Genomic DNA, 144,179 nt, shown 5'->3' with positions numbered 1-144,179 from the left:
GGTGATTATGCTATTTGACCCCTTAACTGACCTCCATTGTAAGTTTATTGTACAAATTTTAAGTGTTTGCTAATTGAAGGCCCTTTCAGGCACTATGATGTACACAAGAGAATAATACATTGTCACATCCTTAATTTATTATTTCTTGTGCAGATAGGTTTTTCCCTCTTCTTAGCACAGAAGACCACATCTTTGCTAATGTGTATCCATTTTCTGTTGAATGAGAAATTTAACAGATGTCCCCATTGATTTAACTATGAAAACATTAATTTAATGGTTTCCTAAGTTTTACCCAATCTACATGATATTAAACACTAGTGGCCCAGTGCACGAAATTCGTGCACGGTGGGGGGGGGTTCCCTTAGCCCAGCCTGCAACGACACCAGCGTCCCTCGCCCTGGCCTCCGGCCTGAGGCCTCTCCCCTCCCCTCCCTCTGCGTGGCCGGGGTGCGGACACTGGGCTCGCATTGTCAGGGTGTCGCCGCCAGCGTCCCGCCCCGGCCACTATGGGTGTTGCCATCTTTGTCACGGAGTGACAGTTAATTTACATATTGCTCTTTTATTAGGATACTTAATACTATTTGATGCTTTTAAAATAATTACTCTCTGTCCTTCAAACTACTCTTAGTAGTTTGTCCTTATATTTAGTTTGACACCTTGAACATATTTCTGAACAGTGAGTTTTTGGAGATAATCTCTGTACTCCTTATCTCTGTGTCAGCCCAACATCTAATAAGATACATGTTTGCTGAGTGAATGAGTTATATCATGGACATGAGCCTTCTGCATAAGATTATTCAGAGACCATGTGCAGTATGTCAGTCATGTCTTCTTTAATTCCCCATCATCCTGATTCAGTGCTGCATGCTGGATATATTCCTGTTAACTTTAAATAGAAGTAGCAGTGGTTTAGTTCCATCTTTAATGTTTACTTGTTTAAAATGGAGAGTGATTTAATTTGGTAATTTTAGAAGTCCTTAAATATACCAAAATGCCTTTTGTCTTACAAAATTAACATAATTTCCCATTGTCGTTACTATCTTCCTAATTGATCTATTTCTCCAAATTCCCTTTTCTGTTAAAAAGAGAAAAGGATACAAAGGAATATATATATCTGCTTGCCATATTCTTTTGGGGAAATCTAACAGGAACAATGAAAAGTGATGGCCCTTAAAAAATTTAAGAGAAGTATTTTAGGGTAAAGGAACGTGTATACTGTACACTAAGGGGCAGCCCTTGAGTGCTGAAAGTTGGTTATTGAGATAATGTCCAAGTCTCTTCATTTTTCTTCCCACTTCTAGCTTTTATGGGAAAGGGAAATAGAATAGGATAAAGAATCAAGCGGGCCACTTTTTCTTTGTTGCCACATGTTTTCTTGAACCAATAGGTAGAATTGAAAGGTGACTGCGTAAAGGCTCCAGAAGTGTAATTTCAGCAACTTCTCACTCATTGTCACAAGGGTATTTCCTAAGTCAGCTGGGGTGTGTTGATGTGAGAGGGGAAATGATGTGGGACAGAGAGGCACTGTCCTAGGGAAAATCATCTGCTGCACCATTTGCTGAGGGTGTTTCCAAAGTTCTCTGCACTTTCTGACTAGGCAGGAACTCTGGGAAACACAGTATCCAGATTGTTGAATTCTATGTTCGCTCAGACATCTCATCCCATCCATAGGTGCAGAAGAACAGGCAGAGGACAAGGGGATAGGTCCAGGATGGTGGGTAGAGGCCGTCATAGGAAGCTCTCTTGTTGCTTCTACTTATAGAAAAGGAAGTGGTTATTGGCTGGAAGTGAGGGTGTGGGCACCAGAGCTCACTTGTCTGGTTGACTCCACACAGTGGAGTGGTCATTTGTTGTTGAGAGAATAAATGAATAAGTGAATTGTCTATCAAGATGGGCCTTTAGTTTCAGTTGCATGTTAATGAGGGACAAGTACAGTGGGGCCTTGACTTACGAGTTTAATTCGTTCTGTGACGGACTCGTAACTCAAATTACTCGTATGTCAAATCAGTTGTGAACGAGTGAGACACGTGATGCTGGGCTGATGTTGTGGCGTTCGCTGTGACATTCGCTGCGCCAACTAGCGGTGGGGTATCTGAAGCTGGCTCGTAACCCGAATTTGAGCTCTCAGCTCAAAGCAAAAAATTGGCCGAGAGACGGCTCGTATCTCGAAAAATTCGTTAGTCGGGACACTCGTTAGTCAAGGCCCCACTGTAGCTAAAATTCCCATGGCATCTGGAATGTCTCTTTTTCATCAGGTGTGGTTAGCAGTCATTAATTGGTTTGAATCTTAAGCACCTTAATATTTTCTTTACTTTGAGTGATTGATTTTCCTTTTGTCAAGGAAATCTACCTTGACTTTAATTCCAAATTTAAAGGAATTAAAATATTTATAAAAGTTATTTTTTCTTTAAATCTTGGAAAGAGAAGAAACTAATGTTTCTCAAATTGCTCATCATAGTCTAGTCAGGAAAAGAGAAGCCTCAGGTAAGTACAGAGGACTTCGAGAACGCCGCAGTAGATGGCATGGCAGGTGACTTCTCTGTTGGATAGGGGAGAATGGCTTCTCAGAATCCATTCTTGACCATTTTAGATGATTCTAGAAAATTGAGCCTTCTTTACCCCAGGCCTGCTTTGTGGATATGGTGGTCAGAGGACAGTGACTCCAACTCCTGTTACCCACTGACTTCTCCCCCTAGTCATACGGTAAGACCCTCCCGATTCCAGGACTTCTGTTCTCTGGGGCTGCACCTTTCTCAAGAACCAGGGAATTTGAAGAGCAGGTTTTAATCACGGAGAACCCATGGGGCAGTGAGCTCGTGACCAGGGCTCATGCCTTCTGTTGTGTTTCCATTTCCGCTGCTACTGCCTTGACTTCCTGCTTCCCAAGGTTCATACATAAGAAATGGGGTATTAGCTTAGCTTACCTTCTCTGAAAATCGAGTCAGAGACAGATGCAGAATCATTGCTGGCTCAACCACTTAATTTTGCTTAGTCAAGAGTTAACAAACACTTAGAAGTTAACTTTTTCCCTCCTGATTGAGTCTTACTGAACAATCCCTTTGCTGTGATTATTGCGTATTATCTGAACGTAAAAAATAGGGTAGGGCTCTTTTTACAGAAGTTAATCATAACAATATTCTTTAGAATGTCTCACATGTACACAGCCTGGTTGTTGCTGACTTTTTCCCTTATTCCTAAAGCACATCACATTTTTTAAAAAATATATTTTGATTTTTTTATAGAGAGGAAGGGAGAGGGACAGAGAGGAGAGTTAGAAACATTGATCAGCTGCCTCCTGCACCCACCCCCCCCCACCCCCCCCCACACACACACACACTGGGGATGTGCCCAAAACCAAGGTACATGCCCCTGACCGGAATCGAACCTGGGACCCTTCAGTCCTCAGGCCAATGCTCTATCCACTGAGCCAAACCGGTTCGGGCGAGCACATCACATTTGGATTCTGTTCTTTCCAAGCCTGGTCTTATTCAGCCCCCTGCTAATCCCTGGTCCGCAGGAGCCTTTGCAGTTAACCTCTTGGTACAGAGGACTCCCATCCAGCCTTCACGTCCCGGTCACATCAGGCCTCTCAGGGTGAGCTCCTTACCAGGACGCTCCTTGCTCAGAAGACTGCGTGGCTGCCTATTGTTCACAGAGTGAAGTCCAGCTTTGCAGGACATCAGTGTTCCCAGGAGGCAGTTTATCCCCTTTATGCATTTGTTTTGTGGGGAAATGCCAGTCTTCCCTACCAATGGCCACAGTCCCACCTTTCACTCAAATTGTTTTCTCAGAGAAATGGCAGTAGTGACTCCCTGAGAACACTTCCCCAGTCCTCGGACTCTTCAAGGCTTTCTGCTCGTAGGACTGCAACTCTTTGATGCTCTGACATTTTTATCATTTCTTTTTTTTACCACTAGCAGTTCAGAGTATTGATGCATGTAACCCTGTGGCTGGCCCTGTTAAGTGTCAAACATCAGAAAATGGATTGCTTAAGATACTTTGCTGGGCACACCAGTGTTCTACATCTGAATTGATGTGCTTGGTGCTTCAAGACAGGTGGTGCGTTGCTTCTGTGCCCGAGAGCCTTTGGCAGTGCTGAAATCGAGCCTTCTGTGCCGTCCGGAATAAGTCAGTGATGCGTGGGCAACTGTGTGTGGTTCTGTCTTTTTGGCTGGATTTGAATATTTGGAAGTGTTGTAGTTACATATTAAGTGTTGTAGCCTCCATAAAATGATATGACAGGCAAGTACATAATCAGTTGGTAAACTGTTATCATTTTGGCATATGGTACCACTTGTTTTTATTTTCTTTATAGTAGTATGTTTCTAGTAAGATTAACAAATACTTGACCATATTTAAACATGGGCATAAAACTTTGCAGTTGTTAGTTAGAAGGTGAGTTAAGATAGAATGGGAGGCTTTTCACGTTTCTGAAGTGAGTTTAAAAAGGCAGAGGTTTTAAGTCTTATGTCAGTCATCTCCTCTCAGTTTCTTTTTACTCCTCTGGTTAACACCTCTTCTCAGGTACCTTCCTAAGACAGCATTTCCTTATTTAAGGCCTGGCTGGAAGATTGCAGTGGAGAACATCTTTAAAGCCCTGTGTTTTGTCACATAAATTTAGAAATTATTTTGTATTCCTTTTGCCTTGCAGCTTTTTAGAGCCTTCTTAGTGGATACCAAGAAATGCACATTTTTTTTCTCTTCATGTATTTTCAAAGTAGGATTTACATAACTGTGATGATCATTTGGGGAACACTGGGTGTTAAATATAGAATGCCAATCCCACAAGTAGAACACTCCAGGGGGACCTCTGAAGAGAAACAGCAAAAGCACCCCCTGTTCTGTACTGGTTGTGGGTTGTATTGATGGAGGATGATTGTTGATTTGGGGGAGGATGCTATAATGTGGAGAAAACGCACAGCCCATTTAAGCATTAGGAAAAGGTTTACACCTTTGAGCTTGGGTTAAAAATATTGTGTTTCCTGTTCTCATAATGCTGGATGGATAAAGAGATTAATAAAAAGTTTCCTTGGATTCTCTAAGTCAGACTTGTCTCTCTTTTCTCTACATTTCCAAGAGCCATGATCACAGAGGCTGGTGGCTTCTGGTGTCGGGGCTATTAGTATTGACTATAATGTTACCGGACGTTCTGTTTCTGACGTGTAAGATATTGTGCACAGGTACTTGGGCCACATCTAGATTCATTTCATGTAACATCCCCACGGACTGATCTCTTAATAGTTGCCCCTTCTTATTTATTTGTTTGTTTGTTTGTTTATTTATTTATTTATTTTTATTGCTTAGAATATTACAACGAGTAGTACATTCGTCTCCTTTTGTTTTTCCCCTTGACCTTCCCCCAGCCTCCCCTACCCCCCAGTGTCTTGTGTCCATTGGTTATGTTTATCTGCATGCATACAAGTCCTTCGGTTGATCTCTTACCTCCCCCTCACCCTCCCCAACCTTCCTGCTGTAGTTTGACAGTCTGTTTAATGCTGCTCTGCCTCTGTATCTATTTTTGTTCATCAGTTTATAATGCTCTTTATTATCCATAAATGAGTGAAAGTTGCCCCTTCTTTAGCATCTACAAGTTGGAGCATGTCTGGAAGACTCCGTTCCTGTTGACTACGTAGTGGCATACCCTGGAAGAACGGCATTGGAAGGGTGATGATTTAGGAAGACACACACACTAAAGAGAAGGCTTCTCTGAAAATCTCTGCAGTCTGTTAATTTTAACACAGTAGAGATAGTAACCTTAGCCTCAAATTCAGGGTCCTGTCTAGGAGTCTTTACAAGTACCACTTAAAAAAATCAAATAAAATATATATTACACATATATGAAAATTAATTGCTAGGGGTTATATCCTAACATTTTGACATTTTATCTAAATGAAAGAAATGAATATGGAGAGCACAACATTTAGATTTTAGTTGTATTGTCTACTTAGAGGTCATTGATTAGTCACAATAGTTTGTGAGTAAAACACTAATAATTACTTCATTTCTGACTTCTGAGGCCAACACAATTAACCACCAGCCTGTAATAAAGTAAGGTTTCAAAGTTCTCATTTACAGTCTTGCTTCATAAGTAGGAATACACACACACACACACACACACACACACACACACACACACTAGAGGCCTGGTACACGGATTCATGCACCGGTGGGGTCCCTCGGCCTGGCCTGCAGGGATAGGGCCGAAATTGGCTCTCCAACATCCCCCGAGGGGTCCTAGATTGTGAGAGGGCGGTTCTCGAGCAACGCACCCCAGAATTGGGCTCCCTCCTCCCTGGTTCTGGTGCCTCACCACTGCCAAGTGACTGAAGCTCAGCAGCTCCTGTGTTGAACGTCTGCCCCCTGGTGGTCAGTGCACATCATAGCTGCTGGCCGGTCAGCCGGGCCAGTCACTTAGGCTTTTATATATAGAGATTTTTTTCCCTCTGTGCTTAATTTTCTCAATTATGTAAGGGAACAAAAAACAATGAACAACACTGCAGAAATGTTGTGACAGGAAAAAATCTTAGTGGTAAAACACTGGGCAGTATAAAATATCTGGAAAGACTCTAGAGCAGCAAAACAATACACTTGCAAATTGTATGGATAATTCTATGTTTGCGGGTCGCATGAAGCTTCACTATTAGAATTTTGTTTTGCCTTGTGCATTAATAGGCTGTGTCGCATCTTCTTTTGTTGTCGTTTTTGTTTGTTTTTGTCGCGGCTCTGAAGATTGAAGTTTACTATTAACTGCCAAGAAGGACGTAAGTGAGTATATTTCTTTTTTAAAATTACATTACCAATAGTGAATAATTATTTAAGGGTTTTTCATCACAATCAAGCAATGTACCTGCCATGGATTCTAGGATTTTATACTTGAGAGCTGTTCTGGCCTGGCCTAATAATTTCTAGATAATTTTTCTGATTCCCAGAAGTAAATGAAATGGTAAAGGAGTTGAAAAATTTAGAAGTATTCTGGGTGTGGTGGGAACCAACTTATGCACATTCTTCTCAAGAGAAAAACATATTTCCTAATCCTTGAGGTTTCCTTTAGTCTTTCTTGTGTCCTGTAGTAAGATGTTTTTCACTTTTCTTTCTTTCTCTTCTTTTTCTTTTTTCCAGAAAAGGTATGGTGTTAAAGGTCTGCCAGAAACTGAGGCTAAACAAATAGCAGTACCAAAAAATTCTTTATTCCAGCTTCCCAAATTCCTCCTCTTCAACCTTCACTGTTCATTGGAATAATGAGGCCTTAAACGGTGGTGTAAAGAGGCCCCATCCCGCGGCTGAACCTCGGTAGACAACAGGGAGGAGGCTGGTTAAACCAAGTAAAGCATTTACACTCAGCCCTTTTCACTTCACTGAAGGGGCGGTGGGGGGGGGGGGGCATTTAATTTAATTTGTGCTGTAGCAGATAAAATGTGATTGTGACAATCTTCCAATGAATAGTTGCTAATTTAAATAATCACATGTTAAAGTATACGGGTGTCAACCTGACTTCCTTCCAAGGCTGCTCAACATTTATTTCCTGTAGCTTTTGGGAAGGTCAGAGAAGAGACAGAGAGAGCCACACTTTACTGATGATGCTAGGCATTGTGAAAGCTCCAGGTCATAGAGGCCTTTTATTTTGTATTTCTACTCCATAGTAAATGCAGTGTATTCAATGAGCAAGGTTAGAGAAATGCTTAGTGATGTGCCAAAAAGCTGATGTATACATTTGCTTAAAGGAAATTCCCTCTGGATTTAATAAAATTCTTCAGTCTGCAGGCCGACACTCTATCCACTGAGCCAAACCAGTCAGGGTAAGGATTTAATAAAATTCTTAACCACAAGGAGGTACAGAACTTAATTCAAGGGTATGTAATGAAAAACCTAGAAAACTTCCTCCACATTTCCCTTCCCTTATCTCCCCTCCCCTCACTTTCCTCCACCCTTGCTGACATTCACTGTAGAAAGAAAAGAGCAGCTGAACACACCTTTACATACTTGTTCCTTTAAACCCTGAGTCAGAGGGAGTTTTTATGGGACCTCCCACTACTACACTAAACAGCTCTTCACCACCACGTGCATCGTGCATCATCTCCTAATTTCTGATTTAATGTCTTGAGAATTGGCCAGTGTTTTTAATTGAACAAGCAAAAATATATACAAGAAACATACAGTTTTAAAAACATTGTTTATATGTTTTCTTGATGTTTTGCATAAAGACCAAAAGGTGCTTTGGCTTCTCTCTGCTCCACCAAAAGGAGTTGTTTGGGGTGTGGTGTCCCATAGCGCACCATAAATCTCCACTAGATGTCAGTGTGTCACTAAGTGAAGCCAGTTCCCCATGCTCTCCAGACCTGTTCTTGAAACATACTGTATTGGAAAGGCGAACTCATAATTTTAACCGGAATGATGCAGAGAATTTTAGTACATATAGAGGTTAGTAATAAGTTATATTTGTCCTAATGAATATTAATAAAAGTTAAATATGTTTTTTTAAACTCATACCTTTCATCTGAGAATTTCAAAATGCTTTACTTGTATTCTGGTTCTTATCATAATATTCCCAAAGAGATAGAATGCACTCACTCATTTTAAATTTTACAGTAGGGTAACCTGAAGTGCAAGGGGACAAAGTGATTGGCCCAAGATCACACAGTCGACATCTAAAAGACCCAGGCTGGTATTTTGCAATCACAGAGCCTTCTCTGCCTAAATATGGGGTGTCTCCAAAAAATGTATACACACTTTAATAGTGATAGCTCAGTTGATGTTTCTTTTTAGATGTAACCCATTGGAATTAATAATTATTCAAAGCGTGTATACATTTTGGGGGACACCTACAGTTCTGTATCTCCTGTGTGTGGGTAGTACATTTAGATGCAGATTCCCTTCCTCTGCCATTTGCATCGACTACCTTGGGTAAAAAAACAAACTCCAAAAGAGAGGACTAATAAAAACGAATGGTTGAGATGATCCGCTTAGGGAGTGTGGTGATGTTTAAGATGGAATTTTAAGATTTTACAAAGGTTGCACAAAGACAATGTGCTAAACAACCAAGACAGAACAACTATATTTTACATGAGGTGGTGAGCTCAGACCAATGTGAACCTCACCTTAGTTCATGTACTCAAGTGGAGAAGGAAAGAAAGGCCGTTGTAATTTTGTCTGGATGGTGGAAGCTCTTGGGTATTTGGGGATTATGGGACATATTGTATATTGTAGGTTTTTACACTGTATAATTTTATTAAAGAGGAGACTACATATAATCCTTTATATTAGGATTTAAATAGCAATTTCCCCCCAAATTGAGTAAATACACAGGTTACAACTGTAAAATTATGATGGTGGATAAAGATGAAAAGTATACCCAGAAAAGGTGTTAGGGTGGTGGGATTATGGGTAAATATTATTTCTATAATAAATAAAAAGAAAAAATGGTTTCTCCTTTATGGTCCATCTTGTAAAAATTTGCCACAATCTCAGCTTTAGAAAGGCTTGTTTCATACCAATGAGGTACATTGATTTGGTTTTCTTTGTTTACTTTAAGGTTTAAATCAAGGTTAAAGTGGCAGACGTAGAAAGTCATATTTTCAAATTTTACTGTGACTTTTTAGTAAAAACAAATGATTGCCCAAATCCCAACAGTGATTGTTGATGTTAAATATTGATGAAGTGTTTGGTAAATGTGGCTCTCTTTAATTTTGTGTTTTCATTTTCAATGGTGCAAGATTAAGAGAATTACCAGTTAAGTTCTAGAGATTCTTAAAATTAAACATTTGCATAGCTATTTATTTTGCATGCTTGAACCTATGTTTTGATTCAAAACTGTACATATCAAATCATGCATGGATTGAACTGAGGTATAAAGTATCATTTAGTATGAGATAAAACTTGTACTTTTATGATATGTGCCATTTCAAGAAATAACAGTGTAGCCACCAATGAATTATACATAAAACTTAATGGACAGTAATAAAACTTACACAACTGGTCAGCAATTATCAGTTGGAGAAGTTGGGCATGTGTATCAGAATTGCCTAGAAAACTTTGAAAACCATACGTGTTTCCTTGCCACCATTCCCATCCTATACTTGTGATATTTGGAAACCTGAATTTCCAGATTTGGCAATGGGATTAGGTGGATGGAGGAGGCAAGAGTGTGCAATTTCAGGACTTTGCAGGGTGCGGTAAAGTCCTGGTGCAGATTAAGCCTTCAAAGTCACCCCCATCCCCAGGTGTATACGCAGTGTAAGTTAATTCTTGGATTCCTGGAGCCACAAAATGCTACCAGCCTAAACCACCTTGAGTATTGGGCTTATAGAGGCCTAGGATCATTAGACTTAAAACAAATCTAAGCGATAGGTTAGTGGAGGTGATTAGACTCCTATTTGGAGGTGAACTCCTTGTTCAATTAATTCTTGTTCAATATAAAGGAAAAGAATCCAGGTGGAAGACCACGGTCAGCTCAGCCTGCCTCGTGTCTGATTTGTAGCATATCAAAAACTACAGCTCCCACAAGCCCTTTATGTTCGCTACCAGTTTTCTCAGTGTGGATAGAACCCCACCAGTAGGGATTCATTCGTTGTCTTAAAATGTGTGAATCTCCAGAAGTCTTTTCTTTTTAATGGTAATATTACAGGGATCCATAACACACTGAGTTTATTCAGCGATCATGCACTGAAGCTCCTTAGCTCTGAAAAACCACTCCCCACTCCCACCCCCACTCCCACCCCCACTCCTGGCTGAAGCAAGTTGTAGGCTAAGTGGGGATATTCATAGAGCAGTGATGGCGAACCTTTGGAGCTCGGCGTGTCAGCATTTTGAAAAACCCTAACTTAACTCTGGTGCCGTGTCACATATAGAAATTTTTTGATATTTGCAACCATAGTAGAACAGAGATTTATATTTTTGATATTTATTTTATATATTTAAATGCCATTTAACAAAGAAAAATCAACCAAAAAAATGAGTTCGCGTGTCACCTCTGACACGCGTGTCATAGGTTCGCCATCACTGCCCTAGAGATGGGTGAAAAGAAGCCCAGAGGGCTCTAGCCACTGCTTGAGAGGAAGGGCAGGACAGATGGGGGTTGACTGCCCAGGGCAGTACCTCCAGGAGAAGAGAGAAGATAATTTCCAACTGAAACTCAGATTCTGACTCCGTGGGGCTGGGGGAGGGGATTCTGCATTTCTAACAAGCCCCCAGGTGGTGGCCTTGTCTCTGGTGTGGAGGAGCTTAATCTCCTTCACCTGTATGTCCACACAAGTCCTGTAGCACACCGGCGTCCACGGGACCAAAGATCCTTGCCCTTGAGTGAGACGAAGGATCACCTGGAGAGCTTGTTAAAACAGATTTCTGGAACCTGTCTCAGAGACTCTGATTCAGTAGGTGGGGGTCACTAGTGTAGACAGCGTCTCCCGGCCGTGTCTGCACCCCCGGGCCGGATGTCCGACATGGGCTGAAGTTCCAAGTGTGGGCACTTCCTGACATGCTGCCAAGGTGAGCCCCTCATTCTCACATTTTGCCAAAAGAAGATCTCGCCATTGGGGCTCTCTTGATCTTGTGTTTCTTGTCTTTTTAAACTTTGGAAAGTTGAAGCCACACACGGGAAAATGAAGATTTTGTATTGACGGTCTGCATGCTCAGGAGGATAAAGAGTAGAAATTCTGTAGGCCCGGGACCTAAAAATTATTTAGATCATAGTTTTCTAGTCATGGTGAGTTCAGTTACTTGAAATCCACAACCTAGGGATATTCTATAGATGTTATTGTTTTTAAATGTTGCAGGCTTTTCTTGGCAAGTCTCTTTAAAACTTTGAAAGCACTATTTTAAGAACTTGGAAATACTTTGTTTTAAATTTAAGAATTCAACACGTTGAAAATATTCCATAGGCAACTGGAAGGAACTTCTAAAGTTCTTATCTCCTTAGAATAATGCTTATTCTTTTGGAAAGTTAAAGGGTAAAGATGGGGCTAAATAGAAAAGTATTTTAACTTAACTTGAAAGAAATTTCAGTTTTAATTATTATTGCCACAGCTTAAAATATACAACTGTTACTCAAGTGTTCGTTTTCAATTAGCTGCTCCCTTTTCATTTTAATCAGTTCTTTTCTTTCGTATCTGCACATGTTATCATTATTGTTATGAGAAAATAGGGTTATAGCTCCTGGACCCTCACATAGCAGTGTTTGATAATTGCTTCAGTTTAAGGGTTATCAAAATATAACTTGTCTCAAAGATTAAATATGCTAAATATTATGTTTAAAATATATTTTAAACATGTTGGGTATGGAGATTATATTCTTTTCTTCTTTTAATTAGTTTTACTCCTCTCAGTATACATGGTGTGGCAAAAGTAGCTTTACAGTTGTAAACAGCCTATTCTTATGTTATTTTCCATGTGAACCTACTTTTATCCCACCCTGTATAGCCATTCTGTTGGAGCTCTAGTGTGCTGTGATTTGTAAAATTTCTCAGCAGGCATGCATTTAAGAACGATGGTGTCCCTCGGAGATTTGTGAGAGAACTGATAAATAATAAAGTCCCCCATGCCACAGCTGGGTAGCACGGCAGGAAATAGCTAAGAAACCTTGTTTTATAAGGACAGAGCAACATGTACAACAGGAAACTACAATAATAAGCATTGCTTGTTAGAGGCTGGCCTACTTAGCCGGACTAATCTGAGCAACTCTACCCAAAGCACCCAGCTTTTTTTCCCCCATACGGACAGAAACCTGTCATCTACTGTGGTGGGTAGATTACTTAGGTAACTTTCAAGATTAAGAATTCATGTACATTATTCTATCACTATAAATGATTTACAAGAGGGAAACCTTCTCCACCCCACCAGCCCACGTCATAGGTGCTTACATATGACCTGGCTCCGTGCTTAGAAACCACTGCAGCCTGTAATCAGGGTATTTGCTCAGGTGTGGCTATTTGACTATCTACCGTCCCCACCTGGGCTTGGGGAGCACGTCAACACAAGGACCGTGCCATCGTCTTACTCCTCATCACCTGCCCAGAGCCCAGCATAGTGCCGGTAGCGCAAACAATCCTCATGATTAGTTATTGCTGTTAAAGATTACTCTGTACTCAAAGGTAACAGGTATCATTGCCCTCAGTCATCAGTCTCGGGAGCCACTTGGAGTCTGTATTCTTAGTTATTTTGTGCTTTCATCCCTCAAACATCTCTCTAGTTCAAATGACAGAGAAGGGATTGCTTGGAAGTCTCTCAGCTGCCATCTTCCTTCCGCTAACCTGTGGTACTGTGACTTCCTCTGGCTGACTTCCCAGCACAGGCCTGAGACCCACTGGCCGTGGCCAGTGCCCCCCTGCCCACACCTCGGGCGGTCCCTTCGTTTCATGAAGCAATACCTTTTGCCCCCACTCCCAGGGCACTCAGCAGCCCCTCTGTAGCCAGGGACCGTTGTCAATCTTGGTTGTCCCATCCTAGACTATAAGTAGGCTCCTTGGAAATAGAATTGTCATTTTCTATTTGGTACCTAACCTGCTGGCGGACATGCTTTTGTGCCCTTAATACATTCTTGTGGAGACGAGCATTTGAGGGGATATTTTCTACTTCTGTGCTACCTGAGGCTTTGGTCTCCTTTCGTTTGGTGAAATTGAGCTCCCTGGAGCACATTATCAAAGGGGCTAGCTGACTAGGCACACTGTTTCTAATGCTTCTGAAGTTGTTATATGAGTCGTTTCGTGCCATTCTCAACCCAACCCAGCCTGAGCATTCTCTCCTTCCTCTTCCTGGGAGGTGAGAGCTCATCCACCAGGCTGTGTCCTTCTAGCTGTTCCAGGTCCTCTGCCCGGCCAGCCACCTGCCTCCACTCCCTGGCATCATTTCTTGTGGGTGAGGGGAAGGGGGTTTTTGATTATGAAAACGTGACATTTGGGAAATATATAGAAGCAAATGTTTGCATCAAATTTAGTTCTACATTTAGGAGTACTTAAAAGTTGGAGATATAAAAGGTTTTAAGATTTTTGTAAGTTTAAAATAAAAAGATATTATCTAGGTGTTGCATTCATACTATCTTGGACCACCTGACAATTTTAATTTCTTTTCATCTAAATAGACAACTTTGATTTAGACCTTAACTAAGAACATTATTGGCTTTTCCATACCCCAAGTTTCATCGAGATAGCACCTCCCCTTCCTCTAATTTCTCTGTTATGGTATATTTTTTACAGTGTAATCTACTTATCTGGATTACTTAAATCTTTAATTTTGTGCTCACTAGGAAGAATGATTTGATAGCTCCCTGAAGGTTTTAACAAAGTTTTGTTTTTTTCAGCTTATGACAGGAAGAAAAAAAATTGATTAGTTAAAATTATCAACATTACATAGTAAAACTGGGCATATAGCATGGCAGTTAACATGAGCTTCCTACTCCATGCAGCTGTTCAACCTTGGGCAAATTACTTAACCTCTCTGTGGTTTAAATTTTTCATCTGTAAATGTATATAGCAGTAGTGCTTCATAGGGTTGCTGTAAGGATCGAATAAGCTAGGGCTGTAAAGAGAGTAGCATAACTGGGAAGGAGCCTGGCACACATGTTTTTGGGTGTACACAATATCAAACGGCTCCGTGTGGTCTTTACTTTCTGAAAGGGGACCCTATTTTCTAAACAATCTGACTAGTCTGGTTCTTTTTCTAGCTCTAATCTCTTGATTAACTGGACCGGCTCCATTCCTCATAGGGGGTTTATTTATTTTTTTGGCATAAGAAAGACCGATGTGAGAGAGACACATTGATTGGTTGCCTCCTGCATATGCCCTGACCGGGCTGGGGATTGAACCTGCAGTCCTTCGGTGCTGGGGCCAATGCTCTAACCACTGAGAAACAGTGGTCAAGGTTAAAAACTGTATAGTTTTGCTAATCAGCTCACCCCCAATGAATTCAATAAAAAGGAGAAGGAAAAGAAAGGAAATATTATGAAGGAAGGGAATACAAGCGTTAGAGAGGCTGAGAACTCACTACTTCTGTGCCTTGTCATTTCTATATGGGATTTCTTTTATTCTTAAGAAAACCTCAAAAGAGGAGAATTTATTGAGACTAAATAATTTGCCCAGGGTTGCAAAGCTAAACTGGCAGAATCAGGATTCAAACTCAGGACCCTGCGACAGAAAAGCCAGTGGCCTTCTGTTAGACCACAGTGATAGGAACATAAGCCATGCTATCTTAGTGAGGGTGCTTCTTATGCTTAGTACTGTGCCACAGTTCTAAAAATGACCCTAAGTTCTGAAATGCCAAAATAATGAATGATTATTGTCAGCACCCAGTGTCTGCAACAGCCTGCCCACTCAGACTTTCTCAGTTCACATCAAATGCTGACTATTTAATTAAAGAGAAACTTATCCACACAATTGAGTCACCAAAAAATATAGCACCAAAGTGTTTTGCTGTTTGATAATTATAAATTTGCACAGGCTTTGAAACTGAGTATCAAATGTTCTTGTACTGAACCGATTGTCAGTCATGTGACCTTGTTATATGGAACCTTCTATAGCGGAAATTTTCATACTAGAAACCCTTTCTTACCTCGTGCAACATGCTGTTTCAGACATGATTCACTGCCTCAAAGCCCAGGTGGGCTCAGGTCCTAAACAGTACTGGGGGGAGACTCATCAACAGTATTTCCATTTCTCATTATAGAGAGCATAGGGCCTGTACTATCCAAGTTCCAAAGCAGTGTTTCTTAAAATGTGGTCCCATATCTCATTATCAGGGTTGATGGTTAATATATGGGTGTCTGGGCCCCACTCCAATGTACTCTAACAGATTATTGCAAAGTGATCGAAGAATCTACATTTCAATAAATGTCCAATATGATTTTCATGTACACACGTTTGAAACAACTGATCAAGATATATGTGCATAGGTCACTGTTGCAATTCAGTATCCTTGACAGTAGAGGCATTCGTTCCAGGGTGACAGGCAAGAACAGGCCCTTGGAAATATTTTTTCTACAGCCATTGATTGTTCATTTTTCTTCCATATATTGTGAGCTATATAGGGGCACAAAAAGAAAAAAACACTTTTATTTGCTGTGATCATTGTTGCAGTCAAGATACATCAATAGCCTGCTTAAAAGATGCCTTTTGCTGGCTAAAAGCTTATGTGCTTTGGTGAGAGGGGTATTTCGTATTCTAGAAAACACTGGGGTCAGTTTTCATGGCTTTTAAAAATAATTCTGTAGTAGTAATCTACAGTGATTTTTGTTGGATTTAGCCCAGAATGTTTTTCTCCCAAGTAAGGCACTGTTATACTAGTTGTGCTGTGCAGTGCTACCCTAACGCAATGCTGTGTCAATAAATGGGAAGCAAATATATGTCCCAAAGGGAGCACGGCATGTCGTCACCACTCTACTGTCTCGGACAGGATCAGATGAAGCCAAAAGTGACCAAGAAAAAGCAAAGTAGAGTGGGTCTCTGGACAGTTTTGTGGCTCCAAAATTCCATTATTTTTACATTTATAGAGCAATCAATAAAATAATTTGAGGCACCTATTCATGTTAAAGGTGTGAAATGTTGATTGAAGACCCTTAGCCAGAAAGATGTTGTGCCCAGAAAACTATACTTAGTACAATCAGGGAGTCCTTTTGAAGAGATATTTCACTGAGCATTTGATAAACACGTGCAGTAGGTGTGGGCTCTTCCCTGGCGGAGCCCGAGTCCTATCCTCCCAAAAGAACATGTTTGGTAGCTTATGATTAAAATGAAGGTTAATTTAGGAGTGTCAGTCAAAGCATTGTAACAAGGAATTAGTGTAAAGTCTCAACTGAGAACCAGATTTTATGTTGCTATGAATGATTCTGCTGTAAAAATTCAGCTGAGAAGTTGAGAAACTTGGACAACTTCCTTGTCGTTTGCCTCTATGACATTAAACAATGACACGCACTGATATTATATGTTACTTTTACTGGATTTATTACCCCCCTTCCATGTGGTGTACAGGCTACAGTATATGCGCATGAAAAGATAAAGATGAATCATCAAATTAATAACAAGTAATCGGGAAGGCTTGGTGGAAGAAGAGGCTCTTAAGTGAACCTTGTGTGGAAGTTAATAGGGAGCAGACGATGGGCCGAGGCAGTGGTAAACCCCTGAAGAGGATGAAAAGGTGCATTTGGTAGATGCTGTGTTGAGAAGTAGTTGTAGGAGAACACTGGCATCGAGGAGGAGTGAGCAATAAGGTTGTAAAAGGGAATTCATTGAAAACCATTAGGTTCCTTGAGACTATGGGGCACACCACATCTTCTGCCCTGGAATCTTCAAATTATATGCTCCTGATGTTCCCAGACTAAAGGGGTCCATTGGCCTGAACACATTAAAGCCCAATCGATCAGGAACAGGAACTTGCAGTCAAAAAAGGAAGGGTTTATTAGGAAGTGGCCCACACGGGGAGCTAATGCTCAGAGACCCGGCTTCCCAATGACTTCCCAATGACTTCCAGGGATGAGTTCTATAGGTGGGAAAATCAGTCATCTTGGTGACTAAGAGTGTTGTGATCAGGGTCATGGACTCTACTGAATGGTGGTCAGCACTAAGGTAGGGGGTTCATTGGTCATTGCATCTGGTTCTGATGTCGGCCATGACATTGCTTCATTTGGTTTCACTGCTTTTCTGGGCCTGGAGCCGAAACAACTGAGGCCTAGATGTTATTTTTAGTTTGATTGAAACTCTGTCTTTGTGGTCAGTAGACCCAAGGCTTTGTTCCTAATATTATTTGATGCTGACCAGAACCTTGTCATGAGGGCCTAATGAGTAAAGTTCAGAGAGAGGGTGGGAAGAGAAGCCAGCAAGGTAGACACACACCTGGAAGGAGGAGGCAGGGTGAGTCAGGGTGCTGGATGCAGACAGTTTGAATCAAAAGGAGAGAAAGGAGAAAAAGGCATATTAAAGAAATGTGAGTTTCCGTTACAGCAGAGCAGATACCTCCTAACAGCCTCGGGCATTTCTTCTTTGGCCATTCCACCAATCCAGGGTTTACTGATTCCTCTCACCTCCTCCCACGTGTGTTTCTACCGTGCTGGTTTCTCCTCCTACCCTCTCTCTGACATTTACTCATTTTTGTCCCCTTTTATCCAGTTGGGAAAAAACATACAGAGAAATCCCTCCCTTTATCTCCCGCAGAGCAGCTTCCCATGCCTCCAACTTGTTGATTCCTGTCAACTCCCTGCTGGGCACCGAGGTGGGAAGGAGCATAAGCAGGACATTTTCCCAAACAGAGACAGTTCTCTCCCTAAGAGAAATTCTGGGGCCAGCTCTTAAAGTCCTTATGAAAAACTAACCTATTACAGACAGCTGTCAGAGAGGCGGGGAGTTGGGAGACTGGAAGAAAGAAGGTGAAGGGATTAGCCAAAGAACATATATGCATAGTCCACCCACACAGACCACAGTGAGGTGAAGGCCACTGGTGAAGGGGATGGGGAGGTGGGCGCTGGGTGGGGGTGGGTGGCAAAGGGGAGGAAAACGGGACATCTATAATAGTGTCAACAGTAAAACTAAAGTTAAAAAAGTTAACTTTATTACACATACAATGACAAACAAGGAATATAACAAACAAATATTTTCTCTCTAGAGGTTCCTCCGCCTCGCTTGTTCCTGTAGCTCAATTCTCTGCCTCACTAACTTGGACACTCCACTTACATTCTTTTTCTAAATGGCAGTCATTTTATTTCTGGGTGATTAGGGTTCTCTCCCTCCCTCTGCTCCCCCTCCCCTCTCTCCCACTTTCCCTCTCTCTCCTTCCTTTCCCCTTTCTTTTCTCCCTGCTCTCCCCTGTGATGAGGAGGGAGATGAAACCCCACTGCCAGCAAGGGTTACTTAAGACCTCATGTCCTTTAAACTGCTCCCTGGAAGCAACTAGTATTCATGACTTCTTATCCCACAGGATTTGGCTTTTACATTTACACATGTCTTCTTATTTAATTATCTCCATAACCATGTGAGAGAGGTATAATCATCCTCATTTTTATAGATATGGAAGCACAAGAGGAGAGAAATGAAATAACCTGTCCAAGACAACACAGCAGAATCAAGACAGAATTAGAATTGGAAAACAACTGTCTTCAGGGATTTGAAAGTTAGTTTGATGCCTTATTATTTTCTACTATTGCAGCTTCTCTCCCAAATGTTTCTTTAATCTTTGGCTTGAGTGAAAGAAGAATTGCAGCTGTGTTAATGTGAACATCACCACCAGCATGGCATCTCTTAAATTACTATTGAAATTTAAATCCTTGAACAAACATGCCTCATATTAATGAGCTTTCTTATGCATTTCTCTGTACTGCAATCACTCAAAACCCCAGCCAGTTTATCTTTGCTTTCCTATTTTTTGTCTAAAGATTCTTTAAAGCAGCGGTTCTCAACCTGTGGGTCGCAACCCCTTTGGGGGTCGAACAACCCTTTCACAGGGGTCACCTAAGACCATCGGAAAATGCATATATAATTACATATTGTTTTTGTGATTAATCACTATGCTTTAATTATGTTCAATTTGTAACAATGAAATTGGGAGTCACCACAACATGAGGAACTGTATTAAAGGGTCATGGCATTAGGAAGGTTGAGAACCACTGCTTTAGAGCATATCCCATGTGCTTTGTTCAGACTCATTCCTCTCAGCCTTCAAGTCCATTAGAGAAATTTAACTTTCAGTCAGTGCTCCATGACCTGCTCCTGCCATCTGAGGTCCCACATGCTTTCAGTTCCAGGCCCATTCCATTGGCCAAAAAATCTTTATCTAATAAAGAGGGAATATGCAAATTGACCGTCATGCCATAATGGTCAAGATGGCTGCACCCACAGTGGAGGCCGAGTTCCCATAACGAGCAATCAGCAGGGACCTGAGGCTGCATGGCTGTGCTCCCCGCCTGGTAGGGCTTGACAGGGGACCTCAGGCCATGCCCCCCACCCCACCAGGCCAGGGGGCCTGAGGCCGCGCCCCCTGCCATGCGGGGCTTGACGGGGAACCTCAAGGCGTGCCCCCCGCCCCGGCCCAGGCTGAGGACCTCAAGCCATTCCCCCCATCCCAAGCCCCCCACCCAGCAGGGCTTGATGGGGGTGGGGCCAGTCAGGTCTGGATCTAGCCCAATGGGGGTGGGTCCAGCTGGGTCTGGGTCTCACACGATTTCGAGGTGCATGTGGGTGGGCGAGGACTTGACTCTGGTTCCCATGGTGTGCCCCAGACTCTGACAGGAGGAAGATTTTCATATACATTTTACTAATTTTCTTTCATCTCTGACACTTCTATTATAGAGAAAGGGCGAATAGCAATATTAAAATATTTCCTCTAATTAATTCTCTTTTAATGTGCATGAATTTCATGCACTGGGTCACTAGTAGGTAAATAAAACAGAATTTACTTCCCCTCTTAAGCTACTAGATTATGTTTGATGGCTGATGCAAAAATAACAACCCTGTCTGAGGTCCTAAATGTATGTAGAGGAAATATTTAAGACAATTATAAATGAAGGAAGACAAAGGGATGTGAAGGGAGGTAAGATTTCCATACTTCACTTAAACTGGTAAAAGGTCGGGCTGGTAGTAGATGGTGATAAAGTTACACATATATAATGTAATGCCTAAAGCAGCCACTAAAATGAGATAGAGATACACTCAAGAACATGTTCAATGAATCAAAATAAAATTCTAAAAATTGTTGAAGTAACTCATAGGAAGGTGGGTAAAGGAAAACAGAAATGAAAAACAAACAACAAAAAAGCAGACTTATACCTTAACATATCAATAATTAAACTAAATATAAGTTACAAATACACCAATTAAAAGACAAAAGTTGGCAAAGTAGGTTAAAAAGCATGACCCACTGTCTATAAGAAATTAGCTTAAAATGTAATGATGTAGCCCTAACTGGTTTGGCTCAGTGGATAGAGCGTTGGCCGGCAGACTGAGGGGTCCCAGGTTTGATTCCAGTCAAGGGCATGTACCTTGGTTGCAGGCACATCCCCAGTAGGGAGTGTGCAGGAGGCAGCTGAATTGATGTTTCTCTCTCATCATTGTTTCTAACTATCCCTCTCCCTTCCTCTCTGTAAAAAAATCAATAAAATATATTTTTTAAAAAATGTAATGATGTAGGCAGGTTGAAAGTAAAATGATGAAAACATATATTGTGCTAACATTATTAAAGGAAAGCAGGAGTGGCTATTGGATAAATAGACTTTAGATCAAAGACAGACAGGGGCATTACATAATGATAAAAATGTTAATCCACCCCAAAGATATAACAATTCTACATAGGAAGCCCCAAACAATAGAGATACAAAACATGTGAAGCAAAAGCCAATAGAACTGAAAGGATTGAGCCCACAACCCAGGCATGTGCCCTGACCAGGAATGGAACTGTGACCTCCTGTTCATAGGTCAATGCTCAACCACTGAGCCACATCGGCCGAGCAAAAAGTCAAGCTTTTTAATGCATTCTCTTTTATTAGGGTTGTAGGTGGTAGAAGCACTTCCTTATCTGTGCCTCATTCGTGCTGAACTTTTTTCCTTTGGTGTTCTCAAATGCCCTTTTTCAGTCCCAGGACCTCAGCTTCCACAGGTCTCATGATTCAAAACCTGTTGAGTTTTTCCCCCCTTTCTGACCCTATTTTGCAGCTTCCCTGAACTTCTTAGGGTTGTCTCTAGAACTTTTCAGAGATCTTCATTTTGTGAGGTTCCCAGAAAAATAAAAAATGAAGAACAGCTAAGTCAGGGGTGCAGACATGATGGTGTACATTAAATGTTTGTATTTGACAAATAAACACTTTAACACAAAAATTTACAATGAATTCTATTCTGCCACTTGATTTTACCTCTTTCTGTGGTCTTGGGTGTAGCCTCAGTTGGAAGATAACGGCTAACATCTGAAAGCGCAGTCCTTTGAAAAGGTTGAGCTGAGTCCAGATCATCCTGATCTTACTCCTCCTCTATTAAATAATTTATATACATTTCCTGCTTCTTTTCACCTCCTCATAGTTCTTGAATTTTCTACCTTTAGACACCTGGTGAGCAACTAACACCGCTTCTGATGTACTTGTCTCACTGTCCAAGGAGTTCTGCCCAGAGCACTGAGGGCCTTATATAACCCTGACTCTTCTAACTAGACTGTCCCTCAGCCCACGCCTGGGAAGCTTGTCAAACCATGAGGGTGAAAGGGTTTTAGTATTTCAGTACTTTAATTTTATGCTTTTTACAAATAATTTTTTCAGAGGTAGTTTTATTGATTAAAAAAATCTTACATTCTAATCAATTACATTGATGAAAAATAATCATGTAATACTTCGTTTCTTTTAATCATGTACTAATTTTTAGGTTTAAAAATTGTTTATTTAGTTTTGAATAGAGAATATATCTACCTGGTTTAAACTACAAAAATGTCCTTCCTACCTTGGCCTCCAACTCTCCTAGTTCCCCTCTGGAGGTAATTTTTCTAACTTCTTGTCTGTCTTTAGAGAAACTCTATACATATAAAAGAAAACATATACTTTTTTTTATACAAGTAGCAGTAGTACGCAAAACACATTGTTCTACATCTTGCTTTTCCCTCCACTTAATAAGAGAGTGTATTTCACTCTTTAAGGATATGCCATAATTTATGTAAATAGCTTTACTATTTACATAATAGTAGAGTGAAGCTATTACAAATAATTGTATAATTTTGTACTTATGTCAGTTCATATGCATAGGTAAATATAGCTGTAGGTTCTATAGTGTAGGATAAATCCCTAGAAACCTACCTTTTTTTTTTTTAAACAGGCACTATGTCAACTATAGAATTATGTAATTGGTAAATGCACAGAGCAAAATGGTTTTAAATGACATTTTAATTTCAAGCGATAACATTCTATGAATTTTATGAGGAAGAAGATCTTATGACCTAGAAATTATGTTACTTGTTTTTATTTGTTTTACTTTCTTCTTCTTTTTCTGTTTTTCTTTTTATATCCTCTCATCTCTGTTTTTCTTTTCCTTCTCTCTTACTTCCGTTCTTCCTCCTTCCCTTTTCCTCCCCCTTTTTTTCTTCCTGTCTTTCTCCTTTTCATTTTAAAACATCACAACAGCTATTTGTTTTCCACCAATGGGCCTATTGAGAGCTCTGTAACCACTAGGTGGTGGTACAAGAACATAGGGAGACATATTTTCGTAAACAGACTAGGAATTAGTTTTGATTTCCTGCTCAGTTTTTAAATTGCTATACGCTTGGGCCCCTAAATGCCTCCTAAGGGACGTCACTGTGATCGCTCTTTAGCAGTTGAGCCGACATAAAATTGATGTTGAGCTTTACAGCAGCTGTTATAGACCACTTTATGTTGATGTTGAGACTTTTAACAATGCTTGAAAAGGTTAACTCTTCGATAGGAGTCTGTTTCCTGAGTGATTTGAAGGTCTTGCTTATATTTCTGACTGATTTACAGATCTTACAATGTTACAGTTGAGACTACTTAGAATTTATAATATTGCTTTATTTAGCTGACTGAATTTTTAGCAAAGAAACGACAGTTTCCTAGCTACTTTCTATGGCAACGACAAAAGGTGTCTGCTGACTACAGTTTTACCCTGTTGACTGCAATTTGGTGTTTTACACCACCTTATATCATGGGTCTTCATCTAAATGAGTAAAGTATATATTTTAAATGATTTTGGAATGTGATATAAAAGCATTTTCTGTTTGTGGATTAGCTTAATTAAATTTTGGAAGTCTACCTTGTCCCTTTTAATATTCTGAATCTGTGCTTAGAAGTTTGGATTGGTTCATTCTTCTTAAATCACACATACAAAAAGGAATGCAACATAACTATTGAAGGATCTTTGCTTATGTTAGAATTGCGTAATCATTTGCATTTACTCTCTGTTGAAATTCTGTATAATATGTTCACTACAGGAGTGTGGTCACAGTTACCCTGCAAAACATTCTGCTCGAAGCCAGCACACGCAGGCTCTCCCCTGTGGTGTCCCTGTTGGAGCCCACAAAGTGGCTAGATGGTAGTTCTCCCGCTTTGTCACAGCGTGTCCATGCCAAGTGGCAAACCCACATCTTCCTGAGGAGTAACCTTACAGCAAAGCATGCCACCAGCTTGCTTTGATGGTTACGTTATTTTTGGACAATTGTTGAGGCATATCACCTCATTTCCATAACTATTGATAGTTCTGCACATCATTTTTTACTAGTGTTCACCAGGTTAGAAAATGAAGATGCAGACATTTTAGTATCAGGTTTTTAAAATTAGTTTTTATTGATTTTTTTTTTTTTAGAGAGGAAGGGAGAAGAGAGAAACATTAATTGGCTGCTTCCTGCATGCTCCCTGATGGGGAGGCAGAGGGGAGTGTGGGAAGTGTCCAGCCCGCAGCCTGGACTTGTGCCCTGACCACGAATTGAACTGGCAACTTTGGGGCATGGGACAAGGCCCAACCAAGTGAGCCACACTGGCCAGGTCTTGCTAACAGGTTTTGATGATAATAGTGCTTTCTTTTTAAAAAATCCTCACCTGAGTATTTTCCCATCGATTTTAATGAGAGTGGAAGGGAGGGAAGTGAAGAGAGAGAGAGAGGAGAGAGATACATCGATTGGTTGCTGGGAATCAAACCTGTAACCCAGGTATGTGCCCTTGACTGGGAATCAAACCCGTGACCCTTTGGTGCATGGGCCAATGCTTTAACCACAGAGCTGCACCAGCCAGAGCTTTCTTCTTATTCAACATGCATAGCCTTGCTAATGAAATTCTCTGATCTGATACCCAATAGTTGTCTGTTGTAACATCGCACCTGAAGCCTTCATTTAAGTCACCGGGTGTTTAAAAGGAAAAATGGCTGCTTCGTATCTGTTTACACACTAGGAAAAAAACCACAGAGTTCAGTTCAATGGAAGGGCTCTCACTTAAAAGAAGCCTCCCTTTAGTGATGACACTATTACAACACTGTTCCAGGAAATAAAGTCAACTGCCGCCGATTCCTTGGTTTTATTAGGAAAGATAGCCCATTTTGTGATCCGCAATGTTTAAATCAATTGAACGATAGTGAAATCTCTCCCCTGAAATGGCTATTACACAGCTTGCAACCTTTTGTTTGAGAGATTAAGTTTGCATCTCCTCACATTATCTCCTTGTAATTGGAAAACTTTCATTTTGACAGAGAGAATGTGCCAGTATCCCTGTGAGCTTTGCCACAAGCCAATGTAGAATGCCATCTGGAGGATGCGCGCCCAGGCCGTGTAACAGCCTCCTGTCGGCTGTATCTGGGACTTTGCAGCAGAGCAACTAAGAGCATCTTAAGCTGCATTTGTCTCGCTCGCTAGCGCTCTTGGCAGAGGTCATAACCAGCAGTGGTTTTGTTGATTTGCTGCATCAAATGTAATTAGCTTAAAGCACTCACTGACATGAGGCTCCGATAATGGCATGAAAGCCTCGGGCTTGAATTTACCCATTGTGTCAAATGTAAGTTTAGATCAACAAAGACATACTCACTCATTTCATCACCGGAACAATAGAACTTAATGATTTCTAAAGATGCTTATTTGGGATGGCAAGATTTTCTTTCCGTTGGACCTCATTTCTAATTGTTCTATTTTATTTTATTACTTTATTTTATTTCTTACTCCCTGGCTTCCAAAGCAGTGGTTGATACCTCCTGCCAAGAAAGAGAGTGTCCTGGGTACACAAGCCATAGGTCTGGTCTGAACCTCACCTTTGAGTATATTTGTGGAAAATGATGAGGCTTTTGATCAGGTTACAACAAATAACTTTGAACTCTGCCAGTTTTGTGCTCACAAGAGTAGAGGGAACATTATTACTGACCCTTTAACCCTTGCTTAGTGGAAAACACCAGGGCGCCAGAAGCCTGGTTGGAAATGAGTCAGTTTCAGGGTCTGAGTAAGAAGGAGAAACCATTACTTGGGGTTAAATGTAGGGCAAAGCTGAGCCCAGGACGCAAGATAGACTTTACCTGTTCTACATAGCCATGAGGAAACTGCAAAAAAGAATTTCTGCTTACCGCAGGGAAGGAAAAATTCAGCAGAAATCAGGTTGAACAGTTTCCTGCATGAACGCTGTAAAATACATCAGCAGGTGTCTGTACAGAGAGGGAGAGCATGGCCTTGAGCTCAGCAGGGTGGTAGCACTGCCCTGGGTGGCTGTGCGGATGACCTGGAAGAGGCTTTTCTTCCCCATTGATTTGTATAGAGAGTGGAGGGAGGGAAGAAGGCGGAGAGAAAGAGAGATACAGAGGGAGAGGGAGAGAGAAACATCACTGTGAGACACATACTGATTGGCTGCTTCCTGCACTCCCGCCCAGGGGATCAAACCTGAAACCCAAGTACATGCCCTTCACCAGGAATTGAACCTGAGACCCTTTGGTGCATGGGTGGATGCTCTAACCACTGACCAACACCACCAGAACCTGGATGAGGCTCTGTTGAAGAACTAGTAGAGAAATTAGGTATATGTCACATACAAAGTAATAATGGTATGTGAAGTGCATTCTTTATTGACTTGTATATTCCACTGGTTGTACATTGCATCTCTGATACTCGACCTTGCAAAGAAATCACCCTGAAATTCCCAGGGGCTGGCAATGAACTCTGTGGGCTTTGTCTCTCACTGCGGAAGCTGCCTTGGTGTGAATGGTCCAGGTACACCGCTTTCGATAAAGGCAGTACGCAGATGTGAGAATGAGGTTAAGTAAGTGTTTATTTGAGGATTTAATATCGTACCCACTCTAGGAGTAAAGCAATTATCATGCTGTTAATTTCACATTCATGTACCTCGTAGTTATTTGTTGTTTACCTGTCTGCATAATGAAAGTGCCATGGAAATCGGCTTCTTCTGGTGCTCTCAGTTTAAATGAAGCTAAATGTGATGTATAATTTCAAGTTACAGATTGCTAACTCGATTCCATTTTAAATACTCTTTATATGAGAAGCTTCTATGTACTTGCAGAATCCTTTTAAGCTGAATCAAAGCATAATTAGCTAAGGTAGTTAATAGAAAAAAACACGAATCCTTAAGCATTATAGGTATATTTGGAACCATATAGTTATCTGCACCTTTATATATATGTACATACACACATAGATATACCCTATATTTTTAATAATCAACATATTAACTACTTTTCTGGCAAATATAATATAATCAGAATATAATAGCACATTGCCCCTCCTGATAAATTATTTGTAACTGGCTTGCTTGTAATGTGCTGACAGAGTCAATGCTTGGTGATGAGATTCTGAGAGCTTTTGGGCACTGCAGTTCTCACCTATTTACACGACATGATGTTCTTTAAGAACTAGTCATTGGCAGAATTCTAATGGCAGGATTCTAGTTCATCTTCTGGGCATGTAATGAAAGAACAAGGAAAAGACAGAAAAAAACCCATACCCAGGGTATGTGAAGTGCCTCTCTTGGCTGGGAAGCCATTCAAGTTACATGCCTCAAATTCCGCTCCCCGACCCTCCCTGCTCCACAGATCCACATCTGGAACCAGAAGAGTGTGCCACCCAAGGTCTCCTGAATATTCTATTTATTCAACAAGTGTGACTGTGTGTCCACTGTCTGCATAGATAAGGTCCCTACCCCGAGTGGCTGCAGCCTGATTAAGAAGATGACCCAGGGATATGAAATATTGAGTAATGCTGCAAGTCAGTATACATTTAAGTACTCCAAAGGCAAAAGTTGTTGAGGAAATTCACTTCTGAAAACCTTTACTCTAGTCTGCAAAGCCTGGTATGTGCCAGTTGTTCAATTTCCATTGTTATTTACAAAAGTGAAGCTTTGAATTAAGAAAAAAAAAAAGCACCATCTGCGTACCGCTGTAATAACGCTTGGTTTAATTCCCAAGCATGTCAACCACTGGCTTGGCATTTTAACTAACTGAGCACTTTTCTCATTAGAGTGTGCCTGTGCCTACAAAGGGCTTTTTCTGGTGGCTCATTTTAATATTTCTGCCCCCCTTCCTCCGCCTTTTCTATCTCCTGGTGGGGCCAGCTTGTCAAATGACCCTGCACTCTAGGTAGCCCTGGATGCCCCTCCTTTGCCAGGTACTTATTCAGTCATTTTATCAATTGACTGCTTAATCACTATTTATATTAAGTGCCTATTTTCTCTGGACACAAAGGGCATATACAGGCCTTTAAAGATACAAAGAAGTATAATACAATATCTGCCCTCAACTTACTTCATTTTAAAGAAAAAGTGCATCTAAAACTTCTCCATTTTAAGCAGAATGTTCTAAGTGCCAGAGTATTACACATTTATTCATTCAGTCAATCGTTACTCAACAAATACTTACTGAGTTTGTTGATGTGTCAGGTACTCTGAGTCACTGGAGATACAAGATGAATAAATCATGCATGGTGCCTGCCCTGCCCTCTATGAATTTAGAGGCTAACCTTGTTACTCAAAGTGTACCTGAGAGCCAGCAACCTCCGTGGCGCCTAGGAGGTTGTTAGACATGCAGTATCGCGAACTCCATCCAGATCTCTTGAATAAGAATCTCCATTTTAACAAGATGCCCAAGTGACATCAAGTAAAGTTGGGAAAACCCTGAACTTGAAGGATTATGCAAAGCTTCAGAGAGGAGCTGAAATAAATAGAAGTCACCAAGTTTTATTAAAAGATGGAGGAAGGCAAATTTAGGCAGGGTAGAGTGCTTGTCTTGGTTTGGGCTGCCAGAACAAAATATCATAGTCTGGGTGGCTTATAAACAACAATTGATTTCACACAGTTCTGGAGGCTAGAAAGTCCAAGATCAAGGTGCCAGCAAATTTGGTATCTATAGTGGACCTGCTTCCTGCTTCATAGATCCCTGTCTTGCTGTAGCAGGGGCAGTGGAACTCGCCCGGGTCTCTTTTCTAAGGGAACTAATCTTATTCTTGAGGGCTCAGGTTGGCTGCCTCTTGCACAGCCCCCACAGGGGATCGAGACCACAACCTAGCATGTGCCCTGACTAGGAATGGAGCCAGCAACCACTTGGTTCCTGGGTCAACGCTCAACTGCTGAGCCACACCAGCTGGGCTCATAGGGTTTAATATATGATTGGGGCGGGGCCACAAATATTCACTCTATAGCAGAGAGGAGTAGATATAATCTGAAATATGATTCAAGATATGAAGTTTTGGAAGCTGGTTGGGAATAATTCTTCAAGAAATGGTGGGAAATGGCCCAGGAATTGGTTGATGATCCATAGGGAGGAGGACTGGTGATTGACAAAGTATGACCTGAGATTCAAAGCTAGGAGGAAAGAGAATGGCTTATCATTGGTCGGCAAACTGCGGCTCGTGAGCCACATGTGGCTCTTTGGCCCCTTGAGTGTGGCCTTCCACAAAATACCGACTTCTGTGCATGGGCCACGAAGTTTCAATTGCACTGTACATGTGCGCCCGCACATGGTATTTTGTGGAAGACCCACACTCAAGGGGCCAAAGAGCCGCATGTGGCTCGCGAGCCATAGTTTGCCGACCACTGGTTAGGTTCTAGACTGCAGAAGTAGGGATGGGCTGCCAACGGTGATGCAGCAGCTGGGGATTGGTCTTTCTTATCCAGAATAGGTGGAGGAGACAATTAACATTCTCAAAGATGATTTTTAAATGAATTTTTAGGGCTGATATTTTTGAATCCTAAAATTGTAGCAGAAGTCAACAAGTAGATACAAATCAAGGTATATCATTTTACCGATTTTTCTAAAAACACATTTAATATATTAGACCTCAGATATGAGAGAAAAGGAGTTACCGGGTAATCTGGATCAGTAATCTTGCTTCAAAGTTAATGAAGAATGTTATTTAGGAGGAAAAGGATGTTTACACTTTATCTACATAGAATTATGCCTTCACAATCAAGTGAGGTCCTACACAAGATGCTGAGAAATTGAATTTTATCTGTGGTCCATTGCCCTTTCTGTGACCCTCCTCTGAGTCTTTGAAGTCTTTAACACACCAGGAAATGAAGGCCATTATGGCAAAAGCCACCAACAGCAATATTGAAGGACTGGTGACCTTTTCAAATACATCTCTTTGAATCACACTATGTCAAGTGGCTTCTGTCTGCTTGTGAGGTTCATCTCCTACATGCATGGGGATCCTTCCATTCCCAGGTTTGAAAGAATCTGGAAGCCAATTGTGTAACCCAATCAACCTATGACAGTCATAAATATTTACATTTGTTATTAGTTCCTTAAGAGTGCCTTGGAAAATGATTCTGTTTCTGAGATGCTTTAAAAATGACATCTCTGTCTCATGTTTTGTGGACATCTGTTAGTGTGGCATTCAGTGCGCTTTACACACATGACTTCCCTGCACACAAACCTGAGCTGACAGGAGAAGCCGGCAGCTCTCCATCATGACAGACCTCATCAGTGAGACACAGAGCCTAGAGCAGTGTCCTGGACACAGCGCAGGGACGCCCTCTGAGAATTTCCAGTGCTGATGTTTCAAATGCATCAGCGCAGTGGGGGTGCGAAGGTATTCTTTTCTCTGAATAGAGTGTCTCAAAGCAACTTGATTGATAAGTCCAGGATTTTATTTTCTGAGCCAATAAGTGTAGGAAGCTGAAGAAGTAAGTGTGATTATGTAAGGTTTTGGAAGAAGAGTTTTCTAGCTGGAGGTAGGGTCCACAGGTGAAATTTTTGTAGTAGACTGAGAAGATTAATTATCCTAATAATTTGGAATGGTATTTTTAAAGCCAAATTATATTACTCTAATTTAGATAGACCCTGTTTTAGGGTGAATCTATTCTACATAGCCATAGAAATGTTCCCTCATCAAATGAATAAGTAGCTGTATTGAGCATTAGTAAATTGACAGTGTTTGAAGGATAATATTTCCCATGACTTTGCGTTCCATAGGTAAAGATGTCGCCCTACAAATATGAGTTATGTGGTGGGTGAATATTTCACTGGTGGCAAACCTGCAACATTTATGTCTAGATTTGACATTTCACTTATGAAGGTCATCAGGAGCCATATGTGATTAAATTAGGTGGTCGATTTCTAGTAAACTCTTAGGTCAAAGAAAGATGGGAGAAAGGATGGATGGAAGACAGGGAAGAAAGGCCAGGAAACTATGAAGTAAGAACAATTTGCACACATATCCTGAAAATTCTCTCTTTAGTTCCAAAAGGCAGCAGCATTGGCTGTACAATTCCTTGCAGAGAGACTGTGATGGCAACAAACATTTGACCATACATGTTCTAGTGTTTGTCTCAAATGGGTTTCATTGTACTGCAGATTTCATGATTATGAATTACTTAATTTTACTCAATAATTATTTCTATAATGAATTACTCAATAATTATTTCTATAATGAAAGCCACACTAACTACACAAGTGCACCATTTCTGTCATTACTGGTAATAGAAGTCCTAAGTTTGATTTTTATGTACGAAAATTAGAATTTATAAAATAACACGTCATCTTGTTGGAAAGTACAGAGTAGGTAAAAATAGTTCCTTTCATTCCTCCAAGGATAGCTGCATTATATGAGAGAATTCCTTCGGATCAACAAATACCATTTCTGAAAATTTGAGGGTAGAGTCAAAGACTAGCTTTGTAACAGACACTCTCAGGTCATATATATATATATTTTTTTTTCTATCTACATTGGATATCCTTGGGCTCAACCAATGTTGGCTCTGTATTTGTACGTCTTTACGCTAACGTTTCATCTCAAACTTCTTTCCCACCATGTCAGAGTCCTGCCAGTGAGAATGACTCAAAATAGCTTTCCCAGTTAAGGAAAATCAAAGCAAAGCGAAGCTGATGGAAGGCCTGCGTAGTGACTGGCTATTGGAGTTCAGCCCATGAAAGAGGAAACTGTAGCAGAAGTGGCACCACATAAACGATGATCAGTGGGAAAGATGTCACCCATCATGTGGTCTCTGTCTGCTAGTTTAATGTGATGCACTTGAGTGTAAAAATAATGGGTTCTGTCAGCCTTATTCATTGTCTACGCTTGTTCTAGAAGTCAGGATCATGAAATGCCTCTCAACCACCTGATGTAATGGGCCATTTTAGAGCCTTACATGCAAGTCTCTGGGCGAGCAATTGGCAATCCCAGCGGCCAGCTCATCTGCAGTTAGGGATGTTGTGCTGAGCTGGACTCACATAATAGCAATATTGGCCACAAGATGATGGAATAATCCCTTTTCTGTAGTGAATTTCTTTAGCCTGGTGGGACAAATTTCCTAGTTAATGAAACCATTTGATGCCTGGGGCATTCCCGAGCTCATGCTGTCTCTGTTTGTCCATTATAGTTTAAATATACTGCATTTAGGTTAATGGTGGAAGCAAATTAGTCTGTTATAATTACTCACATGTGCTTCTTTGCTGTATTCTTTAATATGGCCCTGAGAAAGCAAGAAGACAAGCTAGTCAGGCAGTGCTCCAACACTGGGAACTGTTAATACCTCCAGGGCTGAGAATTTAGTAATAATAGGACATTTTAAGAGAAAAATGTTTGCAAGTAAGACACTCCCTAGAAAGATTTGGCTGCTGAGGGTCATCCTTTCATTCATCAAACAAGCTAATCCGTGTGTGTGTGTGTGTGTGTGTGTGTGTGTGTGTGTGTGTGTGTGTAAATTTACACTGTGAGCTTCAAAAGGGCAAAGCCCATGTCTCTTTTTTGGCCGTAGATCTTGGTACTGTGTTAAGTACCCAATACCTCAGTAATACATGTTTATGAGGGGGTAGGTGTTCTGGTGAAAACACTTGAAGTTTGGGATGAGAAGGCTAGGTTTCAGTTATCTTTGATAATTGCTAGCTGTGTGACCTTGGGGAAGTCACTTATTCTTTCTGAATCTAAGCTTATCACTTCTAAAAGAATTAAAATAATATCCATTCTACTTATGCCATTCTTATTTGTTTGGGGATCAAATAAAATAATGATAAAATGCTTTATAGTTGTTTGATGGTGTCATCTCTCTATTCTTATTTTTTAAGCTTTAGATCTCACCTAGTCCAATAGATTTTTAATATTATGATGATCTTTCTTACAAAGTTCAGGAGAGCATTTTGCTGCTAATGTTTTCTGTGTCTCTGTTTATGTATCTAGTATCCAAGGAATCCAGCCTTCTTAGATAATTCTGGAAAGAAAAATCATTATTACGAAGGAATGAAAATGGAAACTTGATGTCAAATATTAGGTCCACAGGCTATATAAGAGATATGAAATAATTTAATTAAATGAAGATATTGTTTATATAGTTTCTTTCCATTGTGACTAAATTTAGGTTATGCCATTTAGATGTATGACTCACCAACATGCAATAATTAGTAACAAGATATATGCCAACAGAGCTTTTTCTTTACCTATTAACACTGAAAGCTAATTGTTCAGCTAATGCTATGAGACACTGAATAAGCCACTGAACTTACCGGAACTTTGGTTTTATTGTAGGAAATGAGGAAGTAATATTGAATCTCTAAGGCCCCTTTTAGCTTGGAAAAGATTTGGCTCTCTGATTTCGTCTGTCTTTGAGTATGTCATAAGTAAATTATATTATAGGTTTCACACCAGGAAAAGAATCATCTTCAGCTATCTGAAATGGCTCTTCTCAGCCAGTTATTCTCGATTATATTACCTATTTATTTTCTTTATAGCTCTTAGCACAGCCTCTAATTATCTTGTTTACTTTCCTGTTTAGGGCTTGCCTCTCCATGAGTCTAGAGACTATCTTGATCACAGATGGATATGCATTGCCTAGAAAACATAGTCCCTGGCACATAGTGGGAGAGTCCAGGAAATATTTGTGGAATGAATGAATGAGAGTGAATTCAGATCTGTCTCCAGAGTATAGTTTCTTAATTCTTTAAAATAACTTCACTCAGAGTTTGAGGCATCATTAGAGGATATGACTAAAGGTTTTGCTTCCTATATATGAGAGCCATCTGTATTTTATTTATTTTTGTCTTTATTAATTTAATCAAGAGTGAGCTTTTCATCAATAAGTTATGTGGTTGGTGTTTTAACAACTAAACTTGATTAGCCATTTAGTTCCTGAACTTTATGATTAGCTGTCCTACCTGGGTACACAGATGTCTAAGCACATGTTTGCATTGTGTAAATAACTTTGCCTCTCAGGAGTATGCATTTTCACGTGAAGAATTTTTAATCACCATTAAATGTGAATTGTAAATTTCAGAATTTATTGTAAAAAGTATTATATCTTGAAATTCCCTAGCAAGATATTAGATCATCATCTTTTCCCACACCTCACTAGCTTCCCATAACATGAAAACATTTGAAAATCTTGTCATTTATCCTCCATTGAACTGGCTGAATTAGTCCTTGCTTCAACATACAGTCAAGCTGAGGTTAACATGGGTGCTATTTTCTCAGATTTAAACTTGTTGGAAAGGTAGACCTTTCTTTGTAAGATATTACACCATGAAGTCAACCCTTTTAAATTAGGGGGGAAAACACACACATTTAATTTGGAATGCAGGATCATGAATAACAGTGACAACAAAGTCTATTATTTCTGTCATAGGACTCTGCAATCACTCTCTTTTGAACAGTTGAAGAGGGCATATCTTTCATTGTCCTCGTTGTTTATATACAATATGAAATAGTTTTCCTAACAACATTAATTTTATCTATGAACTTAACATGTTTCTTCACTGAATAGCTGTCAAATTTTGCTAGAGTATATCTATGGCAATTTGTTGGAGATAAACCTTGCAGCCTTCCAGTATGATTTGCTCCTCTTTCCCTCCCACCGTCCCCCCTCCCCAGTGGATCTGGGAACCATTCCTGACAGTGGAGCTAAGCCCGTGTGTGTTTCATAATCACACTTTAGATTACAAATTAGCCAGGAGGTAGCAGCAAACCCAGTGACACACAAAGGTTTTGGTGACATGGTAGAGAAAACAGGAAGGAAAATAATTTGCATTTGCTTGCTTGCTTGCAAGACTTTTGTTGTGACATGGCCACTGTGGACAAAGCTCTCTTCAGTGCATCTTTGCTGTGTAGCAAGAGTTGAATAAGAGACTCTCATCACAAACTTCTCCTAGTATCACACATGTAGGTACACATATTTCCATGACACTTTTATTTTGACAGTCCTCGAACTGTAACACATTGCATATTAATTGGTACAATTGGTCTTGAATTGTCTTTAAAAAGGTGCAAATCATGGCTTCGAAGTGATCTGATAGAGGTGCAAATGAACGTTCGCACAACATTTCTAAAACGGAATCATTTTGAAATATACATGTAAATATGAGTTCTGAGTCACTTTACTTCATTTTTCAGTTGGGCATCTACCGCCTTAAAATGGGAAATAAATGTGTGAATGCTATCAAGGGTGTGAAATTCTCCATTTGTACAGACTGGAAACTTGGTAATAATTATGACTATAGACATAGCAGCAGTTACACAAAAGTTTAACAACATTTAAATTTTAAATGCAAGCATTTCAGGGGAAGAGTTTAGAGAGAATCTGCTTGGAAAGATTTTCTTGCAATTGTTGAAATTAAAAAATTAGGGATTTCCAAATAGCCTAAAAATGCTAATTCTCTTGTAATTTTGAAACAGAAAATTGCATTGACTAATCTCTTTTCTTTCTAAAGCTGCTTATTCGAAGTGTGTCTGAATCTGACAAACCCATGGGCCCCAACTTAACCCAACCTAAATGAAACTTAACCTTTTCTCTGTTCTCACATCCGTGGACAATGGGCCTCAGCTGCAGGGAGCATTATACAAGCTTGCCCAGTCTCCAGGCCAGCTGGAAGGCCAGGCTCCCTGCTTCTCTAGCCAAATAGACCCTGGCGCTGAGTTACCCTAGGGCAGAGGTTTAACGTGGTTTGAATGAGGCTTGGATTTTGAAGTATCCATCCCTTTAGGTTGATGTCGCCGGGAGTCCAAGACTCCTCTTTCATTAACTGGCCTCTCACATAGATGGCAGTGGTGACAGAAAACAGCCAGCCTCTAAACCAGTGGGTTCTTTTTTATTATTTGCAATTTTGTCTATTTGCCTGAGAGCCTGGCAGCATATGGCCTGATGAATTTAAAAAAACACACAAAACCCCATAAATGCTCATCTCCTGGCCAGAGCCTCCAGCTCATGGCATTAGCAGGGGCTAGTAGGGCTCCACCTGCCACTTGTCTGGAGGGTGGGGGCATAAACTGATGACCTACTAGGCTTCCACAGCCAAATAGTGCTCAGCTAATGCCATGATTTAATTTCTAACAGTATTGTCAGAAATGGCCAGAAGTGGCAACACCCACTGTTTCAACAGTAAATCTGATTGGCAAGCTACCCACCACTCTCTGCCCTACCTAATATTCTACACTAATTGTGCCCGACCAGGCCAACAGGAATAGAGAGAGGAGCAGAACTGCTTTCTAGTTCAATGCACACAGGTCAGTTTTGCATAGAAACACTCAGGTGTGTGCTCACATTATCGTTCCCAGCTGAAAGGGACTAGCAGCAAACCAGGGAAGGGAGCAAACACCTCTGCAGTACATCTATTTACTTTCCAACATACTCGGACTTTGAAAAGTCAAAGGTGTATACGGTCAGTATGGCTAGTCCACCCGGCAACCTTGCTTACGGCCGTATGTAGCAAGGAACCCCTCACTCCTAGTTTGAGAGTGGGGCCTCCCTTAGCCTTGGCCAGGTGGGGGACGCCTCACTGGCCAGGACGTCTCTCTAAGCTTTCTAAGCACAACAGATACAGATGGGCCCCTGCGTGAGCTTGGGTCATCACCGCGGTGGTCAGTGCGGTTAGTCTACCCGGCAACCTGTCTGCGACTGCATGTCAACAGGGTGGGTCCTTGTGCACGCCTTTTTTTCTAAGCTTTTTTTCAAAGGACCTGGAATGTTCACTCAGGCCCTTTTAAACATCCTTGTGCACGTCTTTTTTTTTTTTTTTTTTCAGATGGGAAGCATGTTTTCCACACTACAAAAAGACAGTCCTTTAGGCTGTATCCTCAAAATTGGGATAAATTTGACCCACAGACCTTAAGAAGAAAGTGCCTGATTTTTTCTGCCCTCAGGTTTGGCTTCAAATGCCAACTAGAAAATAGTAAAAACCAGCCCTAGAAGGAAGTTTTAATCTTTTCCATGGGAAAAATGGGAAGTAGTTGGAAGCCCCACAGAACCAGGCTTTCTTTAATCTAGAGGACAAGCCAAAGGCAGGTGGGAAACTAAATTTAATCCTTTGCTCTTGGCAATAACAACCCAAGTCCACTGAGGGAGGAGGGAGAAGGCGGGGGTCGTGCCCACGCCCAGGGCTGAGCCAACCTTAGCTTGCCCCAAGACAGATAAAGGAGCTGGCCATACTTTAGCCCAGGTCCCCTTTTTAACCCGGGACATGAGAAAACTTAAAAGTGACCTAGGAAAGTTCTCAGAAGACCCTGACAAATATATTGAGGTTTTCCAAAACTTCATTCAAGTATTTTGATCTCAAATGTGGTAAAATAAAGCCTGTTAACTACTCTAAATCACGTTAATCAAGGGGATCACAAAAAACCCTCGGCCTTTTTGGAAGGCTCAAGGAGGCTTTTGGTTAAGCGTACTAACATTACCCCAGATTCAGAATTGGGACACCTAATTTTAAAGGACAAGTTTATCACTCAGGCTATCCCAGATATCAGGAGGTTGCAAGAATTGGCTATTGGTCCCAAGAGTACTTTAAAAATCTCTTGAAAGTTAACCACCTCTGTGTTCTATAATAAAGACCAGAATGGGGAAAAAGGAGAAACAGGGAAAGCCAGGCTAAAGCAAGGCTCTCAGTGCTATGCTTCTGCAAGACAAGAACCCCCAGTCAGAGCCCGGAGGCGAAGGGTCAGTCCCGGTCACCGGCTACAACTGTAGACAGGTTGGACTTATGCGCCAGAGTTGTCCAAGGGACGTGGTGGACTCCTGAAGCCCTGTCCTGCCTGTCAACGAAACAACTGGAAGTCTACTGCCCCAGGAGACTGAGGGCCCTTGGGACTTGGGACAGGACTGACGACCAGTTGGCCCAACAGGACTGAGGAGGCTCGGGGGCTCTCAATCTGGCTCATCAGAGGACTGCCACCTCCACCCAGGAGCCCCGGGTAAGCCTGAAAGTTGGGCGGCAAGGAAATTAATTTCCTCCCCGATGCTGGAGCCAACCTCTCTGTACTCCTCCCAAACTGGTAAACCATCCTCAGAGGCTGTAGTCGTTACATGCAGGTCTGGGAAGCCAAGAAAGAGATCTTTTTCTCAGCCTTTAGGGTGTAGCTGGGGTAAATTGTTCCTTTCCTATGCCTTCCTGATCCTACAGAAATACCTCACATTCACATCAAAAACACTATCCTCTCAACCCTGAGGTTCTAGAAGGACTCAATATTCTAATAGGCCATCTGTTCTAGAAGCCCAAGGTTTATTGAAACCTTGACAGAGTCTTTCCAATACCCCATCTTAGGTTACAAGAGCCTAATAGAGAGGAGGACTAGTTCAGAATCAAAGCCATCAGCTAGCATAGACAATACTGCCCCAGAGCTTTCGGGAATAGCCCTTGTATTTGGGCAGGCCTTTAAACAGCCCCAGTCTGTAAGTCTCCGCACAGGTCAGCAGCGTCACCTCCTAAATTCATCCATCTCCAGTGAGCCTTGAATGCCAGCACAAGAGGAGGACGAAGCTGCATTGCCATAAGCTAAACCACCAGATTTCTACTCATGTGAGCCTCTAAAGCACCTGAAACTCCTCTTTCAAGGGATCCTGGGAAGACAGTGAATGCCAGATAAGTAACATACTCTGGTATTTCTAAATAATCAGTATTTTCATCTTTTAAACAATTCTTATTCTGTCTTTTTATAAGTGTCATCTAAACCCTAGGTTGGTACCTGGAGGAGACCTTCTCTGTCCTTACTGGGACCCAGAAACACCACAAGATACTCCTACTTATAGCCCCTCTCTGTAACCCTGGTACAGTAAATTTCTCAAGCCATACTGGCTCCCCAAACTACTAAGTATATTATAAGCAGCCCGATTCAGAGTAAAATGTATTAAATCTTGGTCTATAGGACAACCTATGCTACCACTATCACCAACCAAAACCACTTCCTCAGGCCTTGGTTTATTATTACTCATCTTTAACCATTGCCTGTTTAACCTTTGGTATGTTTCATATTCTCCCATTTAGAAGCCCTAAAGCTGCAACAGGTCCTCCTCACGGAACAGCAAATGGAGGCCGCTACATCCATCTTCCGTAGACCCTTAGACGACCCACTCCCATGGGACCCTGACTGCTGCCCCAAACTACGACCCTTTGCCAGCAGGAAGCAGCCAGAAAGACAGCAGCATCCCCTGTCCCCAACGGCAGTTGGGCTTTCCTAATCGGAGGGGGGACTGAAGCAGGAATTTTGGGAGAACATAGGCAGGCTTAGGGATTTTTTTAGAATTGGGGTCCATGGAAAAGGGAGGGATTGCAGACTGGGAGAAGGTACATTTCCATAACACCAGGAAGCCAGGTGCAGTTACATCTCCATAAGACAAGGGAACAGCAACAGTTGCATTTACATGGGATAAGAGAACTGGAAGTAGCCAGGAAAGGTCTATATTTACAAAATAAAGAGAAGGAAGCCCTTCATTCAGATGGAAAAGAAGAAAGCCCAGAGGAATGGAAGGACCATGAGGAAGGAGGGCCTTAGGAATCACTATAGTAACCAATTCAAAGGGGAATATTGACCAATCAGAGGGAATATCAGGACAGAGGATCTGCAGCCTTTATAAACCACTGGGAAAAGGAACCCAGTGGGACTCTTTCCCCTCCCTACATGGTAGTCAGTTCTGTGGGACTCTTTCCCTCTCCCCATGTGGGAGTCTGTACTTGTTCTTCAAGAAGTTTCCACCTTTGCTATGCCACTTTCTGTCCATGGATTCATTCTTTGATTCCAGCGGATAAAGAATCCAGGTTCCAGTCCAAAAATTTGGTATCACATAGAATGGTTCTTGTATGATAATATATTAAAGAAGTGTTTTCTTTCTCAAAAAATAGTCTGTTATAAAAGTCAAAAAGTTTCTCTCCTCCAAGTGTGGAAATTTTTAGTTTCCTGATCACGCACTGTCGTTGCACTGTGTTTTACTATTCTGAGTCTGCCCTGAACTTTGGCATCCTCTGCCTTAGCTTGCTCAGCCTGTGTTCATAGAGCTCACCTCCTTAACCACTGCTTTCTGCTTTCGCTTTTTTTTGCGTTACACCCAAAGCCACTGTCAAGTCAGGCGGATGAGACTTCACAAGGTAAGTGAAAAGAAAACAGGAACAAATGTTTTTTTAAAAACGGAATTTGGTGAAGCACCACCTTGCAGGGTTCCCTCTTTGCCATGTGGATGGGACCTGCAGCCCTGGTTTGTGTGGAATCATCGCTGGTGTGAACGAAACGAGACAGAGCCCGGGTTCCCAAGTGCCCTATCTGAGAGGGAAGGCAGGTTATGTTGTCTAGACAAGAGGAAATGCTTTATTTTTTTGAGGGGAGAATTTTAAAAGCCAAGTGAAAGCTAGAGAATATAACTGAGGTTTTATTGATTTCTTGCTTTTTTGAGGGCTTTTTTTCCCCTCTTACTTTTTTTTCCTTCTAAAAGTCTGTCTTTAAGCCCCAAATGCAGACTAAAACTTAATGAAATTAGTGAGATCAAAAAGATATAGGCCTGTTACACAACAAGCCTATATTTATTCTCCCCCTCCATCAGCAGTTTTAAAGTTGGAGTGCAGTCAATATCACCTCTAAGATTTTTCTTTTAAAAAAATATATTTGTATTGCTTTTTAGAGAGAGAGTAAGGGAGAGGTATAGATAGAAACATCAATGAGAGAGAAAGAGCATTGCTTGACTGTCTACTACACAACCCCACTGGGGATCAAGCCTGCAAGCCGGGCATATGCCCTGACTAGGAATTGAACCGGCAACCTCTTGATTTCTGGGTTGACGCTCAATCACTGAGCCACAGCAGGCAGGTTCTAGGATTTTTCTTTAGTCTCCTTTTGGCAAATACAGAGTACATGGCTATTTTAGATGACTATTACATAATCCTTTAAAAGGGCTACAAGTTTAAATGTTTGAAATAGTTTTTTTCTATATTGTAAAGATGAGATTAAGGGTTCCTCAGACCTTTTCCATGGAAAGGCGACACAGACTTGGTAACTATTGCGGTTCTTGGTCTTCCAGGCTATGCCTCCCATCGACCTGCAGGCCTTTTGTGCTTTTCTGCTGCCTTCCTCACAGAATGGAAGGTCTATCAGTCTAAGGCAGTGGTTCTCCACCTTCCTAATGCCGCGACCCTTTAATACAGTTCCTCATGCTGTGGTGACCCCCAACCATAAAATTATTTTCGTTGCTACTTCCTAACTGTAATTTTGCTACGGTTATGAATCGTAATGTAAATATCTGATATGCAGGATGTATTTTCATTGTTACAAATTGAACATAAGTAAAGCATAGTGATTAATCACAAAAACAATATGTAATTATATGTGTTTTTCGATGGTCTTAGGCGACCCCTGTGAAAGGGTCGTTCGACCCCCAAAGGGGTCGCGACCCACAGGTTGAGAACCGCTGATCTAAGGACATGAAAGACACCAGAGGTTTTCAGAAAAGATTGGACAATGATGATGACAACAGTTTTTTCTAATTTTTTTAATATTTCACACACTTTTATTGACATAAATTATTTTATTAAAATTATAGTTAAAATCAGCCTTTTGACATATTTACAAGATCATTTCCTTCCAAACTAGAGAATTGTATCTCATGCTGCTGCAACCCTGGTACTTGCCCTGGACCAGGGCCTTTTAGCAATTTGTCTTGATGCTGCCAATTCAAGTTTCCGGGTCTAGCTCCAGCAGCTATTTCCCTGGAGGCCTTCAGACCTGAGATTATGCTAGCACTTTGGTTTTTTCCTCAACCTGAGTTGTTGTTTTCACAGTGAAGCTATCCTGTTTCTCACTGGTGGATCTAATATCCAGATTGGTCTTTAAGTTCACAGACATAACCTGAAAAGATATTTTGCATTTGTATAGCTTTTATATACAGATATTTTATTCTCCTGATAACTTTGCAGGTTATGAGTAGATTTTATAGTCTAGCAAACTCAAATGGCTGAGAAACAGCTGTGTAGTATCTGGAGACCAATTGTCTACATTTACATTCTTAAACCACTGCTAACTAGTTATGTGACCTAAGGCACGTTACCTCACAGCTGTCTGCCTTAGTTTCTCAACTTGTAAAATAATGGTTTATGCCACATTAGGTTGTTAAATAACTCCTGTAAAGTGTTTAGAATAGTGCATGTCAAATAGCAAGTACTATTTATGGTTTCGTTAAATATGTAGAAATAGGTAAGAAAATGCTCAACCTCCATAATAGGGAAATAAATATTAAAATAACAATGAGGTATCATTTTGCATCATCAAATTCTTGAAAAATTTGAAATCATAGCACCTGATATTGGGGAAAAGTATACTCATAGACTACTTGTAGAAATGTGAATTATAATAGCTCTTTTGGAGACCAATCTAGCAATATCTTTGGACGTTTATGGTGGCATTTTCTAAAGTGCCTACCACAGCCTGCCCAGCCCTACATCATCCGGGCCCTGGGCAGGATATGTGTTAACTGCTTTGCCTGACTCTTGCTTCCTGCTTCTTGTGCATCAGCCACAGTGGTGTCCCGTTCATGCTGAACCCCTCTGCCCACACCCTCCCTTCGAAACCCTGGTACTTGCTATTCCTTCTGACTAGATTGCTGTCCTCTTAACACTCCTCATGACTTCTCCCTCACGTCATTCAGGTGTTTGATCAACTATCTCCTCCGTGAGGACTGACCACCTCATTTAAAGTAGTAAATAATTTCATCTACCTCTGTATCTCCTTATTTAGCTTCATAAAAATATAACATGATGTTACATAATAAATTATTGCTTGTCCCTTCCACTAGAATGGATATTCTAGGAGGGTGGGGGTCTGGTTTTGTTCATAACTCTATCCCTACAGTTGAATAGGCACTAGCGGGCATTTAATGAAGACCTCTTGCTGTAATGAATGGTTTGTAGTAACACATGATCAAACAAAAAAAAGGAATATCCTTGGTTGGATGGATTGGGCTATATCAATGACATGAAGTATTATGCAGCTACTGAGAAGAATGAATTAGGTCTATATCATTCAAAGGTTTCTCAAATGCATTATTAAGGTAGAAGTACAGGTGCGGAAGAGTGTATAGAACCCCAAGCAGTGATCAAACCAACTATCTACCGACCGACTGACCTACCAACTACCTATCTCCGTAAGTTTTCATGAGAATGGGTACATAAAAGCAGTCACAGGTTATAAGCATTAATTATCTAGGGAAGAGTGTCCAGGGGGCTAAAAGTTGGCTGAAAGGGAAATAAAATGATTGCCAGTGTGAGCTCCAGCTTCCCTCGCTTCTGCTAGATACACTTCACAGCAACTTCAGTCAAATCTCTCCTCCCACCCATCCCAGACTGGACTTAGTGTCAGGCTCTGACTCCTGGTGGCTGATTCCTTCCAGTTAATTACTCTTCTTGGCAATTCAATGTTGATGCACTGGTAGAGGGTCCAGGCAGTCCACTTGGATTCTCTTGGATTCAATGAAAACGATGTTTGTCTTTTACTATGTACTTAGTCCTTGAAGTTCTTATGGCAGTAACCTATCATGCGTACAGGTATTTTGAGGAAATACCATAAAATTGATTCTTGACTGCTTAGGCTTTTGTGGTTCACTAGGGCCCATAAAAACCCTGAGTCTGGGAGGTGTACTTGGGAGGATGATTGCACTGATTTGATAGTAATGTGAGTCACCTATCTAGAGAGAGTGCTACACCGCCCTCTGATAGAAATGTTGGGAAAAACATCAAGTTACAAATAGTAAACATTCTGAAAATAAAGCAGCATCGTCTTAATGCAAGAAGGCAGAGGCAAAATATGTGGTTTGAATTATTAACAATACAAACAATGACCAACCCTCCCCCATATTTTAGGGTAAGAATATGTCCCCTTCACCATGGCTTTCGGTCATCTGAATTTTTATATAATCTGGTTGTATTTTCTACCCACTGGCTGTAAGGATGGGATTGTGTACTGTTTTCATTGGATGGTGATTTTCAGGTACCCATCTGTCTTCACTTTACATAGAATAACTTGGAAATACCAATTCTTAACTTCCTCTCCCCAAAGGCAAGATAAAGATTTCATAATGATTGATTTTAGAAGACACAAATGTTTTTCGAAGATACAATGTGTCTTACTACTATCTTTATAGTGTTTCTAGCTTATTACTGTTTTAAAGATGAACATCAATGGTATAACTTGGGAAGAACATAAAAAAGTATTATAATACAATAAGAAACTGGGCTAACAGATGTCATAAACCATTCAGTCATTTTAAAAGTACTTCAAAAAGTATTTTTATGAGAGGAGTAAAAGATGCTTCAACTCTGAAACTGGGAAAAAGAAATCCTAAGAGTATTTTTTCTAACTTTAGATTTTTCTTTGAGCAATTTTTCTCCATCAATATATTTATAAAACCAAACTCTTTTTTTTCTCAAAACAAAAGTATATAATGTAAAGAGAAGTGTGTGCGTGTGCGTGTGCGTGTGCGTGTGGGGTCGCGGGGGGGGGGGGAGTGGGGGGGGCGCGCAGGCATTGATAGACTAACTGTAAGAACTCTGAATTTCTAACATGCATGTCTAATAATCACCAAACAGCAGCACATTGCAGAGTTTAGTAATTTCTTTCACTATAAATGCTGAGTGTGGACAATCGCATTTTAGGACAGGAGTTCTTTTGATTATGTGAAGTGGAAGAGCCCAAAAAATACACAGACACAAAGAAAGAAATGTATCTACCCTTTTACTATTGCTTTCAAGAAAGCAATAGTGCAGGAAACTAGCAGTACAGAGAGAGCAGTAGGTCAGAGACTACTCTTTTTCCCGTGATCTCATGGTTGACCTTTCACCTTGCCTTAACTCCTCTGGGGAGTGAAATATTTTTGGGGTTAGGGAGCTTTGCAGCTTCCTTTTCAAAATTAACAAGCTAGACTTCTTGAACGATAAAACCATGTTAAAAGCCCAGGCTCTTAGGAACTTGGGGGATGTTTTCATCTGTGGGTTAGCTGAGCAGGTCACTTTCAGTATTAACATGCAATAGTCATTCTGGTTGTGTGCTGGTAAAAGTCAGTACAGATATTAGACATCAACAGTGCCTCTTGACAAGTTTCTACGGACAAGACTCTCCAGTGCCCTAGGGTGCTGCTTAATTGTAAGGTCTAATAACATCGTTACCCTTTTAAAAATCTTGAAATCTAAAACAATTAAATAATGGACTTCAATCTTATTAACAGAGAAAATAGTAGAGAAATTTAGTAGTAGAAAATAGATCAACTTCTCCTGGATCCCCACAGTCACCCTGGAGGGTTTTCATAGTCATTGAAATAAAAGCCTTTTACAGGCTCTTCCCTTTGTTATAAATGCACCTGCCAAGCAATATGCTTTTCATGAATGGCTGTTTAAGTAATGTTTTCTTTTAATGTTGTTGACCTACCTACTCCATACTTGTAATCTGTCTCTAAGATTTATAATTTTCTGTTTTCTTGTTAAAAATAGATGACTATAATTCATTTAAAGTAAAGCATCATCAAAGAATAATAAACAGAATGTTTTCCTTTTTAATTGGACATATGTACTGATATTATCTGCTACTTTGTAAATAAGAGAAAGTACTAAGAAATAAGTTTAAAAGTGATTTTATTTGTAGAGCTCATTAAATTTTTTCATGTGATTTAGATATAAAAATTATTACAAAACAAAACATAAAAACACATTTTACTGGAAACAATGAGCAATATGCAGATGTTTCTACATGTGAATATGAGATCTTTTAAATTTTTAAATTCATAACTAAAATCCATTGTGTGTAGTAAAACTTTAATATTTTATGAACCACACATTTTATGTAGAAAATTAATTTGAATAAATGTTTAAAATCTTTATCATCTCTTAATCCCATTCTCTCTTATAGTCTCTCTCTCTCCATACACACAGAGGCGTGCGCGCGCACATACACACACACACACACACACACACATCTTTTTTTCTTTACCAAATGTAACTTGGATTATTTTGATAGAAATTAAGATTGAGGTCATATAAAACTTCAGATAATGACTGCAATAACCACTAAAATTTTGTTTAGAAAATGCAAAGAAAGTATTCCTAAGAAATGAAAAAATAATTGACTATTTTGTATAGGCTAATTTCACATGATTATAGTACATATGGATACAAATTACATATACTTTGTTATTCATAAACTCTCATTTTGATGAGGAATTTTGTAGTGACTAATTTAATTTAGAAATGAAGAGAAATTTGCTTCTGTGACAATGACATATTTTTCCATTAGTGGCATATGCGTGAATAAATCCTTCCCAAATCCTCTGGGCTCCCTAGCCACGAAAACGGACCTTACTTGGGCCTAGTCCAAGATGGTTATAACTTGAAGTGTCAGCATATTGAGTTGACCTCATTTAGAAAAGGGAGGAGTCACAAATAGTAGGAACAGAGTTCTCTGGGCTTCAGCATAATGCTATATCCTCTGGTTGCAAATTTTACCTTGATTTACTTTTGTTAATTTCAACTAGACAGGATGTTTACAAGAATCATATAGACTGAGCCCTGGCTCTAGGCTAAGTGGAAAGTTCATACCCTTTCTTATATTTACTCTCTAGCGCCTTTCCCCACAATTTTTATAAACTGCTCAGTAACTGACAACCACAAGTTTAAACTTGTTTTCGTTTGTTTTCCTGAAAACTATCCCTCAAGTAATTTTGTTAACAATTGGAACAGATTGTCTTCACTTTAAATGTTATTACAACATAGTTATTGGGGAAGGTTTATTCTTTGCTAACAAACCTGCTATTTTTGCGTAGACATGGCCTCAAAGCCATCAAGAATTACATATTTTCTTGACCTGAGTCTTCCACATCCAGTTCGTCAAGAAACTGAAGTGGGCTAGGATGTTTTGACTCCAAAAGTGAGAATAGGCTTTCTTTTACGGAAGTACAAATAATTTAGGAAGCTGGTGGCAAAACCATAAGATTGTCCAGGAAGAGGGAAGAGAAAGAAAACGGTAGAAAATAGACACATGCAGATTCAACATTTAAGTGAGAAGAAAAAAATTCAAAAACTGAAAAGGAATATTCAGCAGTGAGAGGAGGTGGAATCCCAGAAGATAAAAAAAGGAAGTTGTGAGAAGAATGGAGCCATCTGTAGTGTCAAATGTTGCAGCAGCTCAAGTGACAGGATAATAAAAATGTGTGCAAGGAAGCTGGCGACTGCACTGCCTGGTGGGCTTTGAGAAAGCAGTTTTCGACCGGCTGGCTAAGAGGAATGGGAAGTGGAGCCAGGGAGCATAAACAACTCTTACAGAAGTATTTGGTAATGGGCAGAACAGGGCAGAGTGAATGGACTGAGCCAGCGAGAAGATTGAGGGAAGAGCTGCATTTGATTTTTTTGTTGTTTTTAGAAATAAATCTCCATTTCTGACATAAATATGAGGATTTAAGCTAAAAGTTCCTGTAGTATTTAGAAGGTTTCAGGGCAATAGTTCTGATTTAACAAAATAGAATTAATCAATCAGACTGAGTTAATTTAAATAGTCATCTGACATGATTCACAATAGGCTTACTGACATGATTCACAATAGGCTTAAACACAGAATTGACTTATTTTGAATTCTAGTAAGCTTAATTTAGGACACACTGACACATATCTCATAAATATCAAGGAAAATGACAATGTTCGCATTTTCACTTCTGTAAATACTTTATATTCTGCACTCTATTGATGACACGTGCCAAGTATAATGCTGTTAGTTTAACATTGTTAGAATCCATTAGATCTTCAGAATATGCTAGCTATTTTACAGAAACAAAAAAATATTTTTTTATAATAGAGAGTTTTGAAAGGAACTTTAAAAAATAACATTGGGAAAATATGATGACTTCTATAAATTAAGATTAATAATCATATCAAATGCTATAGACTAATGATTAGGAACAAGTATAACAAGATACAATACTTGTTACATTACAAATTATCTTAAAGGATCTATCTTCCTACTGGTTCAGCCTATAGTGAATAAAATGACGATTAGATTCTTTAAACTTGATATCTTTGGTAAGTTTTGATGTATGTATTCACTCATTAAACCAACACCACAATGAAATAGTGAACATCACTCAAAAAGTTTTCTCATGCCCTTTCTAATTTCTCTCATTTCCCTCACCCCCTCACTCAGTCCCAGGCTACCAAAAATCTGTTTTCTGTCATTATGCATTGGTTACATATTCTAGAATTTTATATAAATTAAGTAATTTGATATAATGAATAAAATGTTCCTGTTATCTTTAAAGGGTTTCAGGGCTGGAGCTTTAAGATGATAAAATACAAATAAACAATGTTGATTTAAACAGTCATTTGAAATGATTTTTCAATCATTTTGGCATTTTTTTCCCATTCATGATAATTATTCTGTGATTCATCCATGTTGTATTTATCAATTGTTCATTCCTTTTTATTGCTGGGTTGTAGTATTCTGTCATAGTGGTATTCCATTATATGAATATACCACAATTCCTTTATCCATTCACCTGTTGGTGAGCATTTGAGTTGTTTCCAATATTTGACTATTATAAATACAGCCTCTATGGACATTTGCATAAACCTTTGTATGGACATATGTTTTAGTTTATCTTTGGTAAAAACTGGGAATGAATGGCCGCTAGATCCTTTGGGAAACAAATGTTTAAACTTTTAGGAAGCTGCCAAACTGTTTTTCTAATGCAGTTGTTCCATTGCTATTCCCACCACCAGGGTTAGTTAGTCCTTATCCTTGTCAGCACTCAGTATGGTCAGTATTTTAATTTAATTCTAATAGGTATGTACTGTTATCTCAATGTAGTTTTAATTTTCATATTCCTGATAACACATAGTTTGGAGTGCCTTTTTTGTGCTTATTTGCTATATGCATACTATTTTAAAAAATTATATATATATATGTATTGATTGATTGATTTCAGAGAGGAAGGGAGAGGGAGGGAGAGATAGAAACATCAATGATGAGAGAGAATCACTGATAAGCTACCTCCTACATGCCTCCTACTTGGGATCGAGCCCCAAACTGGCCATATGCCCTGACTGGGAATTGAACCAGTGACCTCCTGGTTCATAGGTTGACACTCAACAGCTGAGCCACACCTGACTGGGCTATGCATACTATTTTTGATAAAGTTCAAGTATTTTAATTGGGTTCTTTGTTTTGAGAAAAAATATGTACACATGCACACATATGCATATTTTGAGAAAAAATATATGCATACATATGTATATTTTTCTAAATATAAGTCCTTTAATAGACATATTGCAAATAGCTTTTTTTTCATTTTCTCAATGGTGTCTAAGAAGGGGCATCTTTAATCTTGATTAAGTTCAACGGACTGATCTGTTTTCTATGTTATGCATTTGGTGGTCATATCTAAAAAATATTTGCCTAGACCAGGGTCACATCATTTAGAATCAAAGCACACATAAAGAGCTTCCCAGACAAGGAAAAGCTAAAGGAGTTCATCACCATCATTCCAGTACTACATGAAATGTTAAAGGTCTTAAGAAGAAGAAAAATCCTTTAAAATATTTTTTATTGCACAAAAAATAAAAATTCAAACTCCTTACAAAGTTCTACAAGATACAAAAAAATTGACCAAACTTATCTGTTCAAGAACTATTCACATTCCCCTATGCTTCAGTCACACAGCCTCTTGACTTTTAGAAAACTCCAAACTCTTCCCTACCTTAAAACCTTGCCACCACATGTAATGTTCTTCTCTAGTTTGCTTGTTTGTTTGTTTGTTTGTTTGTTTAATCTTCACTCAAGGACCCCCCCCCCCCCCCCGCCATTTATTCCAGAGAGAGAAACATCAATGTGAGAGAAAAACACTGATCCAGTTGCCTCACACATGTGCCCCAACCGAGGATTGAACCTGTGAGCTTTCAGTGTGTGGGGCGACACTCTAGCCACTTAGCAACACCGGCCAGGGCTTCAAGGCTTGCGTGAATACATCTGCAAGTGATCTGTCACTGAACTTTCTCACTTATGTACTCTGCTGTTTGCAATTATAGTACCCTGCCTGATATCTTCATGGGACTTGATAATTTTATAATTCTATTTTGTAATTACATAAAACTATTTTCATATTTTAAGTCTAACTCTTTATACAAGATTGTAAATGTTGGAGAGGCTGACCCATATCTTTTTGTTGACAGCTATAAAGCCAGCACTGAACACTGCCTCCCACATATTTTTATTTGCTGGCTGAATGAAGGAAATGACTGAGTTGAAATCACATTTGTTGTGATTTCCTGATGCTAGAAAATTACCATAGGTTCTTTCTTATTGAGTTCTAAAATCCCATAACTCTTTTTGGTTTAAGAGCTATTATTACTTTGGAAAAAAATTAGACTTTATGAGATTAGATATATGAATACTGGTCATAGGAGAAGATTATTCAGGGAATAAAGAATCAGAGAGTGCCGAAACCGGTTTGGCTCAGCGGATAGAGCGTCGGCTTGCGGACTGAAAGGTCGCAGGTTCGATTCCGGTCAAGGGCATGTACTTGGGTTGCGGGCACATCCCCTGTAGGAGATGTGCAGGAGGCAGCTGATAGATGTTTCTCTCTCATCGATGTTTCTAACTCTCTATCTCTCTCCCTTCCTCTCTGTAAAAAATCAATAAAATATATTTAAAAAAAAAAGAATCAGAGAGTGAAAGGATCAAAAAGGGTTTGGTATATGCAATACAAACATGACCTATGTCATATTTACCTATGGTAGGTGAATCCTAATCTTTCTATTATTCCTATGTCCGTATTTGTATATACAGGATGGGGCAAAAGTAGTTTACAGTTGTTCATATGGAAAGTGATACAATAATTAATACATAATAAAACAAGGATAGACTGCGTTTCATGTGCTCACAACTATACAGCTACTTTTGCCTATCCTGTACTATAGGCTCTATTAACATTTATGTAAACAGCCACTTTATATCACCTAATTTTCACAACCTACTGAAGAAGTTATCTTTATTCTTTCCATTTTATAGAAGGGGAAATGAAGTTCAGAAAGATTGTATTTCCCCCAAAGTTACAAAATGAATACTGGCCTTCAAAGCACGAGCTCTGAGTCAGTTAGTCCTACTGCCCGACAACATGGACGTGAATGGTTTTCAAATATTCACCAGGAACCTTCCAGAAAATATAGGGATTCTGAGAGACCAGAGACATTTCTGAGGGACCCGATTCTGTTGAAAAGCACTGTTCTTATTCTCCCAAGAGGCCCTCACATGAAGAATGTAGTCCTCACATATGAAAATTGCTTAGATTCTGTGATGTGCCAAACCTTAAGTAGGTAATATTAGGTATCTGATGACTGGCCTCACCCCACCCGCCTGTGGTACTGATAAGTAGTGTACAAAAGTCTTCGTGTTTCGGGATTCTCAGTAAGAGTTGTGTGGTTCTAGAGGGAAAAACACCATCTTGCCCTCCAGTTTATCTCCCATAGCCTCCACACACTATACACTCCTTGCAGAATTTTATCACCAAACGGACAATCAACATGAAAGTATTCATCCTTCCTTTACTTCTCATCTTTTCTTTTGAGAGTGTGCTTTCACATGAAGAAAAATTAAGCCAGAAGTAAAAGAGTGCAGTCCCTGATGAAAAAGTGAGATACGTGTGAAATTAAAAGTTTGAAGGACTTAAAAACACAGTACCGAAATAAGCCAGTTATGCGGTGGTTGGTACGTCTGCACTGGGTCGACCTTGCTTGCCAACTCCAGTTGTGATCTGTTAGATAATCAAAGCACAATTACCCTATCTACCATCTAACCTTCACTGTCTCTGTTGATTATTAGAGATAGCTCAAGTGTCATTTTTAAAAAATTGAAAAACAAATTGAGTTTGTTTTTTTGCACCGCAACCACCAAAAGGCAGTTCACATGCCTTTCATCAGTAGGACTGCGTATATAATTTACACATAAAGCTATCATAGACTTATCATCCTAGACAGTATGCCTGGGGATAATGTGGAAATTATGCTCTTTTGTGTGACTGGGAAGGCCTCCAAGATGATTGCCATTTCTGGGAACAGCAGAATGCTTTTCTCACATGAGCTACATGACAGGAGGGTGTTACACAGCTCACCCATGGATGCTGGCAGCCAAGTGACACCCTGAGTTCTGGGTCTGCATGATGTAATTGCAAATCCCTGCAGTGCAGTAACTTTCCAGTGTGCACAGTGATCTAAATTAATGTCTCACTTCTACTCAGGGAGAACTGGGCTGCCAATAATTTCATTTTTTTCCCTTCTAGTTGAGAGAAACAATTTATCTTAAAAGAAAATTGCAATGATTGTTTCTACCTGTCTGTTTTGTGCAATGCAGATGTGTTTTGTCCTTGTTGCTTTTCTGCGTAGTCCTTTGAGATGTGTGAGCTTAATACCTTTCAGTGCGATTTGTGTGCACTCATGTATGTGTGTTTCTTCATTCAGTTGCTATGCGGTGCCATGAAGGTGCCTTGGCTGTTGTATATGTCACTTTTACATTTGAGCATCGTTGCTTAGTGCCCAAAATATGAGAGGTGTTCTTCCTATGGTAACAGCTAGTCTTCTGGAAGATTCCAAAGATGATGCCATTGGTTATTTTAGAACTGTTCTTGAATCTGTAGCTGATGAATCTCTTCCTTTCCTTGATGTATTCACCTTTCTTTCAGCTTGACTTAAAACTTCTTTTTGCTCTTTGACCTAATTCTCATAAATGATTGTTTACCTATGGCATTTTCATAATAAACATGTGTTTTCATGGAAATTACTTCATTTGGTTCAATTACTTCCAGTGTTGCATGTCTTATAGTGATATTGGCTAAGGGGTTATCTTACAGGGATATCATAATTATTTAGAAATTGGCAATTTAATTGCTCCTCACTGAATTCAAATGTGTATGAAAACCCTCTACCCACCATTAGCCTTTACTTGGACTCTATAGGAAAATATCTTTACATGAAAGTGTGCCTGGGTAACGGAAGAAAAGCATGTATGTTTTATGGAAACCTAAACTCTTTATCACTTGCAAACATTTTTATCTCAACTGCCCTAATCTGAGCTTCTACATTCTCTTTCCTGAACCCCATCAACCGTCTCCTAACTGGTTTCTCCACAATTACTCCGACCCCCTCTCAACTGTTCCTCACACACAGAATTCATAAGGAGTCTTATCAGCCCCTTCCTCTCCTCTAAACCAACCACACACCAAGGTTTAAAATTCTTCAATGCTTTTCCTCTGGCCTTAGGGTAAGGAAACAAACTCTTATCTTGGCTTGCAGGCCCGGCTCACTCCTCCAGCCTCATTTCATTCACTCCACACTCCTCCTTCTCTGAGCTTCTCTCACTTACCTGACTTCAGGCCCCTAAAGGGACCACATTCCCTTTATTCGCACGTAGATTCTTGTACTTGGAACACTAACTCATGTTTTTATCCTGTGAACTCCACTCTTTCTTCTGATATCAACTCAATGACCACTTCCTTGGGGAAGCTTTCCCTCACCAACATACTTTGTTCATTAAAAAATGTTACACTCCCGTAAGCACTGGGTTTTTCTCTTTTATAGCAATTTTTAACACATTCATGAAGCCCCCTGGCAAAAAATTGGAATAAACTTCTACTAAGTTGGTTGTGATTGTTTAATAAGATTAGACAATGTGGCCATTAAGATATTAAAGCATATGTGCACTTCTTTTTTATTTTTTTAATCCTCACCAGAGGATTTTTTTCCCATTGATTTTTAGAGAGAGTGAAAGAGAGGGAAATACAGAGAGAAATATCGATGTGAGAGAAACACATCTATTAGTTGCCTCCTCCACACTCCCTGACCAGAGCCCAAGCCGGGGAGGAGCCTGCAACCAAGGTACGTGCCCTTGACCACAATGGAACCCGGGACCCTTTGGTCTGCCGGCCGATGCTCTATCCACTGAGTCAAACCGGCTAGGGCTGTGAGAGCTTCTTTTAGTGAGATAATTTGGGTTCTCAAGTTCACCAGTTACATTTGAAAGCAGGAATCACTTAGATTTCATCTGGAGGACTCTACAGGGCAAATGCCCAAACTCATGGAAGCGGTGCATCTGGGCTGCATTCTCATTTCCTTGGTGTTTACAAAGAGAGTTTGGGGAGTAGTCAGCACGCCTGAGATGCCCTGGAGGAGACATTTAGTCATATTGTAACAACATTTACTGAGTTCTGACTATGTGTCAGACAGTGTGCTAAGCTCTAAACTATCGCCACTCATTGGTATTCACCGGTTCTGAGGTGCTGGTACCACCATTATCTGCTTTTCACAAGTTAAGAAACTGAAACATGGTAAGTCACTTACCGGAGGTCATAGAATTAGTAGGTTGACCTCAGAGGTTTGTAGGAGTCTAAAACCCAGTTCTTACACTGCGTAATTAAAAATAACATTATTAACATCTCTGTGTTTTGTCTAGCAAGCACGAGATAGACATTTCGTGTTTTGCCTCATAAGCATGAGTAGGAGATGAGCACTTATGTTTAAATGTAAGTGCAGACTTTTTGCTCTCTCCCAAATATAAATATCACTTGTATTATATTTTTAAAACTATAACAAAATAAAAATTAAAATGATAACCCCTCTTATTCTTTCTACTCACTTTAGAAGTTGTTTGGATTGTTTGACTCTACACACTGGACTTTTAATACTGTCTTTGGCACTAAAGTTCAGAGATTATTAACAATACTAGAGGCCCGGTGCATGAAATTCGTGCACTTGGGGTGGGGTGGGGTCCCTCAGCCTGGCCTGTGCCCTTTCACAGTCCGGGACCCCTTGCTCCTTACTGCCTGCCTGCTTGCTGCTCCCTACCGCTTGGCTCGGTGCTCCTTAGTGCTGCCGCGGAGGTTCCCACCACCCCCGCTGCACTCGCCAGACATGAGCCTGGCTTCTGACTGAGCAGCACTCCCCCTGTGGGAGCACACTGACCACCAGGGGGCAGCTCCTACATTGAGCATCTGCCCCCTGGTGGTCAGTTCATAGTGACCAGTCATTCCACTGTTCGGTCTATTTGCATATTAGGGTTTTATTATATAGGATAGGATATTGAATGTGAACTGTAAATGAAAAATAAAATTTAAAAAAGAACCAAATAAAATTTTAGATCTGAAATTTTTTTTATATACGTATTTTTAATTCTTACCTGAGGATGTTTTTAAAATTGATTTTTAGAGAGAGAAACATCCACGTGACAAGAGAAATACCAGTAGGCTGCCTCTGCACCTGCTGACCCAGAGGGATCTAACCTAAACCTAAGTATGTGCCCTAACCTAGAATCCAACAGGAAATCCTTTGGTGTACAGGTTGAGACTCCAACTAACTGAGCCACCTGGCCAGGGCAGATCTGAAAAAAATTTTTTTAGTGTACCTCCAGGCCCTGGTCGGTGTGGGTCAGTAGTTAGGGTGTCCTTCCACGCACCAAAGGGTCATGGGTTCGATTCCAGGTAAGGGCACATACACAGGTTGTGGGTTCCATCCCTGTCGGATTGTTTGGGCAACTGGTCAATTTTTTTCTCTTTCTCTTTCCCTTTCCCTTCCTCTCTCTCTAGAATCAAAAAAAAAGAATATATCCATAGAGGAGGACTTAAAAAGAAAAAAAATGCTGGTTTGGTTCAGTAGATAGTGCTTCTGCAGGCGGACTGAAGGGTACCGGGTGGATTCCGATCAAGGGCATGTACCTGGGTTGCAGGCTCAATCTGGTGCCCTGGCCGGGGATTCAGCAAGAGACAACCAATTGATGTCTCTCACATTAGTTTCTGTCTTTCTCCCTCCCTTCCACTTTCTGTAAAAAAAAAAAAAAAATCAATGCAAAAATGTCCTCAGGTGAGGATTAACCAAAACAAACTAACAAACAAACACCCATCCCCAGTGTGATTATTGAAGGAGCATATGAAGTATTTGTTGAATGAATGGGAAGGGATGGAACTTTGCTTTCTAACTGTTTTAACAACTCTGCAAGCCAGAGGGTTTATTTTTATTTTTTGAAAAATATATTTTATTGATTTTTTACAGGGAGGAAGGGAGAGGGATAGAGAGTTAGAAACATTGATCAGCTGCCTCCTGCACGCCCCCCTACTGGGGATGTGCCCACAACCAAGGTACATGCCCTTGACTGGAATCGAACCTGGGCCTTGTCCATAGGGGGATGCTGTATCTACTGAGCCAAACCGGTTAGGGCCAGAGGGTTTATTTTTTATTTTAATTTTTATTGATTAATTATTTTAGAGAGAGGAAGGGAGCAAGAGAAACATCAGTGTGTTGTTCCACTTATTATGCTTGCTTTGGTTGCTTCTTGTCTGTCCCTGACCAGGGATCCAACCTGCAACCTTGCTGTATCAGGAGGAGGTTCTAATCTAACCCACTGCGCTGGGGGCTGCCTGTCAGCGCCCCTCAACTAAACCCCTCTGGGTGCCCTGGCCCCTGCTATGGATCGGAGCTCCTCTGCCACAGCAAAGGTTTGGGTTCCATTCTGTCAGGGCACCTACTTAGGTTTTGGGTTTGATCCCTGGTCTGGGCTGACTGCTCAGGAAGTGACTAAGGGCCATTGAGGTCATTGGTCAGGGAGCTGGGGTTCCATTGCAGATATGGCCGACTCTGATCCCACTACCCCTGGTCCTCCATTGAGGGCGACTTCAACTATGGCAGCTGCGTGGCCTCTGGGTAGGTCGCCCTCTCTGCGGCTCGCCAGGCCTGGCTGCTGCACAGTTGCCCTAGGAGGAGAATTTCCGAGTTCCCAGGGAGAGTGCCCTCTGGCCGGACTCCCAGGGAGAGCGGGTCCGGAGGGAAAGCACTTCGCTCCGCCTCCCTTCGGGCTCCCAGGTGGAGGGGGGTGCCCGTCCTGCTCAGGGCTCAGAGGGGAGAGCCGCCCCAGGGAGGCCTCCGAGCTGGGTGTGAGAAAACGAAACTGGAGCCCTTCCTCCTTGAACCCAGTTGTCTTGGGCATGTGAATGCATTTTATTTTATTTGACGCAGCCTCACGTGCCCGGCCTTGTGCAGCACGCAGCCATGCCCACCTGCCCCTGCCAGACGTTACCCGTGAGGGTGTCCTGGTTAATTAGCATATTTCTCTCATTATATAGGATGATACTTTACATTTTCCTTCCATTGGGAATTTATAAGTTATTAAATTATTTTTATTTTGATACCGTATATTTGTATATCATTTTACATTTTATTAGGTATTTTTGTCTTAAAGAAGTTCACCTGGTAAGCTATATGCACAGACACATACTTACTTCCGACATGCTTTATACATGAGTGTTAGCAATTATTTTTTACAAGACTGCAAAAGAAGTATAATTAGCCACATTTTCTTCACAGCTCATTAGCATTATGATTTTGAGAAAAATGGTCTCAGATTGAGTTTAGCGCTGCTATTTTCTTATTGTTAGCTGCTGAGAATAGCAACACATTCCAAACATTTAATAGTGAGACAAAATGGCATTTTTATGATAGGTTACATTATTAAAGCACAAATGATGGAGTTTTTAAAGCAATGATCATTGTCTTTAATTTTCTGAAAGTCTGTTTTCTAAAAACTTTCCTTTTAATCTTGCTCTGTTTACACCCAACCATTAAAACTTGGTAACAGCAGCACAGGAAATGAGTGAGAGCAGGGTAGCCTGCCTGACCTCAAGACCTTCAGTTTTCACTTTGAAGACCTGAGAGCTAGTATGTATTGAAATTCTACCAGCATATACTAAAGTGCAGTGGAAATAAAATCAGAAAAGATTTCTTCAAGTTTGTTTTTAATATGTAATTCAAATAGCTCATCATAATATAGCATGATTTAGATTTCCGCTCAAGTTTTGACATTTTTCTGTAGTTTGTTTCATGTATCTGCTACCACATCGCCTCCCATGTGTCTAGGAAGATGGGAGTTTTCTGGGCAGGTAGAAGTAGGATCAAATGTTTCTGCATTCAAGCATTCTTGCACCTAAACCAGCCGTGGGCAAACTACGGCCCACGGGCCAGATGTGGCCCGTTTGAAATGAATAAAACTAAAAAAAAAAAAAAAAGACCGTACCCTTTTATGTAATGATGTTTACTTTGAATTTATATTAGTTCACACAAACACTCCATCCATGCTTTTGTTCCGGCCCTCTGGTCCAGTTTAAGAACCCATTGTGGCCCTCGAGTCAAAAAGTTTGCCCACCCCTGACCTAAACTGATAAGGTCAGCCAGGAGTTGTGTCAGTAGCTATAGGTGTTTATCTAAACTCACAATTACAGGACACAGTGTTCTTAAGTTCTGAGTTGAAGGCTCAAATGTTGCAACCAATGTTTGTTTCATTTTGCAAAATACAGTAGTTCCTTTTTAACAGTTTGACCCTTACAAAGAAATTTCAGTAGAGATCCAGAAAAGAGCATGTTTTTGAACGCCTCCCTCAGTATAGCAGCAAACGACATTCAGTATTACATGCCCCACTTTCCACAATTCTGGGAAGCCTGTTATTTGGGGAAGGAAAAAGTCCAGACACCAAGAAGACACACTGTGTGTGATAGCAGTGAACATGAGCTCAGCAGATAGAGTCTAGTCCTGCCACCTACTAACTTTGAAGTAGGGTTGCTAATTCCCAGAGCAATGATGGGGACACAGGGTTCTCAAAGTGGTAGCTCTATGAAGCTTTATGCCAGTAGTCTGATGGCATCTCTATCATTTTTATCCTTTACACAAGGACTGGCACATTAATAATTCTTTTACCTTATTTCCTAATAGCAAGAGTCACCCTGACAGGCTTCGCTCAGTGGTTAGAGCTTTGGCCTGAGGACCAAAGGGTTGTGGGTTTGATTCCCAGTCAAAAGCACAAACCTAGGTTGCAGGTTCAATCCTCTGGCCCTGGTAGGGGCACATGCAGGAGGCAACAAGTTTTATGTGTCTCTCTCTAAAGATCAATGGAAAATATATCCCTGAGTGAGGATTAAAAAAAAAATAAACAGAACAGATGAAAACTTTCATAACATGATAAAAATCACCTATATCTAAAAAAAAGTCATTTATTCTATCGTCTGTGTCTTTGAGTTTGTTACTTTTTGTTTTATATTTCACATGAGTGACACACAGTTTTTGTACTTTTCCATTTCTTTTTTTAAAAAAAAATATATTTGATTGATTTTTTACAGAGAAGAAGGGAGAGGGATAGAGAGCTAGAAACATCGATGAGAGAGAAACATCGACCAGCTGCCTCCCGCACACCCCCCCCCCCACTGGGGATGTGCCCACAACCAAGGTATATGCCCCCGACCAGAATCAAACCTGGGACCTTTTAGTCCACAGGCCAATGCTCTATCCACTGAGCAAAACAGGCCAGGGCAATTTTCTTATTTCACTTAGCATAACGCTCTCAATATTCATTGATGTTGTCGCAAATGGCAACCTTTCATCCTTTTTATGGCCGAGTAATATTCCATTGTACATATACCACATCTTCTTTACCCAGTCATCTGTCAATGAACACGTAGGTTGTGTCACAGTCTTGGCTATTGTGAATATGCTGCAATGAGCATAGGGGTTCATATATCTTTACAAATAAGTGGGGTTTTTGTTGTTGTTGTTGTTTTTGGTAAATACCAAGAAGAAGAATTGCTGGATCATATGGTGGCTGCAGCCATTTATATTCCCAGCAGCAGTGTACAAGGATTCCCTTTACTCCATATCCTCTTCAACATTTATTTTTAAATATATATTTTATTGATTTTTTACAGAGAGGAAGGGAGAGGGATAGAGAGTTAGAAACATCGATGAGAGAGAAACATCGATCAGCCTCCTCCTGCACACTCCCTACTGGGGATGTGCCGCAACCAAGGTACATGCCCTTGACTGGAATCGAACCTGGGACCCTTCAGTCCTCAGGCCAACGCTCTCTCCATTGAGCCAAACCGGTTAGGGCGCTCTTCAACATTTTTTACTTCTTGTCTTTTCAATACTAGCCATTCTGAAAGGTCTGAGGTGGTACAGAGATACTTTTTAATAGCTGTAACCCAACATAAATATATATTATTTGTTTTATAAATACACACACAAGAAACTTAAAATAACATACATGGTTTGGTACCTTGATTGTTTTTATTTAATAACTTAAACTTTCTTTTTAGGAAGTACTTACCCAGGCAATTGTGTGTATGAGAGTATTTCTTTGAAGAGTTGGTTCTCAGGATAAACCTCTGTAACTTTCTATAGTTTTCCTCAGTAACTAGTGAAAAGACAAGGTAACTGGTTCTTCCAGGAGTTGATGATAAAAAAAAAAAGTGAAAAGAGATAGATGTTATTATTTTATGTTTTGATGTTGGATCCTCCCAGAACATGCTGTTTCAACCTCTTGGGCATCCTGTTAAGTGTCCTTCCTGTTTTCTAGAGAAAATGATATGTATGAATATACTTATCTCTCCTCCAACTCATCACAATGTTGCTATAATGATCTGACATTTAAAGGAAATCACAAAGATCTAGTCAAATTTGCCTTTAAGATATATCTGGGAAAAGTCCTAGGCAAAATTGGTGTTCATTATAGAGCTCAAATACATAGGCTTTGAGCTCCCCTTCTCTGTTCTGTGTGTGTGTTTTTAGGAGATAAATTATAAGGTTTCCTGGGTCGGGCCTAATGTACCCAGCACATTAGCACATGTTTTCAGCAAAGACTAGGACAGAAAATAAAAGTTTAGAAACAATTTATAGAATTCAGAATTTTTATTCCTAACAGGAGCATATCATATATAGAGTTATTTAATATTTTAAAAATATTTATTAATTTAAAAATCACATAGTGGTTAAGAACACTGTTCCAGACGATTTTTAGTTATGGACATTATTTCTCTTCTCAGTATATAATTACACGACGGACTGGTTTCTAGAGTATCATATACTTAATGTGAGTTTCTAAAAATGCTTTAATCATATAATTGCTAGTTTATCAAGTAGAAAATATAGGTCTGAGAACACTATCATTATGTCATTATTCTCCACAAAAGACTGTGAAACACACTGAAGAGGCCATTATGAAGCAAATAACAGTCTTTTCCATGGTGTCTAAATTTGCAAGGATTAAAAAAAAAAGTAAAGCAAAGGAAATGCCTAAAGGTAAAGAGTTTAAAATCTACCCAAGCAATTTATCCTGTGTCTCTATCAGTGAAAAATCAATCCAGACAAAGGAAGGGAATAGGAAGACTAGAACAGTGAAACCAATAGATTATCTAACTCCGTTAACTCGGCAGGTGACACTAATGTTTAATAATTGATTCACTAAATTTCATGTAGAAAGCCTAAAAGGAAGTGAAATAAACTTGAGACTTGCTATATGAATTAGAATCTATTGTGCTTGTTATTACTGAGTGTACCATCTTCAAGTATAATTGCAATAGATAATGATTTATATTTAATTGGTATAGAGCTAGCAGGAACTGGGGCATATAATCTGAAATAGCTAAGTGATTAAATTCAAATCCAGCTTTATAGAACTCAAAGATTAATTTTTACTCAATGGGTATTATGAGTTAGAAAATCTATTTATTTTCAACAAAATCTAGTAAATTCCAAGGTAAAACTGCTCCATCTGTGGGTTTTCATGTGAGAAGACAAGACTTCTGAAAAGCCTCTCTGTCAATATATGTTATGCACATATTTTCTCTCCCTCTCTCCACACATACACAACACTTACATACATATATATGTATACATGTGTGTATACACATTTCCCCCCTGATCCCTTGTTTAAAATAGCTAGTTACAGCCATATCTCTGAGCAGAAGGAGGAAAACCAGAATATTAGATTTACAGATAATGGGAAGAGTTGAAAGTGTTTCAATATTGTGGCCTTAAGATTAGGTAATTATTTTTTCTGTTATTGTTTCTTCTGGTATTGTTTCTTCTGGTATTCTAGTTCATAACTAACATCCAGATAAGTTGTATGTTCATGAAATAAAAACATTTTTTTTCTCCCATAAAATCGTGATTTAAAAAAATAGGTTGTTAAATCACGGTTACATTTTGCCATTTAATCCTCTTATTTCCTTTCACTTGTTAAAAAGGAACTGAAACCAGTATTCTAAGAAAGTAATGAGCTTTACAAATTTTTACTTGTTGAAATGATTGAAGATGGATTTATTTCTGGTCATCCAGGTCTCTTAAGAAAGCCTAAAACTGGACAGAGGTCTATTAGTCGGTGACTTCATGGCTTACCCTGGGAGCCATGAGAGGGAGCGCAGAAGAGTCTGGGTTAATGGGTAGATGGTATAGTGTGAATCCTGGCTCTGCCACTTACCACTTTGCGACTTTGGCCAGTGTACTTAGCCTCTCTGTACTTCAATTTCCCATTTGTAATGGAGATGGTGATATTGAGTACTGATAGAAGCTTGAAGGCCATTATGTGTACAAAGTGCTCAGAACTGAGTGGGGCATGCGGCCCACGCTCAGTAAATGTTCTTGCTTTTGCTCCTCAGTATTCCTTCCTGTTCTCTGGCTCAGCAGCTTTCCCTCTTCATCCTGTACCTTCTTTACATATGATCGTGCCTTTTTATCAAATAGTTGGCACTTAAAATATAACTAGGATTTGTTTTTAAAATCTCTCTGCCCACTTCATTGCTGGTGAATGTAGGAAAGTTCCTTCATTTCTGAGGCTTTTTTTTTTTTTGCATTTGTAGAAATCTGTCTTCTTATGAGGATTAAATGACATATCAAATGTGAGAATGCTTTAAAGCTGTACAATTTTAGTGATTTAGTTTGGCGTGTGAGCTATAGAAAGGCAAAAATCATGTCCTTGTTTGTTTCCTTTTTGGAACAGAAGTCATTCTTGCCCATTTACATAGATCTTCATTTTGGAAAACTGTAAAATGCAAAAATGTGGAGAGAAGAAAAATCTATATTTCTTCTACTTAAAGACAGTATTTATAGTTAACATTTTGATGTAGTACTATTTGTTTTCCATGTGTTATATTAATTACATTGTAGGAATGTAATTTGTATTGATCATGTCTTACTTTAATTTTTGCATATTGCTGGCACACTAACATGAAAATGTAATTCAAGCCATTATTAAGTCACTATTGTTAATCTCTCTTTCTTTAGGTATTATATACACATGCATCTGTATGTACAATGCAGTCTTCTTCTGCTAGTACAACTGCTAATGCGCTGGGATTTCAAAAATAAATGAATCGATAAAGTCTCTGCCCTCCAGATCATGAAGTCATGTAGTGAAGACATAGGTGATTAAAATGCAACATGCAAAAGCAGTGCTGGTGTTAGGCACAGGCGATTATAATATCCAGAACAAAGAAAATGTCTCACCTGAGTCCGGGCGGTGTCATTGAAGTGCATGGCTGTGAAGAGTTAGGCATAGTGGGGGGTGAAAGACATAAACCAAGCCCTGGCAGTTGGTGCGTTATCTGTGAGGTGGGAAGGCTGGAGAGGTAGGCAAGGACTAGATTGTGGGAGCGCATGGTAGCTACATGAAGATCCTTGGACTTTATTCTGAAGGGGAAGTGGGAAATGATTTCAGAGGTAAACCTCAACTACATTTTAGATAGGTTATCCTGCCAGCTCTGTGGGGACAGAGTTGAGGGACATGGTCTATGAAGCATAGAGAACACTTATGTTCTGTGACATTCTAGACTTTTCTCATGGAAGAGTTTCAGAAAATTAAGGAAAAGTCTTAAAATAGCCCTGTGTTTTTTGTAGGATAATTTTGCCCTTCTCTGTAAACAGAACTTTATAGGGGGAAAATACAGTGGATGGAACACTGGGAAAGAAAACAATGAAACCTTCCTTCCAGACTCTACTTGCAAATGGGAAATGGAAACTATGCCACTGGCAGACCATGTAGGGGGAAATTGCTTAACAGCTGTCACTAGAGAATGGCCTTTTTAGAAGCAAAATTTTGATTGGGGGAATTTATGTAGAGGCTACTAATTTAATCAACATGGCAATCTAGTTCTATCAGATGTCATTAATGTCTCCAGTATCCCTATGGAAGAACTAGAAAGGATAAATGTACAAAGTGATAAAATTAAGATAGAAGAATCAAAGATAAGCATTTTTTTTCACTGATTGAAAAGGACTAAAAGCTATCCTGTAGCCAAGAAATTAAGTATTTGCATAACAGCAAGTATGAACCTTGTTACTAACGAGTAGTGTTTTTCATTATGAACAAACCAGTTCATTGAGAGTCTAAGCCAGATGAGATAAAGATCTTTTAGGTCCATAACTTTCTCATTACACATTTCAGTGGTAATCTCGACATATTCTCTAACCTCATTACTCCTCTGGTTTTGTGCTGGCACAAAACGCCTCCAAATACGTTGAAGAAGATATTTTGGTAGTGGTTGGGACTTGGCTTTAAAAAAGGAAAGGGATGATGAGGGATGAACAGTTATTTTACCATATAGTTAGAGCACTAACTCTAGAGTCCACTGTGGATTGATGGCAGTGATGAAAATTGTTTTCTTGTCTATTTTAATAAGTATTGGAGTAAAGAAGGCAGAGTGACACATTCAAATTTATATATGCTACAGTCTTTCCTTGCCAGGGAAATCTGAGAGAGAAGAAACTTCAGACTGGGAGAATGAGCAGAAAATGGCTGGTAGCTGTGGTACAGACAAGTATACGGTAGTCTTAATGGAAAATAATTATAACTATTTCTGAACTCTGTGGATGATTTTTGGAGGGGTCAATGTCAGGTCAACATTCTTTCATGATCCAATAATAAATCAAGGAGATGATCAGAAAAGCTTTTAGAAACCAACCAAAGTATTTTTATAAAGTCCTTTTAAAAGTGGGATTTTTGAGCCCTGGCCAGTGTGGCTCAGTTGGTTGGGCATCATCCCATGTACGAAAAGGTTGCTGGTTTGATTGCCAGTCAGGGCATATGCCCAAGTTGAGGGCGCACGTGCAGGAGGTAGCCAATTGATGTTTCACTCTCACATGTTTCTCTCTTCCTTCTCCTCTCCCTCTCTCTAAAAATCAATTTTAAAAAGTCTTTGCCGAAGCCGGTTTGGCTCAGTGGATGGAGCGTCGGCTTGCGGACTGAAAGGTCCCAGGTTCGATTCCGGTCAGGGGCATGTGCCTGGGTTGTGGGCACATCTCCAGTAGATGTGCAGGAGGCAGCTGATCGATGTTTCTCTCTCATCGATGTTTCTGACTCTCTGTCTCTCTCCCTTCCTCTCTGTAGAATATCAATAAAATATATTTAAAAAAAAATAAAAAAAAATAAAAAGTCTTAAAAATGGGATTTTGAAACCTATATTATTAGCTATTATTTTGGATGTTTACATCAAGAAAGCCAGTGCATGGCAGAGAATGAGTCACTTCTCTTAGCTCCAAGAAGGAGGCTTGAAGACATAGAAATAAGTTAGTAAATGTTTGGAGCTGAGGTGGTGCCAATTGAGCTTATAAACACACTGCCACATGTTTAGATAAACTTACAGTGATGGACTGTGGTTAGATTGTTGGGGAATCCAGGACACCCAAACCTTCCTGTACAACAGGCTTGGGAGTCAGAACAAATTGGCTTAGAGTTTGAGCAAGTTACTTAAACTAAGTTAATCTCCTTTTTTGGTAAAATGAAAATAATGAATACTGCCTCCACATAGGATGAAGATTTCATAATGCGTGTAAAGCTGAGATTAGTGGCTTATATTTAGCACAGTGCTTAGCACATAGTTAGCACTTTATAGAGTGGTAGCTGCCTTTGTTATTATTACATCATTCTTATGTAATACGACCTTGTGCAATTGTCTGAGGCGAGTGCCTAGGTTAAATGGGCCACAGGTCTGATTTAATAAACCATTTCTTAGGTACAATCTTGTATATGTCAGGGGAGACTCACTGCTGTAATGAATTACTCCCACATCTCAGCGGCTTAATACAGAAAAGATTTATTGCTCAAGTTACAGCCCAGTGAGGATTGGCAGGGCCTGGACAGGGACAGGAGCTCTATTTCATGTAGTTATTCAAGGACATGATTCCTTTGGTCTAGTGTTCCCCCCATCCCAAGGGCTTCTGGAGTCTTCTCCTGGATCCTTGGCTTTGAAACAGCTGCTGATGGAAGAGAGAGAAAATGAAAGATTTACGGACCAGCCCTGGAGGCTCTTTATATGACTTCTGTCCACAGTTTATTGTCTGGAACTTAAATCTATGGCCCATCCTAACTGAATTGGAGACTGGGAAGCCTAGTGTAGCTGTGGGCCCAGAAAGAAAAGGAAATATCTGCCACAGGTCTCTTCCTGAACTTTCATCTACATATCAACCAGAATAGAAAGTAGAAATAAATTCCTAGAGTGCATCACACCATGCTCAAAATATACTAGTAAAGCAAAGAGTTGATCAATTACATTAAGTGATCAATAATTATAATAACTAATCCTTGGTTTCAATAATAAAATGTAGTAAACTACTCATTTACAAAACATAATCATATTCCTTAAGTTAGGATGGCATAGCAAAAAGTGCATGTTCTTTGAGATAAGACAGGCTTAGATTTATCTTGGGGATCCCACACTGACTACCTGTGTGAGCCGAGTCTGGTTAGTTACCTCTTTATGCCTTCATTTTTCATCTGAAAAGTGAAATAAAGAATCCTTTCCTTGAAAATGAGAATTAAATGAATTACAGTTGACAAAGCATCTAGCTTAGCAGCTAATCTTTTCTTTTAATGGTGATTATCATTTGACTTACATACTCATCACTTTTGAGAGATTTTATTAGCCCCAAGAAACTTAGACTCGGCTAAGAGAAATGAATTCTTCAAGTGTAGCCAGAACTAAACCCACTTTTTCTGATTCAAAATACCATGATCTTTATTTTACCAAGAAAATACATCAGAAATGTTTCAAATGTGGTATAAAAGAACTTGAAAGGCAAGCACCTAAAACATAAATGTAAGTATATTCAACTGTGGCTTACTTAAAACAGTACAAGGCAAATCTAAACTAAAGAAAAGAAAATCCTCAAACATTTCAAGTGTTTACCCACCACTTTAAATTCTGTGCCCCATCCTCCTCCCAGATTATAAATTAAGCTGTGTCTTCCCGCTTAGACAAGCTTTCTATCTCTTGGGAATGAAACAGATATGATATGATTGAGCCAAACAGTACAGAGTTCTAAGATATCCAAACTGCCTAACTGAAAACGTCAAGCTACCCTGAGCCAGTAACCCAACATGCATGTGTACTGTACACCCTTTCAAGGATAATTATTACTTTATACCTCTAAGGAAATGACATCATTTCTGGATAGGCAGTATCTTTAATGCCCCATGACCTTTACCTAGTTTGGTTGGTGAGGGTTCTTTTAGGAGTCACAGTTGAAACATGCACTTAATTTATTTTATACCCTGTTTTACACCTTTTTTCTGCAAGCATTATATTCACACCTATTAGTGCCTGCATATCTTCTCATGCTTGCCTTGGTATTTCATATACATTTTTCTCACCCACTTTTAACGTGGCTTCACACATTTTTTTTTTTTGTATTTCCTTTATACCCTGCGTACTCTGCCAAAAGACAAAGTAGAAAACAGTAACATTTCTATTTGGAATCATTGCTAAATGATTACTAAGGAAGAGTAAAGGTAAGAAAACAGAGCTCATTTCCGTCAAGTTAAGATATCAACTTTAAATCAACCAAGCATCAGTTTATCGAATAAAAGTTTTAAATTGTCAAGTTTGCATTTTAAATCTTTTTTTTCTATCCCAGAAAATAGAGGCCTATTTATCAAACCCATTTATAAGCACATCCAAGTTGGTACATGCGTATTATAAATCAAACGATCTTTTTCGAGCTGATATTAACTCCTTTGAAATTTCGTTCTTGAGTAAAAACAAGTTAGCTTCTTCAGGCTCCTCTATCTGAATACTATGTTTCATTAGACTATGTACTTTTATCTGGAAGAAACAAGTTTGTCCAGCCAAAATATTAAGTTAAACTGATGTGCTTTGAAAGTGAATTCAAGGGACCACAAAAAATATATATGCTGCTATTTCTAAACCAAATGCCTAAAATATGAGTGTTAGGGTTGTTTATCATATCACATAAGCACAGGAAAATTCAAGCTGTATATATTTATACAACTAGGGTTACTGCTAAAATACTTAACCAACATAGCACAGGAAACAACTGTAATCATAACAGACATATTATTTTACTGTATGTTGTTCTGGTGCATATGATTAGATCTCTGTAAGCATCAAAAAATAGAAACACATTTGCCAGCAAGCTATTGTATTTCTGTATTCTCAAACTATAGCTTAACAGTATTTCGAACAAAATGACTGATTTTATAAATGACATCTTATTCTAATTTTTCATTGTAATCAATACAAGCTGTGTTAACAAAAATTATTGCCACATCTATTATTGACTGTAATAATTAGTTGTAATTCTTCTAGAGTGGCATAAATAACAGGCCATTAGTAGTCAGACTGACTTGCATAGAGAAGCAGTCATAATTTGAGGGGCTATGTAGATCTGTTGTAAAGATATTTCTAAAGTATGATATATAACTAAAATATACCACATACCTACAAAAGACTTTTACTCTCAAGACTATATTTTTAGATTATTATAAATATACAACTTGTTTAGACCTCACATACTGCAATTATATCTGTATTGCATCCATAATGTGTGTATTGGATGGAATATATTTTATATAATTTTTAATAGCCATATGTTTATATAATTTACATTATATGCAATTTATATATAAATATACATTATTGTTATATAAGTATAAGATATATAATTATAAGATATAAACTCATAGAGTACTATAATAGTTATATAGTTTTATAACATACATACAACTTGGTTGAATACTATATATTACCTCACTCTATTGAAAGAGAGACAACAGGGAGCAGTGTAGTGTAACTGATGAATCAGCTCCACATGTTTCAGCTCTGAGGTCAGCCCTTTACTAACTACACAACTTAGGGACTCTACTTCCTGGAAGTCTCAGTTTTTTCAGCTCTAAATATGGAAAAATAACATCCTCTAAGGCTTTTGTGAGAATAAAAATCTAGACACTTATTGGGGTAGCTGGCAATTGATAAGCACAAAGTAAATAGTAGATAAAATAGAAAAGGAAGGCAGGAGCAGTTCACAGTATCAGGAAGTGACTTTGTTAGTATTAATATATTCCATTACATTTTCACAATTCTAGTTATCAGATTGAACTACTTTATGATATATAACTTGAGCTTTGAAAACAAAGCATGGATTTTGAAATTCTAAAGCAAGAAAAAAATAATTTGATGTTTTCAGGGAAGCAGTGGGATGGTTATTCTCGAGTAACTCAGGGGTCTGAGGCTCAAGAGAATAGAAATGACCAATACAAGTGGAGATTTGTGAACACATCAGTTTTAGTGTATGGTTTGTGATTGCAGAATTCTTACAGAATACTTTGTGTGGGAAGATGCTTATTTAAAATGACTCTTCAGTTTTACAGAGTTCATATCAGGGTTAAGCCCAGTGAATGTAACAAGAGACGGTTGATGTATAAAACCAAGCCACAATGTCAAAGCTTCCCAAACACTATTTGGCTTTCAAATAACAAAAGAATTCAGTTAACAGTTCTCCATGTGGCTTGCCTCAATTCAACCGTCAGTAGTCACAACAGAAATGCTAATGGAGAGCCTCTGAAATAAGCATCACTGTGAAAAAAATTCTGCTTAACCTTGCTTCTCAAACTTGGAAGTCAGTTAGCATTTCTGGTTTCACAACCAGATATTTAAGAAAGAAAAATAGTCTTTGGTAATCTTAGCAATTACTGCCAGCATAAACAGCATGTAATATTTTTATTTCATTAAAGATTAACAGTTGTACAATAAGAAAACAAAAAGGAAAATTTCTCTATCTGATTTCTCAAAAGGAGATTTTAATTTGATAGATTTAGAAAAGGGAAATTTAAAAAATTGATACAGCAATGTTTATATTTATTGATTTTATCATTATATTAAATTTGCACAGGATATCTGAATTGATTAGGATATTATATTATCTAAATATGCTGTATTCACATGATTATTTTGTTCAAGAAATTCAAAATACTTTGTATAAATGTAAACCTCTGTGTTTACATCTGAATGCCAAACAGTTTGATTTTTTAACATTCCTGCAAGCAACATTTTGATACCCTTTTTCATAAGACTCTCAAAATATGTAAGTAATCCAAACTCATTTTCCCTCTACCCTTTAAGGGAATTATTGTCAGCTTTTCTTGTTGATGGAAAATTAGAACACAGTTGAGGTTAATGTCATGTCTCACAATTATAAAGGCAGTGGCATAACAATGGCAGATATATTAAAAAATATATAGAAGGAAGATCCCCAATTTCCTAGAATTTGAAAACATGTTGATATAATGGGTGAACTAGGAGTTAAACCTTATCATGCAGAATAGAGAGAGGGTAGAGGATGCTTTACATGAACAGTTATAAATCTTGAGGTTTAAAAAAACATTTTTATTGGTTTTTAGAGAGAGATGAAAGGGAAAGAGAAAGTGAAACATCAAGGTGAGGGCGGAATATTGATCAGATGCCTCCTGCATGTCCCCTACTAAGGACTGAGCCCACAACCTGGGTATATGCCTGGACCAGAAATCAAACCAGCAACTTTTTGGTACATGAAATAATGCTTAACCAACTGAGCCACAACTGGCCAGGGCTAAAGCTTGAATTTTTGAGGCAGGTTAGATAACAAATTTTCTGTGAGAATCAAAGAAACAGGGCTAAAACAGCAAAAAAATCTGTGCTTCCACTATATTCCACTTACTAGACAGCATGGTGAACTAGGTTGAAGATTCTGGCAATGCAGAGGAAACAAATGGATTCAGAAAAGTTCATGGAAGAAGAATTGATTGGTGACTAATCAAGTGATGGCTCGAAAGTCCTAAAAGACAGATGTCTGCAATTTAGATCACTGATAACTACGAGAATATGCCATCAACTGAAATAAGCAATAGAAGTTGGTAGAAAAGATGGTGAATTAGCAATAGATTGGAGTAGAAAAAATAGACTGTTAAGATGTGAGGGATTTAGATAAAATATGAGGAAGAATTTTTGGTGAAGGAGGCTTATGACAGGCTTGTAATAGGATATTCAGGCAAACTGGAAAAATCTTTCTATGATGGTCTTTAAAAATAGGATAGTTTTCTGAGATGGCTTAAGTGTAGCATTGCTTTGAGCAAGAAGTTATATCCAATGATTTCTCAAAGTCCATCTGAAGCCTGTGATTCTTTGAAGTTCTTAGACTTAGTGCACTTGGCTTATGAAAAGGATGTTGGATGTGGGACATAAAAATATGAAGAATTTGAAATGACCTTTTAAATAGGAGGGGAATCAGCCACGCTTTCTCAGAGGGGTTACTGTGGTGTAACCTTTCCAGATCCTGTAGATTATTGTGTTTTTAAAGACTCAAGGATCTGAAACTTCATCCATGTCTTAATCATATGTACCCAGCACACCCGCCACGGCAGTTAGAGAAGGTGCACTGCTGTATGAGGAGGCAGCATTTACATTAGAGAACTAGGAGGGCTCCAGAGCCGAGTTCTCATCATCAGCAAAAGCAATGAGTCTGACCAAGTTGTTGTCCCAACAGTTTCCGGTTGAGGTTGACTCTGTAACCTAAATAAGTGTCATTTAATGTTTTCTGGCTCAATTGGTAAATAGCTATGTTTTCATCATTGTTGGTTTTTCTCAAACATAATCATGGATTCAAAAGAACTTTAAGAAAAAGTGGTTTTAAGGAAGATACTGTATTTCAGCCTGTGTTATTGTGAGAGAAATGAGAGTGACCACATATGATATTTTAAAATCCTCCTTTGAACTTATCGTAGGCTAGAGCCCAGGGAAACTATGTGTGCTGTAGAAATATGTAACTCTCGGTAATCTAGACCAAATCAATTTTCTATATTTCAGTAGTTTATTTCCAGCAGTTTGATGGGAGAGAGTGTGGGGCTACGCGTCCATTTAAGTATGGTGTGGGTCCTACTCAGGAAGAATGTATTCAAAGCAATGGCCTTTCTTTCTTTTTCTTTATAAATACATTTTTATTGATTTCAGAGAGGAAGGGAGAGAGAGGAGAGAAAGATAGAAATATTAATGATGAGCGAGAATCATTGATCAGCTGCCTCCTGCACACCCCCTACTGGGGATCCAGCCCACAACTCTGGCTTGTGCCCGTCACTGGAATCAAACCTGGGACCCTTCAGTTGGCAGGCTGCTCTATCCACTGAACCACATCAGCTAGGGCGATGGTCTTTTCTTTATGGTCCATAAATTTATTTCAATGACTATTATAGAGCAGTCAGAAGGACATGGGCTAAAAATTATTAACATTACTAATTTTAGCAAACTAGAGAAAAATTGGTAGTAATTATTTCTGTAGACACATAGCAGGTTGATCCCAGTAAAGCCTGCTAAAGTAGCCATCTGAGAATGGTGATGCCTCAGTCTCTATTACACAGGATGGAGAGGGTCAACGAGGTTGAAGTTTCATACACGGGCTCCTGGGTCCGTAGAGGAAGTGATGCTGAAATGACGAAGCCATTCTGGGGCATACAGTGGGGTCTTGACTTACGAGTTTAATTCGTTCCATCACAGAGCTTGTAACTCAAATTACTTGTATGTCAAATCAAAAAGTGAATGAGTGAGACACGTGATGCTGGGCTGATGTTGTGGCGTTCACTGTGACGTTCGCTGCGCCAACTAGCGGTGGGGTATCTGAAGCTGGCTCGTAACCCGAATTTTAGCTCGCAACTCAAAGCAAAAAATCGGCCAAAGAGACGGCTCGTATCTCGAAAAACTCATTAGTCGGGACACTCGTAAGTCAAGGCCCCACTGTATTCGCAAGCCTCTCTGTGGGTAAGTCTCCAGCTCTGAATGTAGAAGCATTTTGGCACTTGCAAGATATTGCAGCTTTGTGAGCAGTTTGAAGCAGGAATTTTGGTATATGGAAGTCTCCCAGCCAAGCGGTGGCATACTGCAAATGAATTAAAACTATTCTCACTTTCCCTTGTACTGTTAATTAGGTCATGGTCTTGTTCTATAGTCTGTGCCCATTACACAGAGAACTATGCGATCAAATTCTTGATTAGAAGTTATGCAATTTCTGTTACAACCATGCTTTTATCAGTGTTTTGGAAAAGAAATGTACTTATCCATGAGTATTGACAGCTGGATCCTAGAGTATAAATGAGGGACAATGATAGATAAAGACAGAGTGGTAGGGTAAATTATGATAAGCCCTCATTTGACATGACAGTGAAGCTAGATTTTATTTGTAAGACAATGAGGAACAACTGAAGGATCAAGAGAAGCACCTAGAGCAGAGGTGAAACAGTAGAGGTCTTTTCGCTCCATACAACCCTTTGATTATACCTGAGTAGTGTGTTAAACTGCGATATCCCATGGCAAGGATGATGCTGGGTTGGAATACAAGCTGTTTTGCACCTTCTGCGTCATACCTGGCACACTCACCATGTTTACACTTATTGCATAGCCTCCTATAGGCATTAGTGTTTGTAACTCTTGATCCAGAAGTATTTCTTCAAACACCATGTAGAAACCCTATATCTTTATGTTACATAAATAGCACCGGGTCTGACAAACCTGTAAGTTCAGATGAGATCTCATTAACATTAATGCTAAATAACTGTGGTTCTTCTACACACATGACTCTCGGATATAAGCACCACTTTTTTTCTGCACATCTACAGGGATGTCGCACACGTGCAAGAGAAAAATAACTTCACTCAGGTATTTTCAGCTCCAGCAAGTCACTCGAGGAAGGTATCAGCTCACAGTTGCTGAGGTTGTTACCTTCCTGGGAAAGCAGCTTCCCTGCCACTCCCCTGCCCCAGGGTGGCTCCCACTGCCTGGCCACTGCTCTGCCAGATGTTGCCATGCTCTTTCAGTCCAGAGGAGGAGGCGTTTCTTTTTCCATATTAGTTAGGTGCCAGAGCCCCAAATCTCAAAGTTTTACTGGGAAATAGCAAGTTTAGTTCTGACTTTAAGTTTTCTTTCTTCTGTGTTATAAAACCCCATCCTTAGAACTATTGACGGAATGAATGACACCAGGGCACTATATTAGTTATCACTTTTTCTCATTTCTCTAGGTTCTTCCTATCCTTAGCTCCCACACACCTCGTATTCCCTCCTTTTAGTAAAAACTTATAAAATCTCTAGTGCATTTCTTTTTAAAAATACATCTTTTGTTGATTTTAGAGAGAGAGAGATTTTAGAAACATCGATGGGAGAGACTCAATGTCTATTGGCTGCCTCCTGCATGCCCCCTACGGGGGATCAATCCTGCAACCCAGGCATGTGCCATGACTGGGAATCAAACCAGTGACCTCACGGTGCATGAGTCAATGCTGAACCACTGAGCCACACCGGCCGGGCTCTAGTGCATTTCAACTCGTCCAAATGTGCACTCAGTTTGGAAGATGACCGTCAGTCCCTCACACAGATGAGGAACCTACTTGTGGACTAACAGGGCATAGTACTAGATTACTATTATCTGGTGTAGGTAATAAACTGCATTTATTTTCATGTTTTTATACTTTGAATGTGTACCCATCATCACATCAGTACAGACATACCCACAAGCACAATCTTTCTGAAATCTCTGTTTTAAAAGCTGGACTGGTCTTCATCTTCTCTAGTAAATTCTACCTACGTGCTCCCCTCTTGCCAGCTCCGGTTTACTGATACCACTGCAGTTAAGCTAATCTGTTTCAATTGCTCGCATCTCTTCTAAATGAGAGTTAAGAACATACACTGAGTGGCCAGATTATTATGACCACCCCATCAGTACTTCGTTGGGCCACCTTTTGCCTTCAATACTGCGGCGATTCTTCTTGGCACTGACTCTACAAGATGTTGAAAGGTGATGCGAGGAATCTGACACCATGCCTGATGAATAGCACTGTCCAGTTCTGTGAGATTTGATGGTTGTGGAACCAGTTGCCTGATGGCTCTTTTAACTTCATCCCACAAATGCTCAATTGGATTGAGATCTGGTGATTGTGGGGGCCACCTAAGCAAGGTAAAGTCTCCCTCATGTTCGTGAAACCACTCCTGCACAATACGAGCACCGTGGCATGGTGCATTGTCTTTTGGAAGAAGCCATCTCCATTGGGATATGCCATCAACATGATAGGATGAACTCGATCAGCAATGATAATTAGGTATGTTGTGCTATTCAGACGTTGTTCCACACGAATTAAGGGGCCCAAATCATGCCAGGAAAACATGCCCCAAACCATAACACTGCCCCCAACAGCCTGAAGGGTTGTACTCATGCATGTGGGGTGCATGCCTTCATGCTGTTTCCACTAAATTCTCACTCTGCCATCTGCATGATGCAACTGGAAACGTGATTCATCGGACCAAATGACTTTTTTCCAGTGCTTGACTGTCCAATCAGTGTGTTCCTGTGCGAATTGGAAACGTTTTATCTTGGTAACTGCAGACAGCAAAGGTGTTCGAACAGGCCATATGATGCAGTGTACGGCTAATTTGCCTACAAAGGTCAGGTGGTCATAATAATCTGGCCACTCAGTGTATGTTAATCTTGCCTTCTGATGCTTTTTTGCATCTTCTCCAAACATGCCACTCTCCTCTAAAACTCAATTCAGGGCTCCTTCCTATGAGTCTTTTCTTGATGAATCAGGTCTTGTTTTAGTCACCACCATCACATAAATGCATCACTTTCTGAAACTGTTTTATGGAGCACTGCTTTCTTGAAAATATTAATCAGTGTTCTTTTGGAGGAGTAGAGAAAGAAACTGTGGTTAATTACAGTTTGGGTAATTCTGCTCACTACTGTTTTCAGTGAATACTTAAAGGCTCTAAGAAGTTTTTCAATAAAAATTATTTAATTTTATATTCTATCTTATTAATCTATATGCGCTAATATTTATGTTACATTTGCCATATATTGCCGCTTTGTTAAACTGCAAATTTTTATAGAATAAACAAAAATGCCCTGTATTTCTGTTATAACTCTCCTTAGTACCTGGTTCAATACTGTATATGGTTTAGCTAAATTTATTTATTATATACCAGATAACAAGCTGGGTCTGGAAGTTCAAAGGTGATTTTTTGGGGTAAAGATTTATGGAATAGCAAGTAGCTTTCAATTACTAGTAAGTAGTATGTTGCTGATATTTAGCATTTATTGATCTACGAATGCCTTGGATTTTGATTTCCAGTCCTAACTGCAACAGCTTACTCACAATTGTTCTGTTTCTATTTAATAATCCGTTCATCTTTTCCCCCCTGTTGTTATTACGCAAGTATAAAATGGCTTTCACAGATATTTGAAAACCACCTGGCTGGTGTGGCTCAGTTGGTTGGGCATCATACCATGCACTGAAAGGTTGTCAGTTCCATTTACAGTCAGGGCACAGGCCTTGGTTGCAGCTCTATCCCCGGTAGGGGGCGTGCAGGAGGCAGCCGATTGATGTTTCATTCTCACATAGATGTTTCTCTCTCCCTCTCCCTCCCTCTCTCTCTAAAAACCAATTTACAAAATATTTAAAGAAAGATATTTGAAAACAAAGGTAAAATCACTAAAACATCACATAGAAATTTATAATTTTGTTTTCTGTTTCACTCTGATTATTTAAAAGTAAAAACATAAAAGTAGGACATACATACCCTTCACTTATTTCTTGGAATCTACTTTATTCTTAAATTAGATGTGGAAAATGTGTAACAGGAATTATGAAGTAGTCAAATGAGGCTTTTAAACAGTGTTCTTAGGAATCTGAGATCCCCAAAGCAGGACTCAGGAGGAGATAGAGATAGTGGCAGGAAAAGGTGAGTGGAATATTTTGTCACGTTGCTGGCAAGGATGTGAGGGTGCTTTGTGATTATTGGAGGAAGCTAGGTTCATTGGATGGTGCATATCAGTGCTGCTTTCTAACACTCAGAACATTGGTAGCTTTTTGACCCAAGAGGTGGACATTCAGGGTTCAAAAGGTCCTCCTATGACTCAAGAATTTCTAGTAATGTTCAACCCTACCGGATTACAATCCATTTGGAGTGAACAGAATTATGGCCACACAAGGAATGGCTCTCGGTTCATTTTGTAGTCCAACAAGCACTTGCTGGATTCCTAATTGATGTCAGGAATGTGTTAGGCTCAGTGGTGATGATCGTGTTTGTGGTGGTAGCTAAAAATAAACAAACTCTTCTGAGAAGAATATAATCTTTTGGGAGAGATGAAAAGTTTAATGATATATGGAAAGTTTAAAAATAGAACATGATAGAAGTATGTAAAAATGTTATCACACGGTAGAGGAAAACAACAAATCTTTGAAAAAGGTCTTGAGTGTCTGATTTAGCTCCAATTTGTTTAGGGGGATGAAGAACTCCTACACAAAATGTTAACACAAGAAACAAACCAAATACATAAAGTAGCTTGAGGAGGTACAGGAGAACAAACATTAGGGTTAAAATCTTGGCAAGTGAATGCATATGTTATGTCACAGAGAAATGTGAGAAGAAACTGCTTCTGGAGCTAGATAAAGCTTATCTTGGAAAATACAAACTGTCGTCTTTTAATGAAGCAGAAATCTTCCCACATTTTGTGGAACAACTGTGATCTTTGGCATCGGCCTTACCGGAGAAATCATGGTGGTGTTAGGAACCTAAGTGTTGTGGTGTATTTTCCACAGAAATCACAAGGTATATCAAGATTCTTACAACCCACTAACTTCTGCTTATCCACCACGAAGAAACTGATACCTCTGAGAAAAATACCCAGAATGTATTTCTTGTAAAATTCAATTCTACCATAGAAACGGAACGGTTTTGTGTTTACAGATAGAATTTAAAAAAAAAAAAAACTTTTCCTGCATTTGAAAGTCAAGGGTTTGGAACAGGGAAGTGAAACACTGACACAAATAATGTTGAAGAACATTTTTTATACCATTGCATATGATAAAAAAAATATATGGGCCTGCCAAGAGGAGGAAACATCTTATAGCATGTGGGTCTGTCAAGATAATCTCAGATTGGAGAAGAGAATTTCAACTAAAATTGGAGAGGGTTTTGGCATAAGAAAAGCAAAAAGAGAAAAGGTGCCAAATATTTCTTAGGAGGAAAATAATTAGAAACTATTATCAGGCCTCGGGCATCTATGTGTCAATTCCTAAAATAAAATCATTTACCAAAGGAAGAAAATATTTCAGAAGAATGCTACCACCTGGCTGTCCTCAAGGGTTGTCCCTGCTTGCAACTCCTGCTGTTGCCTACCACGGGCTGGATCCCATTGTTTATGAAACCAAAGCGGGCCAGGCATGGATGGGTCTCTCCAAGCCCTTTTTGGAGAGTCTAATTTAGATTTCTGCCCATGTCCTCTGGAACATGGTGAAGTTAGTTTCATTCCTTAGTCCTGCGTCTGCCTTATTGTAGCATCTGACCTTTCTCAGGCAGCTTAGGCCTTGGCAAGCCTCAAGCTGAATCACTCTCATGTTTGCAATTCAAACATATTAGGTGGCTATGTATTCTAATAAAGACTTTAGGGGAGGTCTTAACTTCTAAGATCATATCTGTGATTTTGTGTTCTGTGTGAAATATAATCAATTTAAAACTGAGAATAGCAGATGTTCTGTCTTTAGGGACAGTCCCTAATAAACTGCCTGGAGTAAAATCTAGGGAACAGTCTAGAGAAGATATTTCTTGGTACATCCTGGCTGGTGAAGACAGAGTCCTATGATCTGTGAAGCAGAGAGTGTAGGAGCTGGTGGTGACAGTGCAGAAACAGAAGGGAGAGGAGCAGAAAAGAGAGGGTGGGGAGAATTGTCTCGTTTCCTTTGTCCCCACCTTGCCGCTCTGGAGCTGACCACATGTCTAATGTCTGCATCTGTCCTTCAAGCACTGCCAGAGTCAAACTCTCTTCTGGTCCACAGTTCATCTCATTTCCACCCCATCACAGGGCAGTTTTCCAAAGGACCTATTAGTGTATTGAGATCAGATGTGTCTTTTTAAGAAAAGTGGTACATATGGGAAGGTTTGTTGAATATTTTGTGGATTCATACAGACATTCATGACGTATGTATTCTAGCCCTGAAACAGAAGGCCATATGCATATTCATCATTGCTATCGTCAAAATGTACAGGGTGGGGGCAAAAGTAGGTTTTCAATGGTTTGTATGGTAAATAATACAATAATTAATAAATTAATACAAGAATCAACTGCTTCACCTACCCACAACTGTCAACCTACTTTTGCCCCACTCTGTATGTAAAAAGAAATAGTTAACTACAAAATTATTATATTAAAATTTTAAATAATTTTAAAAACCATAGTTTACTAAAATGCAACCAGGCCAATATAATAGAATGGAAAACATTTTAGCCTTCTCATATTTTTCCAATTAGAAGTATTTTGCAGGTATTCAGCAAAAAATGGTTTTAAAGATTAAACTAATATTCTATTTATAGGACGTGGCCGTGGAAGATGCTATGAAATTGTGTGTTTATATGTTTTTATAATGGCTTGGGTTGGAATATGCTAATGGTAATATTTACATTTACGAAATCTAATATTTTGTTTGAATATTTACTTTTTCTTCATTTTCTCTTGCTGAGACATAGAGACATGGATGAATCTGTTGATTATTATCAAAATTTGAATGGACTTTCTTTTCTAGCTGAGACTTCTAATTCATTTCTAGAAATCCAAGGTCTTACTGCCAACTCTAAAGCTTTAGTTACAGCCTCCAAAGGTCTTAACCAAAGTTTAAAATTAACTTGCATTTTATTTATTTATTTATTTATTTATTTATTTATTTATTTGCCTATTTTATTTTTTTTAACATTGCAAACATCTTTTTTTTGTATTTTTTTTTAAATTTTGTTTTATTGCTTAAGGTATTACAAAGAGTAGTACATATGTCTCCTCCCCCCCCCCCCCTTGACTTTCCCCGGCCTCCCCTAACCCCTAGTGTCTTATGTCCATTGGTTATGTTTATCTGCATGCATACAAGTCCTCGGTTGATCTGAAAATTAACTTGCATTTTAAAGGAGAACAGATAAAAACAAATCAGTTTTTACATCTAAGATCTATATACAAAAGATTACTAAATCAAATGTATCCAGGAGCATATATGTTATTTAAAAAATGGTAAGTGAAATCTGATTCTCTGATCAAAAGAAACTATGTTATCAGAGATGTGGCAAAATAAATGGTTGTATAGAATCTGCAAAGAGAAGTAAGGAAGTGTAAGACAGCTTTGTTCTCAGATTTATTAGGCATAAGAATCATCTGAGGATCTTATTAAAATTCCTGTTCTTCCTCAGTAGAGCTGGGTAGAACCTTAGACTCTACATTTCTAACTAGTTTTCAGGGAAGGCCTATGCTCTTGTCCTTGCTCCACACCTCCTACTGTGGGTGAGAAATTGGAGGAAGTTCCATGATTTTACTTCATGCTTCTTTACCTGCTTTCTCTCCAGCACTTGGTCTACCTTTCAATCTAGGCAGGTCAGAGTGAATGGGATACAATAGGATAAGCTGAAAGATAGTTTCTGTAAAACTTTGCTGCAGCCTGGCTGGTGTGGCTCAGTGGTTGAACATTGACTTATGAACCTGAAGGTCACGGTTCGATTCCCAGTCAGGGTACATGCCTGGGTTGCGGGCTCGATCCCCTGTGTGGGGCGTGCAGGAGGTAGCTGATCAATGATACTCTCTCATCATTGACGTTTCTATCTCTCTCCCTCTTCCTTCCTCTCTGAAATTAATAAAAATATATTTTAAAAAACACTTTGTTGAAGATAAATCAACTAAAAAGAAGTTACACGCTCTTTTACATATTAGCTTGCCAAGATCACTCAGGAGCTACAAGAGAAATTATAAGATCGTTGGTAGCATATGCACTACATGATATATCTATTTTTAGCTTTATGTGGTTTTGTTGATAAAGGTAGAAAAGCCAAACTTTTCCACCAAACTACATGTTTTTATCATTAACATGTCTCTTAGTAATTTGAAAACAAGGGCAATTACTATTACTTGGACTGGAAAAAAATAAAGTACATAGGATATAAAGAAATGATTTAACACCATTGTACTGGTGTCTTTCTGGCTTATCAAATTGAATGTACACATTTCTTCTGACAATTAGGTAGCTTATCATTCCCTGATTCCCTTGATGACAAGAATTGTGCCTAATACTTGCCCTGTGCACTCTGCAGGGTCCGGCACAGTTCTGGGCACACAGCACTACTCTGGACACCTTGGTCACCTGTGAGCTCTACCGCTCCTCACTCTGCGTTCCACTGTTTTCTTTTGCAACCAAGATACCTCACCACGAGGCCTGTCCTGCGTTGAAAGCTGCAGTTCAGGGTGCACATATGGTTCCGGATTTCACTTCCTGATGAACATGTGTTTGAGGCCACTCCACTCTTGTCCGGTTACTTTTGCTTAGAGCCTTGTCTAGCATTTGAAAAGGATTCTCACAAGAACCGTTGTAGAATTCTCTGGGAACAAATTATGTCACTTTTAGGATTGTAAACATTTGCTAAATAATTTCCCTGCTAATTATCACCATAGAAAACAAAGATTCAGGTCTAGTCATTACATAGGCCCATTTGTTGCTCTGGCACTCACGTATTGAACTTGATCTGTCATCTCAAATATTGGTCCTCAAGAAAGACTGCATGGGAGTCTCCGTGAGTGAAACAACTCAAGTAAACTGGGCCAGTCATTCATGCCCTTGTTTAAACAGCAAACATTAACTAAGGGCATGTTTTGTACAAGATATTATTCTAAGAACTACAGGAGAAAAAGATACGTTAGTTTTGCTCTTTTCCCAGTATCTCACAGTTTAGTTGAGATTTCACTTGTGCATTTAACTGCACCACATTGAAACTATCTGTCCTACTGGCAAGTTGTAAATGAAGATCTAGCAAAGTTAGGAGGTGGGCAAAAGTACTTCCACATGGGAAGGATGCCCTGTGGATGCTGGGTCAATAAAAGTATCTTCATAGTAAAAAGACTTCTGGATAAGTCAGTGTAAGAAATGTTGTCTTCTGACTTGAAAATATCTCACCTGTTAGGCTTTATTTTAGGTAGATAACAAACACAAGCAGGTCAAAACTGTGATTTAACATTTTAGTACCAGATGTAGATTATAAATTGTCGAGTATACAAATAAAGTTACAGACCTGTATGTACAATATGATTCATAATTCATGTGTATATTTATGTACAACTATGTTTATGCCGACTTGGGAAATTTTGAGCAAGATATCAAACTTTAAGAGTAGACACGTTTAGGGGATTGAATTGGATGGTGGAGTGGGGAGAAATTCATCTCTTAGGTGAGCCTTGGGAGATTTTTACTTTTGAGTATTTTTCAAATCAAAATGTTGTGATTTCAATTCCAATATAGATTTTACAAGGATCTAATACATGTCTCCGTCTTCAAGCAAAGTAATAAAATAATGTGTGAGGTCTTTTCTTATCTTTGTTGCTAGATTTTCCCTTCATTTAAACTAAGTACTACAGTATGATTTCATATTGTTGCTTATATAAAAATACTAGAAGCAAAATACACCAGAATTAAAGGTGTGGTTGTGTGAGACTGGAGAGATGATGGGTGATCTATTTTCTTTTCCTTATATTCCAAATTTTTTTATAATATGATTTTTTAAATGTTTTGATTAACATTAATTTGTTTAAAGAATAAAACAATGTTATCTAAAATACATTAGCTTACATGCACATTTCAAGACTATTTTAAGAATAAGTTTATAATTAAGTGTGTCTTACTATAAACCATAAATCAATGAAACAACATCATTTATACATTATACCAACATGAGATTCATTAAAAAGTTAATGATGGTGTTACTTCCACATTAAAACCATAACACACAAAGGGAGGACAGTTCACAAACATCTGCTAAAAGTGTCGAGATGTTTTGGTTATGTTCCCCTAAAAGTGAATGGTAAAATTGGGCGGTAACATTGTCAGATCTCGACATACATCAGGAAGCATTCATCATGTATTTTCCACTCTTAGCCACAGGACAGCTACACATAATGCAAGGGTCAAGGGCTCTGGTTTTAGACCCAGGTCCACCACAGACGTGCGAGAGGAATTATCTCTTAGCATACACGAATCTCTGTTTCATTTGTAACAAACAAGCCAAACGCTACAATCCATTTTTCTCCTCCCCTGGTAGAAACCCATGCCTTCCATTTGGGGTGGGGGTGGGGGAGCCTTGGGGTTCTTCGAGTGAGGGAAGGGTTGCGGGAGAAAAAGGTACCGGCATTGATTACATATCTGCCCCGTGGCAACAGGGCTGGCTTCGTGGGCCTGGAACTGCAGTCACACCGCGCTTCACGGCTGTTCAATGCAATGGGGCCCAACGCTTGGTTTGCGGCACTATGTCACCATTCTAAAATTCTTAGTAATTTTATCATTGATTTTGTGATTGGTAAGTGAAGTAAGATATGACAGTAGAGAAGGCCAGGGGGTCTTCCTGCTGCCTCCCCACCACTTCTAAGTGGGTTCTTGGCTATTATCTCCCTTGCCCCCCCTGGCTTTCTGGGCCCTAACTGGCCTCCCAGACCCTCTGGTGACAGCTGGGGGCCCTCCCCCCGCAGCAGGGGCCTGGGCACAGGTGCGGGAGGGTCTCTCCACCAAGGTGTCTAGGAGCTGGCCCAGGGTGCATTGCACAGGGGTGGACACGGAGGCGGGGGATGGGGAGTGGCGAGGGAGCCTTTTTTCCACTCCGGATCCAGGTTAAATAGTGTGTCTGCCCTGCCTTGCGTTGGGATGATGGGCTTGTAGGTAGGAGAGATGCCTGGCTCAACACCACTGCCCCTGTGGGTTGGGTGGCTGGCAAGCTCATCCGGCAGCTGATGAGCTTTGCACGTGCCTGTGCACACAGGCCAAGCCAGGCCCAGGCCAGCGCTTTGAGCCCCTGCACAAGTATTCAGGAGTGCAAGGCAGTGCAACATAAAATAGCAAATAGAAATGCTCTGAGAGAGAGAGAGAGACACTCAAGAAAGATGCGGCTTTACCAATATATCTTAGTAATTGTAATGGCACTTTTTACCAACTTTTTGAACCACGGACCCTGTATTTCCGGGGCCTGCAGATGATTTAGCTGGTTCTGTGTGTGGAGATGTGCATTCTGTTGCTGGGAAGGTTAGATGAGACAAGGGATAGTAAGCACCTAGCACAGGGTCTGGTAACATGGTTTGTTCTTAGGAAGTAAATTGTGGGCCCTCAAAATGTAAAAAGATTAGGAGAGAAATTCTGGGAGGTACACGAATTCTACCAGATTCACGAGGGAAGGACCCTTCCAATTCACGTTCCCTCTGTTTCTCTTCAGTACCGGTGGCTGTTTCTAGGGAGTGGGCTGTTCCTTTGATATTAGAGATTTTTTTTTTTGAGAATTCATTTATCAAGTTTTTGATATCATTATTTAGTAAGTGGTGTGCAATGCAAGTAGCCATTTCTAAGAGTAGTCTGTAAAAGGATAATTGGTTACACAAATTATTTGCAGTGCCCCATCCATCTAGTCACCTGGACAATATTAAAATGCAGGTTAAAAAGGTAGCTCATGACACCTTAGAGCTGGAAGGTGGCATGGAGCCCCTTTACCTCAGCCCCAACTTTCCCAGGTGTGTGTGTGTGTGTGTGTGTGTGTGTGTGTGTGTGTGTGTGTTGGACTTCAAAGTAGACCATGGCAAAAGCTAAATGAACTTGTAAAAAATTAGTCTCTCAGCAGAAGGAGAAAAGCAAGCCTCAGCCTCTCGGAGGGGAAAATGCCTCGTCTGCTTTTGTGTATTAAGAATAGTAGTTTAGCCCTGGCTGGTGTTCCTCAGTGATTAGAGCAGTGATGGCGAACCTATGACACGCGTGTCAGAGGTGAAATGCAAACTCATTTTTTTTTGGTTGATTTTTCTTTGTTAAATGGCATTTAAATATATAAAATAAATATCAAAAATATAAATCTTTGTTTTACTATGGTTGCAAATATAAAAAAATTTCTATATGTGACACGGCACCAGAGTTAGGTTAGGGAAGGCCTAAGTTAGGGTTTTTCAAAATGCTGACACGCTGAGCTCAAAAGGTTCGCCATCACTGGATTAGAGTGTCAGCCCCACTCCCGAAAGGTCACGGTTCAATTCTGGTAAAGGGCGTGTACCTGGGCTGTAGGTTACCTGGGTTGGGGCACCTGGGGAAGGCAGCCAATTGATGTTTCTCTCTCCCTTCCTTTCTCCCTTCCTCTCTTCCACTCTCTCTAAAAACCAATGGGAAAAATATTCTCAGGTGAGGATTCACACACACATACAAAAAAGAATATTAGTTTTAAAAGGAGTTTACACAGCTTGTCAAGAAACATTTTCCAGAAAATTAAGTCTCTGTTTTCTCTTACCTCATTTTTACCTTTGCCACTAAGCCACGAGCAGTAAAACTCAGAAATCTTTTAGAGTATTATGGCCAATAAAATAATTCATGAATGTAATATGTTTGGTCTAGGGAACTCTATTTTTATCCATTACATGGTACATGGAATGCACTGTACTTTCTTCCAAGTAACTTTTGGAAGATATCTGGCTAAATAATTCAATATGACTAGCAGTTATTTTCTGGAGACTGGTATTGTTTTGACATGGAGAGCATTGAAAACATATGGTCTTTCATGTCTCTTGCCTTATGTTTTCCTTGAAAATGTTTATATTTGCTTGTGGTAAAAATGCATTAAGTTTCATAATCCTGAACAACCTTCTGGTACACAGATTCACTTTCAAGCAGTGCAACTGGGGAAACAGAAGTTTTTACAAAAAAAGATGAGATTTTCTTACGGAGCTATGTATTTTATACAACACAGGTGCCAATTTTGATCCTTTTCCCCCCCTAATGTTCAAATTCCAAAGCAACTGCTATGATAAATTATATTTATATCGCCTCTCCAATAGCTCATATTCTTCCAGAATTGTAAGTTTGGCCAGAATTTATCAGCCTGAAAGTGACTACAAAATCTGTGCTCATTTAACCTCTCAATGTGGCTGCTGCAGTGTTCGGGGACCCTTCTGATTATGATGCCAAGCCTTTCCTGTGCGTATGGTGAAATGAAATGGCTTGAATCAAAGTTTTTATTTTTGTCACAAGTTGACTGTGGAAAGTACATTTTCTTCATACTGGGCATTTTTTGTTAGTGCTTACTTACTTCCTTTATGTCCAGAATCGGTGATCTATATTTCCCCTTAACTTTTGCCATATTTAAATCAAGGAAGTAAGAGGTAGCTTTGGCTGTGTTCATCAACAATGGAAATCCGAAGCAATTTTGAAGACATCTAAATGTACATATTTTAAACAAGGAGATAATGTTCACGTATATTCAATTTTTAAATTGATTTTAGAAAGAGGGAGAGAGAGAAACGTAGATCATAACACATCAATCGGTTGCCTCCCATATGTGCCCTGACTGGGGATCGAACCCGCCACCTGGATCTATGACCTGACTGGCAATCGAACCCGCCACCTTTTGGTGCATGTGATGACACTCCAACCAACTGAACCACACCAGCCAGGGCTCAGGTATATGTAATTCAAATCTCAATTGGAGACTGCATCCTAATTGGTCAGCCTTTATATTTTGTTTTGCTAGATGCATTATAAGTTAATAGAATATACACCAGTTATTTATTTTTATTTTTAAAAATATTTTTTAAAATGTTTTTATTGACTTTAGAGAAAGAGGAAGGGAGAGGGAGAGATAGAAAGATGGGCATGGCATGTAACTGTTCTTTTTATTTTGAGGCTAGAATAGGTAGCATGCTGCCTCCTGCACGCCCCCTACTGGGGAGTGAGCCAGCAACGGGGCATGTGCCCTGGCAGGGAATCAAACTGGTGACCTTTTGGTGCATGGGATGACACACAATCTACGGAGCTACACTGGCCAGGCTGCACCATTTATTCTTGTCAGATGCATACATTAATAGACTACACACCATTTAACCATCTGCATACTTTTACTTTCCTGACGTTCTTTCAGTTGATGGTAAGTTCAACCTAACATGGTGGTTGGTGCTAAATTTAGAGTAGCCATATCATGCTAGTGATGGATTTCATACTAGACTAGAAATCTGAGGCCCGATGACAAGATTGCAGATTGCCTTACTCTATTCATTGTTGAAAGTACACATTTTTCTGTTCCAAGCCCATTGTAGTATTTATATAATGAAATATTCCAGTTATGTTTTAATTTCTCAATTTATTAGAATTATGTTTCTTTTACAGAACTTCAGCATACCAAAGAAAGATATTAAGAGACAGATTCTGCCCCCAAATTTATGGCAACGCCAATTAAAATATCAGTATAACTATGATGTTTAAATGTTCATTTTATAATGAATGTAGCTTTCCAAAACACACAGCTTTCCAGTACTTTGGACCAATTTTCAAAGAAAAATCATTTAATCTTGATTTGAGGTATTAGTTTAAGAAAAGCAAAACAGCTTGACTCTAAGCACTTTGGAATTCATTCAAAATTAAAATTGTTAAAAGAGATTCAGTCTGTTTACTGTCTTGGGTTTTTCAGAGATTATCCACCTGTAATAAATTGAAAAACCAGGAAAGACTGCATTGTTAGAACGTTTTCCCGTTGTACCATTAAGTACTTTCTGAAGATCTTTTTCTCTGAAAAAGATGGGCATGGCATGCACTGTTTCTGCTTTTATTTTGTGAAGACAATAATAGCAACAAAAACACAATCATCTTAAAGGATGTACAAATATTCCCTTCTGGACAGCACATGAATTCTCAAGGTTAAGGCACTTTGGAAGGGATTTTGACTTTGTGCAAGTTACATGGGCAGCGTGATGGGAGAATCAGGCCAGTACTTATGAGTTTGAATAAGCCATCCTTACACAGGTTCTAACTAGAATAGTGGTTAAGTTATTCAGAACCTGATTGAAGTGAAGTAATGAATATAAAAAGCTACAGGAGCAAAAGAGATGAGGGTGATTCCAACTGGTTAGTTTGATTAGCATCAACGTTGCTCTGATCTTGAAGGAAGTATTTAGTAGCATCAGGATTTTCAGATTCTTCTCTCAAACTTCTGACAAGTACTATTGTGACCCAGGCAGAAAGGCTGAGAGTAAATCTGATTATCCAGTTTCATTGTGAGCATTTATTCAAGGAAGAAATATTAGAAATTGTGAAAGGTATATAAATTTGTCAGTACTAATGTGCCTCTGTCTTGGAAATTCTTGTTATTCTGGATATCTTTCTTACTAAGATGTTAATTGCCTGAAATCTATTTGACATGCTTTGTAATCTTTCCAAGGGGTCCTTGGCCATCTCATGTCAATTAAAATAGTTGTGTTTTGAATATATTTTTTGTTGTAGCAATCAGATCCAGCCAGGAGAGTGGATTTCTGAGTATGATATTAAATGTTTTTAGTTTGGAGGTTTGTAGATTGGGAACAGTTTTGCAGTGAAAGCTACAAAGAACAGAGTCAAAAGTTAACAAGCTTAGGTCAAATATGTCAAAATATACTTTCAATTCCTCGTCTTTGAAATTATAAAATCTTTATCATAAAAGTATTGTTGAAGAACAGTCTAAGTGCCCATCAGCAGATGAGTGGATTAAAAAACTGTGCTATATCTACACAATGGAATACTACGGTGCTGTAAAAAAGAAGGAACTCCTACCATTTGCAACAGCATGGATGGACCTGTAGAGCATTATGCTAAGTGAAATAAGCCAGAGAAAGAAAGATAAATATCACATAATCTCACTTATTTGTGGTATATAATGAACAACATAAACTGATGAACAAAAACAGATCCAGAGACAGAAATATCAGTCAGACCATCAAACCTCAGAGGGAAGGTAGGGGAGGGTGGAGGTAAGGGTGAGAGACCAACCAAAGGACTTGTATGCATGCATATAAGCCTAACCAATATACACAGACATCAGGGGGGAGGGGGGAGGGCACGATAGGGGGCAGGGACAATGGGGGGATAAGGACACATATGTAATACCTTAATCAATAAAGAAAAAAAAAAGTATTGTTGAGGAATCTGTCCTTTTTTCTTACTACAAGCTGCTTTTCAGTATATCAGGATGAATAGAATTCAGTCCAAGAAGAAGAATCAGTATCTTTTGAGGAAAAGCATTTCTGATCATTTAATTTTGTTCTATTTAGTGAACCTTTCCCACCTGAATGTATGTATGAGGAAGCTAGAGGCTGGATCCCATAACCTGTGCTTCCCTCCCTCAAATAGGTTTGGTCAAGAACTATAACTGAACCAGAAAGCCAGATTATATATATATACTAGGGGCCCGGTGCACAAAATTCGTGCACTGGGTGTGTGTGTGGGGGCGTGTCACTCAGCCCAGCCTGCCCCCTCTCACATACTGGGAGCCCTCAGGCGTTGACCCCCATCACCCTCCAATCGCAGGATCGGCCCCTTGCCCAGGCCTGACGCCTCTGGCCTAGGCGTCCGGCCCAGGCAGTGGGGACCCGCAGCTGCAGCGGCCCCATGATCGTGGGCTTCGCTTTAGGCCCAGGCAAGGGACCCCTAGCTCCTGGGACTGCCAGCTTCGACCGTGCCCAGCTCCCATCGCTGGCTCCACCCCTACTTCCTGCTATCACTGGCCAGGGCAGAAAAGGCACCTGATTCTCTGATCATGGCTGGGGGGCAGGGCAAAGGCGGCCCCAGGGCCGCCTTTGCCCTGCCCCCCAGCTCTTAGCTCCCCCCTGGGTTTCCAATCACTGTCAGTGGCAAGGGGCTTCTTCCTGCTTTCCCTTTCGCCTCCCTGCATTGTGCCTACATATGCAAATTAACCGCCATCTTGTTGGCAGTTAACTGCCAATCTTAGTTGGCAGTTAATTTGCATATAGCCCTGATTAGCCAATGAAAAGGGTAGCTCGTACGCCAATTACCATTTTTCTCTTTTATTAGTGTTGATAAACTGAGAGTAGAATTCTGATCTCTTTGCCTAATGATCACTTGTCTCTCTAGAAGTTGTTTTGCTGTAATAGACCCAAATGAAAAGACATGCCCATAATGGACCAATATTGCACACACTTGACACATGACATCTCATGAATCCCTAAATTAGCAAGCAACATGCTTGTGCAACTTACCACATTTTAATAATCTTTTCAACTTCTCACTAAGTGAACACCTTTTATTCTGACTTGAGTATTAGTGAAAATTACTCATTTATTCATTTTACTTGCTTCTGTATCAGATGTTATCATTCTAAGGCACGAAGTCATTGCTGAAGTGAACATTCCAGTCTTCTAACCAACCATGCTCCCATTGGCTTCTTCTATTTGTTGCTCCAGAGTTAAATATCTTGGGGAAGAGAGGTTGGAAATGGATATTTTTCTAAACAAGAGAGACATGTTGAGATATAAATACTGACACTTAGCTAGGCTTAGTTACTGGCCATTTTTTTTTCTTTTGTTGGTGTATCATCGACCTGTGTGAGAGACTGAAGATGCAAATGTTAAATCTACTAATGCCAGGAGTCTACTGTGTCTCTAAATTAAGTAACCTAGCAAAATTTCTTGTGACAGAATCCTTTTAATTGTAAGCAACTACTACACGATACAACATTTTTCCTACCTGTCTCTCTGTCCATCTGTCCATCCATCCATTTACCCAGACTTACCTCAGCAGTCCTCTCTAGCGAGTGATGATCATGAGATCAGTAGATATTGGCTAGAGAGAAGTGTACCAGTCATTTGTAAAGACACCGAACTAAGCAATCAATGTGCCGAAAGGAGAGGCCACCTGGGAATTTAATGGCAGGTATGCGTATTATGTCACTGGGCCTTTGGGTTTGTAATTCCACATCTAGTGATCGCCTTGAATCCAAAATCACCAAAAGGTTGGTTTAGTCATCACTGTATTTCTTATTACTTTTGAGGGGCATGCGTGTCCCATGTTCTCTTTCTGCAGTCTGTGTTTAGTTAGTTCTTTCATTCTCACAGCTTCCGTGAGCATTTACTTGTTAATTCTCAATTCAAAGGCAGAACAATTTTTCACTAAGCAGTCGCTGTGCATTACACATTTCCTCAGTCAGGCTTCTCAGGGAAAGTTGGATCTAATGCTACCCTCATTTTGTAGGTGAGGAATCTGAGCTCAACCTCATCCCAAAGCCTGTGCTTTTAGCTGCTGTGCTCTGTTGACTCTGAGGAATGGCTCTTCCTATATATGTGTTTCTTCACTAGGAAGCTCAGCAGGCAGTGCAAACAGCGTGCCTCAAAGTAAGTGATGATCTTCCTGGAAAATCAGCAACAACTCCAAACTTTACTCCCTTCTATGTCTGTTAGTGGAACCACCTTTCTACCCTGGTCTGAGATCCCAGTGTCCATTTTAATTGCTTATCTCTTCTTCCAATTCAATAACTTGCCTGACTCTGTCTCGGCAGTATCTCTGACATGTGTCTTTTTTTCCCATTGCCACTCATGCCCCTGAACTCCAACCCTGAGTGATGAATTTCCCATCTTAGTGTTTTTTATACCTTTATTTCCCCCTTGCAATTAATTTTATTGTCCTGTTCTAAATTTAGCTCCTTAAGCATACTGCCGATCAGCCACTAAAATCCTTGAAATCTTTCCAAGCTTTGTCATTGGCTAACAAATGAAGAACAGATGCTTCCAGCTGTCCATTGTCTTCTGATTTTTTTCTTCTCCATCTCTTCCTCTTCCCATCTGTCCTTCTCTCCCACGCCTCCCTCCCTCTTTCTCTCATCATGACATCCATGGGCCTGCCTCACTGCCTCTGTTCTTGTCATCGTCATCTATCTCCTAAAAAGCCTTTTTCACATTCAGTCTATTGAAATCTTGCCTATCATGGCACTCTACTTCAAATTTCATGTTCTCCACAAAGTTTTTCCTGATACTTTTACCCAGGAATCTTGCTTTTTTTGCAGCTTTCGAATCATCTCTTTTGTGGTCCATTCTTTAACTCTGTTTTATTTTATTTATTTATTTACTTTTTTTTTTTTTAACAAACATAAAGGTATTTTATTTTTTAAAAGAGAAACTATGTGTAATTAAATAAGTCTGTCTTCCAATATAAACTGCCAATTAGTAACAGAAAAGTAATCGTATAGTCCTCCTCTTTATGATATAATTAACATTTTTCTAAAGTGAGTCTTGCATGGATTTTTCTCCTTGGAACTTAGGACTTTTGCAATTCAACAGATGATACGTTAAGTTTGAATATACTTTTTTCCCTACAGAATCCTCAAATTTTTCTCTGAAAATGGTTTTATGAAGAGAGATGTCAACAGTGTTAAATTGAAAGCCATTTCATTTGTTTTAATTTATACAAAAGTGAATCATATTTTTGGCTCCCACTAAGTGGAAGGTCATTAGAGTCTAATTGTCCCATTAGTGACAGTCTGAAGATGTAGGCATAAAGCCATCAAGGATAAATTCATTTCACTGATCCTGTGGGGTTTGTCTTAATATCTCCTGTTAGCTTTCCATAAAGGTTGGACATTGTAGACAAAGATGAATTTATCTTCATTGAATGAAAAGCAGTGAAGACTGGTCATATTCACAGTAAATTTAATTTTTTTTAGTTGGTTCCCAAGTGAATCATTAACAGGCGAGCAGTTTCATACTGATCATAGGAAGGTGATGTTCTTGCTTTGTTTTTGTTTTTCCCCCCCATCTCTTTCCAAAGTCATTTCTATGTTAATCATTTAAGAAAAGGAATTAGAGGACACTTGATAAAATGTTTTTTGCTGAACTCCCTGAATAGTATTTTGTTTTTCTACTTGATTTTCACAAGGAAAAGAGTAAATAACGTGGAGGGATGTGAACTCTATAGCTGTGGGGTCACTGGAACAAGTGTGATCTGGGGAAGAGCCTGATGTGCACCGCGCCGGATATGCTCAGCTTCCTGCTAAAACAGTGGTTGTTTATACATATGGGCTATTTATAAAAATGGGTTTCTTATACATATGGGTTATTTATATATGTGCATTATTTATACATATGGGTTAGTTATACATAGGTGGGGTTTTTTTGTTTTTTATTTTTTAAGAGAACAGAAATTTACTGCATCACAGACTCTGGGTAGAATTCTTTCTTCCTTGCGTCTTCCTTCTCCCCTCTTGTGAATCTGTTGTAGGTTTTTTGCCGTGTGGTTACTGGAGCTTATATAAAACCATCTAGATATAAAAGTCCATTTTACACTGACTACAACTTTGATTTTATACAATAACTTCCCTTTTATTCCCTTCCCTTTATGTTTTTCTTTTTTTCTGGAAATACACAGACATTTTTAATGGAAGCAAAATGGGGCAATGGAATCACAACCAACAGGGATTGAGCTAAGGCGAGGCAGGGCCAGTGCTGTGCCCAGGTCATGGATGCCACAGCAGCCTGGCGCACGGAGGGTGGGGGGCGGGGGCTGGCCTTGGGAGGCCTGCGAGGAGCTCAGGCTGCCAGCTTCCTCCCTGGGGAAGAACGGAGGCTGTGGCCCAGCTGGTTCTGCGAAAACCTCAAGGGTGGGCACCTGGAGGCTCCGAGTGGCTCCTCAGCTTAATTACTTAATCACACCCCGAGAGTAATCAATCAACCCACCAGTATTTAACCATAGCACGCTAGAGTGAGCCTGTGAGCTGGAAGGTGGGCCGGGTGCGAGCTGGAAGGTTCCTACTTGGCCTTAAGATCCCTGAAATAAGATCATCTTTGGCACTCCACAGTCTTTGCAAATAACACCTAAATATAGCTGAAGCTCAATAAATCTGACTTTGAACTTGCCAAGAGAAATGAGGAAGGATCTCTGTATTTTGGGATTTTTGTTTCAATTTAGAAATTGCAGCCCATATGCTTCTTATCAAAAGAAGGTGGGCCCATTCAGTCTTCTTCTTCCTCCCATAGCCCAGATACCATTTCCACTGTGTCTGTAAGAACTCACGTTTGGGGCACAGAGTATGACATGGAATCTGCTTGCTTTAGGGAGGAAAGGCATCATTGTACAGGAAGATCTTCTGTTACACAGGACAGTGATCCTAGCCAGGACGATGCCCCTCTTCCTTTCTCAATAGAAAGGCAACAGATTTGCTCATTCTCGTTCTCATTTAGAGCTCTTTTCATTCATTTTCAGACACCATGTAGTGTCACTCAGTTCTCAGAGCCAGTGTTCCCAGCCTGAACTTTCTCTGTTATACCACATTGAGTTCTGAACTGCTTCTATGATCAGATAACAGGCGACCAGGCGGGCTGCCACATAGCAAGTAAATGACCATAAAGTCACTGGGAACGTGTCATGCATGTTTAAAAGCACTCAGCCTGAGTACATTTTTATTGATGAATGATAAATGCTTTGATGCATCTATACCATCATATTGCAATTTAAAAACAAGCCTACCACAATAGTTAGACCCCCAACTTTCAGATATAGAAATGTTTTTGTATAAAGCAGTACTTCTTTATAATGCTTAGGAGGATCCTAATTCTTGTGCTGCGGACTAACCAGGTTTAATTTATAGTTTAAGAAATTTTACTCAAGCCAGGACATGCCCTAAACCACAGGGTAGGGCAAAAGTAGGTTTACAGTTGTGAGTATGTGAAATGCAGAGTTTATTCTTATTATTACTTATTGATTATGTTATTATTTTCCATAAGTACAACTGTAGACTTACTTTTCCACACCCTGTATATTCTAGTGAGCAGAGTTTTAGTTCTGTTTATATCTAGCATAATAAACATCATGGAATATTATGTTCAGCATTATAATAATCCCTGAAAAATGCAAGGAAATCTGAAAGAAAAATACTCATTTCCCAACCACTTAATACATAATTGTTAATTTGATTTCTTCTTTCCTTCCAGTATTTCTCTGAATCTGAAGTGCCTTTGACCTAGTAGAAAGCATACTTTATGAAAACTTTTGCTAAACTGCTATTTTGTTTTATGTTATCCTAACAAAAACAATCCTTTGGTATTCCAGTAGATTTTTGTATCTTTTAAATGGAAAGTGATCTAAAGATATAATAGGTCCTAAATATGTACTAGTATATTCTGAGGAATTTAATTTCTGAGGGATCAAGAAAAAGTCATAAAATCATAAAGGAACTATGATTGTATACCCATAAATATAAGCTCTCATTTTAATCATTTACTATTTGCTGATGCTAGTAACACAGTCCTGAGATGAGCATGCAAAATAGAGATTCAGATAGGAACTGAAGAAATACTGTAAGACAGATGCTGGCCAGTATTTATCATTAAATGGGTTTAACTTGTATTTATGAAAAATTTCTCTACTCTTAAAAAAAATTGGCACGGTGCCTTATCAGCTAGTCATAAGTCACTTTGTGGTCTAGGAGGCTTCCTGAGGGAATCGTGGGAATTCTCTGAAGTACAGATGCAGACTGGGCCATTCTCCTAGCTTTCTAGCGCTCACTATATTGCACATTGTTACAGTTCTGTGCCTTCAGTTAAATAGGCTTATGGTAAAAAATATTAACCCTCACAAAATGGACAATTGGCTTAAAAAGATTTCAGGAAAGAAGCCAAGGGTTGAAAATAATATTGATAACAAGCCAAACAAATTTTCACAAACCTAAAACTTCTTGTGCATAATTGTCAATGAAAAGGAGAAATAAGTATCATGATTTATTTTGATATGTTACTGATCAGTGTTTTTTATTCTCAACAATTCCTTGCTACACTGTTTTCAAGGGCTACTACCATCCCTTGAAGTTTGGTATGATGTGAGGTGGGGCAGATGTCTATGGTGTGGCCAAGAGTGGGAGGCTGTGAGCAGTGAGCCTGGGGACCGAGAGTCCCTGTGGATGAGAGGAGGCAGCTGCCTTAGGGATTTCAGAACTCAGACTGGAGAAGCCATGTGTTGAGGGGACTCAGCAGGTGATATTATCTGGAGATTAGATAGATGCTCATCTCTGTTAACCCTTCTCTCTGGCCTTGGTATTTTATAACAAAGGGAAGAAGGAAGAGAAACCATGAATTGACTGAGTACAGATTTCGGCCACCTGGTGGAATTTAGGGCTTAAGAGAGAAATTATAGTCATTTATAGAAAATAAAGACCTTTAAAAAATATATATATATATTTTATTGATTTTTTTACAGAGAGGAAGGGAGAGGGATAGAGAGTTAGAAACATCGATCAGCTGCCTCCTGCACAACCCCTACTGGGGATGTGCCCGCAACCAAGGTACATGCCCTTGACCAGAATCAAACCTGGGACCCTTCAGTCTGCAGGCCGACACTCTATCCACTGTGCCAAACCGGTCAGGGCAATAAAGACCTTTTTTAAAAGAACAACAACACACCTTTGAGTTTGTAGCCTGAGCATTATACCAGGCCCTTTATGCAGAGAGCAGTTTCAGTTCCCCTTTGTTTATTTTCCTGTTCTTAGATAAGTGGTTCCCAAACTTGTGTACATACTGGTATCACCTGGGGAGCTTTAAAAAACTACCAGTGCCCGTGTCACATTCCTAGAGATTGTCATTTTCGTTGATCTGGAGTGTGGCTTATTCTTTTCAATGTTAAGAAAAGGCCCTAGGTGACCCATATGTGCAGCTCTCCCACAAGAACACTTGGTTGGTAATGTGTCTGTGGATTCTTCAAGTCCGGGTTGCTGAAAGCATTATACAGCACACCACCCTGCAGTCCAGTTCCCCACAGACCCGGCTGCCTCCCCCAAAGGACCAAAAGCTGCATGAAGGGCAGGGCCTTGCCATTTTTGTTCAACGCGACTCGCCCCCGTCCAGCACAGTGTATAGGATGTAGAAGATACGGAATAACTATTGCATGAATGAATGACACATAGGTCTTTGCCTCTGTTCCCTATTCACTATCCCCCACTCCCAGCTCCTCTCGAATGAGAAAGTGCTCTGGCTGAAAACAGATGAGTCATGAAGCACAGCTACAGAGCAGCCATGTGAGGGAACAGGTGCGCAGATGCTCCTCAGCAGAACTTCTTGACATCACCAGTTTGGAAATTAGATAACGATCAAATGCCAGGCTTGTTGTCACAGTCTTCTCAAAGTTCTGAGCGGGGAATATTTACGCTCTTTCATTTCTGGAGTTAGTGGAGACCACACTATGTCGAGTGAATAATTAGCTACATAATTATGAACGGATTTCGTAGGTTGGCTCAAATTTATGGTTTTATGTTTTATTTTAATTGGTCTGCTCATGCTATTTCATTGACATTTAGTACATCTCTAAATTATATATTCTTTGCTCAGGTGCCAGGAATTTGATTGATCTCAAGAGCAGTTTTTAATTTTAAACTTAAAATTACCAAGTGCAAAGCATAATGTGCCTCACGTTGTGCTTTTCTATCATATTTTAATCTAAATGTAGGTAGTAATAATTAGAAGATGAATGGATGTCAAAAGCTCTCTCTCCTTGAGTCTTTAAAAACCATTTTGTGCCACATGTTTTCTCTCTGATTGTATCCACAAAAGGAAATATACACTTACATTACAGAATTTGACACTGGACTTGATTCCACTCTACCTGGTTAGTACTTCCCACTAGGAGGTTGGAGCACGTGGCTTGTGCAGCAGCTAATTATCTGCAAAATAAAGGTGACTGGCAACAAGAAACAGAAGCATTTTCTCTTGGCTCTTCACGCTCTAATATGTAAATAATAAATTTGTTTTAATTCCACTCCCCCTTCCAAAAAAGAAGCAAGTTGGCTTCTCTAGTTGATGTTGTCTAAAAGCAAATCTGTTTGTTATTTGTGCTAGCTCATCCATTTCCCCAACCACTCCGTGGCTCTTTGAAGGCGTCAATAATAGTGCCCATTGCTTATTAAGTGGCCACCATCATAGATTTAGTAACGTGTGAAAGGAAATTCTCTTTTATTCTGTAAAATTTTATCTCTTGACATTTACTATGAAAGAAGTAATGACATGTGGAGTAATTCTCATGAGAGACTAAGTACAACACAAAATAGAACAAGTAAAATCAACAAAAACAAATAAGCAGCCACCACTAATCTTTTAAAGGAGCTGCCATCTTTTCTAGACCCCAGATGCCTGGAGTTGGATTAATCATAAATCCTGTCCCAGGCTACACTATCGTCATTTGAATAAGCATGGCCCTCTTTTATTTATTTGTCTTAATAATATAAAACAGCCCAGGACCCTATAACCTAATCCAAAAACTGGGATATTACACTTATCTAAAATTTATCTATACATTCTTTCTGATCCCTGTTTTTCCCCTCACTGGTAAGTAATATTCCAAATTATGTACTTATTATACCTTTTAAAAATAGTTTTTATCACACATACATAATCCAGGAGATACCTATATAATAGTATCTAAACAATATATTAAGTTTTGCTTATTTACTTTTACTTTTTTTATTCAATATTGTTATTAAGTTTATCCATGTCGGTGTAATTAATTTTTACTGTTTTGGAATATATGGTGAACATATACCAAATTTATTTATCCATTTTTCTGTGAATGGGTATTTGGAATTTCAAAGCTTTTGCTGAACTGTGATAGAGGAGCTCTCTTCTGTGGGTCCCTGGTTTACACATCTAAATATGTCCTTGGAGGGAATTACTGCCCGTGGGGTCTACTAGTGTTCAAATCTACAAGATTTATGACTTTACAAGTTATTTTTATGAAACAGGTGAGACAGTTTCACTCACTCTCTAATATTGGTGTTGTCAGATTTCTTTATTTTTTTTCCCCATAAATTTTGAAAAACAATATAGCATTGTAGTCTTGCATATATTGTCAAGATTTTTTCATGAGCAAGCTTTAGCAAATTTATCTCTTCATTGGAAAAATGTATTTCTTTTGTATGAAATACTTATTCCTGTATCTTCCTCATTTTTCTATTTTTTTATCTTATTGATTGTATGATTTTTAATATATTTCTGATACTATCACCTTCTGTTATATGTGTTGTGTATTCTTCCATTTTGTGACTAATTTTGTCATTTTCTTTAAATGTCTTATTTTTTATGGTCAACTGTATCAATATATTTCCTTATAAATTAAGCAACTTTATACACAAACATTCACATACACATCTGAAAGATGGTATTTGACATATATTTATAAAAAATGTGTGTATATATAGATATTTCCAAATATCATTGTTTTAATGATGATAAGTCTCATGATTTAAAAAACAAATTATTTGTGGGTAGGAGATACAAAGTAATTTATACACATTGATTGCAAGTCATTTTCTGTATTGAGAATTGTTAAAAGAAAAATTGCATCTTCGTGTTGAGTAAATAGTGCTCTCTACATCAATTTATTACATGGACATCTCCGATTTTTAAAAAATCAATTGATACTTTGATACTTTTTTTACTTACCCCAGGCCATTTTTATATGTTATATTTAATGAGAATGTATATTCTCTCTCCTGATATTTATTTCATATATATTTATAGGCAGATAACGAATGAAGACTCCAAAATTAAGAAGCTATTCCACAATATCTTTTGAGTTATAAGATAAATGCCATTGGGTAAAATTATAGCTAACTCTTGCTGAGTACTTGCTAAGTACCAGGCCCTGTTCTCCGCACCTCACCTAATACATACAGTTCTCACAACCACCCTCTGAGGGAAGCACCGCTATTCCCACTTACACATAACGCTGCGACCGGCCAAGCAACTTGCCCCCAGTTATCCTGAAAACAGCGGAGCTCGAATCTGAACTCCAGCCATCAGACACTTTTGAAAGCACTTTTGAACATGCTATGCTGTTCAAAACACCCTGGGGCAGCAGGTGCAAGTCTGCAGGGGAAACCAGGGTGTGTGGCCACCTACCCATGCCACAGACAGAAAACATCTTCCAAGGATTTTTACCGCTTTGGAAATACTGGACATAATCTGTTGCTTGTGAGTTTTCACATCCTTTAATATGTGAACATTTACAACTCGTCCCTTTCCATTAGCCTCGAGCAGCCACTTACGTATTTAAGGCGTCGGCACAGAGCGAGAGCCAGCCCCGGAGCTTCGCCAAGGTGGGCCCTAAAAATTCCTTGTTCTGTCTTCTCCGTGATGGCCAGGGCCTCAGCCAGCACAGCCTCTGTGTGTATCGATACCTGTGTGTGTCAAACACGGGTTGTTGCACTGTGCTCCCCTTTAGATAGAAACAAGTATATCCAAGCCTTCACTCCGTACAAGAGCGGGTACAGGAAAATGAGGTGTGTGAGAGAGCTGTGAAGTTCAGACCATGTCTCATCTGGCTTTTCTGCTGATTTCTGATCTTAAAAATTGCTGCTTAAAGAAAAGACATCTCTGATGGAGAACAAATCAACATCAGTCTTCTTAAAGCACTCTGAAAAGTAATGAATACATAGCCTTGATTTACTGCTATCTTTGTCTAAAAAAAATGTAAGGCGTGTTTTTGTTTGTTTGTTTTGGGGGGGTGCACACACTTGTGTGTGTTTTCTTCTTTATTATGATGTTTTGACATCTTTAAAAAAAAATCTTTCCGGCTGAGGGAGAACTGCCCCTCCTGGAGCCAGCTGAGAGCAAAGGCCCAGCCAGAATGCGTCTTGATGTGCAAACCAGCCAGTCCAGAGCCACGCCTCCAGGATCCGCCTGTACACCCGGGGGCAATATTCCTGCGCCCTACTCAGCCCTGGACCAGGCACCAGGCAACTGGAGACACATCCTTGTAGCCCAGAGCCGCCTACCTTATTCAAACCAGCTAACCCTAAATGCCTTGCGTCCTGGTTTGCTTTTCCCACAGAAACCCCAATAAAGGACGAGGCCTACACCCTGCCCTGGCTCCTGTCTTCTGCCTCCGGACCAGCCTGGTGTTTGTCCACGTGACCCTGGCAGTGTGTCTCCGGTCTCTAGGACCCGTGAGTATAATAAACTTTGTTTTCCTGAGTTTCTCCTCTGCCTCTTCTTGTGGCTGCACCTGACTGACCATCTCATACAACCGTACAACGTAGGCCAGAAATTTGAAAACAGAAAAACTTAAAAATCAAATGACAGAGGGGAACCAACAGAGTGTTCTGGGGTGGGGAGTCGCTCTGCAACAAGCAAGGGCAGGATGTCCTCCTTGGATATTTGCTGACCAGGCTGGCAGCAGCCAAACCTGCCCCCGACTCACACCTGGTCTGCATGATGCCACATGTGCTGTCTGTGGATGATGGGCAACTGGGCACAGTCCACAGAAAAAACGGCAGTGCCTCACAGCGACGCTTTTCTATTAGGATCGGTCCTGGCTCAAGGGCTATTCATTTCCTGAGAAGCACTACAAGTGCAAAGGGAAACTTGACAACTCGCTTTTTCTTTTATTTCATTGGTTTCTTGGTTGTGTATTTTGATTAAGTGCTTATATTGATTCAACAATATTATCCTCATTGAGTAAAGCATCTACACATATGAGAAGGCTCCGATCATTATCTTATAACGAGCCATGAGTGATTGTTTGGCAGTCGCTTACTGGCTTGATGTAGAAGCCAGGACATTTGGCTTAACACGTGACTTCATTTCTCTTCGCACACCCAGAAACAGAAGCTCCTAAACTGAGCCACGGTTATTAATCATGGGGATCTCCGGCTGCTGCACATAACAAGTGCTTCTTAAGTGCCCTTTGGAGGAACAATAGAGGGAGTCATTGATTATTCTTAAATTATTTTCTGAATATTGGCATACTTGGAATTTAAATGGAAAAAGGACCTGGCTTCTCCATGGTAGAATGACAGTGATAGGTCATGTTATCCTAAAGCTACTTTTTATTGAATTGCTGAGTCTTACTAATAAGTAATACATTTTATTATTTTTATTTTATACTAGGGGCCCGGTGCACGAAATTCGTGCACTGGGTGTGTGGGGGGGAGTGTCCCTCAGCCCAGCCTGCCCCCTCTCACATACTGGGAACCCTCAGGCGTTGACCCCCATCACCCTCCAATCGCAGGATTGGCCCCTTGCCCAGGCCTGACGCCTCTGCCAGAGGCGTCAGGCCTGGGTAGGGGACCCTCATTTCCCCCCATCACTGGTTCTGCCCCCAGCCCAGGCCTGATGCCTCTGGCCCAGGCGTCAGGCCTGGGCAGGGGACCCCCAGACCCCTCCGATTGCTGGCTCTGCCCCTTGCCCAGGCCTGACGCCTCCACCAGAGGAGTTGACCCTCATCACCCTCCGATCACCAATCACCGGATCGGCCCCTTGACCAGGCCTGAGGCCTCCGGCAGAGGTGTCAGGCCTGGGCAGGGGACCCCCAGCTCCCCGCGGTTGCAGGCTCCACCCCTGCCCAGGCCTAACGCCTCTGGCCTAGACGTCCGGCCCGGGAAGCAGGGACCCGCAGCTGCAGCGGCCCCACAATCATGGGCTCCGCTTTAGGCCCAGGCAAGGGACCCCTAACTCCTGGGACTGCCAACTTCGACCGTGCCCAGCTCCCATCGCTGGCTCCACCCCTACTTCCTGCTATCACTGGCCAGGGCGGAAAAGGCACCTGATTCTCCGATCATGGCTGGGGGGCAGGGCAAAGGCGGCCCCAGGGCCGCCTTTGCCCTGCCCCCCAGCTCTTAGCTCCCCCCTGGGTTTCCGATCACTGTCAGTGGCAGGGGGCTTCTTCCTGCTTTCCCTTTCGCCTCCCTGCATTGTGCCTACATATGCAAATTAACCACCATCTTGTTGGCAGTTAACTGCCAATCTTAGTTGGCAGTTAATTTGCATATAGCCCTGATTAGCCAATGAAAAGGGTATCGCCGTACACCAATTACCATTTTTCTCTTTTATTAGTGTAGATATATATATTTATTTTATTAAATCTTTATTGTTCAGATTATTACATTTGTTCCTCTTTTTTTCCCCCCATAGCTCCCCTCCACCCAGTTCCCACCCCACCCTCTGCCCTTACCCCCCACCCCCACTGTCCTCATCCATAGGTGCACGATTTTTGTCCAGTCTCTTCCCACATCTCCCACACCCCTTTCCCCCCCAAGAATAGTCAGTCCATTCCCTTTCGATGTCCCTGATTCTATTATAATCACCAGTTCATTCTGTTCATCAGATTATTTATTCACTTGATTCTTAGATTCACTTATATATTTTATTGATTTCAGAGAGGAAGGGTGAGGGAGAGATAGAAACATTAATGAATCAGTGATGAGAGAGAATCATTGATCTGTTGCCTCTTGCCCACCCTCCACCGGGGTTCGAGCCCGCAACCCAGCCATGTGCCCCTACCAGGAATCGAATTGTGTCCTGGTACGGGCACATGCTGATCAGGCAGTAATATATTTTAACATGTTATGAATAATGTTAAAGAAATCATTTTTTAAGGAGTACACCCAACCCTACATTTCAAATGGAGCCTTGGCTACCCAGGATAACGTTCTAAAACGTTCATGTTGGTTGTAAGCCATAAATTTACTTGGTTATTCACTTGAGGTATTCAAGAAATTATTTAGAGACTCTCTTTCTGGGTGTGGGTTTTGTTTGTTTGTTTTGTGTGCATGTGTCTAATTCAAATTAACTTTTATTGATTTAATAAAGGCATATTTTTGAATTTTAAGAACTATGCAAGTTAGGCAAAAAACACACTCAAGCAAACCACATGTATTAACTCCTTGAGATCACTGTAAAGCTCAGACATAGAATTAATTTCTCAAAACACTAAAGATAGAATTCCCTATAGCTTATGTCAGCCATCAAAATACAGCGATATACAGTGGGGCCTTGACTTACGAGTGTCCTGACTAAGGAGATTTTTGAGATACCAGCTGTCTCTCGGAGGTTTTTTGCATTGAGTTGACAGAGTAATTTGAGTTAACGAACTCCTTAACAAGCTCAGTCTCAGAACGAATTAAACTCGTAAGTCAAGGCCCCACTGTATTATTGTTCCCCACTAAGTTTCTTCACCACCAGCAGGCTTTAGTTAACATTATTATGATAGTGAACGACCCTAAAGAGGGCTCTCTCATTCATTTAAGGCTCCTTCCTAATAACCTACAGCTGTATGAGCACCATCAGCTGTGGGAGTTTCTGATGGGCACATTAAAAATGTTGGTATGTCACTCCATATGGTTCTTATGGGCTTCCTTTGAGGACTCATAATATCCCATCAGTCCAGCTGTCAATGGCCAATTTCTCAGCTGGGCTGGTGACTCGAAAAGCTACTCACCAGCCTGTAATTGTGTCTCATTGTTGGTATTAAAAAGCTAGGAGTCCTTTGTTGTATTGGGTGAAGAATGAAGAGACATTCATTTCAAATTAAATGGTTCTGAATAAAACAGTCTCTTCAAATCTCAGTAAACTTCTGTTTTCACACACTAAAGTCTATTTGGTTGTGGGGATACAAACTAATTTGGAGGAGACATTTTTACTGCTTTGGTTGCATGAAAATGTAATCACACATTTGCAAAAGAGGCCCCAAATGGAGCATTGGGTACACGGTTAAGAAGTGATCCTATTTTGTTGGCTTGTAATGGAGGTATTTAACTTTCAAACTTGTTTTCTGAAGAAAAGCAATGAACATAAAGGGATAATGGCAGTTTTACTGTAGAACTTTAATTTAGAGAGAATTAGAGGGATCATCACTTCTTTTATTTGGGAAAACAACGAAAGGCTTTATTGAAAAATAAGAAAATCTACAAACTATATATAAAATTAAATAAAGTTTAAAGGGAAAAAGAGGTAAATATATAAATCCTAATTCTATAATGAGTTTAAAGTTTTATTTTACTACTAAATCTTGATGTAGAACCAGTCTTAAAGAGCCTTAGCAATTTACTGCTTACATTTCCAAAGGAAAGTAATGTATTGTTATTTGTTACCCACATCGTTGAATTTTAGACATTTGTCTTTTTTTTTAATTGAAAAATTCTTTTTTTTTTTTTTTTTTTTAAAGAAGCTTGGTAAACAGGAGGCAGTTTTTAGGGAAGATAGTTTAGAATGCTTGCCTTTGTATCTTTAACCTTCTCATGTGTAAAAAATTCATTTAATTTCTCCATGTTTCTGTTTATCTGTTGTCATAGAAGGCAGAAACCAAAGTAACTTCAGGGTATGAGAGGTGTCTTTATAAATCCTTATCTAGTGGTTTTAAGGCATGTACAAGTGATACTACAACAGAAATGAATAATAATGATTATCCCTATTTCATTAGGTGTTAGTGTCTGAGAAATACTCCTAAATCTTTCAAATCAATCAAGGCATATTTTAATAGAAGTTTAAAGCTAAAGACTCTAAGGAACATTAGTGGAGTTTTATTCACCCAAAATGAATGTATCTTGGTACAGCTGGAATTCCAAGAAAAGGGTATCATTGTATAACCCTCAACTCATTAATTACATGGCCACTTTGTTTTAATGTTCGCCTCACATTTTTGAGGTTTCACTTATATTGTAGTCGCCATTTATTAGTATCTCCTTCTACTTTATGTTTCCTCATACATTTCATGTCTTACCAAGGATAGGGATGATAATGTCTTAAGAAACGTTTTTATTATACCTTTCAGGTAAATCTCAGTAGTTGGTCCTTCGAATCTCTTCTTACATGGTATAAGAAATGTAATAATGCTCCTTGAAGTTGGAAAGCAGGTGGGAAGAAGGTGTCCTATTCACTTATTAAGTTGTTTTCTACAGTGTGTTGACTCATTTAAGATACATCTTAGGCTCGGCCAGGCCAGCGTGCTCAGCGGTTGATCGCCGAGCTATAAACCAGGAGGTCATGGTTTGATGCCTCTCAAGGCACGTGCTCAGGTTGCAGGTTCAGTCCCTGGTGGGGGACAAGGATATTTAGCGTCCTATGCATTGGGAATTGCAAATTTAAAACAATAATGAGATACCACCTCACACATATGAGAATGGCCAAAATCCTAAACACTGACAACACCAAATCCTGGGAAGGATGTGGTGCAACATGAACTCTCATTCATTGTTGGAAGAAATGCAAAATGGTACACAGCCACTTGGGAAGACAGTTTGACAATTGCTTATAAAACTTAAACACTCTTACATAATCTAGCAACTGAAAACATATGTCCATACAAAAGCCTATACAGGGATCTTTACAGTAGCTTTATTTATAATGGCCCAAACCTGGAAGCAACCAAGATGTCCTTCAGTAAGTGAATAGATAAATAAATTGTGGTACCTCCAGACAACTGAATATTCTTCAGTGCTAAAAAGAAATGAGCTATCCAGCCATGAAAGGACATGGAGGCCCCTTAAATTCATATTACTAAGTTAAAGAAAAACTGAAAAGGGTACATACTGTTTGATTCCAACTATATGGCAATTTGGAAAAGAAAAAACTAGAGAGACAGTAACAAGATCAGTGATTGCCAGGGGTTAGGCAGGGGTGGGCAAACTTTTTGACTCGAGGGCCACAATGGGTTCTTAAACTGGACCGGAGGGCCGAAACAAAAGCATGGATGGAGTGTTTGTGTGAACTAATATAAATTCAAAGTAAACATCATTACATAAAAGGGTACGGTCTTTTTTTTTTTTTTTTTTAGTTTTATTCATTTCAAACGGGCCGGATCCGGCCCTCGGGCTGTAGTTTGCCCATGGCTGGGTTAGGGGGATGGAGGAACAAATAGGCATAGTACAGAGGATTTCTAAGGCAGTAAAACTATTCCATGTGATACTACAATGGTGGATACATGCCCTTACACATTTGTCAAAACCCATAGAATGTTTAACACCAAGAGTGAACCCTAATATAAGTTAAGGATTTTGAGTCGTAATGTGTCAGTGCAGGTTTATCGATTTTAACAAATGTACCACTGTGGTGCTGGATGTTGAAAGTGGGAGAGGTTGTGTGTGTGTGGAGGGGAGGGGGGCGGGGGGGGAGCAGGGCATATATGGGAACTCGCTGTACCTTCTGCTAAATTTTGCTGTGAAACTTAAACTGCACTAAAAAATTAAGCACATTTAGCCTGGCCAGCATGGCTAAGTGGTTGAGTCTACACCTATGAACCTGGAGGTCACAGTTTGATTCTTGGTCAGGGCACATGCTTGGGTTGCGGGCTTGATCCCCAATGTGGGACATGCAGGAGGCAACCGATCAATGATTCTCATCGTTGATGTTTCTCTCTCTCTCCCTCCCCCTTCCCTTCTGGAATCAGTAAAAATATATTTTAAAAAATTAAGCATATTTAAATGGCTGAGGACATTTAAAGAATAGGACTGATATTTTATCTCAAGATACCAATTAGGTGGTGAGATACTGTACATCTCCCTCTACAGCCACAGCCCTCTGTGAAGGCTGTCAGCATGTCCTCAAGTTATTGGTAATTTGAAGAGAGTGAAAAACTTAAGGTGGTGGTAGCAGTGAGCATGGAGAGGGCTCAAAAGAATGATGAGGGCCCGGTGAGTGTCCCTGTCAGAGAAGCCGCTATCAGGTGGGTGGCTCCAATTGCACTTGGGGGCCTGGGACAATCATTGGTACAAAAGCTGACATCTGCTTCCATACCTGTCCCAAACGCTCTATTTTACTTTGCATTGTGATGCCTCTTTTTGGGTAGCTAGGAGATAACATACCAAAGAAACCAGTGTTAGGCACATAATAGATAGTTTACAGTTGTAAGTGAAGGGAGAGCAAATGGAAGACACAAACTTGACACAAGGAAGATAAGGATAAAGGTGTGAGATATAACCATTACATAAAAAACATTTCATTAATTTTCAATATTTTGAAAGCACCATAGCAATTTTATAAGGAGCGCATAAAAGTGAGCAAATTTTAAGCTAATGCTTATGGATATATGACGAAATAAAGAATATTAAGGGAAATAGAAAGTTTTTTTTAAAAAAATTGTAAACTAACATAAGGAAATCTCATAGTTTAGTCAACTAGAAGGGAGATAAAATAGTGTCCAGGCATTTCTTAATTGGAAATATCTTTCAGCCCCAAAGAAACTGTCCGTCTGTTCTAGCATCTGCTTACTGTGGTTCCAGAGTTTCTCCAGTTTAACAAGTAGGTGTGACAGTTGTGACATCTGGGAATTTTTATAAGGACAGGCAAGAAAGAGTTGAGGTGTCTGGTAACCAGTTTCATAAGTTCTTCCAGGATTCCTTATATACACACAGAATTAAAATAGTTGACCACATGGCAAATTTATACCTCATTTTTTTTAAAAAAAGAAGCTTTGAATGATGAAATATTGGAATTGTACTTGTTTTCTTCTAACCCATTTATCACACGAAGAGCGGAGAGAGGATTGCCCAATCACAGGACACAGTAGGATTTAAGAGACGTGACTTCCAGGTCTGTGTGTGGGACTCATTTCCCTGTAGCTTTTGGATAGTTGCCCCATTTCTCTTAATTCCATTTGTCCGCAGGTAAAAATGCAAATTTAAATATTTGCCTATTCCAAATACACTGGAATGGTGAGGAAGAAAATACACTAGAAATATGGTTGTTATCCTCTGTTTGTGTCCCTACATAATTCCTTTGTTGGAATCCTTATACCTGATGTGATGGTAGGTGGGGCTTTGGTAGGTGGTTAAACCATGAGGGTGGAGCCCTCATGAATGGGATTAATGCCTTTTACAAGTCGCTCCAGAGAGATCTCTAGCCCTTCCACGATGTCAGGACACTATGAGAAGACACAGGCTGTGAGGAAGATGGCCTTCACCAGCATGCACCCATGCTAGTATCTTGATGTTGGAGTTCCCAGCCTCCAGACTATCTATAATAATAATAAAAGTGTAATATGCTAATTAGACCAGACAGCCGAACGACCTTCCGGATGTCCTTCCAGATGAAGCCGGGGCAGCAGGGGCTGAGGTAGAGGTGGTTACCGGTGATCAGGCAGGCAGGCGTGCGGTTAGGAGTCAGCAGTTCCAGATTGCGAGAGGGATGTCCGACTGCCGGTTTAGGCAGGGATCGGGCCTAAACCAGCAGTCAGACATCCCCGAAGGCTCCCAGATTGCGATAGGGTGCAGGCCAGGCTGAGGGACCCTCCCCCACCACATACACACATGTATGAATTTCTGCACCGGGCCTCTAGTAATAAATAAGTTACTGAGTCAGCAGTATTTTGTTATAGCAGCCTGAATGGACTAAGACAGAAGTCTGCAAATGCAAATGAAAAGTGTTACTGTTGAAATTTTGCTCATCTCTTATGCTCACTTTGGAAACTGGATTCTGAAGCTTTGCAATTTCTTGCTTTCATTTGAGGACAAGCACCATGATCTTAAGAAGTTCAGAGGTTCCGAATATGGCTTAAATATGCAAACATTTCTTCCCATCTTTTAAAAACATTCTTAATGTTTATGTTAATTTATGAAATTATTTTTGCTTTGTCTTTACAGCTATACAGTATCTCCAGTATTTTATTGTGCTTTTCAATAAGTGCCAGGCACCCTTTAAAGCAAACAGTTTTGTGCAATCATGATCTTTCTTTCAATCCAGTCTTTCACATTTGGAAATTGAAAAGTTGAAAGTGTGACTTTAATGGGTAGCCTCCCATGTGCCCAAAGCAAAAGTTGATTGCCCCTCTGACTCCAAATATATCCCCATTCTACTTTTGTTTGAGGTCTCACGTTTAGGTCATTCCGACGTGGTCATCAGAGGTGATTCAGGGTGACCAGAGAGCTCTTTGTTCCTGGATAGTCAACTAGTCTTCAGATCATGACCAGAACTCATAAGCCTTCCAGTGTGTACAGGCCTTGGTCTCAGGTCACTCAGTCATTCTGGGTAAAAAGGGGCTTTTCTCTCCAGATTCCCTTCTTTTGATTTGCTTGGAATTCTCTAAACTTTAAGAATGAGCTGAGGTATGAGAAAGTCAAGAAAATCGGGGATTCTGAAGCCAACTTGCTTCATCTAACACAAGGTGAACAATAGTTAGGGGTTAGGTTCACGTTTCCTGTCATTACTCGGCCAAAGTCCAAGCGCTCTTTTACTTACCCCCAAGAAGTAAAGCATATGAGAGACTTTTAGCTCTTAAGTGATTGCCCATAATTTGTTGACTTGCTAGAATCTTGCATGTGTTATTCTGTTATTTTTATATCTATAATGTTAAGGATATTAACCGAGTCAAAAATTAAGAAAACACATGTACATTACCACAAAACATATGAAGAGCTGCTTAACTTTAATTCGGAAAAGAAGACCACAGTGACATACCATTTTATACATAGTAGACTAGAAAACATTAAGCGGCCACCATTCCAAGTGTTGGTGAAAATGTGGATCAGCTGGGTTTCTTATTTATTACTGACAGGAATACACGTGGATTCAATGACTTTAAAAAAATATTTAGCATGATCTTGTAAATTAGACCATTTGTATACCATTTGACTGAGCAATTCCATTCCCTTAGATATATATAATCATGCATGTCAGGAAGCATGAACATGTATTTATAATAGCCACACAGTGGAGACAACCCAATCGTGGGCCCTGAATGAATCTGTGATAGTGTCATGAGCCAGGATAATGTTTCTGTACAACTGATGTGTTTCCAAAAGAAAAGACCAACTGAAGCAAGCACCATGGGCATCTCACACAGCACCTAACACATAGCATGTGTACGTAATCACTTGCTGAATTGATGAAGGGTAAAAATGATTGATTGGGGGGTACTGTGTGACTCTTTAAGTATTGCTGACTATTTAAGCAGCCTTTCCTGACTAGCCTGCTTCCCTCTGATGACACACCAATTATTTTCTCTTAATAATTCACTATTATATTTGTTTGACTTATAAAGTGTTTGTTCCCTGCCCATTTTGTAACTAGAACCAGTTTATAAACTTCTGGAGGCCAGGATCTCATTTCCTCTTCTTACAGAACTACATGGAGTGGGTAATCCTTAACTGCTTAGGACTTATTAGTGAAACTAAAAGTCCACTCACATTTTCCTCTGTTTTTTTTTTTTTTTTTAAATCCATTTTGAAAAAACAAATCATGGTCAAAAGCAGAATCTTTGAACCAGATGAAGTTTTTTTTTTTTACTTCATGTAGATACTTGAAAGAACTTAGATAATTATCCTTGTGTGTAGGCATATATTTGTGACAAATGCAGGGACATTTTTATGTGGTAATTCTAGGATGTAATGAAATTCTTAGCACACAAGGCATCAATGAGAGAAAAACACTGTATATCTGATATTCATCCAATTAAAAACATGCTAAACAATGTGCTATGCTCATTATCTTGCTAAGAAAAATGGAATTCAAAAGCTGTTAATATTTCAGTTCTAAGAGGTTATTTTTTTGTTATTGTTTAATCAAATACTAATCAGGAGAGTTGCACTTTATAATGGGAGAGCCAATTTATCTGACACCTAAACTACATAGGCAGTTAGCCTTAGATGATTATTCTTAGAACTCTGATAGCCTATTTCCAATTAAACTGTGCTTCCTGTGTTAGAGTGGTTACAAGAGGCACAAATTTAAAGAGAAAAAGAAAATGTGCTTACCACTTTTCCCTTTCTAATCAGTACATCACTAATTTAAACCTTCTAATTGCTAATTGGATCATATGTATCTGATGAGAATCTTTTCATAGAAATCCCAAACCAAAATAATGCAACCAAAAAAGGAAGTTGATTGTTTTTTTCGTTGAGCACTCTGTATCTGATATGCCCAGGATTTATTGCTAGTTCTGCTTCCTCTGGCTTGCCTTTATTTTAAGGCACACTTTTATAGTGCTGTTTACACATCTCATCTAATGGGAAAGAACTTCTTTCCTTAAAGACTTTCCTCAAAGCAACAACTTGGTTTTCATAGGTAGATGTTGAACCATGGATCTGTTACCTAGTGGGATCTTTTCCTTATTTTCATCTATAATGACATATTTGGTCCTAGGGACCTGCCACAACAAGTGCTAGTGAACATAAAACACGGTGCCAGGTGCTATATAAGCCACCAGAATAGTATTTCCTATATTATCCTTATATTCTTATATCAATCACTGTGCCCAGGGAAACAGAATTAGTGTAGACCTGCGACATCTGTCTACCCTGCAGACATGGGAGTGGGGGTGTCAGTAATCTCCAAAAGCAAAGGCTGCATCTAGGAAGTGTAAATACTTGGACAAATTTAAGCTACTGTTACCAAGGGTACCTCTATGCTAAATTGTCTAATTATCTACTGTGTTATATCTCTCAAGTCAGTTCTACATCTTCTTATAACATCTTTATTAAATTTAGGCTGTATATATTTTCTCTGCAAAGAGGTATGAAGAGTGCCTGGCAAGATAGAACCATTTTTTGCTTCTTGGTTGGTGAATAAAACTGTAAGCCACTTTTCTGTTAGGTAACTATGAGGGGACAATTTTAAGTATATTTTCCTTATTCTGAGAGGAGTTTCTTTTTTAAAAATAATTTACCTTTAGTATTAGAAGTATTACAGATGTGTACCTGTCCCCTGCCCCTCCCCTAGATACCCTTTAGTACAGTTCCTCATGTTGTGGTGACCCCCAACCATAAAATTATTTTTGTTGCTACTTCATAACTGTAATTTTGCTACTGTTATGAATCGTAATGTAAATATCTGATATGCAGGATGTATTTTCAGGGGTCGCAACCCACAGGTTGAGAACCGCTGCCCTAGACCTTCACCCCACTATTGTCTGTGTCCATGGGTTATGCATAACATGCATCTAAGTTCTTCGGTAAATCTCTTCCTGTCCCACTCCTCCCCAGGAGTTTCTTGAAGATCCCTTATGCAAATGGAAGAAGTGGGAACCTTTGACCCAGTCTGTGGCTGGAAGATCTCCCTGTCACAACAGGCGCATGTGGGAACAGGGGCCTCGATTGAACGTTGAAAAGGGGACCTGTAACGTTGGAAGCTCATGGGTGATGTACCTCTGCAGCTTGTGCTGCATCACCACGCAGGGCAAAAGGTTCAGATGAATTCACTGGACTAGAGCAGTTACGTGCAGTGAATTTGTACGGCAGTGGCAGCAGAAATGACAATTGAATGTTGGGGCCAACGTGAAACTGTCAGAGAACTGAGGGCCTTCCCTCGCTTCCTCGTTCTTTTAGTCTTTCTTTCTCCCTGCCCCCTTTTTCCCAGCCCTACTTCCTACCCTTCCGGTGTTAATGCTCCTCCTTGGCTTGCATAAGTGTCCACCGTTCTTGACAACTTGGTTAAAGGGAGAGGTTTCCAGAGGTTGCCGTTGGGCTTACTTTTAAATTGGTCCTGTGAAGGATTGAAGGATTAATTTTAATAGTAAAAAGATCTGTGATCTTAATTATGCCTCAGGCTGGTGATGCAGGCCACATTGACTGGATTCATTGAAAAAAGGACCACAAAACTTTGGAGTTATTCCTAAGAATTCTGCTTTTCTTTCTCCTACTTTCTAGTCTCCAAACCTGATCAGGCATAAAATTAAAATAAATTGTCCTCACGCCATCAAATGCGGGCATGGATGGTAATAACATATCTAAAGAAAGAATCAAACAGATTCTCAGCAGAGAAAATGAGGGCCCGACAATCAAGTTGGCGCTTCCTATCCCTGCAGAGAGAGTGCTGGCTCATGGACCTGTCAGACATCTTGGCAGGGATGCATCAGTGCTCAGTCCAGTTTCCTCAGCCAGATGCCATGAGCAATCACATCAAATAATTAACTTTGTTTTAAAATTCCATGTTCATGAGGCAAACTTATATTTTGGCCTCCCTATAGGGAAAGAATTCACTGAATAAAGTATTTATTCAACTGAAATCCTTGGTGACAGAAGATGGCAACATCAAACTGAGCTTTGAAAAGACCAATTTCAAAATGAATAGATTAAGCACAGGAAAATATAAAAACATATGGAGACAATATCTTTTTCAGTTCCAACTAAAATGGATGCTTGGAGGATGTCAGCTCTCAAAGACAGTAAAGACAGCACCAAGTTTTTTTGTTTGTTGTTTTTTTTTTTTACTTTGTTCTTCACTTTTGGAGAGAAGTGCTATGTGAGATGCTAGTGATACAACAATGAGTAAGATAGTCATGTTTTCTGTCTTAACCAAAATTCTACTAGAGGAAAATTGATTACATAATGGCAGTTAAATAATTAATTATAATTTTTAGTAACAGAGGTGAGAGTGGAGTGAAGTGCCGATCCTAGTCTGAGGGATCAGGTGTGGTTTCCTTGAGAAATAACAAGGGACTTGGGATATGAAGTCTGAGTAAGGAGGGGCATTGGTAGCAACAGAAGACAGCAGGCAAGATTTCTAGATTGTATCAGTCAACATTCTCGGCTATAAACAATAAAAGCTAACCAACTAGCTAGCAGCTTAAAAAAATGATTGAAATAAAAAATATTGGACATATCACAGGATCAATGGGGAGACTGGGGAATAGGATCGGAGAAAGAACCCTCTGCTATATTGATCATTTCAGTTCTGTGAAAAGTCCACTTGGCAAAACAAATGCCCTGCCTTCAGCAGAGCCTCAACTATATGTTCCAAACTCTACTGCCTCCATGTAAGCCTGGTGTGGGATGGAGCGCTGCGTAAGGAAAGAGGGAATAGGGAAAACTGTCGATGAACTCCATGCTGCCTGCCTTGCTATAAGGACACTCAAATTCAACAAAAACAAACAACAACAACAAAACCAAAAAGAACATCTGTGTTAGTTAAACTAATGCTTCTGTGGACTGGGTTTTGTTGGTTTGCTGCTCCTTCTTCAATATCCCTCACTTCACCTTAAGTGACTTTTCAAAATATGCACCCAAGTAATACAAAGCCCTTTCACAGCAGGAATTCTAGGCTGCAGCCTGTGATGTCTAACAGACAAAGTGAAGGAGAGAATTGGATAAATACTTCACTAAAGATCTCAGGGCTCCTAGGCAGGAAAACTGGCTAAGCCATTACTAAAATCACAACCGTTAAATTTCAGCCCAAATTTGAAAACCACCTATCTATTTTATAATTGCAGCAACAGCCTGTGTTCCTATTCTGCACTTAGTTTACCATGTGGTAGTGGGAGGCAGTTTGGTCTTCTACTCTAGGACAATGTGTGAGGTTCTGACCCAGTCGCAGCTGATGGAGAGCCTTAGAGTAAAAGCAGAGGTATTTAGATGCACATGGTAATGACCTGCCATTTTGGCAGTTTTCTTCTTATGCTAATTGTAACATTGCCCTTGTTTGAGCCACTTCAGAGCCAAAATATATCTTCTATTTCACATAACTGTGAAACAAAGCAATCACCTCTTGGTGGGAAAGGGAACAAATTAGCTTGTTCTATTTTTACTCATGTATTAGTTTTTTAGTTAGGGAATTTATAGTATCTCGGTGTGTGGCATTTTCAGAGAACGTTTTAACTGAATCAAGTATTAATGCACTTAAAAGCTAAACATTGGTGATGTGCAATGAACACTCTGCTAAATGTTAATACAATTTATCCTTTTAAAAATGTATAAACATGACATATTGCATGCACTTAGTGCTAATCTATTTTAGACATTCATTTGGTTTGACCTATGACCATGATATATTATGTTCCTTGAGATATTTATCTTGTCATTTGGAAAGAAGATTACAATTAATGCGACACACATGACTTTAAATTACTATCTCAACTAGAGACATGTGAGTAATGAATTAGCCACAGCTTTGAACCCTCTGCTTATAATTTAAATTACCAGCCTTTAGCTGGTGCCTCATTGTAATCCATTAAATAAGTCACAGAATCAAAGAACCGCATATTGTTTTTGATGCTGACCTATAGCTGATATTTTCTCATATAATTTGACCTTAGATTAGTGTATCCAAAATCATGTAATAAAAATGAGAGGGAGAATTTATATATTTATGTTAATACTAGAATAAAATCATAGCCAGAATTCATCTCAACTAGACATAAAAAATTATCTTTTTGCTGCATTCCATTTTTAAGGAGAAAAAACATGATGTTGAAAAAGTGAGCTCACACAAAGGATTTGGTTCACAGGGAATTTTTCAGGAGGTAGCCCTATAAGAAAAAAATCCAGTTTGTTATGCTTTCCACAACTCCTTCTCAGCACTGACTTTGCCAGACTGGGACTTCTAGAAAGACACAGAATGAAACACTAAATATTTTGGCATGGAGTGTCGTATATTATGGGCAACAAAGATATTGGTTTTATATAAAGAAGTGAGTTGTGTGCTGATAGTCCTTCACTTTGCTTTTCGTTGCACAGGTCTGATGTATGTTTACATATATGTATAGCTATCCCTCTGTAATTAATGATAGTGGTGGCAATACATGATAGCCATTTATTATGAATAATGGCAGATTACTTTTGTTCACTATCCTCTATTTACTATTACTAAATGGGTACAGAATTTATTCAGCTCTTACTATATGCTAGGCACTGTATGTACTATAGCACATTTTATGTATAAACTCATGTTTTGTGTATTCTCTTGCATATATAGTATATATTATAATTATGTGTAACATATACTTAAATATTATATATATATATATAATTTAATAAAGGAAAAAATATACTTCTCTTCAATAAGATAAGTTTTTAAGAGCAGAGATTGTCTTAAACCTTAGTATTTTCCCCATGTGCCTGGTAAAAAGCTGTCACATAACTGTTACTCAGTAAAGACCTGTTGCATGAAAATGAGGATGTCCTTGTGTGACTTCACATTTTATAGTGAATGAGAAGTCAGTTCCACGGGCTGTTAGAACTACGAATAACCTTATCCCATGGCAATATAGCAATTGTTTGAGAAGCATAGCTTTCTCTCACATGTATTAAAGTGCTGTAGATTTACTAGATTCAATCCATCAACAAGTTAAATGTCTGGTATTAGACTGGAGTGGGGGATAAACGAACTTCTACACATTTAGAGTCTAACTGAAGAGCCCAGAGTAGTATATATTAACACAAGAACTATTAAATGCTAACTCATATGCTACTGCCTAGAACATGAGTCCAGAGAAAAAGGTATTAGAAAAGGCCCAAAATAACAGTAGTTTTCTAACGACGCCTTTGCATCAGACAGATATGGTGTGGATCTGGACTCTGCTAATTTTATACTGTGTATTTTGAGGGAAGTTATTTAACTGTTTTAACTGCTCTGAGCTCATTGCATCTCTAAAATGGAGTACTACCTCCCAATGGAATTGTGACAACTAAGTAAGTTCATCTATTTTAAACACTTAGGACATCGCCTTTCAAAAGTAAAACTCATTTGGGTTAGTCAAAACAGGCTTCAGCTCTTGCTATATGCTATGCACTGTATGTACTATAGCACATTTTATGTATATTATATATGCATGAGAATACACAAAAGTAATCTGCCATGATTCATAATAAATGGCTATCATTTATTGCCACCACTATCATTAAAATAACATTTAGTGTTTCTATTCTGTGTCTTTGTAGAAGCCCCAGTCTGGCAAAGTATCAAGGTGAAGTGATACTTTAGGAAGACCTTAAAGTGTTAGGCTTTGGGAAAGAGGGAGAGATGGAGGGCAACCCAGGCAGAGGAACAGCATAAGCAAGAGAAGTTAGAAAAGGGAACAGCACATATGAGCGAGTGCGGGAGTCCTTTAGAACAGACTGGAAGACGTTGGCAGCAGAAGGGAATTAAATGTGTTCAGGATAATGGGTTCCAGAAGTCGGGAGCCATGCTCGCACGCAAAGGTGTTTTGAAGGGAAATGACGTACATATGCAGGATCCTTAGCACTCTGTCTGCGTAGCCCTCTGAACATTTCACTGTGACTGAATACCCCTTTATATTTGCTTTTTTCTCCCCGCACTTGGCATGGAGTGTCGTATATTATGGGCAACAAAGATATTGGTTTTATATAAAGAAGTGAGTTGTGTGCTGATAGTCCTTCACTTTGCTTTTCGTTGCACAGGTCTGATGTATGTTTACATATATGTATAGCTATCCCTCTGTAAAAAAGGAAGAATATATATGTATTATGATGACCAATAAGTGCTTAAGAATCTTGGAATTAAAGGTCTATGAAAGCATAATATGAATTAGATTCTATATAGAATATGTATTTATAAATGTTGTTCTCCATTGTGGTGCTAAAATGTTTGGAATCACTTAGTGTTTTCTCTTAAGAAAGTACTTCAAAATGTCAGGTTTAATGATAGAATTAATTACAAGACATATTGATCTACCTCAAAACTTTTTTCCAAGTTTTAAAATAAGAAAATGTATATCTTTTGGCAATTTAAGTGTTAGTCTATAGAACTTATTGTATAGTTTAATAAATTAAGGCCATGATGAACTATAGAATGACTCAATAAGACACATTGTGAAACAAAAAAGGGGGTGTTTTCTACAATACCAGAGTTAATTTTAAGTGGAATTAGCTACCTGCTAGCTAGCTTGATTTTTCCAATGCCCAAAGAGCTGGGAATAATTCATTTTTTATTGAGCTTGACTATTGTATCCTAAGGAAAATATCTTTGAAAAAATTAATTGCTCTCTGTCTTTTATTTGAGGAGTTTATAGGATTTTCCTGGATGTCTTATTAAAGCTGTCTGATTCTTATGTAGATTTTCTCCAACATCACATTTGGTTTGCAGAATGGTGGCTCACAGGAAAATGGCTGCCTAACCGTGGCAGAGGCATAATTATGATATCATTAGAAATATTTAAATATAAATAACATCCTATATTTCTCCTTGTCACTTGTCTGGGTTGTGACAGGAGGAACCATTTTTGATGGGATTCCTGTGGCCCCATAGATTTCTATCCTGTTACCCAATTTTCCGCTGCACTGCTCTCCTTCTGTCAGACTGACTGCCAGCCAGCTCACGTTTTCCCGAGAGGAGGAGCAAAGCTTTGTGTGGTAGTGGACAGAAGAAGGTGAACAAAAACGGATTTTCCCCTCCACGTGCTACACCCTCTCTTTCTAATGGGAAGTTCCGTTGTCTGAGGGGTTGAGAGAAGAGGGCACCAGGGAATAGGGGAGACCTCACGTTTTTCTTTCATTGGCAAGATACTGTTGCAAAGCAGACTCAGATATCAAGCTGAGCCGCGTACAGATCAGCAGACAATTTTCCAGGAGGCTCAGAGTCACAAGAGTTGCTGAAATGCTGCCAAACTGGTTTGTGCTGAGTATTCCCTGGCCTTTCAAATACTGGCTTGCAGTGGTGTGAAACGAAAGGCTACTTACCAACCGTGGTGTAAGGGGAAAAGGAAATGTGGCAGCGGATGCCACCTTATTTGGGGGTTTTCCTGTGACATTGGCTTATGGTTCAGGGCTTAGAGCTGAGCGCAGACAGATCAGAGAGTGGATTTGATGGAATGTTAAACAACCCGAAGAGTGTAAAACGGAGTGAGGTGGCAAAGCTCAGACCCCATCTAAAGGCTGTCAGAATACCAAACTGCAAAAAACAACAACAAACCAAGCCAAAAACACTCCTCAGTCCACACATATTTTTAAGCCTACTGTGGCCCATGGCCTTTTGAATGCGATCTCTGGAATAGAGAGGTCCTGAGGCAAAGCAGATTTTATAACTATGGTCACTTATTGTTAAGATGAAGCCTTATTGTGCCTCAGAAACTGCATTCTGTCCTTTATTTCTATCATGTAAACTTTATAATAATCTTTGAAAAATTGACTCATTACATGCATGCAAAGATAAAGTTCAGCAAGCATTTCCTTCTTATTTACATTATAAGTAAGCCATGTGGGTTTTATTAGACACTTGGAGATATATTTAGCATCACAAGGGTCAGTCTTCATTCCTGTAAGTACAAATGAATTATATAAACTTGAAAATGTTGAACTGTCTAGGAAATACTGCTGTAGCTGTTAAAATGTAAAGATCCATTTGGAATTTAGTGTAATGTCTAACTATAACGTATGGTTTTTCTCATAAGAGCATGAGTATTTAAGATACCAGGAGCAAAAGTAGAAGTCACTCATCCTTCCCACTTTTCTGGAGAGTCTGTACTTCAAAATCATTATTGTACAACCTTATGGATTAGGGACTTTAATTTTTATTCTTAGTCATATAGGAAATTAAAAACACACACACACACACAACCAACAATCTACCTTCTGGCATCAAGGGGAGTTTGACACATGATAGTTATAGATTAAAAAGTTCTCTCCCCACCACCAACAAAATTGTTTTATATATTTTTTGAACTAATACTTACATGGCATACATCCTCTACCAACTCTACAATTTCCAGTAAGTAGTTGGTCTTGAAAGAGATTAGATAATTTTAAAACTGTTTGCATGTGGTTGAAAGTCACACACGTAGCCTTACTTATGTTCATATATTCCATTTGTATAATAGCCTCTATCTTCTGTTGATTGTCTTCTCATGTTCTAGAGAGTAGGATTTTTAAAACATATTTTTGTTGATTTCAGAGAGGAAGGGAGAGAGAGAAATAGAAACATCAATGATGAGAATCATTGATTGGCTGTCTCCCGAAGGCCCCCTACTAGGGATCGAGCCTGAAACCCGAGCCTGTGCCCTGACCAGGAATCAAAGGGTGACCTCCTAGGTCATAAGTCCAGGCTCAGCCACTGAGCCATGCCGGCAGGGCAGGCCAAGAGTAGGATTTTTATTCTTTTTTGAACTGTGTACCTAACATGTCTACTAGAAATTAAAATATCTACATAAAAAGGGGGTAGTGATGCCTGTCAAAGTTCTGGGCTTTGGGAGTGCTTAATAAATGCTTGAGTGAACATATTTGCCACTTTAATAAAGGAGTCAGATCATTAAAAGTCATTTTATCGTGTTTGTGGGTGCAAATACAGCATTCTTGATTGTATTTTGAAACATTTTTGAGCCCATTTAATTAAATTACATTTTAATTTATAATCATTTAGAGTTTTTGAAGGGTTCGATGTATATGAACTGATATTTTGAAAGGAGGTTAAACACCTGAAACCGTGCTTATTTTCATTTTGACTCACATTAATGTGTCTAGTCAATCATGTATCATTTTTTCCTTCTATCATAAGAGACATGAATATGTGACAAATTAAGAAAAAGACAGCAGGAGTGGTTGTTAGTATTGTAATGTCCTTACTAGCTTTTAACAAAGCTAAAAACAGGTAAGGTAGTGCATCTGCAGTGGAAGAAGCTAAAATCCAGCTATTTTAAAAAATGGTAATATTTGTTGCTATCAAATCTATGTTAACTTAAGGTCCTAAATTCTATTTTAGTATGAAATTAAATAAATGCACATATTTTACTTTCTTTCTTTATAAAGCATTTTGCTTATTGGCCATATATGGTTAATTAAAAACTAAAATGTTATCCAGGTGAGTAAGAGGAATTAAATGGTATATCTTGAGTAGGTAACCAGATTGACTTACTTGGATACTCTAAATTGTGCTAAAAGCTTGTGGACAAACAGAGAACAGCAACAACAAAAACGAAGCTATAAGTTTCAACTTGTATTTTCCTGTATCTTTTAAGGAACAGAGAACCATTTACCAGTAGTTTATTACTTTATTCACAGGGGAAAATTTACCCGGGGTTTTATCATTTATTAATGAATCAAGGTTGTAATACATGCTCCCAACTATACTGTGCCAGGAGTCAAGATCTCTTGGGGAAGTTTCTCCTGCTCTTCACCAGAATGAATTTAAAAGTAGAGAAACAACAACAACAACAACAACACACACACACACACACACACACACACACACATTTTTTTTAAAAATAGAATTGAGGCCATGGAGGATCTCCCTAACGAACTTCTGACCCCTTTGTGTCCTGCTAGTCCCATTATTCTTAAGCTGCATCATTTTTCAATTCATGGCTTTCTAGCGTTTTAATGGTGGTTTTGCTGGCCCATATGGAGGACATTGATTATCTGTTGTCCCAATAACAGTATGAAATATAGTTTGTGGTTGCTTTTTGAGCTAAAAAAAAACCAAAACACTCATTACAGCTTCCCAGTCCTCCATGTGTTGCCAAAAATGTTGTTGGTCAAGTCTGAAGGTATCTTTTGGATCTGTGGCTATTTTTTAGATTTTCATATCAGCATATTTTGTAAATGCAGCAAAATTTGTTGCAAGAGTTGGATTTAAAGGAAGCAGTGTTCTAACTTTAGGAAAGGCAGACAGAAAAACAAACAAACCAACCTTTTAGGGTGAGAAATTCTTACAGATTTCTAAAAAATGCATGTGTACAGTTCTTTTTATCTACTGAGGAATGTAAAGGGATAGGACACGCTGCTATTCTAAAGGTAAACTTTCTCAATGAATCAATCACAAATTGTAAAGGAAAAAAGTTGAAAATATTCACTGAAAATATTGTCTGCTGACCAGCAGCCTTACCATCCCCTGGATGTCTGAAATGGTAAGCCTTAGGCCTGACTCCTGACCTCCTAAATCGGAAACTGCATATGGGCATGGTGCCAGGGGAGTTGTGTACACATTCAAGTCACAGGAGCACAGGTTGGTTTCTATGCAGTGAACCCAATAATTGCAAACTTATCACACGTGATGTTTTTATCGAGCATTGAGGTTTATAGAGGCAAACTGCTTTGTAAGTACAGCCTGAATTATTTCTGTTTCAATCTGCAACACAAGTAAATTAACCTCTCCAATAAGGCCAATTTCATGTTTAATTGCTATTGTAAGCTTACAGATAGATAAGCTCAGAAGGGAAAAAGAAAAACTAAATCAAACCACAAAGGTCACATTTGAAAAACCAAAAATATCGACAAACATGTTGTAAAATGCCCATGTGTGTTTAGATGTATGAATCTTCAAAACCCTGCCTTTTTTAATTACTTGAGTTGTTGATAAGATAGTTACTTTTGACTTATTTGGGTGTAAATATGCCACTGGGGAAGGAAACATGTTTTCTTCTTCTCAAAATTCAAAACTGGCTGAATGAATTAAACTCAAACTTATGAAAATAATTCACCTTTGGGCTGAGCCTTTCTCATCACAGTGGCAACCAGAATTCAAGAGCAACTTGAGTGACATTCATGAACATCTGTAGTCATAGGTTTTCTAAGGGACATTTTCCTCTTTAGCATTCACAGTTGATCATTATGTTTGAGACTTGATGACAAAAGTGATTACTGATACATTTGCTCCATTACTTGGATACCTATTGATCTGAAGGTACAGCAGTACTTGTTTCCTTTGACATTCTTTCCTTTTTTCTGCGTCCACCTGCTCTCTCTCTCCCTTTCTCTCTCTCTCTCTCTCTCTCTCTCTCTCTCTCTCTCTCTCTCTCTCTCGCCTGTTCTGTGCATGATTTTGTTTCAGACTATAAAAAGATTCAAAAGAGCCCTGGCTGGTTTGGCTCAGTGGATATAGTGTCAGCCTGGGAACAGAAAGGTCCTGGGTTTGATTCCAGTCAAGGGCACATGCTCGGGTTGCGGGCTCAATCCTATCAAAGATTCTCTCTCATCATTGATGTTTCTACCTTTCTCTCCCTCTCTAAAATCAATAGAATACATTTTTTAAAAAAAGAAACAGAAGACATGATTCTCATCTTCCAGAATCTTCCAAGTTCCTAATATTTTCCTGAGATAAAACACCATCTCCATGTCTTACCTTAGTATTTTTTTTTTTGCCGTCATTAGGTATTCAAGGCCAATGACTTATTTTTCACTCTAGCTTGTTTGTTTTCCTTCCACATCACCTGTTTTTTTATAAATAGATTGGTTACTATGGAAACATCAGTGTCTGGGTGTGGTGACCAGGCACTGTCTGTACGATTCTTTAAATTTGAGTACTTGAAACCAAGATCACACATCACCCCACTAACTCTCTTCATGCTTTGTTTCTAGATACACTTCACTTTCAGGTGCTTCCATCCTTTACAAACAGCTTTCACATGGTTCAGTGCATCTGCAATTCTAACTAGACATACTTACTAAAAAATATGTTAAGTACAAATGTTTTGCATTCAGCAAAAATTCTATTTTTTTTAACAGCTTGCAAAAATTAACAAGGTCTAGTGGAAAGGTACGCTTGTTTGGTACTAAAATAGAGGAGTAGCATTCAACTCTATAACAAAATCTACCCAACTCCATAAATTTTGAGAAAAAAAATCCAGACAATTACACAAAATTACTTTTTTTAAGTCTAGTGTTCAGACTATGGTAGATTGCCTGTAGAGTAAGGGTAGAATTTCCTCCACCCCTTTCTCTCCTGTCATAGAGTTGAGTGGTTCTAACTTAGGTTCTAGTGGTGGGGCCCACAAATTAATTGACAGCAAAAAGATTAATGGGAGAAAAGTTTATTTTACTGTGGGAGTCCTGAGCAGTGAGTAAATAGCAAAATAACCAGTGGTAAGGGTTCACATATCAGCCTAACAACACAGGGTGTGGCTGTGGTTTAGGGTTTCAATGTGAAAGTGATGCCATTGTAGGAACCTGGTTATTGTCTAACAAAAAAGGAAGAAAGGGAAGACCAGGTAAATATATGCTCAGGAAGGGCTGGGTGACATGGGAAGGTGCTTACCTGTCTGCCAGTCATACCTGGGAACAAATTAGTGGCCAGAATGGGCGTGGCCACTGTACGTTTGGGAAGCCTAAATAGTTAAACTTCCAAAGAAAGTTCCTTCCTTCTCTCCTCTCTCTCACAAGCACCGGGCCCTCTTGGGACTCCTGCTAAAGGGATGTGGCTCCCCTGCAGCGACGTGGCACATGGCCATGCCAGACTCCACACACGGACTTTAATGAACTTGGATGCTGAACCACACCCGGTTGTAACATGGAACAGAAGCTCTGGACTCTGCTGTTGGCTTTGCTGAACCCCCAGCTGCCCCTCTTTCAAGACTGGCTTGGGGAAATGGGGCATTGGAAACTGAGGAAAATAACTCCACCCCAATAAAATGTCCTACCACCTCTCATTCTCCTGTGGGGGCTTCTGAAAATTCTTATTTCAGCAGTGCCGCAAGAACCCCACTCCCAGGAATAACGAAGGAATCCCCCTCGTGTACTCTTCCGGCAGCAAAAGTTGGGGTGTTTTATTGGATAGCCTCTTCCTGGAAGGAGCTGGAAGCTCTCCCAGAAAGGCGTTAATGGCAGCTCTATTTTTAGGAGGCTCCACTTTCATCAGATAAGGAAAGTTCACATAAGATTTCTTTTTGTTGATCACTTCAAAGGCTTTCCCCAACCTTCTCATTGCACTGGTGTTTAAGAAGCTACGTTTTGGAATACTACGCTGCGGTAAGAAAGAAGGAACTCTTGCCTTTTGCAACAGCATGGATGGAACTGGAGAGCATTATGCTAAGTGAAATAAGCCAGTCAGAGAAAGATAAATACCACATGATCTCACTCATTTGTGGATTGTAGAGAACAACATAGACTGATGAACAGGGACAGATCCAAAGACAGAGAAACAGCGATCAGGCTATCACTCCCCAGAGGGGAAGTAAGGGAGGGTGGGGGTAAGGGGAAGAGATCAACCAAAGGACTTGTATGCATGCATATAAGCCAAACCAATGGACATGGACAACAGGGGGATGAGAACATGGGGGGGGGGCCTAATGGGGGAGATAAGGACACATTTGTAATACCTTAACCAATAAAGAATTAAATTAAAAAAAGAAGCTACGTTTTGCATTTGTATTATGCGTTAGTCCTCGCTTTATTTAAATAAAGGTAGAAACTGTGTCTTAGCACATACTTAGAAATAAGGTGTCTGTCTTAAAAGAGAAATTTGAGATTTAGCCTCTGTGCTCTACTACGAAATATTAGAGCTGACTAGAGTGACTAGCATTGCCTCTTTGTTAAAGTGATAGCATAAAATTATACATCAGGTAATCATTGACCCAACCTGCTACATTCTTCACCTTATGAAAGATGCTTTAAAAAGAAAGGTTTAAGGAATTATCAGGGAATCATATGAGCACAGATGGAGAAATAGGGAAGATGGTATGGGCACTTATGTTTGGTTTCCATCTACTAGCTCCAAGGTATCCGGATTTTGTTATTGTTCCTGATCCTTAGTGGTTTCTTCTAATGTCTCCAATTTCTGGCTTATTTCCCTGGCCCCTTACTGTTTACATTTCCATCAGATTGTAGCTCCTTAAAGGAAAGGCATGGGCACTAGTCATCTTTTTCTTCAGTATCTTGGACCAAATATTGGAGGAACCAAATTTTCATTTATACTGCCAGAAATCACCAGTGATAGAAAACATTAGGGATCAGTGGATGCTTTGAATTCTGTATTAATAAATGCACTTCTACATTGGAAGCAGTCTTAGCAGAAGTTTCCACGAAAGTAAGTCCATGTTCTCATGCAAAAGCTTCACATTTTTTTATTTCTCTTCTACATTCTAAATCACGTTTATTTCCAATAGGCATAATGACCATGTTGGAACTGGAGTGCTGGCGGGCACCTTCTAACCTGGTTGCCAAGTGGTTGTGCATATCTCTCCTTGTAATATCATACCAGGAAAGCCCCTGTGTAATATGACCCTGTGCTGGAACAATAGGACTCTTTCCCTGCGGTATCCTACACCAAGTTTTACTTTTTTCCTATCAGTAGTTATCATTCAAGCACCAAGTTCTACACCAATAGTAAGGTCATGCACTCGCTGGAAGCTCTTGTCTGTAAACTGTAGCTATAACCATGATTTACCAACATGTGTGTCAATTTATTTAACACTTTTGTTCAGGGTGGTTAAATACGCTCTTCATCAGGAGAACTATAAATAGATAGCTCTACTTATAGCCATGTCCATGTATTTGATTTTACGTAGATTGTTTGAAGTCCCCCCAAAGTTATATTACTATAGTATTGAGTGTTTTTAAGATAGCTAATCTCAATGTACAAGGCAAAATTATAGCTCACTCAACTCACTCTCCAAAAAACTTACTTTTAAAAACAAATTAAGTGTGGCTAAAGATTTTAAAATACTAATAAGGAAGCTCATGCATGGGGTCCATTCTCCTTTGTTTTATAGGTCCCCAGCCTTGCGTACTGTGAGACCTAACATTAAACAACCAATCAAAACACGCTGAGTCATCAATTGTACTAGTTCACTGATGGCAGCAGAATAATCTGGCCAGCTATGCTGCTACTGCAAGGAAGGCCATGCACCTCAACTCTGTTAAGGAAACTACATTTGGAAAGCTTTTCTACTGAGCATTGTAAATTCGGTCAAGTCATTTAGCTTCTCTGAGCTTTGGTTTTTCTCAAATGTAAAATGGAGATAATATCTTCCTGTTTTGAAGCTTTTGGAAGAAATAAACAAGAAACATATGCAAGGTGCCCTGCCTAGGGCTTGGTATTCAATAAATGGCGAGTGCTTGCTGTAGTTAGTAATTATGGTTGTAATAGTAATTTAAAAAATATTAATAGTACTTATTCCATGGAGAAGCTAGCTGGAAAAAAATGCTGCCATAGCCACAGCTTTTCCAGTGTCCCCGGATCCCTGCCAATAAGGAGGGCAGCTGCATTGTATAGGTTCTCCTCCATGTATTGGAAAAGAACACATAAGAGGGGGAATATCATTTGCCCATGTTCCATGTCACAGGCATGATCAGAGAACTGTTCATCCAAGAGGAGTGATTTCAGAATTCAATTTGTTGTAAGATTATAGCCAAATATTTTATTCTCTCCTCCCTTTTTCTAATTCTTTATAATATTTTCTAATATCAGTTATACCTAAGTATTTTATCTTTCTTGTTGCAACTGTAAATGAGAATGTCTTCTTTGTTTCTTTTTCTGATATTTCATTGTTAGTATAGAGGAATGCAATGAATTTTTATATAGTGATTTTGCAACCTGCAACTTTATTTATTGCTTCTTGTTTCTAATGGTCTTTCAGTGGAGTCATTAGGGTTCTCTACATATAGAATCATGTCATCTGCAAATAGTGGCAGTTTTACTTCCTCATTACTTTGTAGGTTTCTTTATTATCATCTTATTGTATTGATTTATTTACCCCAAGTATTAGAACTTATAACTGTTACTATGTAAGTGTTACATAAGAAATTAAGAGTGGGTGTCACCAGAGAAGGTGTTCTTGCAACCCTTCCTTAAGATAAAATTCAAGAGAGAAGGAGCCACAGATGAAAAATGAGGGGCTTACAGAAAACAAAGTGGAGGGAAAGGAGCAGGAGGGAGCTTGACGCATCAAGGGAGCACACACTCATGAAGAATATGACTCCCGAGCTGCTGCCCTGGTCTGGCTTATAGATGGCGTGGTTCGTCACGTAGGCGCAGAGTAGATTTCTTTGCTGTCCAGCTTCCCGCTGTGAGCTGGTATTGAGACCGACCTGCTCCTGTCTCTGCTCTTTGGGGGGTACCTCAAGAGAAACTTATGTAGGAGAGGCTCAAAAAATATACCTAATCATTGAGCAGCACTGCCATCCATTTCAGAGAGGCTCGGCCTGTCTCAGAGGGACTCAGTTCAGGTTTTCTGCCTCTGCCACTTACTGGCTGTTTGAACCAGAGCGGGTTTCTTAACCTCTCCAAACTTCAGCCTTCCTATTTGTGAGTCACTGGATGCTTAATGAGGCATACATGCGAATGCATTGGCTCAGTATCTGGCATATTGTATGTAACCAGTAAATGTTAGTTATTATTAATAATAATTTTGACACCAAAACCGGTTTGGCTCAGTGGATAGAGTGTCGGCCTGTGGACTGAAAGGCCCCAGGTTCGATTCCGGTCAAGGGCATGTACCTTGGTTGCGGGCACATCCCCAGTAGGAGATGTGCAGGAGGCAGCTGATCGATGTTTCTCTCTCATCGATGTTTCTAACTCTCTCTCTCCCTTCCTCTCTGTAAAAAATCAATAAAATATATTTAAAAAAAATAATTTTGTCATCATTAATCTCTACCCTTACTTGATCCAGAATTTAGAACCTGACAAAATTTTCCAAATGCACTGGTCAATATTAGAAGAAACATATTCCTGAATAGATCTGCCTAATAGGCATCATGGTAGCCGAACAAAAACCAAGTTAAAATAATTAGATAAGTGCAAGGCAAGGGGCGAGAGAAAACACCATCTGCCAGCTCTCCGTGAGTCATTCAGCAGTGAGTTGGAAGATAATGAAGGCCATTGCATTCTGGTCATGGATGGGTCCTTCTGCTTGGCTGGTGTTATCACCTTTCTCCGAATAAAAATAGTCCATGCATCCTTTACTGCAGCTCAGTGAACACAGATTGTCTGAATAAAAATAAAAGGATGCACAACCAAGCCTTTGGGGAGATTTGCCACAATTGATTTTGTCCCTGGTGTACCCATGGATTTCAGTACAATCAACAGTTTAATCTGAACATCAAGGCATTCGTTTTTTTGGCTGTTGATAGTTTTATACTATTTTCCTCCCAGGACTGTTCTTAAGAAATGCTGGTCAGTGTTCAGATGTGAAGAGGTGTGGTGGACTGTGGGCAGCATCGCACACGCCACAAAGACTCTACTTGAGTGTTGGCCACCTACTAACTGTGAGAACGTTGGGTGTTCCCCCAGCCTTGTGTTCTGTTCAACCAAATGGTCATATTCATCCTGCTTGTAATGTTTAAATGAGAGTCTATGAGACATGAGTAAAATATTCTTTTAGAAATGCTTTGTAACTATTAAAATAGTTGTTTGTGAAGAACAGTGTTACATTGTGATTTTTTGAGACTAACTGATTACAAGTTCCTAGCCATGCGAAATAACTTAAATTGGGGCACTTTACTTGAATTTTTGGTGGCTCGGTATTTTTGTTTACTAACCTCATGCAGCTGTAAGGATACGGTGAGATGATGGGGTCAAACTTGCGGAGTACAGTGTGCTCATTCGGCTGCTCTCCTTATGATTTTAATATGAGATCGAGTAGGAGCCATTTCTTTGTGTTTTGCATTGTTAAAAGCAGTACTTTTGGGGCAGTTCTGGAATATTTTAATTTTTCAATTATATAGGGACAACTACTAATATTTTAATTTTTCAATTATATAGAGACAACTACTAACTTATGGCTGGCATTTTGGAGGGAAAAATAGAAGATAGAGAAGAGGCCCTTGAAAAGAGGAGAGTAGGGGAGCAGTTCTGAGTTTTGTTTTATTTTTACAGATGTGTCTATCATCAAACTGATTTTAACTTTTAAAAAGCAAAGGTTATGAGAAGGATATAATATAATGCAGTGGAAAATGCACAGGTGAGGAGGTTAAAGCCTGAGGTGTTGGCCCCCACCCCTGCCACAAACAACTGGCTATGGACATTGAATAAAAAATTTAATATCACTTGCCCCCAGGGAGATGAGCGGGCAAGATCAGAGCTTCTTAAGCTAGGGCATGCGTGAGAATCACCGGGAGTGCTTTTGAAAAATAATGTATCTGGTCCATCAGGTCCACCTCAAGTCAACTTAATTGCAGTCCCTCGGGGGAAGAACCAGGCTCCAAGCTCACCAGGCGTTTGGGATACAGAGTGAGGCTCTTGGCCCACCCACCTGGGTGATCCCGAGGGTCTCTTCCAACTCTGAAATCTCGTTCATCTGTACATCTCTCTCTACATGAGGCGTGCTTCTTAAAAAGAAAACAGATAAAGATCGGTAGCTAGAGAGGATTAAGGAATTGATTTCATCTCTTAGTTTCTGAAAGAAAGCAACCTATTTTCTGAACCTCACTGTAAACCGTAAACCTCCTTATGAGAGATGATTATGCTTCAACTGTACAGGCTGTCCATTGAACTCAGCTGTCCCCTTTTCAATTTCCCTGTTCTTTATGTGAAAAGTTCTACTCTATAGAAGCTTGCTTCTAATACAGGCGAAATACTTAGTGCAACAATTAATCACATATAAGGCCTCACTTCTGCACACGGGCTATCAAGAGAGGCAGAAAGTGGGAAACTTTCCACAGAGGGATTTTCTCACCTACTGATCTCAGCACAGAGCATCAGCTTGGAAAGAACGGTTTTGTAATAGAAATATTCAGTCAAAACCCCCACAAATGCCAGCGATTTCCATTTATATCATTAAAAAGAAGGAAGGAGCATATGGCTTAGATCAGGAAAGGGAGCGTTAGCTATGAGGGTGCATTTGCAAGAGACATTAATTAGGACTGAGAGCACCTCAAGTACTTGGGAGACGAATTTGTTTAATAAGCTTCATGGCTTGCAGATGCCTCTCCCTCTTCCTTCGCCATGTTTCCAAATAAAGCAGCTTTATCTGTGCAGAAGTGAGCACACTTGAGAAGTCACGTGATCTTTGTGCTTCACGCCGTTCATGTTTGAAAGCAAGTTGACAGGACCTGCGCATGAGGAAGATATCTCTCATGGCGACATCCACACGAGTCACGCCAAATCGGGATCTGATTTTCAGCTCGATGCACTCAAGGCTTTGCCTTTAAAGAGATCTCCATTCATGGGTCTGCCACGACTGAATGCTGACTTCTGTCTCTGTTCCTGGAGGTGCTCTGCCCTGGGGTGTACTTGGGTGGAGGAACTGCCTGCAGCCTGTCTTGTGTTTGCATCGTCTCCTGCCGCTTCCTTTGACCAGGTGGCTGATAACAGCTCTTGAGCTTTGTGGAGCTGAGGAAAGCCATGTGTCTGGACTAAGTATCTGGAAGTTGGTTTTTGGCTTTCTCATAATGTTAATAGCCATCCATACATTTCAAAACACCAGCACGAGGCCTCGGATACATGGAATTCTCTGGTGAATACAGGCCAGGGGCAGCTGACTTGTGTGTATGTTGAACCCTCAAAAGCAAATATCGTGTCACTTTCTTAAGCTGGGAGTGTTGTAATGATTCTCTTGGGACAAAATAAACATTTCCTGTGAGGTCTCCACTTGCTTAATTGCTGGCCTTGAGTTTTAGATTTCTTGTTACCCTAAGTGAACTCATTTTAATAAAAGTAAAAAAAATAAAATCAGCTGTTTTATTGGTTCTTGGTGAAGAAGGCAAAGATCAAATGGAAATTGAGGAAAAACTTGTTTTCTCATTAAGGTCACATTAGTGGGGTGAAATAGGAAGGTGGGGAGGGTAGTGATTAAAAGTGAGGATTCCAGAGCCAGACGTCCTGGCTTTAAGTCCCAGCTCTGCCACTGGCTTGCTGTAACCCCCCAGCAGGCTGCTGAACTCTGTGTGCCTCGTGTATGAAATGGGGATGACAGTTTGAATGTGTTAATGCTTGTAAAGGGATTAGCATAGTTTCTGCACATCAACAACACTCAATAAATGTTCCTGTCCATTGGGCAAAGCTTCATGTTGGTAATAGCCAGAAAGTATCTACCTCAGAACCAGGTTGATTCTGTACGCTAAATTTAAGATGCTCCTTCTGCTCCTTAGGTAGTGCCACGTGCTTTTGGGACACTAGATAAGGAGTGTAAACCCCAAATGCCTAGTTGTTCTTGTTTATAAAGTATAATTTAATGCTGCTGATAGGTAATTGGGAGAAAAATATGAGCATTCTTATAAACACTCTCAGCTCTATTGGAAGAGTGTACAGAGGACCAGAAACTGATGTGTATAATGACTTGTGAGTCAAAACTTTTCCAAAAAGATAACATTAGTGCCATGGTAAGAGACATTTTCTAATGGGCGATTTTTAGCATCTGGATCTCTGAATCTCAATAAGAGAAAATGTTACCGAAATATTACTGATTCCCAGGTGGTGTACTCAAGTATTTGGTTTTGGCCAGTCATTTCTTGAAAACTAAACAGAAGCTCTTTTCTACCTTATTTTTGTTTGCCCCACCTTGTTCTAGAAAGGATTTAAGACCACTGAAAAGGCACTTGTTAAATGTGTTCAGAAAGTAGGAGTTACATACTCTGTCATCTTGTGGCTTTCAGTATTACTACTTGATAGAAATAAGTCAGTATTTTTCTTCCTGGTTTCATTTGAACACATATCTTTGACTGCCATATGTGTTATTCATTAAAATCCAATAGAAACCAAGGAATAAACTTTCTCTCTTAAGCAAAAGCCACTTGTTAGAGGGTGCAGAATTAAATATGCATATTTTAATTATTAGATTATGAACTAACTATAAGTTGACAGCAAGTGGTCATGTTATCATGGTCCTGACACCTCATGGGAGGCTCTCCTTTCTGCCACACCCAGTCTTCAGTGCCTCTAATGTGTCTGTGGTTATTTTTTTCATAGTTATTTTACTGGGTACTAAGATAAGGGAGGAACATGGGGTGCTAAGTGATTTGTTTCCCTTGCTGTCTAGTGGGACATTAGTAAAAATTGGTGATGGTCAACATTTCTTTTATACAGCACACAGTAAATTTGAAGACAATTGAAGGAGTACAGGAAAGTTGGGCTATCGGGCTACCATTCAGCTAACTGTGGGAATACAAGAAAGTCACTTTATTTCCTTCAAACTAGCTCTTCATTTATGAAGTGGAGAGGATGACCTAGTTCTAAACTCTGTTTTCTAACTAACGTGCAGTGATCTTATGATGCTAGGAATCAGCATAATTACGGAGGCTATAATATAGGAACATTAGTTTTAATGGACAATTATTTGTAATTGTGATTATTTTGTCCATATATCACAAAACCAAACTGTAGAGGTTGTATGATATTCAGATACCTAGCACAGCTCGAACCAAGGCTTCTTATTTTGTTTAGTACTCTCATTATGTGTCCCTTGACTTCTACTATTTTATTTACTCTTGAAATTAGGTTTATTTATGTGTTTATTTGTTTATTGCACAAAATGGGGATATATAATTAATTGAGAAGAAATATATTCTTGTCAGGCAAGTTGCTAAAAATTAATATGCATTAAATTCAAGACATATTTATTCAGTAATCTAGTAAATAGGAATAAAACAATGAATAACACATGGGGTTTGCCTCAAGAAACTTATGGTCTTGGGAGTACAGAAACATAAATTGGTAATTATAAAACTGTGCAGTACAGAGCATGGTTAGGGAAAGTGCCGAGTGCAAATGAGTACACGTGGGGCACCTAGTCCAACCCAGGGAAATCCCTGCAGATGTCCCAGAAAACATGGCATGTGAGTGCATGGCTGGAGTTAGAATATGGGATCATTTCAGGGAGAGTAAAGCAGCAGGTGCAAGAGTCTGGAGGTGAGAGAGAGCAGCGAATGTCTAGGAACTGAAGGTAACATACAATATATGTTTCAGGAGGGGGGTGGGAGGCAGAGGGCAACAGGGAGAGAGAAGGCTAAAGAGGGATACAAAAGGTTTGGGTTGGATCCTGAGGACCAAAATCATTGGAGGGCTTTCCATAGAGGACTGACATATAATATTGACATTAAAAACACACACACACACACACTCACTTCAGTGTGGCAGGTGTTTGGAGGCAGAACTAGGGACCAGGAGCTCAGTCAGAGAGAGCCCTGTACCAATGAGGTAGACTGGAGGTGAGGGTGGCCTATAGGGGAAAAGAAAAGATGGATTCAAGGACAATTACGGAGATAGAATCACAGGACTTGATGATTCATTCATTAAAAATATTTGTTGGATTTCTGTCCCTGGCTGTTATAAGAGTCACTGGTATTAGATAAACCCTGACGCTGTAAATAACCACAAAACGTGGACAAAATATGTAAAACAGTATTAGGAAGCATTGGATAGCACCTCAGTGCTGGGCTACAATCCCTGGGAAAGGAGAAACAGGAGCGTTAAGCTTCAGGTTCACACAGGCTTTCTCTCAAAGAACATAGTTAAACGTAGTTAGAGTGGCCATATTACCCAAAGCAATATGCAGATTTAATGCAATCCCCATAAAAATTCCAATGTCAGTTTTTCAAGAAATAGAACAATAAATCCTGACATTATTCTTTAAACAAGAAGAATCCTTTACAGCGTTTAATAAAATCTCATTTAACCTCTGAGTCTGAATTGTAATAATTGATATTTTGGTCAGTAAGAATACTTCTAAAACTTTTAAAGGAGGACTTCTATGCAAATAGGCCTTCTTCTGTTAATGGATGTTGTGAACAAAGCATAAATCCTCTTAGAAGTCTATTGTTTTTTTTCATTCAAATTTAAAATAAGAAATATTAACTTAAGATGGTCCTGATTAAATTTTCAAGAATAAAGTAATATAAAATTAGAATATTTCTGAGAACTTGTGCCATCATATTTCAAGAAAAATAGAAGGAAAATTTGAAGTGCATATTTATGCCAGTTAAATGAATTGTGACAAAAACATTATGCCCATTGAATGTATTAGAACTGAATTTATAAGCTTTCTTCTGACAAGACTTCAACACTGAAATATTTTATCAACTATAGTTTGCTTTGAAAAGTAAAAAAAAAAAAGTTTACTAGAAATATCTATTTTCCCAGAATTCCGAACTGATATTTAAGAATTCAAATTTTCACACTAATTTAGGATTTTTTCCTAAGTTTTAATGCTTTCGGCAGACTCAGATTATTATTCATCTTGTCATCTTTTGCATTAAACATATCTAGTTAACCTAAAGTGTCTCTTTATTCATGAATGAATAGAGATCATAAAAGAAAGCTATTTCAACAAGTCATTAGGACTAATTATTGTTTTATTATACTGCTAATGCTCAAAGTGATCATATGACACTTATGCTATCTTGGTTCTGATCAACTTTAGAATTTAGTGACACTCTTTCATGTTGCTTGAGGGAGTATATAGGGGTTCAAGGATAACCTGCTGTGCTCTTCAAACCCAAGGGGAAAGATTATTCTTAACAGGGTAGGAAACCAGACACCGATCTGTGTTTAGGTAGCATTTTTAAGAGTCTAGAAACATCTTGATATATATCATTTGGTATGTGGTTTATATTTAGTGAAGTCATATTCTAAAGATAAATGATTTTTTACTTGGGTCTTAAAGTCAAATTTTCACTTCAATAGGCTAAAAGTAGTTTACAGAGATGAGCAATATCATATTGTGCATTTTGATACTCCTTCTGAAGAAACTTATGTAATTGACCTGGTATAATGTAGTATTTGGATTTCAGGTTAGAATTCCATTCTTTTCTTTAAGTGGATGAAGGCAGCAGAGAAACACAAATATTTTTCATTTTCTTCCCAGTAGGTGTCCATCATCTGAACTGTGGCTATTTCCCAGCTTCGGATGGCCTGGAATAATGGCCCTGCCTCCCTGTACGTCAAACAAAATAAGACTGACTACTCTAAGGAGAGCTTCATCCCTGGCCTTTTCTCCCTTCCCCTAGTTTCTTATCCAGTTCTTGAATACTACTGGGTACTTTGTCTCAAATTTACAGGCCTTAGTGCAGCCATCTCTCAGGCATTGTAGATGTCTAGTTTCCATACAAGGATTAGCTCTGGTTTGGGGAGTAAGGAGTCTCTTTGTCACCTTACCTGCCATTGGGAAGGTGCTTTATATTGGCCTCCTAGATTATAATTTACCCCTGTTGCTTAGGATTGGGGGTACCTGAGTGTTTTCACTTTACACGTCAATTTCCACGGGTGTCTGAATTTTCCTGGAGTTCGTTGCAAGACACATTACAGAAAATTGCCAGCTCTTTAAGATGCTTCTGTGTACATGAAAGTAACTACATAACCCTTTTAGGTATTGGTGGGTTCAAGAGAATGAGCCTGCCAAGTAGTCATTCAATAAGGCATCATCAGTGATAAAGGAATCAGAAACTTGTTCTTGTGTTTTAAAGCCAAACCTGCTTTTAATTTGAAGACAGCTGCTGACCTAATTGATAGCCTTGCTTGTAATAGTTAATTTTATGTGTCAACTTGATTGGACCATGGTATCCAAGTATTTGGTCAAACATTCTGAATGTTTCCGTGAACCTATTTTCTAGGTAAGATTAATATTTAAATCTGTGGGTTTTGAGTAAAGGAGATTAATCTCCCCCTAATGTTGATGGGTCTCTTCCAATCAGTTGAATGCCTTAAATGAACAAAGATTGACCCCTCCAAGCTAGAAGGAATTCTGCCAGACAACTCTCTGTGGACTTGAATCGCCACTCTTCCCCGAGTCTGCAGCCGGCTGGCTTACTCCATCACATTTAGGACTTGCCAAGCCTCCACAATCGCATAAACCGATTCTTTAGGTGTTTCTCTCTGTATATGCATGTATCCTGTTGGTTCTGTTTTTCTGGAGAACCCTGACCCATTGCTTAAACATACAATCAAAATAATGCATGGCACATGTTAGGACCCCAGTTATTAAATGAATCATGAATAAAATATATACTAGGAAGTTTATTGGGAAAAATCATTTTATAATGAAATCATGAGGGGATGAAGAATGGTTCCTCTTACCTTTGAATCCAAAATAAATTGAAACTAGGTTAAGATGCAAGTGTCCTTGCACCTCTTTAAATTGAAGTTTTAAAAATGATGTACATGGTCAAGAAACAAAAGGACTTCATTCTAGTGCTGGCGCTGCTTATCATTAGCTTTCTGACCCTTGTTCTAGCTAGGTCACCAGTTGTTTCTATGACTATAAAATGACAGATGTGGGTTAGTTGATCTTTCAAGTCTCTTTGGTTGTAAAATGTCTTCATTGTGTAATTCCATTTGAGGATTATTTCAATATAGTTATTTTGATTGTATCGCTAATCCCTAGGGATTCCACTAATTAGCTCCCAATGCAGTGAAAACATAGGCTACAGCAAATCCTGATAGTTATATGGTAATGGGGAAATAAAAGAATGAAGTTATTGTGTGCATGAAGGTGTTTCCATTCTCCAGTAGATGCTGCAGAGAAAACTTCACTGTATTTATAGTTGATAAATGAATGTTAAACTCCCCTTCACATTTTTCTTCGAGAATATAGAAAAGAAGGACTCATAATTAACTTGTATCATGAATAGAAGTTCTTTAATTTACATTCATTGCTTTGCTTGTATCGGAACTTGGTTGATTGCCAACAACTTAATGTCTTGAAAAACTACAGGTCATTTATAGCCCAGCATTGATAGTACTGTCTATGAATCTGATTTAATCTTTGTATTTTGTCACCAGTTTGGCAGTATGATACAAGCTCCAAATAATAAAACTTTAATGACCTGAACAATATTTTACGTTTCAACTCTCAGTATATTTGTTTTATAGAATATTCTGTGAATTTTCCCTGCCATATTCATTGACTGGAGATATTCATCTGAGCTGAAGAATAGAAGATCATTGCAATTGTGAATCTTGTCAAAGGACATATGAAAATGTATTCATTTTGGATAAGGCATGAGTTACAAAGTGCCTGCTTTTATTAAATATGGGAAAAAGTTAAATATCAGCAATATCACCATTAAATGGAATTTCAGTTAAGGTTATGTTTTCTAAAAATGAAGTTTCTTTTTGTTGATGAAAACTCAATACTTGATATCAGAAAATATAGACAAAAGAACATTTAAAATAATAAGAATCCTACCCATCCAACAACTATGCTTAAGGCATTGGTATTTATTCTTTCATATGGGTTTCTATACACAGCAGTAGACAACCTCCCCTCCAACCCCTGCACCCCACCCAAATAACAGACACAAATATACACATAAACACCTGTCTTCAAAATTAACAGTCTGTGGTTTCAAAGAGAAGCCATGTTTTCCTCTAATATTAAAATTATGACACTTTCAATCTGCCACGTGCCCATAGTTATGGAATCCTGGTCTTTCCTTGCTCCCCAGTGTTTTATATGGTGTGTCCAAGAATTCCATTCCTTTTGACGTAAGCCAGAGGACTCACCTTGGTGCACAGCCTGGGCAATCTTCAGCACGATTCATGTGCCTCACTGTTTCCACTCCCCACAGCACTTCCGTGGTGTACAGGAGAGAAGGTGGCTTTCCTAGACGTTAAGCTCAGTTGTGGACACACCTCTCCCGAACTGGTAAGCTCCACCGTTAGAGCTCTCAGTAATCAGTTTTTGGCTCACCTGTGTTTATTTTTTCTCAAGATCCTCTCCCAGGTACCCTCAGGTGACTGGATCAGGCACTAGCTTTATACTATTCTCTACCTGACTTCACCCATCAAAAACACATAAGAGATGGCCCTACCATGGCAAATATACCCAATTATCTTTCATTCCTCTACACATTGACTAGGTACTTGTCTTGCAATAACCTCTCTGCTAGGGAACATCTGTCGCATAATGACACCTCTTGTTTCCATGTTTTCAATGTTATAAATGATGGTGAAGAAAGGTCTTATGAGTAGGTGGTCACATGGCTCCTTAATTATTGTCTTGGGACAAATACCAGAAAAAAAAAGCTTTTAAAATATACTGCTAACTTGCTTCCAGAGACACTAACCAGTCTATACCAGAGTCAATGACTCATGTAGGAGAAACATAAATTTTCTTAGTCCTATCCAAAAAGAAAGGAAATTAGCTTATTAATGTTCTGTAACTAGTCCAATGGTTCTCATGAGCCTCCACTCCTGGGGGGAGGGGTTTGGTGGAGGTTGTGGAACTAACTTAAACTTGTCAATGATTGTATGTCAGATAGTTCAAGTTTAAACAGACTTACTCTTTAAATAGCTCAATATCAAGTAAATGCTCAGACTTTAAGATATACTGTCCTGCCTTCGCCAGGTGGCTCAGTCGGTAGAGAATCATCCCATGCACCAGTCAGGACACATATCTAGGTCGTGGATTCGATCCCCAGTCGGGGCACACACTAGAAGCAATCAATAAATGTTTCTCTCTCACATCAATCTTTCTCTCTCTCTCTCTCTCTCTCTCTCTCTCTCTCTCTCTCTCTCTCTCTCTCTCTCTTTCTCTCTTTCTCCCTTTCACTTTCTAAAATCAATAAAAACATATCCTCTGAAATTAGAAGAAAGGGAATCCACCAAACCTCTACTGACCTGCACCATGAAGGTCAAGTTCATCGCATTGCGTACTTTGCCCCTCTCATCCTTTGCACTCCCCAGCAGGTTAAATGAGTTCACAAAGACAGGGAAGAAGCCAGTGATTTGGGGGTGGTGCGTTTTGAAGACATCCGTAAGAAATATAGAAGTTTACAATCACTCAGTTTTGAGTTCATAAGCAAAGTAAAAGATCCAGCTGCTTTATTCTTATTCCCTTTCAGTGCTCTAGATGTTTTGGGACATAAAGGGAGCAGGCAGCCTGAGCTAGAAAAAAATGATGAATGCCATGGAATGACTTCTTCCCGAAGAAAACCAGAATTAGCTGTGTCATCTTTGGGTGCTATCAGTTACAGGCAAATGGTTAAGGTTTTAACTCATCTTTTCAGGATCTATAGGATTTCTATCATTTTTTCATCTAAAATAGTTTACACTAATTCTTAGAACATTGAATTTTATAAAAAAGACTATAATTGAAAACATGATATGATTTCTTCATATAAAGTTATGTTCTATGCTTTCAGCACCTTAAGTCATTTTTAATAAAAGAATTGTGTTATAAATTTTAACTTGTGGCAGTAAATTAGCAAAAACTGAGTTTATTTGCTACTAACATAACCACCCACATTTAGCACAGATGTTCAGCCAAAGATTTAGGAACTATTTTGGAAGCTCTCATTAGCAATGATGAATTAGCAGAGTGTTTATGGATAATATTAAACTGTTCAAGCACATATTTTCTTTTTTGATCATTTTATAGTGGTCTCTTAAATAGCAACAGCTGGCTTGCTTGTCCTTTGGGAAGTTCTTATACATATCAGTAGCACCAAAGCCCAATATTGTCATGGTTCTACGTATCAGAGACATTGCCTGATTACAAGGCAGTCTGAGCAGACACAACCAAGATTCCAACCCAGCCTCATTTCAGCTGCAGGGTCTGCTTGTTTCTGAAGTAGGTTGTGGGACTGGTATAAACCAGAGTGGTTTTCCCCAAGGGATCTAATTTTTTTAAGGGATATCTATCTCCTGGTCTAAAGAATCTCTAATTCAAAGCCAATCCCCTCCATGCATGCCTCCTTCTTCATTAGACCTAATTCATTCCCTCAGGAACCCAAAGGATTCAAGACAGGCCAAAACTAGATTCTAAATCTTCAGAGAGCTACAGGACACTACAACAACTTTTTGAATTTGTAAATACTCAGGGAAGGGAGGGGGTGGTGGTGAGGATTTAAAAATCAAGTATATTGCTATTATGCATGCCAGGGGGATCATAGTCCAGAAAAGCAAATCATAAACAGTTGAACTTGAAAGATTCAGAATGAACAGATAAGAGGTTTGACATATTGGAAAGGGAAAGAACTACTATTGAGAATGTATGTTTTGGCTGATCCTGGGAGTCTTGAATGTTAAGCTAAAGTTGAACTGTCTTATATAAGAAGAACAATTGAAGCTAATGATCAAGAACTATGAAAATGGTGTTAACACTGATTGAACTTTACACGGGGTTGATGAGAGCTGGATAAACTTAGGGGCAAGTAATCAAGTCCAGGTGAGCCTCACAAAATCATCCACGTGATGTGGGCAGAGATGAAAAAGGAAAAATGCAGGAACCATTATGAAGATTAACTGCTAGTGACAACGACTTGTTTATAGAATAACAATGAGGATGGATTTAAATTCTACCATGACATTTTGAGCAAGGGAAACTAAGATAGCAAAAATGCTACTGAAAAATAGAGGCTATGCGGGAGGGTTCTTGCTTTGGGGGAAATGGTGATTTTAAGTAAATAATCCTGGGAAGGATTCTACATAAAGATCTCAGATACTAAGATAATGGGTTAAATTTCTGATGATTTGCCAAGGTGCCCTCTGAGACGGCACAAGCTGGGAAAGGAGAGGGGTGTCAGTATGTGATGCACAGAAGACCCTGGGACTCTGATTGTAGGCACTAAGCTGGGATGTGGATGCAGAATCAGAGGGAGGAAATACTGGAAAGCTCATGCCTGCTTCATGCTGTGGCAGGGGAAACCCTGGCCAACAATATTTGGATTAAAGGGTTATACAGGGTCATCAGTCAAAGTCAGGGAACACAGAAGCCAATGTGAGCATTTCAGAGGGAATTTCATACTGGACACTGTGTACATCAGTGATGTAAGGGTCAAGGAGCCCAACAGGAGATGGTGAGCAAACCCAGAGACTGACCACAGCAAAAAACTACCAGGCCCTTGGGCTAGAGGGACACAGGGAGGTGGTGTTACCTGAGCCTGGAAGCTGGGACTGTGCAGTGGAAGCTGGAACCCAGAGTGAGGGGCTGTTTGGTGGGAGCTGGAATCAGAGAGGAGACTCAGTCGATGCCAGCAATGTCACTGGAGACAGTGAGGAGGAGAGAAATACCCTCACCCCACTCCTTAGTCTGCCCTCCAGTCTTCCATCACTTCCTCCCATTGGCCTAGCCCTGTGGTCGGCAAACCGTGCTCATGAGCCACCTGCGGCTCTTTGGCCCCTTGAGTGTGGCTCTTCCACAAAATACCACGTGCGGGTGCGCATGTACAGTGTGATTGAAACTTCGAGGCCTATGCACAGAAGTTGGTTTTCGGCCTGGGCGAGTCTATTTTAAAGAAGTGGCGTTAGAATAAGTGGGGGGTGTCTGTCGGGCGGGCGACAGGAGACGTGGCGCAGGCGGGCGGTGGGATACACAGCGTGGGGGAGGTACATTGTTTTGAGGTACCTTCGCTGAGGTCGACCCCTTCCAACTCTCCCATCCACACTCGTCTATCTGAAACAAGTATACAAGACGAGTGTGGATGGGAGAGTTGGAAGGGGTCGACCTCAGCGAATGTACCTCAATCAGATTGAGGATGTTTTTAGCAAAGGCCAGCTTAGGAGTACCCTAATTAAGTTAATAACAATGTACCGACCTATATAGTTTAAGTTTAAAAAATTTGGCTCTCAAAAGAAATTTCAGTCGTCGTACTGTTGGTATTTGGCTGTGCTGACTAACGAGCTTGCCGACCACTGGCCGAGCCCATCTACATGCCAGAGGGCCAAGGAGCCTAGGAAATATGGTTTCCTGCAACGCAGAGCAGAGGATGGGCAGGGCTGAAGCAGATCTGAGCAAAAAGAGGCACAAATAGCCAGCTTACCTTAAATAGTATTTTAAAGTTTTGAGGGCTCCCTCCCAAGAGACTTTTGGAACATAAATATAGATTAAAAGGTTGTATTTCTCCTCTGACACTAATCCAAAAGAATTGCAAGTGCTATTGAAAGAAGAGAATTTAAGGGTCATCTAAAATAAGATACGTGAGAATCCAGCTGCCAGACTAACCCTCAGTCCATTCTTCCTCCTCCGTTTATTTACCTTGTTGACAACACCATGTGCTTCTTATCTGGTTAGTACAAAGCCGAGCATCTGCAAAAAAAAAAAAGAAAAGAAAACAAAGAGGATATTTCTGCCATTTTAAAAAGAACAGATGAAAGTTTTGCATAATACAAAAATGGTTTCTAAAACATAATTGTGTAATTATTAAATTACAACTGAACTTTACTTTCTATCCTGAAAATGATTTATAATCTCCTTGTGAGAAGACTGAAAAAGAGTCATATTTTTAGATGTTTTGCCTTTGAGTGTCTGTGGGTTTCTTGGAAGGTTATTTATTCTATCAGGGACTGTGCTTGCTTAGAAATAACAGAATAGAAAGAGAAAGGGAGATACAAGTAGGAGAGCCATGGTACACTCGGCCTCCAATGGAATCAATGTTCTCTGTGGTATTTGCTCCAATTCCCCCTTTGTAGCACTGTGGGGCTAAGACCTGTTTGGTTGGGAAAAAAAATTAACATTTGTTGAGTACCCACCGATAGCAGATGTACTGGTGGCAGGAGGAGGTGGGTAAGTGAGGCTCTTGTAAGGCCCTGTTTGGACAACAGTCGGGGAAGAGAGTTGTCTGGTGTCCACATGGGAGGCAGGAGAGATTAATGGTCAAATACATGGAGTCAGTTTAACCTGGCTTCTTAATTTGTGAAATTGAATAATCTCAGGTTAGGGTTTTTGAATTTATGCAATCTAGTTTTGACCAAAATAACATCACACTTCAACAGTTCTGCATAAATTGACAGCAAATTGCATAATGTTGTTTTTTTAAATTACGACAGCCCCGCTGATGCGGTTCAGTGTTTGAGCATCGACCCATGAACCAGGAGGTTAGGGTCCCATTCCTGGTCAGGCACATGGCTGGGTTGCGGGCTTGATCCCCAGCAGGAGAGGTGCAGGAGGCAGCCAATCGATGGTTCTCTCTCATTATTGATGTTTCTATCTCCCCCTCTCCCTTCCTCTCTCTGAAATCAATAAAAATATATTTAAAAAATCAGTACAGAACAACAATGCTTAAGGAGAACGTAAGACAGCCATGCACATGTGGCTACAATGCATCAGACCAATGATCCACAGAGAATGGACTCACATTCCCCAAAGTAGCCAATGTCATATGTTTTGCTAGAAAAAGAAACCCAATG

The 144,179-nt window shown here is 39.6% G+C and overlaps 1 long non-coding RNA gene across 1 annotated transcript; it reads left to right on the top strand.

Moving 5' to 3' along the window:
* The first annotated feature begins 40,073 nt into the window (after positions 1-40,073).
* Positions 40,074-136,189, top strand: LOC132237961 (uncharacterized). Its single transcript, XR_009453700.1, has 3 exons — positions 40,074-40,196; positions 100,867-100,981; positions 135,919-136,189. It is a non-coding gene; the product is annotated as an uncharacterized LOC132237961 (long non-coding RNA).
* Positions 136,190-144,179: the final 7,990 nt, after the last annotated feature.

This window comes from Myotis daubentonii, chromosome 7 (assembly GCF_963259705.1).
Source record: "Myotis daubentonii chromosome 7, mMyoDau2.1, whole genome shotgun sequence".
In the NCBI taxonomy this organism is placed as follows: Eukaryota; Metazoa; Chordata; class Mammalia; order Chiroptera; family Vespertilionidae; genus Myotis; species Myotis daubentonii.
Note: the sequence above shows the minus strand (reverse complement) of the source record. Positions and strands in the feature narration are given on the sequence as shown.